Here is a 136464-nt window from a genome sequence, read left to right as displayed (position 1 = left end):
TTGATGCACCGCAGTTCCTCCACATGTTCTACAGCTCAGTCATTTAATTATGTTTCCTAAGCATCATTAAGTACCATTATATTCTATCATATTCTAATGAGAGAGGTGGCCAGTCGCAGGACAAGCTAATTGGTGATTAATGTTGTGTATCAGTGAGAGACAACGCAAGATTGGCCATTTAATGACACAACACTGTATTTAAGTGCTGAATATGTAAAAACACAAACGGGGGGGGGATTAGAGAAGCCGTGATTGAAATCAAAACAGATATTGGCTCTTACAGGTCTAATCTCTCACTTCTTGGCCTCACTCTCACCTGACACACACTTCCTGCATTATTCTGAATTGTTCTCCTCTTAGGCACATTACACACACTTACTCAGATAATGTTGGAAACTGTCTCCACAGGCATAACTCACCTGCTCCTCGAGATTAACCACTAACTCAGTATTGATGCACTGCTTCGCAGGTACGTGCGCACATGAGAGCACACACACACACACAACACACAGACACAAACATCCTCATCTGGTATTGACATGCCGTGCGGCTGTAGGTGTTTCCATTTAAGGTCAGTCGATTGCCTTAAGTATGTAATGTTAGGAGGGGGGTCTGTAAACATGTCAAATTAGCAGTAATGAATGACCAGGCACCGGCAGTGGGAACTGTCAGGGTGCACGTCCAGGACAATACATTACCCTGAGTTATCCTAGTCTGCCCTCCTTGTAACACACACACACACACACACACACACACACACACACACACAAACTAGTCGGACCCATTCAGCGGTCACACTCTCTGCTTTAATGGGCTGTGTGGCTGATTGGTGTCCAAGAGATGTAAAAAAAAACAGACTTGAAACAAGAATTAGACACATTGTTAGAGTACAGAAAGTTCAGGGGGGAAAATATACTAAAAACAAAGTTGAAAGATTGACGGACACAAACCAGGATGGTAGAAACATTTTTTAGAAAGAAATGTATGAAAATAGATAGAGAGATAGATAGAGGACTAAGCTAGAAGGAGAGAAAACAAACTGTGGTATTTATTTTTTCTTCTCAGTGTTGAAACAGGAAAAGGACCTCTGGTTTAATAAACCATGAATCCTTTCACAGAGGGTTTGTATGTTATTCTTCGGAGAAACAGATACGTGGGGAGGGAATGGGAGACAGACAGAGAGAGAGAGAGATAGAGAGAGAGAGGCCAAGAGCAGTGGTGGGAGAAAAAAAAAGAGATGCTCTGCAACCATATGAATTTTGTTCTCCCTCTCACCAACACACACACACACACACACACACACACACACACATACATACACACACCTCAGCCTACTTCCAGGCTGTATGTTAGTTTTGGGTTAGAAGTGTGTGGGATGAGGGGGGGCTACACATCCTCCTCAGTCCAGCCTGAGCATAAATGAGAAGTAAAAGATATACTTCCCATCTGTAAATGATTAAATCCTTCTCCTCTTCCTCTCAGCATTTGACAGTTTGTGAAAATAACTCTGGAACATATTCGCTTCACACAGAGAATCTTCAGCTCACCACAACAATGCATGTGCATCAGTATGTGGTGCATACATAAGCAGAATGGACTGTCCGCTTGAATTCTTAACCTTGTTTTTACTGTATGCACTGTGGATGCAGTGATAAATAAACATGCACACAAACATGAACCTACTGTCTCTGTATGTTGTCTCCCCCTCCTCCCCCTCTCCTCTCTCTCCCTCTCCTTCCTGTAACAAAGGTTACATTGATCATGTTTCTAAAAGAGACTCTGTATTTCCACATGGCCCTGCCTCTGATATGTTTTTCTTGGCAGGTCGGACTTCTACTTTTGTCATTCACTCAGCATATTTTAACAAATTAGAAACATTAGAAACCAGGATCGCGGCAATGTTTTGGTTTGGTTTCGAAACTCTTACCGTCCCCACAATTATATTTCAAAACACAGGCAAATTGTTTGACAGCCAAGCGGAATGAAACCCTAAAACAACTTTTTCATTAGAAACACATGCCCTCGCAATTAGAACCTAACATTATGTTAATGTGTGTTTGCGCTGGTCCATTTGTTGTCGTGTGAACGGTGACACCGTGTGAGTGTGTAAGTCTGTGAGTGTGTCTGCGTGCACATGTATGTGCTTTTATACGTGTGAGGGTGTGTGAGTGACTGTGTGGTTGCCTGTGTGTGTGTCTGTGTGTGTAAGGGACAAAGGGACACAGTGCTCCACATAACAGCATTACAGATGGCTGTTGTGAGTGGTTGTGACAGTGAAAGCGAGTGAGTTCCCACTCCATACAGATGTACTCTGAGTGACCTTACAAACACAGTGGAACTAAAACAGGCCCCCTACCTCTCGCTCTCACTCTGGCACACACTGTCAATTCTCACTCAGCCCTTGCGGGGCACTAAAAGTTGTTTCCTGAGCCAGGAATACATCAAGGGCCAAGAATATATAAGCAGGGAGCAGGAGAGATGCATAGCTAGGGTCCAGGAAAGCATAACTTGGACTAAGTAAATATTGGACTGAAGGATTAGTAGCTTTTGCCACCTATAAAAGCAAGACAGGTATGCCAGCCTGAGTTAACGACCACATGCTCTGACTTTACCCGGGATTGTTTTACCAAGGAGCTCCTGTGGACAAAGAGGACATTTCAACAAGTTCACTTTATAGAGGAAAAGTGGGAAAAACTAGAAATGACTTTACTTAGCTGAACAATCGCTCCCTTCCTTTCACTGACTTAGGGACTGTACAAAAATTATTGGAGTTGGGGGGAGGGGGACTTTGTGTTTCACTTTATAAAAAGAAAAGCCCAGACCAAGTGAGAAAAATTGCAGCTAACCACCCCCAGTGTCTCAAAATAATATAACATTATTACATTTGTACAATTCATTTTACCATTGATAACTAAAATAATTCAAGATGGTGTAACCCAATTTAAACTTTATGTTAAAGTGAAACACCAATTTTACACATTAAAGTCTGTTTACAGGTCTTGGGGAGTTCTACTGCATAAGTGAAAAAAGTTGTATATTTTGTGTATTTTGTGGCTCCAGAGGGAGCTACGCAAGGTCTAATAAATTGCCTTGATATCACTTCCTCTGTAACTCACCCCTCATCTCTGCTTGAGGCTAATGGCTCCCAAGACCATCTGTCGATGGTTGAGTTGCATTGTGAGTAAAGTAGGCGTCAGGTTTTGACATCTCTGGTTCTGCTGCATCGATTTTGATCATTTGTTGATCATATTTTGATGGAACGATAATTTTCATATAGACACCAATTTCCAGAATTATGACAGGATTGTCAATTGTTGTCCTCTGCATATGGCCAAACACACCTTTCTGAATTGTGGTTCACACAAAAGCCTTGTAAGTTTTTTTTAATTTGCATTAAATCTAACAAGGGGCGATTGAAATAAAATATAAATCTGGAGTCTCCCCTACTCTTCCAAAAAAAAAGTTATAGGTAAAATAAATAAAGACTACCCTCCCTTCAGCAAACATGCATAACCCTCCACACTCCTGACACCCCTAATAATTTTTGTACATTCCCTTCTCTTTTTCAAATACAAATAAATTTTTAAAGAGTCTGTCTTGGAGCATTCCTCTGCTTTCTGTGATGTTGAAGCTGATTTTGATTTTTGTCTTTGCTTGCTCATTCTTTTATTCCTCCTCTGAGCCAGCTCTTTTCTGGTGGTGGATTGTGAAACAACAAGAATGTTTTTTATTCTCGTGCGGTCTCACCCACAACATTTGTTTCCCATTTGACAGATTTTGGAACAGAAATTCTTGGGAGAGAAAATGATGGCTGCATGATGGTTCAAAAATAAGCTCTTTACAAAAATCCTCCACCTATCCCTCAAATCTCTGCCCTCTCCCCTGTTGTTCTGGCTCTCCCTCCTTTACTTCCTTCACCTCCTCTCCTCTTTCCTCTGTTGGTTTAAGTCCAAACAAAGTCACCTCATCGTGTATTGTGGGAGAGATTGTAAAGTTTTCATTGAGCCCATGTGGAAGTGATTTAGCTGTAATCTCCAGTAATTGTGACTGTAACACAGAAACAGGCTGGAACAGATTGGCCTCATATTTTTCTTCAGGGTCACTATGGGCTTATCTCAATATTTAGCATCTTGCCTGATTGAGTTATCATATCACATTTGCTGTTAAGCGCTGAGTGATGTCAACAAATGTAACCAGAGAGCACGAAATGTTGCTTTAAATCACAAAGAGGAAGGTTCCTGTTTGAAGAAAGCACACACGTCAATGTCAGCGCGACCCGCCGAGACCTGACTTTTTAAAATGCATGACATTTAAGAGCGCTGTAGAGATGTGAAACAAAAATGCTGTTAAAAAACCCACCATTACAGTGTGACCTATCCTAGATCTGAACCCAGTTTCCCCCGACCCATGTCACACACTCTCTCTCTCACACACATACACACACACAGAGAAGTCAAGAGCACTCTGCTCAGTTGCTGCTGAGGTGCAAATGGTTTGTCTCTACGCATCACTGACCCAACGCTGCTCCTTCACCTCCTCTCTCCTCTGTCTGCTCCTTCTTGACTCTGTCCATCAATGCTCCACCTCAGTCACCTCTCTCTCTCCTTTGCACTTTTGTCTCTGCACCCTCTTCCTACTACACCCCCCACCCCATAATTTGTCTCTTTGTCCTCTGTTCATCGTAGTTTCCATTTTTCTGACTCACTGATTTGTTTTCTCTCTGCTCCCTGAGCCCTGTGGCCCTCACTCACACACCCTGATGAATGAGTAATCTTGTAGCATTGTACTTAGCCATCCTTGTCCATGTTTCGATAATGGCTCATTTGATTCTTTCCTACTAGTGTTCAGCGGATGGCAGACTGAGAGCTGGAAGCCATGCAGTTATCATAAAGAGCATGTCAACTGCAAAGCCACAAAGCCTACAAGTGATTAAAACCCTTCAACTCAGGGTTACTTCATCACAATCATTAGTCTTTTCTTGTCCTACCTTCTGGCTGTAAAACCCACAGAGCCTTACCCTCCCTGTCCGTTAATAATATTCACTCTGCCTCTGATACATTAGCTAGTGAATGATAGGGCAAAGCCCTGGCCTAATTGCTTTCTTCTTGTAAAGTCTCAATTCATTTTTGCTGAGGAGACACAGAGATGTGTGCCTATAGAGCACATATATGAGCCGACACACACAGACACGCACACTTTCACACACTGGCACTTACACTCACACACAGCCCCACCTTCCCACTGCCGTTTTATGATGGATGGGGCTGAGGATGCATGGGGGAGGAGGGGAGCGAGACTATAAGACTGCGTATGTGTGTGTGCAAGAGCAAGTGTGTGTGTTGGTTGGAAAAGAAAGAAAAGGGGAGAGAAAAGGAGAGAGAGAGAGAAGCTGAGCTGAGAAGCTCTGATTAACGACACAGAGAAGGGGTCCCAGAGGAGCTGGGGGAAGAGCAAAACTATCTAGGGCCAGCTGAGAGAGAGCGGGAGAGAGAGAGTGTGTGTGAGAGAGGGAGAGAGAGAGGGGGCACAAAAACAGAGGTAGAAAATGGGGGCGAGTGGGGGGGAGTGTTTTCTTTTCATATGTTTCATTAAAACAGATTCACAGACACATGAAACTCTGCATATCCATCATCATCATCTGCAAATAGGAGTATGAGCTTTATCCCTGTTAGCCTTGCTGCTACACAATGTATTCCTTCTCTCCTTCCAGATACGACACACACCCTTCAGATTAAATCTCCTCACCTTACCTCCCTTACGATCCTAGAGCCTGGTGCCTCAGGCCTCTGTCCACAGTGCTGTCAGAAGGGGAACCAGGGTGTGTGTTGCCAGAGTGCAGGCCATCACCTCTCCTTGATTGCACATGAGAGTAGAGGTAATGGGAGTGTAATAGCACCTTAAGTACCCTCCTCTCACTGACACTGGCTGTATAGCATTACCCCTTGGTCTGACTGTGTGGCAAAGTGTGTGTGTGTGTGTGTGTGTGTGTGTGTGTGTGTGTGTGTGTGTGTGTGTGATGAGAGGGGTGTATGCATTGGCATATGTGCAAAGTTTCTTGTGTTTCTTGTGTATATCTGTCAATCCGTTTGTCTGCTGTGGATAAGTGTGTGGACGTGTGTGTGTATCTGCCAAAAGAGGTCTCACTGAGGTTTGAGTGTGTTGTGTTTTCCCTGAGGGTCGTCTGAGCCACAGCGATCAAAGCGAGAGATGGAGGTTAACTGACCAGACCTCAGAACCTCCACAGGAGGACCTGAGGGACTCCTCTCTGTTAGCCCAGGTACCAATCATCTGACACACACACACAAACACACACAATCAGTGGAGCGGTGAGTGTAGAAGGGGGCAGTTTGAGAGATCCAGAGGGATTTAAAGATCTGTAAGGCCGAAACTAACTTTGTCACTTCACTCACGCAGCCATAGCCTTTCACACAGTATCCATTACCTCAGATACGTTCGCTACAAAACATCAAATAGCTTTATCCCAACTTCTGCCTCAGTGCTTTCACAAAGAGATGCCTTCCACTGATATGGAAGTCCTGTAAAGTGAGTATAAGTTATATAGCAGGGGTCCCTGGAGAGAGACTCAATGACTAGTCTTGTACTAGAAAGTTAGACTGTATTCCTGAGTAGCTCAAAGTAACGACTCCTGCTGAAGGACTGAGAGTGGCGCACTTCTGCTGCAAGTTAAGCTGGAAGTTGTGTTGTCAAAAAGGGGGGGGGGAACAAGCCTTCAAGTGTGTGAACGTGTGCAAGTGTGCAAATGTGGAAGCGCGTGAGTTGCAGGAATGGGTGTGCAAATGTGCATGGGTCTGAGCGTGTGTGTGTGTGTGTGTGTTTGAAAATGAATGAGAGATAACCATCACAGGCAGCTGCCGTGGTGAAGAGAGACGACCAGCACCAGCTAGATGATGCAGGGAAGTTGTCTTGAAAACAACATTGAATTCTTGTTGATTCCACGGGTGCTTACATCTATTACATATTATTGCAGAAATCAAAACATTTGCAAGAGCTTTAATTCCAAATAGCTTGCCATATAGAAATTCCCATCACAGTGCAGTGGAAGTATTCACATCATTTACATTCTACATCCTTGCAGCAAAATGTCCTTAAGTATTAAAAAGAAAAGTACTCACAATGATGAATGGCCCCTTTCAGAGTGTTATATTATTATACATATTATAACACTGACTTACTATTACTGATGCATTAACACGTTAAGCAGCATTTTAAATGAAAGGTTGGCAGTATTCTATATTTTTCTTATTGTCAATGAATTCCATGAAATCAACAATGAATTTATCTTTTTCTTGTGGAATTTATTGACAATAAAAAAAATCTAGAACAATTACTATTCCAGATGTTTTAACTCTTACTTTGTGCTTTGCTGACTTTGCTGCTACTAAACACACTACTATGCCACTTCACTTGAGACAGTAGTGCACTACTGGTTTAAGTGCAACACTGGTTGTGGGTACTGTATGCATATTGCTTGTAATTTTGACTTGAATCGCTCTTGTATAGTTTATATTTTTATTTTTATTCTTATTTTTATTTCATAAACTTCTAATTATTTATTTCTTACCTTTTTTCTGTCCTTGTGCTGCTGCAAAACATGAATTTCCCCTCCGGGTATCAATAAAGGCTTATCTCATCGTAATACTAGCTTTAAGGATTCGGTATACTTAAAAAAATAGGTTGTAAGACATGTCATCTGGCCAAGTCTAAAGGCAAAAGTGTTTATAACAGTTCTGAATGGCCACACTTAAAGGCAGCATGAAAAGTCTTCCATCATAACCTCCTCCTGCCTGGATCCAACTGCCTCCCCGATCTTTCTCCAAAAACTCTGGTTTTTCTGTCATTGTAGTCTCGACATAATAAATTGTACAAAAGGGTAAGGATGACAGTCTCACAGTCTCCCAGTCTCTCCTTGAAAAGTGATGGGAGTAGTTGTATGAGACAGAAGTTAAAACCCTGCCTTTACTCACACACTTCTGCACACCTGGCCAATTGCTGCGGAAAGTGTTCGACGGTTTTTCTGTTTTGGAAAGTATCGAGGAGGTTTCAGGCGCTGTTGGATAATCCAACAAGCAGACTGAGGCCCTTGTCCTTTAATGCTGCTCAAGATTGGCTAATTTGAACTTTGTTGGGTAGTTGAATCTATTATAATGCAAAGCTAATCATATGTTTTATACGTACAATCTTAATCAGCCAAGTAACTATAGCTGTCAGATAAATGTAGTGGGGTATAAAGTACAATATTACCCTTTTAAATTTTGTGGAATAAAAGTATAAAGTAGCATAAAATGGAAATAGTCAAGTAAAATGCATGTAACAAAAAACGTACTTAAGCACAGTACATGAGTAAATGTACTTGGTTACTTTCCAGCACTACTGCAGTGTAATGTGACTATTGTTGTCTTGTACATTTCCTGTATGTGAGGAATGGTCAACTGTCCTTTCCGTAGAATAAACAAAGTATATCCTCTTCACTCAAGTTAAACATGACCCAAACGATGACACTGAGAGCCAGGGTGAGTGTGTGTGTGTGTGTGTGTGTGTGTGTGTGTGTGAGAGTGAGTGAGTGAGTGAGTGAGTGAGTGAGTGTGTGTGTGTGTGTGTGTGTGTGTGTGTGTGTGTGTGTGTGTGTGTGTGTGTGTGTGTGTGTGTGTGTGTGTGTGTGTGTGTGTGTGTGTGTGTGAGGGGGTGTGGGTGGGGCACAGGATCCTGCTGCTGGGTAACATCTCTGTCAGGACGGCTTTGCTCCATCACCACCCCGCTTCCACGCACACACACGCATACAGTCTATCAGCACCCGCTCAGGGCTCATCAGTCGCAGCGGAGCACATGTGGCCGGACTATTCTAAACAAAGCTTTATAAAGCGCTCAACTAAGACGGCCCGATGTGACAGTCAGGGTACTAATGACGCCTGGAGACCGCTAAGTACGCCACTGACAGACCAACAGCCTGCATGCCATGCACACACACATAACACAAGTTTTCATTTTGGCATGCACCGACAAACTCTCGCAATCACTATGGCGGGGTGGAACACATGCTCACCGTGGCAAACACACAGATGCACACAAACTGACACACACACCTTGTGCCCAAGGGCATCTGTCCGCAGCCTAAGAGCTCCCAACTGTTGAGGAAAAACAGCTCAATTAGCTCAGCAGAGGAACTAACGAAATACATCTATACATGCACGCACACATACACACCACCCACACACAGACACACACTCAGAATCGCATTGATCCTTTCCCAGCCTGTGGCTCTAATTGGTGTGTTGATGATACTGTGAGAGTGTGGGATCCTTCAGGCAGCCATAGAATGACTCCCAGCTCTTTATTTCTCATTTAAAGTTGAAATACACCCACAAACCTTTCCCAGTCGTATGCTGCAAACTATATTCTACCTGATATTTCTTTTGAGATTCTTTTCTTATGTCTGGGTTTAATCTAATTTTTTTTTCGTTGTATGTGATAATGCCATACCTGAGATCACTCCAGAATCACAAAAAGCAAAAAATCTGAGCATTCCAGTGCCATAAATATCTAATAGCTTGATGATTTTGTTGCTCCCAGTAGATTGAACAGTTGTAAAAACCATCTATCCATTATGTGAATGTCCATTAAAACTACGCACGCAAATGCTCAATGAGCACCTTCAATTCACATATACACAAACCCCCGCATAAACCCCAGCACACACATACACACACACACACACACACACCAAATGTTACAGCAAGTTATTGAGAGCAAATGAGGTAGAGTTATTTCCATAAAGGGTCTCAGTGGGTCTCAAGGATCTCTACTCCCGCCGACTGGGAGCGATTTAGCGAAACACACTCTGGTATATTAGTAACTGAAGACGTCTGGGGACAAAGCTGCTCTCTCTAAAACCCTATCCGTCCACTGTGACCTCTAGAGCATTCACAACTGGGACTGGGAGGCACTCTCCATCTTTTGCCTTCTCTCTTTCGCTGACTATCTCAATTTGTTCTCCTTTTCTCTTTGACTTTTGGTTCTCTTTTTTTTACTATCTTCTCTCTTTCTTGAGAGGAGGGTTATTTTTTAATCCATATATATATAATATTTTTTTCCTTTCTCTCTTTCCATTCCACCCATATTCTACCCTATTTTTCCACATTTCTCTCACTCTCCCTTACATCCATCCTCTGTCCCCCCCCCCCTCCTTGGCCCCAGGGACGGACTGCTGATAGACTGTGTACACCAGCTGCCCAGGGGCTATTTTTAAGGAGCATTTGTCCTTCTCCTTCCCTCTGGAGACTGACTCAACCCAACAACATCTCGTCCACGCACACTCACATGTGCGCACAAACACACACGGGCATTAACACATGCACTCATTAGCCCATGAGCATGCATGCCCCACACTTTCTTTCTCACACACATCCTCTGTCCAAGGGCATTCTGTAAATGTAGGGGCAGCTTGTAGTGCTGTAGCCCGCTGCTTAACTGCACAGGAGCCCAGGCGCTCCCCAGCCAGCCTCAGAGGGCTCATAAAGCTACCCTCCTCCCAGGGCCTGGCTAATACTCTCCCTTGTTCTAACCCTGCCTTACAATAGTTTGTAAAACAATACTGTAAAACACTGTTGCCGAGTATTGCGTCAGGCTGCTTTCATCACTAAACCCACAGCAGCCAATAGGGGCCCTTGAATAATGCATACAGGAAGTTGGAAGATTTGAGTTCCGTGACAACCTGCAACCTGCAGCTTAATACCGCTGTAGTCTCTCTTATTTGACCCTGCTTTCTCAACATGTTGTACAAATATAAAATGGACAGAAATAGACACCAAAGCCTAAAAATACTGCAAAAAGAGTAGTTGAATTCACAGAAACAGAGAAGGAAAATGTTATGAATAAGTCATTAGTCGGCTCACTGCTAAAACAATCCTGAAAAATTCAGAAATTATTTCAATTTTCATTTGTAACCTTGGTAATAATTGTAAAGGAATTTGTTAACAAGCTACTAAATTATGTTCAAAGCGTAAAATCTAGGCTGTGAACCTTACTTTTGTGTTGTGTTCAACCACTGCTGCTCAAAGCAAATGTAAAATATAAAATGAATCCTCAAACAACTGCTCCAGCAACCTCGTTAAGACATTATTTACTTTCATCGTTAGCCAAGGAAGAGGACACTAAAAATCTGTCAGCAGCCTGAAACGTCTGCTCGAGTGTCTGAGCACTGTTTAATTGTGCCATTTATCAGCCAAAAAAGCCTACACACTCATAAATAAACACAATGCCCGTGCAAAGGAATTATAAAAATGTCACGGCGAACCCACAAGTGAGGCCAGTGTTGATGCATATTAAGCGATTTAGTCAGTGAAGGAGTGGAGCAAAAATATGATGGTTAATTTAAGAGTCATTAAAATTGTATGAATGTGCATTGCGCTTGCTTAGAGTGGGATTTTCTCTGATCGGTAACGAAGAGAGAGAAAGAGCAATACAAGCTGCCACACATTGTGGTCTATAAACTCACTGAGTGAAGGAGGCCCAATCAATGTTTCTGAGACTGGCGAGATAGTGTGGGGAGGGGGCATGTGTGGGTGCAAGTATGTTTGTATTTGTGTGCACTATTTTGTCTGTATGTGTTTACAACCTTGCGAGTTTCATGCATATTGAAGTGCATGCTTGTGTGTGTGTGTGTGTGTGTGTGTCCGTGTGGATGTGTGTTTGTGAATATATGCGTGTGTGTGTGTGTGTGTGTGTGTGATTGTGTGTGTGTATGTGTGTGATTGTGTGCTTTCCTCATTTGAGGAAAGACAATGTTCTACATTCCACAGGGGAACAGAGTCATTACCGAAGCAGGAACTCAAGCCTGGAGGCCACGGCTCTGCATGTAGTGTGAACAGATCGAGCTAGTCTCTGGCTGAGACGTGCTGTAGAACACACACTCCGCCATTACCAGTGCCCCGCAGTTCAAACCTCACTCCCACCTTATTTCAGCTGGGAAAAATAGGTAAAGTTGACAAAAACAAACAAGTATCTCACCGCATCAGCTCTGAGGTGAAGCCATCATTGGTTTAGGCACAAACACTGCAAGTAATTTTAAATCAAATATAAAGTGAGTGTTGAGTGGACATTTGTGAGGTGACATGTAAATCTAGACAGCGTCAATTTTCTGTGAGTCTGAGCTTTTTGACCCGCCTCTGAGGGACATGTCAGCTCTGAAGCCCTCTGCTGCCCTCTGTTGGTGGCTGAACCTCACCCACCGTTCCCACACAGTGCAGGTATGGAGATATGGCAGCTGTCTATCACTATATAACAGGTGTGTGATGTGATTCTTCCTTCTCCCGCTCTGCTCCTCTCCCTTTGTTTCCCTCCCGGCATAAAGCAGACAAAGTATGGCTTGGGTTAATTTCCCCTGTTGCTGACAAACACAGGTCGTTAGCATGGCCCACAGCAAACTATTGTTCCATCATAATAGATGGCAATCAGAGGTGAGGTCTGATAAAGCCTGCTGTCACCTGATGCTCCATCTGTTTGCCTCTCTCTCATTCTCTTCCTCTATCACTATAGCTCTCTTTCCTTCTCAGTTTTCCCATGTGTTAACGTACAAGTGCAGTTGCTGTGCGATGTACTCATACTTGCAGATATATTTTACATTTCACAGTCATTTGTAGTTTTTTTCTCCCCCTTTTCTCTTGTACTCTTAGCCACTAAATTAAGCATGACATATCTGGGTTGCGATAGCCCTATAACACAATATTTAATGCCTCTATACAGCACTGAACCTTTTGATAACACAAATGCACACATATGGTGCACACACACACACACACACACACACACACACCAGCCACCAGTCCTAACACACACAGCTACTTCCTTTTATAACCTCCATCTGTGCCTCTTTTAAAGAATTTTCTCTTTCTTTCTACATCCATCCATGAACTTACTTCATTCCATTCAGCCACATTTGAGAACTTTTTTATCTTGGTCCAGATTTCTTTCTGCAGTTTCTGGCATCCTTCTAGTACCAACAATGGATTTCCAGGACCTGCAGTTATAAACATTATTATAGACTTCCCGCATGCTCACAGTATGGCACAATAGTGTTGATTTTGATTGACACCACTGGTGATGTGTAAAAAAAAAAAAAATAATAAAATAATAATGAATATTTACAGTATTAGTATTAGTCATGGTAAAAATTCCAGTCACATCACATACGTATGCTTAAACCACCCTTGATCTATAAACAGACTGAGAATGAAGGGCCTTGATTGGCTGAGAAAATGACTGACAGCTGAACGAGTGGAACCTTTGAATGTGAGACTCAAAGGAAAGATGGGAAGCGTGTTTGTGCAGGTCCCAAGGGGGGAAAAGCCTGGGTTTCACACACACACATACATACACGCACGCATGCATGCACGCACACACAGACACACACACACACACATTGTGATCTTGCTCTACTTTGGGCTGTGCTCCACATGAAAGCATTGATGCTTCCTGCTGTTTGAGACGAGCTGTGTGTTGCGCTGCAATAGAACATACAGGTCTGTATATACATGTAGACGGACAGGTCTTTGTGGAGACCAGAGCAGGTGAGATTGTATCCATCTACAGTACCTTGACCTTTGTGGAATATCTTTCTTTCTCCCCCTCTGCCTCATTTCCTTTTTCTCTCATCTTCTGTGTCTCTGTGTCTGTCTTTTCTGCCTTTTTATACTTCTTTTCCCTTCTCTTTTGCTCTCTTCCTCTTTCCTTTTCGTCTTCTTCTTGTCCCCAGAGAGAAAAATGAATGAGTTTCATTCACATCTTCAGATACACTCAGGTAACGCAAAACAGCAAAATAACATTTTTCTATTCACTTTTTAGCATCTGTTTTGTTAATTTCTACCTGTATCATTCAAACATGAAGAAAAATATCCAGATGTTTTATCTACAGATTTAAATTACATACAAAACGTGTAAAATTACAAGTATAATTACAATCACGTTCCTTTCTGTCAGCCTGTTACTGACTCATCATTTCCTCAAAATAATATTTAATATAGAAAGTGAACGTTATCACCGTGTTCTACAAATGGCACTCCACAAATGTGGAGGCATTGTGCCCTTGACTATCCCCCTGCTGAAAGTAAGTCTTAGCCAATTAACAACGTCTTCCACTAGGTCTACATGCACACACGCAAACACACATGTGCGTGCACTCACACACACCCAAACCTCTCAGCTCATGGGACTAAACCTCATTAACTGCTCTGAGACAGACACTCTCTCTTTAATCAATCCTTTTCTAAGACTGCACGCACATGGAGGAACGGTGACAATACAACACAAGCACACACACAAACACATACACACACATATATATGGGGGAGAGCGAGAGAGGCGTAGATACATTCACACACAGATCTCCCAGAGAGAAAAACATGGTCATTTGCCAGGGTGATTCAACTCTAAAACACCCTAATTACATCGACAAAGCCACTTTGTTTTGGTGCTGGATAAAATGTGAATGATTTAGCATATTATTATTATGCCTCTGAAATATTAACCAACCCCAAGGGACTTTATCTGCTCTTTTAAATATATGCAAATTATTTTATTTTGGTTTGGTTTGTTTCCAGTGACTTTTGTGAATTGTGTTTGGATAATTAAATGAGTGCGTGCAGATGTAGAATCGCAGGCAGTGCCTACACGATATGATGATCTGCCAGATTAGCATACAAAGTAGAAATGTTGCACCTCGACTGCTAATCGACTAACTTTTGTTTTCACTTCAACCTTGACCTATTTGAAACATCCACCCAGTGTCTGGCCTTGGAGTGGGAATGTAAACACCATTCCATGACTTTTTAATTGATAAGACTCATTTGATATTGTCCTTCATTCTGAACACTTCTCATTTCACTTATGTTAGGCTCTTTCAATTATGACCACCCACCTATCTCTCTCTGTGCTTTTACATACAGCTCCACCAGACTGATGTTGTACTGGAGATGTACTACAACAGACACTGTGGCTCTACACTGACTTAGGACTCTTAGCATTTCCAGATTAGTGGGTGAAACAGTCTACTCCTGTGTGAACCAGGTACAATTATCTCCTATCCGGGGTTCTTTCAAATGACGTAGTGGACCTGGAACAGTTGATGTGCAGAGCGCCAACATTTAGGCTCTGTCTTACTTCACTGATTGCCTTGTGAATCCCTGATGGGTTCCGCTTGGTACATAATCATTTCCCTAACATGGGATAATTTGATTCTATTACTCTAACAACGGCGCAAACAAATTGCCTACGTAATTTATTGTGCCAATAATAGCAAAAACAGATGTGGTAATGGTACTGCGGCTTTCCAACCTCACATTTATATGGACTTAAACCAAACTGGATATAATCGTTAAAATACATTTATGAACACCCGGCCTCACGTTTACTTGAAGCATTTTCTGTGTCCAAACATGCATAATTATGGTTTGGCAAAGTGGTGATCTTCAGCCTCTGTTTCTTAATTCTTGTACCCACACAGCTCCGGGTCTTTTTCCAAAAACCCCCCTAGGTCTCAGCTTTTCCACAGCTTTCTCTCTGCTTATCGGGATGATTTCCTGTGAGGAGGTTCAAGACACAAACAACATCCGTGTATATCCTCACTTGTATTTTCTTTGCTAATACTGCATTTCACTCCCCTACAGCATCTCACTGGCCCTCTCCTGTGCTCTCCCCTGCATGCTCTACCTCTCCATTCACTGGTGTTCCATATGCCCTCTAAAGCCCTCTGCTCTGTCCCATTTCTCCCATTGCCTCGGGTTCTTTTTGACACCCCTGGCATGTTAATGGGCCAATCAGAGACACTGTCCTTGAGAATCTCACTTCAGCTCATTTTCATACCCCCCCCCCTTTCAGATTTATAACCTCTACTGCTTACAGCTCCAGATGTTTTGTTCTGGTTTTTACTCTCTGTAATTGCTAATTCAATCTGGTTGTAAAGGAGCAGATGCTCTCAGGACTTGAGCATACCTGTGTGGGTTTCTCTCTGTGTATGTGTAATGCCTTCTCGCCCATATACAAAGCAACAGGATTTACACCATGACTCATAAACATAAGCCTTCACAATTACACCAAGCTCATTTCCTCATGTAGGGGAATAAGACAACAGCAGTTTTAAATTGCAAAGTATTGCACACTGGCATCAACTTTCATTATACACTGAATTACTGTCACCCTTAAATCACTTAGGTTTGCTGGTTTAGCAGGACTGACAGTTGGCTTTGGAGGTCTAAACTGTGGTGGGAGCCTCTCTCATCAGCCTCCTCATATTTTTTTTTATCATCTTCCATCCTTTTTCTCACCAGGGAAAGTGGCAATCCAGTCCGGTTTAGAGAGAAAAATAAACAGACCGGTTATCCACAGGAATGTAAATGCTACTTTAGTCCCATTAGGAACATCTATGTGTGTGGTTTGAGATCACAGTGGGTTGTCTGTGCGACTTTGAACATTTGACAAGTGGCCTCATTGTTTTAGCATATTCAATACCTACAGTGTAGATGTGCCAGGTATGCTTGCATACATATCTATGCTGTACACACACACACACACACACACACACACATTTACTACACATTTACATGAAAGCATACACACACACATAAATGCACACACATCAGTCCTTGCTCACATGCCCACACACACACAACACAGTGGACCTGTCATGTGTCATGGAGACAGGGGTCAGATACTGTGTGATGTGTGTGGGGGTTATATCGCTTGGGAAAAGGACTAAAGATCTTACCGAGGCTGCAAGAGGGCCAACAATAACAGCCTGAAATATAACAGCAGCAAAAGAACCTTTGCTCTGACAGGAGGAAAGCTGGGCCCCAGTGAGTGACTCCATGTATCAGAACCTCTTCTGCAGGCACAAAGATGGGCGGGATCATTAATTCGTAGCTAATGTGCAAAACAAAGAACATTGTTTTCTAATGACATTGTAAAACTGCAAAGGAAAAAAAAAGCACAGAGTGTTTCAAGAGATTGGAAGCACATGTTTGTAGAGAAAGAATAATAGCGGAGTTGTAGAAGGGACGTCTTTTTTTGTGCACATTCCCAAGTCAGGATGATGTTCTGACCACATTTGTCATGGGAACTTCAGCCGTGTAAACACACAGCCTCGACCCCCAGTGGTCGCACTGACTGACACACACATATACACACATGCACAGACATTGAACACAGTCACCCCTATGCAATACTCAGCAGTCTCCAGTACCAGAAAAGTCAGAGTGCCCCCTAGTGCTGCTTGCAATTACATCATGTTTATCTGGCTTACTTTTTCATCTCCTTCAACACAAAAGTTGTTAGTGACAACTTGGTCTCAGCAGACCAAATTGATGATCAACCGAAGAGCAAGATGATGAATGGAACGTGGTTATAACATATGAAATATCAAGGAAAGGCTGACGTTATTTTCCATATCCAAAGAGAGAATATGGGTCTACAAGATTTCTTACAAAGATGATTTTGCCAATCTCTTTCTGAAAATTAAAATTCTCCAAAAAAAAAACAACAACTCCAAAGTTTACTTTGACAGCACAATTTAACTGCATAAATATTGTTTGAGATCAGATTTCTGCCATTAAGCCTTCTGCCAGCTCAGTTTTTCCCCTAGACTGCATAGCACCATACTGTATTTAAAACAAAGACTCACCCCTGCATACACTCACATGCATCCTATACATCAGTGTGCAGAACTCTGATCTTTAAGGACACAAGGGTTTTTCAATCAAAGCTTTGATTGAATACTTTGCCATCCTCAGCACTCACAAATACACACACATTGTTGACAGAGAGTGTCTTGAGCAACATCATTTACCACTTAGGCCCCTCCCCAAGGACCGTGCCATTCTTAATGCGTGGCAGATAGGTTGATAGCTCTGGTTTCTGTCGAGAAGTGCACGTCAATCAACAGCTCGCGTCAACGTCACTGAGGCAAAGTGTTTCTGAAAGATCTTTTTACTGAGTGCCTTTCTATCCATCCTCCTCCAGCCCACACACAAACACACACACACACACATGCACAAACACACACAAACACACACACAGCCATTTCCATCTGAGCAATCACTTCCCCTGGAGTTCTCCTCTTCGGACGCGTAACAGTAATTGAGGTTGCTCCCTTGGGTGCAGTGCATTCTGGGCCGTTAAGTGCTGTTTCTTGTTGTTTTTTTCTCAAATGGGTTGTATTTTGGCTATTGTGTTGTTTCCTCCTGTTCTCCTATAGAAGTGTAAGCTGTGGGCCATATTTACACGTATCATTAGAGAACAGAGACCCTGTCAGATGTAGGGCAACTGAGGCCTCATCCTGCCCACTGTAATATCAATCAATACAAAGAGTCTTAATACATTTTGTATACGCCCAGTCACAGGAGAATGAAAAAAATATTTCAAGGAGGAAGAAATGACGACTGCCAGACATTTAATCTTCCTTTACAAAAATTTACAATGGAATGCCAATTTTATTTAAGATGACACTCTGTCAGCCAAGGGTGTTCACTTGCTACACTGACCTCCCTGCTCACCACATCAGGCCTGGCTTGGGTACACCCTGTGACCTTTCTGTGCCTTGATGACGTTGTCCGTCCAGAAGAGGGAGTGATTGATCTGGATTGACACAAACAGCCAGTGCCCTGCCTGGCCTGTCACACAGCATCACTGGGTCATTGTAGCATGCCTGAATGCCAGATGAGGAGGGATGGAAAACATACAGGGTGGTGACCTGCTGATAATGATGACGATGTTGACTACACTTCTGGAACACATTTGGACAAAAATGAGGTTTTTAAAGGTTTTACAATAGAGCACAATTAGCAGTGTGCAGTGAAAGCTAAAGAATGTCATTTCATAATGGAAACAAATAATACATTGAGAATAAAACAGTACAAAATTGTCTGTTCTGTATAATATAGTCAAGCCAATACTACATTTTAAGGCAGATACAGATATTGATATTTGAGAGTTTAAAAATACCTCATAACAATATATGAACTGAAATTCATTTTCTATATAAACACATAACACACATTTTTGAAGGGTCAATTAAATTGTTTTGTTTTTGTTTTGAGTTTTTTCTTAAAAGAAAACAGGACACTGAAATATAAACTTGTCAGTGCTCTCTGATGGACAGACTATGTAATGCCATTACCATTTTAACTACCTGAAACATATACTTGGCATTTCTGTGCCGTAATCACTTCTATTACTTATTGACCGATATTTACTTATATTTTAAATTGAATAACTGCATTAAGACAATATTGAATATCACTATCCGCAGTTCCTGTCTGGTCAAGATCTATGCAAAGCCACATTTTGACTGCCTCTTGGCCTGGAGACTGTAATTCTGTTGGACTACTTTTTCGAACCAGGGCCCATGGCAGTGATTTTATAATAGGATGTTCTATTTCTATATTGTTTTCATCTCCCCACAATGAGTTAAAATTGTGTACCAAGTTGACAGCTGTTTCTTTATCCATTTAAAAAGGTTAATGTACTTACAGTATCAATGGTGGCGCCTGAACACTTTCTAGAAACTACAACTCCCAATGCTGCTTTTTGATGACGTTACATGGGCATTTCCCGTAGTAACCTTTCCTGTCTGCCTGGTGGTGCGTTTGCGCCTCCTGTCTTGAAAGAGAGGTGAAGAAGAGTTTACTTTCCAGAGTTCAAGGTTTGGTTTCGGCGTTCGTCTGGAGTTAAGGGATTTGCCGAGGCATAAAGCCCCTTTTCACGGAGCCAAGATGATGAACATGTGGAAGGTTAGGGAGTTGGTTGACAAAGCGTAAGTATCTCCCAACTATATTACGTCGTGTTATTTGTGCTTGTAGTTTACCTGTTTGAAAGAGACACGTACCCAAAACTTTGACGTCACGTCACTCTAAGAAGTTAGCTAGCCTGTATGCTAGTAGCGAGTTAGTTAGCCGACTTTGACAACTACTATTTGTCTTAAGTATGAGTACCTCTTTGTCAGAGTTATTTTGCCTGGTCTTTCGGTTAGTGTGAGATAAAACTGCACTGTTATGAGATCACGAAGCTTGTTGTTTGTGCGATTCCTCCGACAGTCCACGCTAACGCACTTAGCTAACAAGCTATCCGCTTGCTAGCTAGCTGGCTAGGCTAGCCAGCTTAGCTAGTTTGACAGCTCCTGGGCTGATTAATCAGCGGGGAATGTTTACATGTTATACGTTAACGAACATATCGTTCTACCGTTGCTTGTCTGGAAACGTTTTTAAAACTGCAGTGAGTGTAGAAATGCGTTACTCTCCGGTATGACTATTATGACACTTGTAGCTAAGTTACACTTATCGTCACAGTACCTATAACAGTTACTGTACATTAAGTTACACCACATGGCTGGATTACTTCACAGCCAAATTGTTATGTATGTCTAACACCTTAGATTGCTTGTCAGGTGGAACAAGTTAGTCAGACAACTTAAACTAAGACCTCAAGATGTCAAAATGTCTAATACAGGAAGATATAAAAGCCTTTTTTGCAGCGATTTCTTTGAACGACTGCTGCAGCAACCATAAACACGTTAATCAAATCTACAGTATTTAGCAAGCTTATCAAATATGTTTGTTAAATCACATGATAAAGCTGCCATTTTATTATGATGTATAACACCAAAGAACAACGAGATAAACAACAGTGCCACAACAGAGCACTTATTAATCAGTGACCTGTAATCCTGCAGTGTTTTGCAACTTGTTGGTGGATGTCCAGCTTTTAGCTTAAGTGCAAGAATTTGATTATTTAAGTTAAACTAGACACGTGAGTTGCTGCTTACCTTTCCACCAGGTTTTAATTGGATTTAAGATGGAGATAGTCAGGTAATTGTCAGGCAGAATGTAAAAGAAAGTGACAAAAAGTGCATGTCCATGTAACTGTGAGTCCTTGTTGCTTGTGCACTCATAATGTGTCTTTGCATAGTTTGATGGTAGTGTCAATCCAAGCCTGCATGGCCAGCAGCAGTAATTTAGTACCTGAAATGATCTACCAGCCAGTGCTGAACTTGGGTAACACCTTGGGGATTGTGTGTCTTTTGTTCTGCTTTGGACTTTGGTTTACTTTAGCTGCTGACTAAATGGGAGCATGCTGCCCTGTACTGTAGGGCTGTGGGAGGCTATTGCACAGATTTTCCTCCCTTTTAAAGGTTCAATGGCTAATTTTGTAGACCCAGACAATAGCGTGTTCTTAAGTCCATCCAAGAATGCATTCCTGCTGAATGCATTTGTCTCCTGGGAGTGTGACCTCCTGGAACATGAGTTACTTTCATGGGGGGGGGGCAAGGGGTGAGTTTCGCAGATGGGATTTGCCATGTTCGTTTTCCTCATGGTTTCTTTGAAATCAAGGGTGATGAAAGAGCTTGTGTTTTGTGATAATCATAAATGGTCACTGTTTGTATTGACACAAATTAAAAATGATTTTCATAAAGTGTCACCAAGCTGTGAGTCATTCATGCTGACGGTGTGGCATAATGCAACATTTCCTGTTGTATGATTTAAGGTGAGGTTTTTGCTGATATGGACATTTAAGCAAAATGTTTTATCCTGTCTTGCAGTAAATCAAAGCAACATGTATTATATAAAGAATAAAATACAATTCATGAGTAACTGCAAGGGATTTTTTTTTGACAGATACAGCACTACAACAGTCTAACGGAAATCAGTGTGATAGTGTGTCACAACTTCCGTTTTATCTGGCTGATAACTAGGACAGGGCCACTGCTGTGAGGAGATAAGATGTTGCATCACTACAGCATATCCTCTTGTGTTTTGCATCTCATTCATGCAAATGTGAAGCTTTGTGCAGTGTCAGTAACATAGCAAGAGCGATTCAGGATACATGCAGTTAGTAACATAGCATGCAAAGTAATCAGAAAGACTACTCAAAACTAAATGAAACCAAAAGAAAAACATGATAACCACTTTCCCAAACACAGATTAAAGGGACAGTTCAATCAAAAATACATATTTTTCCTCTTACCTCTAGTACTATTTATCCATCTAGTTTTGGAGATATCAGCTGTAGAGATGTCTGCCTTTTTTTAATATAATGAAAGTATATGGCACTCGGCTTGTGGTACTCAAAGCACCAAAAAATACATTTGAAAAACTCAACAGCATTGTCTCTTTCCAGAAATCATGATCAAGATAATCCACAGACCTTGTTGTGAGCAGTTTTATGTGGGAACTATGTTCTTTCTACCGATAGTTCCTACATGAAACTGCTCACAACAAGGTCTGTCTTTTGGGGTGAGCTGTCCCTTTAAGTCTCGTCTAGGACTGAACCAAGTGTAATATGGAGAATATTACCATCATAATTCAGTTTGATACAGGATAAGGCTTGATGTCTCTCTAGGATCTCCCAGCACATATAGTTGCTGTAACCCATGGTCCAACTGAAAAAGCACCTGGCATGGTCATTTTCAAATAATGTTGATGGCATAGACAACATTTTACAAAAGAGAGTATGTTGTCAAAGTGGTAACCATACCCTGCAGCTTGCAGTAGCAATACAGTCAGAACCACAAAGAGGGTATATCTCCACCTTTCAAATCAATGCTGCTCTTTCAGGCTTTGTACATTTTATTGCTGATGTGGCAGTAGTGAGGGAGGGATGAGGAGGTGCAGGGTTCAAATGTTTTGCCTTACCATACTTTTGGCTAAAGCTGTGACAGGGCTTACTTAATTATCTGGAATAAGATGCCTGTTTGTTATAGATTATACTTTATGTTGTTCTGTAAGAAACAGTTCTTATTCAAGCTAATAGATAAAAAATGAAAATGCCACTGGCCACGGACAGCTTGGCTATATGCTATACATATCTTAAGGCATTGCATTGGAAGTCGATACACTGCTTGCCATCCAGCAAGCACTGCAGGAATGGCCAGATAACCAGTTTATCCAGTTATTGCTGGATAGATATCAGATAACATATTTATTAAATCTCTTTTCACAAATCAGGAATAGTCCAATTGAGATTCAAAATATCTTCTACAACGGAGTCCAAGCCTAGCAAAATAAAATAGTTGATGTAAACAGACAATAATGCACCAGAAATGGTTAGAACGTCAACAACCAAGAGCTCACCTCACAGTGAGCACAGCCCTGTTTCACTCAGTGCCATTTTAGGATTATGTGTTTATATTGAATGCAGATTTGCATTTGCTTGTTTAGGCCCTTGTTGTTTTGACGAGTGGTTACATTCAGAGCACTCCCTATTGTCCCATTGTCCTTTTAGCCTCTAAAAAGGACAAGTGTATGGGCGTGGCTGTAATGAGTGTACCTTTTATCTGTTACAATCCATGTTGCCACATATTTTGAACTGAAATGCTACATGCCATGTAGAATACTTCACATAGGCATAGATTAATGAAATGTTTTTTATTTTTTATCCTACTGTGTAGAACTAACGTGGTGATGAACTACTCAGAGGTGGAGTCTAAAGTCAGAGAGGCCACCAATGATGACCCCTGGGGACCATCAGGACAGCTGATGAGTGAAATCTCAAGGTAAGATCAACACACAGGGTTGTACAACATGTCCTGCTGAAAGGCACCAAGGTTATTTGTAAATAAAATCAAACCGCAGAAAGCTTATCTTAAAGCCCTTTTCAACTGCAGGAACATTTTTCAGAGCTCAGGAAATTCACCTACATTGCAACCATAGGAAACTATTTTAAATTTTGGTTCTCGAGCCTGCCCACAAAAGTTCCTGTTTCCAAGGTAGTGTTTTTCTGCCAGCCAGAAACTGCTGTAGTACTGTTGGTAGTACTGAACACAAGCCTCACAACTGCTACAGCATGTGTACAGCATTCATTCAAACTGCTGCAACCACTGGTTGTAGTAGCAGTATTAGGGCAGAGATGGGAATTTTAAATTGTTCTGTTGTTGTTGACATTTAAATGCTAATTATGTAGCCGACTAGAGACAGAGTGAAAGAAATTAAACTGAGGCTGAAACTTAACTGTAATTGTTTAATTGTGGTTACATACTAAAGCAAAAAAGGAACCAGACAAAACACTGAGAATATCTTTGCTACTTGCTAATATACCTGACCTTTTAGGTGTTTTTTCAGCCTTTCCACCTCTGCACGTTTTTTCCACCTACATTCATTTCTTCATTAATTCAGACATTACAGTAGCACGGCAGTAAATTACAAACAACAAGACGATGAGCTGAACCTCCTCTAAATTTACAGCGCTGTCTTTTTGCATGTAAAGTGACATATTAATTGATATCACTTTTTGACCTTTTATTGCTCTGATTTGCCTAATAACAAATGTGCTAAAGGAACCTGTAGTTCCTGAAATACTTGCTGAGTTTAGTTCCTGGGGCTCTTTAGTACAAGGGAGTCTTTGGTTGTAAAAGGTCTAACCAGTCCAATTGTTGGCTGTCATGCACTGCAAATTAAAGATTTTGTCAGTAAAGACAATGTCTTCCTCTTTCTTCTGCGAATGTTTCTGTAATCAGAGCCACCTTCATGTATGAGCAGTTCCCAGAGGTGATGAACATGCTGTGGGCCCGCATGCTGAGGGATAACAAGAAGAACTGGAGGAGAGTCTACAAGGTCTGCCACAATACTGTTGCATCATCCCACAAACACACATGCACAAACACAATTTTGGACCAGACACAACTCAAACCAACATGGCTTCAATTTTAACCCGACTCAAGCTGGAGTTAGAAGTTATTGTCTGTTAACATGAACTTCTAATTTTCTGCTCATTACTTACAGGCAGGAATCAGGTATCAACAACAAACTTTAATAAAAAAAGAACATTAGGTGAAGAGGGGTGTTTTAATTATAATTACTTTTTTTTAAATATATAATTCACAAAGCAAAAACAGTTGGCCTTGAATAGAAACAGTTAGATGCCTCACACTGTTAACATGCTTCGAACTGTGGGGGAAAAGTTCTGAATACCCATGATTGAAAAGTTAAGAATCAAACCGTAAGCATTTTTTTGTCTAACTACTGTGTTTGTTCCTCAGTCCCTGCTACTGCTGGCCCATCTAATCAGGAATGGATCAGAGAGGGTTGTTACCAGTGCTAGAGAACATCTGTATGACCTGAGATCATTAGAAAGCTACCACTTTGTGGGTAAGGTATCATCTTCCCTCTGTATTTCTTCTCTCCTTTATACCATCTTTTTCTTTGCATGTTGGAGGAGTACCTAAACAAACATGCTAAACAAAAAAGTTTTGCCTTGATTAGGTGAGGTGCTCTCTACACCTCAGCATTGTATTGTTTAGTGTTTATTAACAATAGTTTCAGTGTGAGCTGTAATGAATGGATGGAGGCCCTAAGCACTGCTTAGTCCACAAACCCTTAAACCACACACACACACACACACACACACACTACCCTAAAGCTGGTTTCACTGTACTTATGGTGCAGTTTACAAACAAGACCATTCAACTTTCCCTGTATGGAGATGTTCTTCTTTATTGCCTTTGTGTGTGATTTCAATACATTGTAAAGTTAACACAAAAAGTTGCAAATTCATTAATGATGTTAATCTCTGTGTTTCTTTGTCTCTGTCTTTAGATGAGAATGGGAAGGACCAAGGTGTGAATGTGCGTCAGAAGGTGAAGGAGATGGTGGAGTTTGTCCAGGATGATGACAGGCTTAGGGAAGAACGGAAAAAAGCAAAGAAGAACAAAGACAAATATATTGGGGTATCGTCAGACAGTATGGGATACCGAAGTTACTGTAAGTCCTCAGTTGATGGAGTGATATAAACAGACTGATGGTTAACAAAAACCTTTGGGTCTTAATTCAATTCATGTCCTCTTTTTCTTGCTTCCATCTGCTTTTCCACCTACTTCCCTCCAGCGGGGGACAGGTACGACTCCAGCGATAGCCGGGGAAAGTGGGACGACGACTGGGAGAAGAATAAAGGGCAATTCCCTTTCAGCGAGAAGTTGGGGGAGATCAGCGACAAAATCGGCAGCACTATCGACGATACCATAAGCAGATTTAGGAAGAAGGATAGAGACGACTCACCAGATCGATTTAGGTTGGAGACAGACAAGCCTCTTATTATATATGGCGCCATATTGAAAGGCAAAAACCATGTTCCAAATATGAACGAAAGGGAAGACCCGACCACCAAAAGTCAAAATAGAAAACTGAAACTTGGTATCACTCTCAAACAGTTGTAATTTTCAATACAGAATGAGCAACAACTAGACCAACGTTAAGTTTTCTGTTAAAGGTTCTTACATCAGCACAGCAGTAAATGGGCCTTTATTTTTTTAAATTATGATCACATTAGAAAAACACAAAATGCTTTTTTTAAATCTACATGTCAAACCTTTCAGTTATATTGAATATACCTGTAAATTAAATGGTCCAAAATGACTGATCATGTCATTAATAGCCACAAAGAGAGTGAAAAAGTACAAAAGAACAGATTTCTTTGGGTGCATACAGTAGATAACAACAAAGTTTCTTCCAGAACAGGGTTTGGATCTTTTTGTTCCTTGATGGATATAGTATGTGCAAGAAAATCTTATCTGTGTCCTCACATAACTCTTTGTCTTACCTGAGCCATTATTGTCTTCATAGTGACATTGAGGAGGACCGGGGTCGCTCGTCTCACAATGGCCAGTCAGGAAAAGACTTTAAAGATGAAGAAGAGACTGTCACCACCAAGAGTGTACACATAGTCCAAGCAACAGAGACGACAGCAACACGGAAGAGAGGAGGGGTCCCGTCTCGGAAAGTAGACTTGGGGGCCGCAGCCAACTTCACAGGAGACAAGAGCCCAGACACCACCACCAAACAGGTATCAAGAGCACATGTCAGCATATAAGATAAAACTTTAGTGATATGCGTATAGTTATGTATGCAGTGTGCCCTGATCTTTTTGTAAATGTTCTTTATTCCAGCCCCAGCCTGCAGCCCCTCAGCCCTCCAGTACCGGACTAGCTGACCTACTAATGGTGGACACAACACAGAGCCAGCCTGCTGCCACAGGTATAATGTCACTAACTTCAAGTAATACCCGGACATTTTGTGAAATGCGCTTGTTTGCTGTCTTACCTGGAGTTAGCTGAGAATATTTATCGGTTGCATTTCTGTGGTTTCAGCATAGAAATTGATTCTAGACATGTTCAGAATAGCTTAGCACCTTGTGGAAACAGCTAGTCCCTGCCCAAAAGGAAACATATGCCTTCCAATAGCCCCAAATATGTTTTATTTGCATGTTGTATATTCTTAGAAAAACAAGCTAGACACCAGTAAATCCAGGAGTAACCTTTTTGTCCAGCGTTGCAACATTGTACACAACAGGAAACTCCACAGTGACTGCAGGACTAGACTCTGTAGTGACATCGCCCAGCTGCTGATGCTAGCTTCAGATTTTGGGGGCATCAGGGGGAGGGAGTTGATGTATAGGAACTAAGTGCACCAGATGTTTTTGGAGCAGTCCCTGGTGAATGGAGAGGGCGGGAGTGCTGAACAGATGTTTGGTCTTCTCCACCTATCCACTGACACCACCCCTCCCCTCCCTCCTACACTTCTGACACTGAAGGAATGCTAACTATGGGAGAATGACACCTGGAGCTCGCTTGTTTGAAATGTATGTGTTTATGTCTATTTCTCATTGCAGACCTGATCGGTGGATTTGCTGACTTCTCCTCGCCTGCTGCCTCCATCAGCCTCTCCTCTGGTTGGTTTCAAGCCTTTTTTGTTAGTGTGTGCATATGTGTGCAGTGCCGTTGCAGCCATACTGCTAGAATATTCAGAGAGATGTTGGGAGGAAGCCCTGGCCATATGGAGCCTGCTACCTGCTCTGCATAACAAGAACAGACACACATCAACTCCTGTTATGGATGACAAGGAGACAGGGACAGAGGAAGAAGTTGGTGGGGGTGGAGGAAGCCGAGAGAGATTGAGAGGAAGGATAGAAACAACAAGCAGGGCCAGTTCAATGAAAATTTAAAATGTGGCACCAGTGGTCACTGAGAATGCCCCGGATAAAGCTAGACTGGCCACACTGTTAACCTGACTCAACTGTTTATTCGTAATTGCTATGACAGGTTCAAATCTGCTTGTGTGGCTTTTGTTTGCAACATCTTGCAATTATTTACACAGCTCACAATACAAACATCGATGTTTGGATGGCAAATATAACATTCTTTTTTTTCTTTCCTCTTTTCTTGTTGCAGCAGCACCAGTCTCTAGCAGCAATGGAGACTTTGGAGAGTGGAATGCCTTCCCTGGAGGTCAGATGCCAGCATCTGCTCAGACTGTTGACAACAGTGGAAATGACCTTTTTGGAGCCATGGCAGCAGGTCCTGCCGCCGCCCCCGCCCCAGTCTTAGCTTCAGGCTCTGGTCCTGCCTCAGCAGACCTGTTTGACTTGATGGGGCCAACACAGTCCCTCACCTCCTCCCAGAGCCTCAACTTTAGCATGAGCAGCACACATAGCATGAGCACCACAGTCCTGCCCCAGTCTAGGTCACAGGTATGCATGATTGCACTCATACACACACGCATCACACACAACCTTTTTAAATAATTTATTGATATACATATCATTACAAGGCTCGAGAAGGGGGCTAAAATGTTACAGGTGGAAGCAAAATATCCTCAGGGAAATAATGATACACTTTTTATGATTTCAGAGTTCAGGGATACAGAGCTAGACTGATGCATTTTAGGATTATATTCTTTTAATCAGAAATGTGTGTTGGTATATATGTAAGACAGTATTTGGAAAATGCAGCATATAATTTGAATAAAAAACACTTACAAACAAAAAATATGTAACAGATAAAATGAGTTATTCAATAAAAAAGCATTATGGTTACAAGCTTTAAATACATGAATATCGCCCTGTATGCACTGTATTTTGCTTTGAATATATTTGCAGCCAAACATCAGTATTGGCCCAAGAACATAACTCAGGTTCTAGATACAAATTGTATTGTCATCAATGTCAGATATTGTTAAAGCCAACTGTAACTGGCACAGTTTAAGATGTAGCTAGTTGTTGGGTGCAGTTTCTTTTTTTTTATTATAAAATTGGTGTTTGTGATCTTCAAACTACAGGCTTGTTGATTTGGCCTAGGCCATCAAATATAAGTGCTATCAGTAATATTCTGGTATGTAAACACAAAGAACCTTTTAACCATTCCATGTATGACGCTGGAAGTAAATGTCAAACAATGAGAGAAATTAGATACTAAAGTAGTGTTCCAGTACAAAAATATTTTAACAATTTACACTTTTACTCAGTTACTCTCGGTTTACACTGCTTGTCGATCACATCAGTCAGTATACCTGTGTGATAAAGACATACCTCGTGTGATTCAAAGATGGAGGACAAGCATGATGGTAGAGGGTTAACATGCAGCCTCACCAGATGCTCATCTCCCCCAGAGACCGCCCACTAACCACCCACTCCTCCTGTTACTGACACAGAATGAGAAGAATCAGTTCTGAGTTACAAAAACATAAAAAAAATCCAACAAAAGCCTGTGGATGTCGACTGTATTTCCATGTTAAAAGGTTGTTGACCTACTTAAAAAAAAAAAAAAAAAAAAATCCTCAATTCTTTCACTGAGAAGACACCCACTACTCACTTTTACTCTAGTTACTTCAGATAGTATGTTTTAATGATTTCAGAAAGAGACTAGCAGATTCCTCAGTACAGTATCGAGGTTAAGTGGATCAGGCAAAAGGTTTAAGAATGAATTATGAGAAGGAACTGTATCTTTTCATCATGTATTTCAGTGTTGGAGCTTTTCTGCATCATATCACTGTATATTTCTGTGATTTTTAGCATGGATTAGCTCTTTCTCTAACATTGTACCTGTGTTTCTTTTCCAGCCCCTCCAGAACATGGGGGGTCCTCTACAACCGCAGTCTGTCATGCCCTTCCAGCCTGTGCAGCAGGGAGTGTCCTCTCAAGGTGCCGGAGCCAAAGCGTCCCTCCCTTCCACCTGGTCAGACCACTCGGTTAACATCAATCTGGACTTCCTAGGCCCAGGCGTCCAGCCACCCAAGCCTAGTCAGCCCAGCCTCAACACCCTCCAACATGGTGAGAGGAATGGTAGATCTGGCATGAATGGTGACACTGTAGCCAGGCTCTCCTTCAAAGCACCCTGCCAATCAAATGTGATTTAAAATTTGGCACTTTTTATTCATTGAGTTTATTCTGTCTTTTCCAGGCAACCAGGTACCTGCCAACATGCTCTCCCAGGGATTTTCCAGTATGAGCCTTGGACCTACACCAGTCAGACCACCTGTAAATCCTATGATGCACCCTGGTGCTGGCATGGGAATGGGCATGGGGATGGGGATGGCCCCCAACCAGGGCATGATGGGGATGGGCATGAACATGGGGATGCCACAGGGAGGTATGAACCTGGGGATGCCACAGGGAGGTATGACCATGGGGATGCCCAGTGCGATGGGGATGGGAATGGGGATGGGGATGAACCCTGCAATGGTCCAACAGGCCAAACACGATGCCTTTGCTGACTTCGGCAACTTTGGAAAGTGATGGAGCTGGAGAGCAAAGATTATCTGGTGGAGTGGTGTCGGTTGGTCGGTCGGTCTCTCTCTCTCTCTCTCCCTCCCTCCCTCCCTCCCTCTCTCTCTCTCCGTCCGTCCATTGGTGAAGGATTGTTATGAGCTGCAAACAAAGAGTACTTGAATAATGTCAACTATCACAATATCAACACCCTGCAATCTCCTTATTTTTTTAAAAAGTAATGCTGTAGTGATATGGATCTAAATGAATGTCTGATTGTGTTGATTGTACCAATGATGTGGCTGGTCTGGGGTGATGGTCAGGCACACAATGATGACAGTGTGCCTTGTTGGTTACTTATGAGACCGTGAGAAGAGGGAAGAGTGTGCCACCAAGACAATGTCAGGGGGATTTGCTTTATAACCTCAATCAAATGAAATCACCAGAATAGCAAAAAATATCTGTAGCTGCATAATTTTTTTGAGATGCCTTCTTAGTAACTTTGCTGAGTTTGAATAACATGATCAGCCATTTTAACTTTCTAATGTACATTTAAGAATGTCAGGTTACTTCTTTTTATTTTCTTCTTGTTCTTCCTTTGGCCTGTAAATAGAAATCTGGAGCCCTTAAAAATAAGTTATAAAGTTCCTATAGGAGAGGAAGTGACAGTGTGAAGAGTTGTATCATACAGACCAAATCTGATATGAATTAAGACCTATAACAAAGCACATTGACACCTTCTCTTTGTACATAAGTGTCCACACACTCCAAATGTGGCCTATCAGTGCTACAACGTAATGAATGAGTGTTTGGAGTGAAGGCTATTGATTCATTTGAGGAGTTTCTCCCATCATTTGTGGCCTTTCCTATAACTATATATATCTATATATTTTACTTATGAAGAATATTATAATCAGTTTGCATCCAAATGAGATAATCAGTAGGTAGAAAAGGCCTCATACAGGGGTTGTGGGTTCTTTATTACAGCACAGAGTGCCTGAAAGACCTTTGCCTTTTCTCTTCAGTTAACCTCTTTGAAGGAGACAATGTGACTGTGCAGGGTTGAGGACAGCTACCAGAACCAGAGCTTCTGTACTATGTACAAACGTGTCTGTCTGTATTTATGCCTCAAGCCAAGTGTACTGTCTGTACAGATATCAGATGCAATCGTATAATTATTTCACTCACTCTGTTTTGTTTGTCCCATGCACATTTATATTATTTCCATTCTATTCAGGTCAGTGATAACTTCAGAGCTCAAAAAACAACCACGATGAAAATAATATTGAGAAATATCGAGCTCAACTTAATAACATTCTGTATCAACACTTGAGGTGTTGAATTAAGATTGCATCGCATATCTGTCTGTTAAATGTTCACCAGCGCATCTTGGTGAATGCTGCCTTCTCAACTTCCATTTTTTATTAATGTTACACATTAAAAACAGTAATCTTAAACGCTGTCATAGCCGTCATCAGTCCAAGTCTGCGTGTTTTGCAACTCATCAGGAAGATTGTGAGAGGAAGCACTTTTACCAGTTGGGATGCAGTTTGTACACACCCAGTACGTTATGGTGGTTGAATGAAGATGTGCTGAGGGATAGTGCATAATGAACAAGCCCATTCAGCTGTACACCAGCTAACTGACCTGTTAGATGTACAAAACATTGCTCTTCAGTGGTTCAAGTGCCTACCGATGGTTGCCTCCTGACACTCGTAATGAGTGATTGATAAGTATATCTTGGCTGCCTGACATTTTTTGGTTTTTCAACCATTAGATAAATAATTCACTGACCAGAGGAGAGGGCAGTGGATGCTGCAGCCCCAAGAGAATTGAAGTTGTGCTTTCCTAGTCTCCAAGGGCTCAAGAGGCTGAGCACACTAACACGTAATAGCCTTGCATCGGAGTTTGAAGCGTTTAAATGACCAAAATCTGTTTGTTTTTCTAAAATATATCCGTAGAGGTTGTCTGATTCATTTTGTTTTCTACTTCAAATTGTTTTGATCTTCTCTAAAATGGGATTGTTACTGAAACACTAGCTTATGCAAATGTAAAAAAAACAACAAAGAAAATCCTTTGAGAAAATGAAATTTTGCATTATTGCCATTTTGATTTGATTTACACATCAAGATTCTTTATCTACAACATTAAACAGTTGATTGAAATTTGTTAATGGTGTGTGTTATTTGGTGTGCTGTGTCATTAGCCTCATTCAAAAGAGCTTCAAGCAGCAAAAGTGAATCCACTGCGCTTGACTTTGAAATTACATTTAGTTGATGTGAGTTTGTTAACTTCACTGTTTGAGGTAATAAAGAAAGGCCTTGCACATTTACAAATTATATTAATAAGGAAGAAAGCCAAGAGACCAAATGCAGGGAATGTAAACTCTTAATACATGCACATCAGCTGATAAATGAGTCTGACCACCAAATCCATAGGTTGCCACTGCCAAGTGCATCACAGTCAACATAACATACTGTACACGACCAGAAACTAGATCACATGAAGATATTATGAGTACAGAGTGTATCAGCAAACATTTTCACTGAAATAAGACTGATTCTTACTGTGACCGATGTTTAGAAATCTCAACCCTTTGTTGATTTAAGCTAGTAGTGTTGTATTTAAAGAACTGTTGATACTTTGTGTCCTTAATGCTTCAATAATTATTCAACTGATGAAATGTAGAGGTTTGTCCTAATGAGATGGATGGCCTGATTACTCTGGTTTAATACACTTAGGAGAAACATTGTGTAGTGTCTAATTGTGGCCCATCTCTTCACCACCAGTGCTGTGCCCTTCTCATATTGTATCAAGGTTTGTTGGAACACACTGGTGTGACGAACACGACTAAAACACAGTTTGCATTAAAAAGTTGACCCCATTTTCACTCTCTGGAGAGGTAGGCTATACTAATAATACTATAATATATAATATAATAATAATAATACTGATACATTATATGAAAAGTAACAGTAATACGGATGAACAACAGCTCTGCTACTGGGTCGATTAAACGGCAGCCAAATTAAGAAAAACTAAAATAAGACTCTGACTCAGACCCAGAAACATTATAGCAACATACAATCGTTCTGTGACACTCATCATCCAAAAGTAACCTCTGCCATTTAAAACTGAAAAAAGCAACATCTTTACAACTTCCATGAGATGTAGTAAATTGTGCTTTTATGGGTAATGTGCCCATTAAAGAGTAAAAGCAATCTGAGACGTCAAGACAAATGACAGCTTTTGAGTGCCATCTGCAATCTCTAGCTTCACAAACTCAATTATTCATAATGCATTTATGAAGTCCGCTGAGACTGCGCTGTCATTCCTGTTCAAACTAACGGGAAAAGCAACATAAAGGGACAAGCTCTTTGAGATGACAATGGCCTCACAGATGGCACTAATGTGTTTATGCTGCCACCTGCTGGGTAATAACCATAACACAAACAGTTATTAATGCGGTGTCAAAATACATTTCCTTTAGTGGCTGTCAAACAAAAGAAAACAAGACAAGAAATTACTATAATTACAAGTGAGAAGCTGTTATTCCTCAAAATCAAGATAATTTCTCTGGTGGGCAGAGAAAGACTTCAATATCAATATGATATAACAATAGTCCTTCTTTGATTCTTCCGAATCTAATTAAATCATATCTATCTGGCAGCATTTCACACCTATCATTACAGACGTTAAGCATCAAGTAATACTTAAATGTAACTGATCGTGGTTGTAGCACGCCTTCCTTTTATCCAGGGAAAATATCAAACAGAAAACAAAACTCAGAGTGGCTGTGGGTTCACCAGGATAACGTTCTCACCCCGGATGAAAAGTTGGTTGATGTGGCGTGTATGGACCTTGCCATACGCCTGGGAGTCTTTCTTCTGACAGACCTCTGGACCCTGGGCCTTCAGTGAGACTTTGTGTTTTTCCTGTTTGGTTTTAACAATGTCTGACAGCTTGGACTCTGTCCTGCCGTGCCCTCTCTTGCTAGTACAATGAGCAGACAGGTCTTTTGGGTTTGCAGGCTGCTGCTTGCTGGCTGTTCCCCGGGCTTCGTGCTTCTTTGCTGACTCATCATCTGCTGAGCTCTCGTGGAGCTTTAGCTTCTCGAAGAGCTGCACAGAGATCTCAGTTATGTTAATATTTGTGGATTAAACTTTGAGCTTCAAGTTCTTATTTATCATCGGCATTCAACAAATTTACATTCTGTAATTACCTATCTATATAGTTATCATTGTTACGGTTGTTAGTGGCGGGGTCCACCATTCCGACACAGGATCAAAATGACCTACCTATCCAGGAGGGATTCAGAGGAAATGATGCACGCATGTACTCCAGCGTTACTGTCTGTAATTTTATCTCATTGATAACAGTCTCACTGTTTACTATTCCCTCTCCTAACGCACTATCAGAGCTTTATTAAGTTACTGCTGATGCAAACACAACATTTCCTACTGCAGCTAATTCATATTATAAGTATTTGACTGACAAAACACAGGGCAGCTTGTATTGTAAAGAAGTTACAGGAAACAATGTATGTTAGATTGGCGCTGACAGCAATCGTTAACCGGAAATGCATCTACAAAACAAGACAACAGTCGTTTTAAATATTTCAGGGACTAATGAAATGAGAAGGAGCGCCCACAGTAAGATGAAGAGCTGTGGGCGACAGGATGCACGCCTCCAACTCCTCAGCAAGGTAGCAAACTTTACTGTGTCTTGCTGTCTGTGTGGAATACCACTCGCGCTGTGTGCAGCATGAAACCAGATCAGATTGTAATTATTTTTGACTGACTTTAACTATTACTGATTAGGAAATATATTTCAGTGAATGAAAAGTAGTACCTACCCGTAAAATGGTGAGAGCTTTCTCATGGTAGAATGCCTCTCCAAGCAGAGGCTCTCTGTATGTCTCATCTACATCTACCATTGCCTGACAAAGAGAAATAAAAACAAATGGTGAAAGGCCAACATAAAGACATCAAATTCATGGTTCCAAGTACGCTGTGGATTATTTCAGGTTCAGCATATGGCAGATGTCAAGTGAGAATTCAATGGGAAAACATAAGTGGGAGAGCTCACCATGTTCCAGAACTTGTCGAAGGCCACGACAAAGCCAGAGCACACTCCCCTCAGTCCCTTGAAGGTCCTGATGTGAACTTTGACCCTTATCCTCTCCTCAACGCATCGGTACAGCTCCCCCAATGGACTTCCTTTACATACTCAAGACACATGACGAACAGGTTTCACAACTGTCTCTACAACCAATGAATTATATAAGGAATTCACCTGAAGCACAAAAGACATGCAAAGGTTACTACTAGATTTTAGATGTTTAAAGTCAGAAAGTTTACTTTAAAATACGATGACGTACAAACGGGTGATGTATCAAAGTGTGTAGGAAGGCACATGCTTCCATACAGGGCACGAGGGGTCGCTGAATGGGTTGATGAAAATGATGTGAATTGTTCACTATGGCCTTTTCAATCACCACATCTCAACCCAGTTGAACACGCATGGGAAATTTTGGACAGACATGTTAAGACAATGCTTTCAACCACCATCTTTAAAAACACCAAATGAGGGAATATCTTTTCACAGGACGGTGTTCATTCTTCCAGTAGAGCTCCAGAGACATTTTTTTTTTTAGTTCTAGAGGCTCCTGGTGGCAACACCTTACTAGTCGCTAATATTTCAGGGACACCGGTCACTAGTTTTTTTCTCCAGTGGCATAGCAAGTGGGGCGAATGGGGGTCTTCAACCAACAAATGAGGCAGGAATTGAATTATTCTAGAATTTGTTATTCTTTCTCTAACCAATTATGTGAGGAGTTGTGTGTTTTATGGTGGGTATGGCATTATGAGCTAAGAGGGAACGGGCAAAATTAATCGTTAATTAATTTATTAGAATGTCAAACATTCTCCAGTTCCAGCTTCTGAAATATGAGTATTTACAGTTTTTTTTTAATCCATTTCATAGCATTGTAACTTAAATATCTTTGAGTTTGGAGTCTGTTGACTGGGCTCTGGGACATGGTAATGGGGATTTTACACTATTTTTCTATTTATCTATAAACATTTACTCGTAAAAATGTATTGACAAGTTTACCAATGTAAAAATCAAACATCTAAAATAAAAGTTAATTGCAGCCCTAGTCACAAACGACACAAATCTGGGTATTCTGTTATGCTGCCTCAGCTTCATGGTAATCATTTTAGGTATTGTAATAATTCTTTAGTCAGTTGAAAACTACAGGTACCATGTGAGAAAAGGGTTTCCATTTGAAGAGGAGGACAATGCCCTGCAATAAAATGACTTTAAAGGTAAGAAAGGACGTCATGTGTTTTTGACATGAAAAATCCTTATTAAGGAGTCATAACTTATTATTTGAGAGGCACTGTACAACTTCTGTGCATTAGTTGCAGGTTCCAAGTGAGAGTATGTTACCAAATTGATCACAAATATTCAAAACGATACCATTAAATGGTCCCTCTAATTAACTCCCAACAAAACTTAGATCCCGTAGCCTACTGATGTAGTAGTAGTGGTAGTGGTGGTGGTGGTTACTGAACCTACAAGGCATCCTTGACAAGACATTTTTGTGTGGCTTCTGCCTCCTTCTCTGCGAAGTGCCGCTGCTCTCCCCCTCCATCTTCTCTGAAACCGGGTTGTTCACCATGAGCTTCTTCAGTCTTTCAATGCGCTCCGGGTCCGCCACCCCTTTCATTGCCTTTAGCCGCCTTTTCTCCACATTGTCCGGTTTGGCTCTGCCCCGGCCGCCCTTTAGAAAGCTCTCGTATTCTGACACATTGTTGAAGCATTTGACATTTGGAAAAGGAAGCGATACAGTCGGCGAGTACAAGGCCAAGAGAGGGTCAAACTGATCAGAGCAGACATCTATTTTATCTGCGTCATCGTCCACAGCTTTGCTGTCTGTCTCCGGTCCGTGCTCCGGTACTGATGCCGCACTCGAACAGGTTGCAGCTGCCGTTTCTTTACGGTCTGATTTTACACTTTTTCTTTCCCTCTCCTCCATGTTTGAAACAACCGCAGATGAGCTGAGCACACAGTGACGCGAGGAATGCTGGGAAAGTTTTTGACGCTGAGCTTTCACTCTGCGCCTATTTTAAGAGACTCTAAACATCATAGACTAGAGCATGCCAGTCAAGTGGTGCATTTCAATTCCGGAAGCGTGGTTTTAGTGTTGTTTCTTTTCGTGTTATTTCCTATACTAATTTGACAGTAACAGCCCACCTATGTATACACCCTAAAGAAGTTCAATTAAACCCGCCAGGAAATAGCCTAGCCTGCAAGTGGACTACAAGTTCCGTAAGAAGTGTTTCCGTAACCGCATACTTATATACGATCTTTGGTTGCACTCTCCCTCTCTTTACCACAAGATGGCGCGAAAACACAGATTATGTTGCTATCTTCTATGTAAATCTGCTTGCCTTAATAGATTATTCCATGAAGCAGCACAAGAATAAATTGGTATTTGATGGTGACTTTTTACAGCAACTGAGAACAATGAGCTATTTTTGTTTTTAATTAATTAATTTCAGGCTTGTGCTGCGGAACCTTTGTCCGTAGTGTCAGCGGTATCACTACGACATAATTCGTTGACGGACTGTACACAATCCAACGTGTGTGAGCTGACCACTGTCTTAGAATAAATGTAGATATCAATTGATAACATACCTTGTATACCTTACTAACCCTACTAAAAATATTGATGTTTATGTAGGTAACGAAATTGCTAGATATTAGCGCATGATGTAAACGGGCTTCTGAGAACTAGCTAACCTGCTGGTTACTGTAGGTGCAGAGGACAAACACCTCACATGGTATCTAAGTGTAAGTAATAATTCATGTTATAGCAGGGCGGACGCCATAATAACACCATAATGAGCCCCATCACGAGTTGGATGTCTTTTTAAATTGTTGTGCTCCTGTTTTGCATTAAAGTATCAACGCTACCACTCCATTCGTCCTGGGAATGTGTTAGTTTAAACTGTGTATTTGCTTATTGAATTTTCTTTTCAGGAACACCCTCATGCTGATTGGAAAGGCCTGCAGAGTTGGTGGACGTGTCAGGTCTTGTGTAGTCAAAGCCTTAGCCCGTCTTTTTACCAGTTCCAGCAGCATGGCAAAGAGCAAGTTTGAGTATGTCCGCAACTTTGAAACAGATGACACTTGTCTACGAAACTGCTACATTGTTGTGAGACTGGATGGGCGCAACTTCCACAAGTGAGTTTCCTTTCCAAGCTACACAGGCCTGTATCAATAACATGTATGTTGATACATCATTAGAAACCATACTGATGTTTTTGTTTCAGGTTTGCAGAGCAGCACAAGTTTACAAAGCCCAATGATAACAGGGCGTTGGGCCTGATGACCCAGAGTGCACGCTCTGTCATGGGAGAACTAGAGGATATTGTCATTGCTTATGGTCAAAGTGATGAGTTCAGCTTTGTTTTCAAGAGGACTTCCACCTTGTTTAAGAGGAGAGCCAGGTACTTAGGTTTTGCCATACTGTAGACCAATGTCATTCTCATGCATGTTTTTTGTCTGACTTTATTTCTCCCTCTTTCTCGTCTGGCAGTAAGCTCATGACCCATGTGGCCTCCCAGTTCTCCTCCTCATATGTGTTTTACTGGAAGGAGTTTTTTGGGGAACAGCCCCTCTTGTACCCCCCAGGATTTGATGGACGCGTGGTCCTGTATCCTAGCAACCGCAACCTCAGAGACTACCTCAGCTGGAGGCAAGCAGATTGTAAGAACATACTGTGCTCTAACTGTGTTTAACAAATCACACACAAGACTTCTAAATTAGTTAAAGGGTTAAAGATGTCAGACTGTGTTTTTGTGCCTTTCAGGTCACATTAATAATTTGTACAACACAGTGTTTTGGACATTAGTACAGAAGGGAGGACTCACCACCGCCCAGGCAGAGGATCGCTTAAAGGTAGGAGTGAAACACAATCTTAAGTTAATTAAAATGTGTTTGTGTGTACATGCATAGATGCATGTGTTTATACAATTATACTGTATGTTATAATAATATACCACTACTTTTTTAAAATTGTTATTCCTTTTGAATTTCTATAAATAACGGAATAAGAACAAGAGAAGAACAAAAAGATCTTCAAAATACAATAAACAATTAATAAGGAGGAAACACCTGCATAGTTAGAGGTTATAAAACATGAATAGATTCATTAAGACATAACACTGTCTACTCATGATCACCTGACATTCAGTCCAGTGAGCACTGTCCAAAACACAGGATACATCTGATTCCAGTTACCGATACTGTGTAAGAAATAAATCCAATAAATATTTACTCAGTTGTTGAATTGTAAATTATTATGACCGGTTTGTGCAATCAGCCTGATCTACAGAGCAATTCTCCACGTAAAGGATAGAAGATTGCCCTATCTTATTTAATGTTTCAAGATTGCTACAGCTAAGATAAAACTTCTCTAAAGGTGCACAACTATTCTCTGTGTTTTTTTTCTTGTAAATCACGTCAAAGACAAATATTCATTGCCTTGTGATGGACACTAACAGTTTTCTGATACTGATTCCTGGTGATATATATATATATATATATATATATATATATATATATATATATATATAGCTCTGGAAAAAATTAAGAGACCACTGCAAAATTATCAGTTTCTCTGGTTTTACTATTTATAGGTATGTGTTTGGGTAAAATTAACATTTTTGTTTTATTCTATAAACTACTGACAACATTTTTCCCAAATTCCAAATAAAAATATTGTAATTTAGAGCATTTATTTGCCGAAAGCAACAACTGGTCAAAATAACAAAAAAGATGCAGTGTTGTCAGACCTCGAATAATGGAAAGAAAATAAGTTCATTGCTCTCCACCAGTCTTTCACATTGATGTTGGGTGACTTTATGCCACTCCTGGTGCAAAAATTCACGCAGCTCAGATTTGTTTGATGGCTTGTGACCATCCATCTTCCTCTTGATCACATTCCAGAGGTTTTCAATGGAGTTCAGGTCTGGAGATTGGGCTGGCCATGACAGGGTCTTGATCTGGTGGTCCTCCATCCAGACCTTTATTGACCTGGCTGTGTGGCATGGAGCATTGTCCTGCTGGAAAAACCAGTCTTCAGAGTTGGGGAACATACAACAAGAAGGAAGCAAGTTTTCTTCCAGGAGAACCTTGTACGTGGTTTGATTCATGCGTCCTTCACAAAGACAAATCTGCCCAATTCCAGCCTTGCTGAAGCACCCCCAGATCATCACCGATCCTCCACCAAATTTCACACTGGGTGCGAGACACTGTGGCTTGTAGGCCTCTCCAGGCCTCCGTCTAACCATTAGACGACCGGGTGTTGGACAAAGCTGAAAATTGGACTCATCAGAGAAGATGACCTTACTCCAGTCCTCTACAGTCCAATCCTTATGGTCTCTTGCAAACCTCAGTCTGGCTCTTCTTTGCTTCTCATTGATGAAGGGCTTTTTTCTAGCATTGCACGACTTCAGCCCTGCCCCTAGGAGCCTGTTTCGAACTGTCCTCGCCGTGCACTTCACCCCAGCTGCCTTTTGCCATTTTTTTGTAGGTCACTTGATGTCATCCTACGGTTGTTGAGGGACATTTGAATGAGTTGGCGGTCATTCCGGTCAGTGGAGAGTCGTTTTCGCCCTCTGCCGGTCTGTAGCTTCGTTGTCCCCAATGTCTGCTGCTTGACCTTGTTCTTATGAACCGCCGTCTTTGAAATTTTAAGGATGGAAGCAACCCGACGCTCACTGTATCCCTCTGCCAGTAAAGCCAGAATTGAACCCTTCTTTTCCTCACTCAAAACTTTCCTTTTCAACTTTTTTGGCATGGTCAATAGTTATTTTTTGATTCCAATTACTTTTGAGGTACTACTAGCACTGTTTTTGCCATCCAGCTGGCCCCACTGCAAGAGGATAGTGATGACCACAGAAGTGTTTTTTTATACTTTTCCTTATTAAATAAGATTTGGTTCAGGTGATCACCTAATCAGCACCTCATTCAGTAGAATGAGGTGTGCCTGTGTTGGAATTCAACAGACATTGGAATGGAATGGCTTCCATACTTGTAGAGATGCTGATTTAAGAAAAAATTACAGTGGTTCTCCATAACTACAAAGATGCACAGGGAAATAGTAACGTCTAATTCAACAGAAGGGGTAACATATTTCTATAGAACATCAAGTCTGTCTCTATTTGTGGCCGCTGCCACTGACTGACCCAGCTGTTCTCTTTATGTCACTTCATACTCCGTTGGGCTGTGAGGGAAACTCTGATGATGTGATGACAGCTGACGAGTTGTGGAAATGTTCATTGTGGCTTGATGTTTGGGCAACATGAGTTATTCACAGCCCATCAAACCTTTGTGCTTCCTAGTTCCTTTATCACTATAAAACATTTCTTTGGCGGGGAAAAACTGCCCAAAGATAATAACATTGGTGGATTTCCTAATTCAAACAACAAAACAATAGTAGAACCAGTGGGTAGTGTGGACGTTTTAATGATTTTGTTGGCGGTGAGGATGATGAGATGACTTTTAGGAAGTAGCACTCTGTACACCCAATGAGGCATCTCCTATGAGCTGCTTTTTGTATGCACATATTTTTGTAATGTTTACATGCATATGTCAAACTGTGTTATGTCTCCCTCCAGGGAACATTAGCTGCAGACAAAAATGAGATCCTGTTCTCTGAGTTTGATATCAACTACAACAATGAATCTGCCCTCCATAGGAAAGGCAGCACCCTCATCTGGGAAAAGGTGAGCTGCTGAATAGGGTTTGCCACTCTGCAGCTACATTTTAAATTTCAGATCTGTTCTAAATGCATCAAGAGGTAAACAGGTCCGCACTCGTACTGCGTTACCAAATGCCAATAACGTAGCTTGACAAAAAATAAAGGTGGTAAAATGTTCTTTATGTAGGAACACATATCTCAAGCAACTTCCAAGTGTTTATAAGTAGATCATCATACCATAGTGAAATGAAAGGACAGTAAATTAGAAAAATATGGAACTACGAAAAGTGATCAGCATTATTGTGAATTATACAGGACTCTATTGCAACAGTGCTGCATATACATTATGACATTGCATTGTGGGTTAGTTATTCACAAGAAAAAGAAGAATACATTAACAAATCAAAATCGGAAATGCCAGACCAGTAGCTATTTTTTTAATAGTGCTTAAGTGTTTAAGATGGATTTTTCTTTTAAAGATTAGCTTGACATTTTTGGAAAAATGCTTATTTGCTGGGTTTTTTCTTCTTCTTTTTTTTTGAGAGTTAGATAAGAAGATTGATACCACTCTCATATCTGCCCATTAAATATGAAGCTACATCTAGGAGACCGTTAGCTTAGCATAAAGACTTAAAGCAAGGGGAAACAGCTGGCCTGGCTCTGTCCAAAGGTTAAAAAAAGAGACTCACCTACCAACCTCTCTAAAGTTCAGTTATTAACATGTTATGTGTTGTTTGTTGTACAAAAAACAAAATCTAAAAAAAGTAGTGGTTTTACAGATAGTTATGTGCTAGAATATTTCTCGGCTGAATGCAGTGACTTCCTGGAGTCTGGAGGTTGCCAGGCTAACAGCAGTTGCCAGTAGTAGTCTCCAGATAGATATGAGACAGACAGACTGACAGACTAGTATTTCCCAAAATGTTGAACTATTCCTTTAAGTTACCTTAAACTATACTCATAATATTCCTAATTCTTTGTGTCCAGCGAGACGAAACTGTCACTAAACGCATGAAGCTGCCAAATGAAGAGGAGAAGGACGTGCCTGTGACTCGCAGCAGGAGGAGGGTGCAGGCCTACCACTGTGACATTATAGGAGACCAGTTCTGGGAGGAACACCCAGACATCCTGGAGGACGACAACTGCTAACAGCTCCTGTGCTGCTGTAGGAGGACAACACTGAACTGAGTCAAGCCAGGACCAGGCTGAAGTGGACAAGCAGTGGTCAGATGATAGAACAGCTTGATATTGACTGATGTAGATGAATAACTGTGTCTCAAACAACATGCTGCCCGTGAAGCTTAGTACCCTTGAATCCCTTGAAAGAGCGTTTTCTGAGACTGAAGCCTTAGATGATTGGCTCAGTACGATGACTCCCTCACAGCCGGAACACATTCTTACTTTCATGTATTAAACTTCTATCATAACATTTCCTTAAAAAGTAGTAAGTTTTGTGCTTAAATTGCGTGATGATGTCAGTCATGTTTAAAGGGAAGCAGATGATTTCATAATCTTTTAGCAGTTGGTATTGAGGACATGCATAGCAGTTTGATAGTTAATAGTATCACACTGACTCAGGCATCTGCCCACTTCTCTTCTTAGTCTGCTTCGCCATAAATATATTCTCATTTGATATCATGAATGGCATTTAGAATACTACTGTTTAACATGAGTCCTCTTGGCCCACTGCTTTTTTTGCTGAAGGGTTTTTATGTGTGTGTGGGCGATTTTTAATCTCAACTATCCTTTTTTTTTTTTTTTTTCAGGGAGCAGAGTTCCTACAGTTTGAATTTTAATGATTCAGGAAGCCTGTCTGCAAAGAGTTCAATATCACGTACAGTTTGTCGTAATAAAGAGCGTATCTGAGGTAGGAATAAGCAGAGTAAAGCAGAAACCAATACCTTGGCAGTAACGAGTGGCCTTGTCTTGCAGCCAGGACACCATTTAGAGATGTGAATGGATTCAGCGGCCTGCACTGTCATCAGTGCTAAGAATACCTCACACACCCTGTGTACACTCTATCCTCCTGACATGTGCTCTGTGGCATATTTATCATCACACTTATAAATGACCGGCTCAGTATGAATGGCTGCTGGAAGCTTGACGTGGTAGAAGCCTACTGTATTTTGTTACTGTAGTAGGCTCGGTTACTGTCGAGTATTACAGGTGTATTTTTGGTTTTGTGACCTTGTTGAAAGTATGTAGCTTCTGTACTGTATGCAACCAGGATTCGACTCTTCTATTCGACATTTGGGATCAGATTCTTGTTGCCTGTTTGTTTTAATAAGACTTCTACAATGAGTCAATGAACAATTACACACTACACTTCAGTTAAGTAAGGTGTACAAAAACACATTATGATTGCAGAAGTTGCTCTTTTCTTGATGACATAAATGAACTGTGTGCTTTGATCAGTTCAGTTGGACCATTGCCAAACTCAACACATACAGTGACTTGACATATGGCCTTCTAGTATAAAAAAAAAACAGAGCGTGTTGAGGCAAGGGGTGCCCTTATTTAAAGACAGCATGTGTTTACATGCAGGGCCTACACTTAAGCCTGTTGGGCTACTGGTTAGAAAAAAAAAGGAAATAGTCTCAATCTCAGTAACACTACTTTAACAGCTCTTTTAAAATATTTCCTGTTCTCAGTTCTGATTGGTTACGTAGCCAGTTGCGACATACACTGGGTTCACATCATATTGTTCAGACTGCAGTAACTAAGTGGGAAAGATGTTCACGTCCACCTCTGAGATAGCATGAACTGACAGCGACCCCACTAGTTGAAAAGAACCACAGACGTGTCACCAAACTGGTGCCAACATGGCTGCAAAGCCACCGTCGTTGGCAGCTAAATAAAGTCTATTGTACACTGATACAATCAATTCAGCTAATTTAAAAGGAGATACACTGTTTGTATCTGTTTTCACTTGTTAAGAATCCGCTCTGCATGAACAATGTTTTTCTCATTCTGCCAAATCTGTTTAATAGTCGAGGAGTAACTTACTACTCAGGCAGTGAAAACAGTTGAATAATATCTTCAATGGCTCTGACGGAGCTATAAGTCTGAGAAGATAACTGTGATGATGTCACAGTGATGTCATCAGCTATCTGGGCTTGGAGACTACAAATTTGCGACAAAAAGTTTGCGTTACAAACTGGAGATGTGGAGTTCCTAAGATGTAGGCATTAACCAACCAGGGAGGGTCCAAAGCAAAAATGTTATTTGTTGCATGATGGGAAATGTAGGATCCAGCATTTTTGGAGCTTGAATTATAGAGTAGTATGAGTATGAGTAAATAAGGATATCTCGGTCTCTACTGCTTCAATTGTGACAATTCTTTTTCTAAATCTGTCTCTTGTGAGTCCACCAACTTTATGGAAGTACAATACTAAATTGCTGGAGTAGCCTACCCCTTTAAGAAATTATGCAGATAGTCCATAAACAACCCCTTCAGCTATGTGAATGCTTCATTTTGGAATGACGATTGTTTAACTATTCTGGTAATTAATATTCATATCATTATTATATATTATGAATAAAAATTATAGTCTGCAAGGATAATTGTTTGCCTAGTTTTCCTTTTACAATGTCTAAGATTAAGCTAATGCTTCATAAAAGTGGCCCACGTAGCTTCTTTGCATTTCTAATTGCTGATTGTAGTGTGTTGTTGCTCACTCACATCTTTTCATCACATGCTGGCTCGTTGCCTCACCTCAGCTCAGTGTCTCCCTCCGTGTGTGTGTGTGTGTGTGTGTGTGGGTGTGTGGGTGGGTGGGGAGGGGTTGAGAAGGAAAGCGAGATGTGCGCCCCGCAGTCTGCAAGCATCTCATTCAGACGAGCAGCACCAGCAGCGGCGGCGGCTTATCGCGATGTCACACCGGCGGCGTTTTCTCCATCTGATGTGAAACACCCGGGCTAGTTTACTGCACATTTATGTTTCAGTTTAGCAAATTCATTTGGAGCCGATTGTTGTTAGAATGCGTCCAGGAGCGCGTCCCCCTCCTCTCGACGCTGTGCAGTCCTCCATGTGTCTGTGTCTCATAGTTTTCCTGCACTGTGTTGAGGCTGCTGTATCTGAAGGCGCTGTTTACAATGGTGAGTCTGATTGTTTCTCAGAGCGATCACTGAAATTAGATTTTTAAATGTCACGTAAAAACTAAATCTGTTTGTTAGGTATGCATAATGTCAATATTAGAATTTATTATTTTTTTATTTGTTAAAACCAATCATCCAATGCACAAATAGGTCTCTCACTTTAGTGACATATATATATATATATATATATATATATATATATATAGTCACTAAGGTGCATGTCATCCACTCTCCACACACATTTTTTCTTTTCTTTTACTTTGTTTATTGAGACCGCTATGCACCAAAATACCAAGGCAAATTCCTTGTATGTGAAACCTACTTGACAGCAAACCTGTTTCTGATTCTTTTTTTCTGTTTTTCATTAGGGGAAAATAATCAGAGTTCACCGAGGAGCATCCTTGAGCACGTACAGAGTTATGAGATTACTTATCCCCTATGGCTGCATCCTCACAGACACAGGAGGTCTGCCAAGAAAGAGGTGAGTCAGTCTGTCTCTCTCTCTCTCTGTCCATTTAGCTAATAAACTGATTAAAAAACACACTGACACACATTTACATCTTGATATAAGTCAGCTCTTGTTTGGTGAACTCCTGCTTCCTGATGAACAATATGTTTTTGGGTTTTTTTTTTTATTCCCTTCCAGAATCCTGCAGAGGCACAAGTTCTGATCACAGCTGAGGGCCAGGAGCTCAGACTACACCTGGAGAAAAACGAGTAAGTGATTTAAGTGCACTACACTGCAGTGTTTCATACATCGGATTAGAGAAGCTAAATGTCTGGCAACTTTTGGTTAGTTTAGAGTAGCAATGCTTCATAGGAACAGGTAAAAAAGAGACAGATATCAAATAGTTAGGCTACCTGTATCAAATTATTCCAATCTGATTAAATCAAGTCAGAGCGTATCAACAACACCCTGTGTATCCTTAGACAAGACGCCCCGGCTAGCCCCATTTATTTGACCAGATGTGAGCTGTCCCACAGACACATTTATAAGGTCAGTGCCCCTGTGGGGGGGGGTTTGGACGACAGAGGGTTGACACCCGATCTGTGTGCCTTGGGCAAACAGGAAATAAGACTGTGCCTCTGCACCTAACATCCTGTAATCTGATGGAGCGGTTCCTGTCCAGTAACAATGGGATGGTGATAGGAAGGGAGCAGAGTATCTCACTCGTGCAATGGACAGCGCGATGGCTGGGTGGGATAGCAGGGAGGACTGGAGCAGTGGAGATGTCGGTGGTGACGACAGAGCTGTGGTTAATCACTTTTGGATTTGAGCCAGCACACAAGTGGAATGGGAAGCTTTTATGAACATTAGAAATGAAGTCAATTTTTACCATCATGTGCTCTCTCTGTCGTTCAGGCACACACATTAACAAACCATGACTCCACTGTGTCTGACTGACTGTCCCCTGAGGGATTTGCCCCCCCTCCACTCTCCCTCCCCAGCAGGTGGTCACACTGTTACATTTTCTCCTGGGCAAGGACTTTTCATCAATCACACAATGTATGTGTCTGCATGTGTGGGTAACAGAGGGAAAGAGAGAAGGGATGATAGAGATTTGATAAAACTTTTAGTTCCTCAACATGAGATAGAGATGGTGTTAACTGACATATATACTTGCAGATTGTTCTAAAAAAGAGGAAATACAATGCAGTAGAAAAATTCAAATTCCTATTACTCATAAGCAAAAAAAATATTTGTTTGTGCAATTTCTCAACTGTTTCCTGTAACAGGAAAGGTGTGAACATTTTGTCACTGGTTTCAATCACTTCTGCTAAAGTTGCAGTAGAATAGGAGTGAGGTGATGTGACAAACGGATGGGTATTGAAATGATTTTAGTGATAATTTTAATGATAAAGCATACAAAAGGAATTGAGAAAATTTAAAGTAAAAACAGAAACAGACATTTCATATTATAGAAACACATCCTACATCTTTAGTATTGATCCTTTAATGTAATGTGTCAGAGCTTTATTGATCGGAAAAAATCGGTTAAATACTCTTTTCTGTCTTTAATACTCGTACGCTTGTATGCCACAATTCACTTAGGGACTTGAGGTGTCGCCTGTGTGGGGTTCATTCAGTCACTGACAGTGGTAATAACTGGTAATAATGTTAATAGTCACTATTCTATGTTCACTATAATTTTTAATGTGCAATTTGGTGGATATTATGAAAATGACTGTTCCATTAACATACATACATATATACTGTAACTTTTTAACAGTACAACATTTTACATTTTTTATGCACCTTAAGTTTTTATGATTAAATGACGTTGTCCCAATTCAACACTGTTATATCATTTTGAGATATTAAGGGAGATGGCGAAGTCGAGGGAAGGATCCATAAAAATTTTTTAGTAATGCTTTGGAAAGTCTTGCTTTTTTTAAACATTGAACGATGAGGTTCAGCCCTCCGCCCCACCCCAGTAATTCTCATACAGTCCCTTACAAAAATAGTTTTACAGCTTTCAAAGAAAGAGCTTGCTAACTCTCTTTATATACCCGTTATTTAGTCTGAGGTTTACCACTTCACATCGCCCTCACTCGTCATTGTTTCCCTTCTCTCCAAGCCCAAACAGCAAATCCCATTCTGAGTTACTGTGTTTTGATTTGTCCTCTTTTGGCCTAATGTGGAGACAGATCTGTGTGAGACTATAGGGGGGGCTGAAGAAGACAGCAGTTTGTGTCAGTGAAGATCAATGTCTGATTTTGGAGAGAAGCCAGAGGAAATGCTGCCAGTGTCCATCTCTGTATCCTGGCTACTCCCTCTTGTCCTCATTGCCCTTGCAACTGTTACTCTGACAGTCAGCAGATAAGGGAGAACCCAAAGTAGCTGTGAGATGGTCTTGATCTTGTCTTTGTGTTTATCCTCCTGCAGCATGTTACAGCTCTTTTTTCCCCCCTGTTCTATCCCTTTTAATTCCTGTCCACCTCATCTGCTCTTCGCTTAATGTATCACTTCAGCAAATCCCGGAGAAACACATAGCTGTGAATTTATGTGGGCATCAGTACTCCCAGTGGCTGGAGTCCAGACTCAATCCATTTGCGTCCTCCCCAGTCATGCTTGTCAATGTACACGTATGTGTGCGCATGGGTCTTTTTTTAGGTTTGTACGTGTAATCGGTGTGTGTCTGCCTGAGCTTTTATCTTAATGAGAGGCAGTGGTGCGCCCATAGAGGGTTGATTTGGTTAAGAGCCAGGCAGGGGCTAGTGTGCTGACTCAGAGTGCAGGAAAAGGGATGTAAAAACAGAGTGAACGATGGACCGGAGGAGAAGGGTTGAGGTGAGGAGAGTCATGGAAAGAGGAAAGTAGAGACAGTTGGGGTCAATTTGGGTGTGAGTTATGTGCATCAGGTTCAGATATGAATCGTGTGGATATTCTTGCTTCCTCCTCTGCATGACTTTCTCTGTTCTTCTGTTTAATGCTCTTCCTGCACACCCTTAAGTGCATGAACCTGAATTAAGCACACCTTTGGGAAATGCCCACAGCATTGTTCCTCCTCTCCTTCTCCTCACCTCATATGTCTTCAACTGTCCACTCTAAAAACAAGCACCCCATTTTTTCTCATTTCTTTCCTCCCCTCACCTCGTCTGATATTCCCCAGGGCTCTAATACAAATATACGTCTCCCACGCGTTTCTCTGCGGTCAGGGTTTGGGAGACTGTGGCCACACGCAGACAGGCGACACACACAGACACCCTTGTGCACACACACACACACACACACACACACACACAGTAGCCCAAAAGAACACAAACAAGACTAAAAGCACAGACCTGATGGATCACAGGTCTTGGAAGCAGAGAGCAGGCATGAATTCGCTTGCCCTTGTATCTATGTTTAGCCTCACAGTGGCACGGCCCTGTCTGCTTGGATGTCTTAATCTAGTCCTCTGTTTTAGCCTGTGTGTTGGGGAAACACGCACAGGGCGTCACAAAACAGAACATTGGCCTCCCTGTGCAATAAAAGCCTCTTCATCATCCATTGCTGAGTGGTACTTTGGCTTTGTGTCAGCCTCTCCACCCGTGTGCGGTGATGTCATCTGATACTATGAGAGAATGCGACCCGCTGACCCTAATGCATTACCCCACGTCCCCTTCTCCTTTCTCCCTTCTTCACTATCTATAAGTACATTAGCATTACTCCCCCACCCCTTCTCTCCCCTCATGAGGCTGAACCAAGCCTTTGTCTCAGCCTCACTGCCAGACAGTCCTGATTCAGGCAAGTATTGCGCTCCTAAATCACAGCATCTGTCTGGACACTGGATGACATCCAAACTTTGTGCAGTGCTCCCGCCATCACACAGAGGGTTTTGCAGTCTTGATTTGAAAGCTCTCACAGCATTTGCCAAAATGCAATTAGACTTAAGAGTTTGGGATATTCCAAGGGTGTTTGTGGTTTAGACTGGTTTATTTAAAGGAATAGTTTGACATTTTGGAAAATGAACTTATTCGCTTTCTTGTCGAGAGTTAGTTGAGAAAATTGATTCCACTTTTACATCTGTACAGTAAATATGAAGCTACAACCAGCAGTGGGTTAGCTTAGCTTAGCATAAAAACTGGAAACAGGGAAATAGCTAGCTCTGTCCAAAAGTAACATAATCCTCCCACCATCACCTCTAAAGCTGATTAACACCATACATCTTGTTTGTTTAATCCATATAAATACCAAAGTGTAAAAACAACAATTTGTGGTTTTATAGGGGGTTATGTGCCAGACTATTTCTTGGCAAGGCGCACTGACTTTCTGGAGTCTCAGCTGATTGCCTGGCAGCCTTACGGTGACAACTAGATCCTAGGAAGTCACTGCACCCGGCCAAGAAATAGCCCCGCATGTAACCCCTATAAAACCACAAATTGTCATTCGCACACTTTTTTTATTACTTTTATTACAAACAAGATAGAAAGTTGTTAATTAGTGATCTTTGGAGGTGCGGGTAGACAGTTTGTTACCATTGGACTTTGCCAGAATAGCTGTTTCCCTCTGTTTAAAGTCTTTATGCTAAGCTAAGATAACTGGCTCCTTGCTTTAGCTTCATATTTAGCCGACAAGCATGAGAGTGGTATCATTTGTCTTATCCAACTCTCTGTAAGAAAGCGAAGATGTTTAACAACAAGATTTTATTGTAGTCACACATGGATATTCATACCCAAATTAAGCTGCTTTGTTCATTCAATCCAATATTGGGCACGATCATTCTGCATTCAGAAGCATACATAAGTGTGTAACGTAGAAAAGGTTTCAGTCATAGTCATCTGGACACTGTTTTCAGAATCAAGGCGTTTCATTCTCAATTGTGAAAATAAGTGTGTAACAGTGCAATTGCTGTTTTGTCCTGACATTTTTCCAAACCCAATAATGTATTTGGCCCAATCCTAAGATGTATTCATTTTCTGCTGGTGGCTGGCTTTACCTTTCAGAAGCATATTGTTTATTGGTTATCCTATTGTTTAAAAAAAAAATCACAAAAACAGTTTGCAGAGGTTAACCAATTATATCACGTTTAACTGCATGTGCATTGCAGTTGTCCTCATATATTTATCACACTGGTAATGATTACCAGAACTATTTTCTTCTATTTTTTTTCTTTCTTTGTAACTGTTTGACCACAATGGCAGTTTATTTTGGGTGATTCTTGTGGTTGTTTTGTCATGCCGGATGACAGATGCATCGCTTCACCTTTCATTCAGTTCTTTACGGTTTCAATAAACCACCAGCAGGTACAACTACACTGGCTATGGCATTTCAATGCCTGAACAGATGAGGCTTTAACTGTATTTAACCCTCAATAGAGCAGACAGTAGCCATGTCTGAATGTGACAAATACATTGCTAGGTTTGGACTTTTCATCAGCATTTTAAGTGATGTGGAAAGCCAAAACTAAAACACTAAAACTAAGCTGGTATTATGCTTTCAGTAGTGGCAATGGCTTTCTTAATGGCATGTTGTGTCTATGTCACATGGCAGCAGGTTATATAGCCATCAGTCTACTAGTGTATACAATTGACTGGCATGTGAGAATAAGGGAGAATGGAGGAGAGAGAGTCATTATGTGTGTGTCTCCTCCTGGGAGAAGTGATTGTCCTTCCTGTATAACGACTGTGGAACAGCAGCCGGGTAAAGCTCAGTCAATCTTCAGCCATTCCGTCATTAATTCTGCCTGTTAGAGCGGGTTACACAGATGAGAGGCATGATGGGAATTTTCGGAAAACTTAAATTTGTAAAACTAGAGGAAGGCCATATATAAATGCGGTTAGAAGGTCAAATCACAACACAGTGGGGTGACATCAGCCGGATACATTACCCCTTAAGTCTTAGTCTTAAGTCGCCCCCGAGTGGTAATCTGTTGAAGCAGCCGTTTTCTGTCTTTGACTTGCTTTGTGGCTGATTGCATCAACAGGCCGTCATTGTTTCAAGAGGCTTGTCTCCTTCAGGGCATCTGACGGGAGAGAAAAGAAAAATCCCCATTTTCTCTTCATTTGTCTTCATCATCCTTTAAAGGAATAGTTTGACATTTTGGGAAACACGCTTATTCGCTTTCTTGTCAAGAGTTAGATGAGAAGATTGATACCACGCTCATGTCTGTGCACTTAATATGAAGCTACAGCCAGCAGCTGGTTAGCTTAGTTTAGCATAAAGATTGAAAACAAGGGGAAAGAGTTAGCCTGACTATGTCCAACAGTAACAAAATCCGCCTACCAACTTTATTTATTTAATTTCAACCCACTGATTTACACTCATTTTATCCAGAAAAGATGAAAGAGGAATAACATTGCTATTACCCTGAGGTAAAGCCACAAGGATGGAAAATACATGTAAATAATAAATAATAAATAATAAAATCTTAGTGGGACATCTTAGGTCTATCTCGTGTTTATTTGAGACTTTGAGACTAGATACAACCAGCATCAGTAGACACATGTAGGTTTCTCCACAGCTTGATTTCACTGCAGTTAAAGCCTATTTTTGATGGATCTGAGTTAGACTGTGGGAGGAGAGATAAGTGGTGATTTAGAGAGGCAGAACAGAAGAAAACCAGCTGTGAGGCAGAAAGAGTTTATGAATGAAAACAGGAAGAATGGATTGAGACAGAGTTGGAAGGAGAAAGACAGGAAAACAAGCATCTGTACGAGATGTAAATATTGGGCCAGTGGGTTGACAGAAGTTTGACAGAAACTGCCTGAGTCTGTAGACACTCACTCAATCACACACACACACACACACACACACACACACAGATGGAGAGTAAGAGGAATGTAGTGTTTTACCACAATGAAATTAATGTTTCTCTCGATATGTGCATGTTTCCCTGATTTATCTGCCTCCCCTGTGCAGTCTGTATTGTTTACTAATGGAGAAATTCCAGTAATAGAGAAAAAGACATTATCTACATTGGTAGATAATAGCCCTGTCAAACAAATGTAGTCTGGACATACCAACAGACTCTCAGTGTAGGCAAGTTACCATCTCCTACTTCAGCTATACTCTCTGCAAAGTAAAAAGGGTCATTTGGGAAAGGTACATATGGATTTTATTACAGTCACAACACTTTTCCACATTATTCTTTGTATTTCCTCTTATCTCAGAGAGGATCTTTGTCTAAATCTTTAAAGCAGTCTGGTTTCGTAGAGTGTCTCTATCAGAGTGAATGTTTTATGAGCTGTGAGCTGCTGGAGAGAATCTTCCATCCCCACTGTTTCCTGCAGCTTTTACTTAAAAGTAAATAAAAATATACAGAATATTGTTCACCATTATTCCACCATATTGCTGTTGTTTCAGAAGATCGAATGTCCGACACTACATACTGTGTATATTCTCTTGCAAATTGTCTCTGAGTTTGTGCTGTCTTTCACCAGGCAGCTGTTGGCCCCTGGATATCAGGAAATATGGTACACTCCTGATGGAGCCCGCAAGTCCTCCTCTCCTGCCAGCACTGTAAGCCTACGAGACAGTTTGATGTTCTTAAACTGCAATGGGGAGTTGTAAATGATAATGGAAGAGAACGAAATAACAATGCAGCTGATCAAATCCTATGGCAGGAGGATAACAGGCAGTAAATGACAGTATGGACATAAAATACTTTTTTTTTTTGCTAACATAACAAGGTCCTCTGGTTGAATCCCTGTCCCACTGAGCTGTGTGTTGAGCTTTAATTGTTTTTGTCTTCCAGGGACACTGTTTCTACCATGGGGAGGTACTGGGCATGGAGGGCTCAAGTGTTGCTGTTAGCACATGCTCAGGACTCAGGTATGTAAAACTCTATCACAGGCTGTTTTCATAAAGTTTTCTAATATTTAGAGTTGGTCCCAATGGTGAAAGACATTTCTAAGAATTCTAAGAAGTCTTCCACAAGACTAAATCCCTCTAAAAATAAAAAGCTATTCATGAAGACTGCTCCTACAGTTAAGAGCTGGGAAGAGGACTTTTCTGTAGCCTCAGAGTTTCTTCAACAAAGGGTTAAATAACTGCAAGAAGTGGAGCCAAGAGAAAAGTATTCCCAACACTTAAAAGCAGGGAGTTAGTGCTGCAGATTATATCATATAGGAATGATTTGTGTGATTGATCTAGAATACCTGTCTACATAACATATTACGTAAGTTACAGTCAACATTTCCTATTTTGGTCTACTTGCCAAAATAAACGAAGAAATTCGTTCTGAACATCACTACTACTGATGCATTTTAAAAGCTGATTAGAAACTTGGTTACACTTACACCTTACCAAGAAACCACCTTTCCTCAGGAGAAATCTAGTTGACAATCCCCTTCCCCAGTTACAGAAACCAGGTTTCTCCTATACACAACGTTTTAGAAATCAGGTTATTGCAGAAACCTGAATGTAATCCAGTTATTTAAGTGCAAATACACTGGTTGCCATTAAATGTATTTTGTGTGCTAATGTGTGGATTTTGAATCTTAAAAATGGCATGCAGAGATTTTCTTGATGGACTGGTGACATTGTTAAAATAGACCATCAATCCAGCAACAGTCTCAACCACACCTCCTATGAATTTTAAGGTTTTTAAGGAAGTTAAGAGCTCTCGGAAAGAATCCTCAGATTGTTTGTGAATGTGATTTTGTAGATGAAAAGAAGTTGCAACCAAAGCCTGCACAACTGTTCAGCCTGTGATCAAACCATGGCTGAATAGATAATGTAACAGGAAACAGTTGTGTGTAGTGTATTGTGCAGTCCAGTAGGTTAATAGGTCATTGGCTCCAGAGTTGGTTCACTGAGTACAGCTCAGTGTGGAGATCCTGTGTTTTCTCCTGGTGTGGCTCCAGGGCAGCAGAGGAGGAACTGGCGAGCGCTGACAGAAATCATAGCCATATGTGTGGTTTTGTGGGTTCAATGCAATCTGGAGGACGGGTGAATAAATATGTCTTCCTACTAATGTAGATTCTTTGGAGAAATGCAAACACAGCGTAGAGGGACACTGACATGTGGGCGTCTGACCTCTGCAGATGTTTTCTACAGCTGCTTGACGTGCTGCTGTGTGCATGCTCGTGTGTTTGTGTATCGACGTCTGCGCTCATGAGTGGTTTTGTGAAGAAGCCCGAGGATTGTGTATCACTCTGTCTGTCCCAGCTGATCTTCATTTATAAACAGCTGTAAATCACCTGAGACACGTCTCTCTGCTCCACCCATCTGTAAAACCACCACGGCCAAATAAAAAAAAAAAATCCAAATCTGACCTGCAACCATATGGTTTTACCCACACTTTAGATTGAATCTGATATGATTTAAGGTTAAAAAGGTTGGTTTTTATTTACAGTATTTGAAATAGAAACAATGATTTCCACAGTATACCACAGTGTGCAGATGGACAGACAGCAACATCATTGATTCCCCTTTCATTTCCTCAAGGTATGATTAGATGGAACCATGAATAGTGTCTTGTTTCCCCAGGGGACTGATTTCTCTGAACACAAGCGTCAGCTACCTGATAGAGCCTCTTTCCACGGATGCACAGCAGCAGCACGCTGTGTTCAGAGCCGAGCGTCTCCATCTACCCAGAGGTAGCTGCCTGCATCACCATGGCGACAAGCAGCGTGAGGAGGGGTTTAAAGACTTCATCCATGGAATGACGTCACCACGGAGCGGGAGGGTGAGTTCGGACAGGACGAACGATGATCACCTGCCTGACATCCTTTGCATGTTTTACACAAAGTATGAAAATAATGTCACCACATATTCTGTGTTTAATTATTCTGTCTCCATTTTCAGGAAAGAAGGGACCTGAGCCAGAATATGAAGTATGTAGAGCTGCTGATAGCGGCAGACAAGGCTGAGGTGAGGACACAGTTGTGGATGTGGACATATTTGGTCATTTTTTAATCAGACAGGAACTAATAAATGTGGGAGTACAGGATGTGGCTTTGTACGTGAAATCAGATCTATAGGCAGAATTAAGTATCATGAGATCATGGGATCACAGCATCATCTTAATAGTCTGTTATGAACTAATCCAAAGACAAGCAGGTTAGGTTAACTGGCGACTCTAAATTGCCCGTAGCTGTGAATGTGAGCGTGAATGGTTGTCTGTCTCTATGTGTCAGCCCTGTGATTGACTGCCGACCTGTCCAGAACCCGCCTTTCTTCCAATGTCAGCTGGGATTGGCTCCAAGCCCCCCACCCCCACGATGGCTGATGGATAAATGTTATGAACTACTGTATATTTATATGCAGTATAAATAGTATATTTCTAGCTTACACAGTATTGTAATAAACCTAAATAAAGAAAACAACTTCAGCAGATTGCACCCTTCACTCTATTCAGAGCTAGTTTAAGTAAATATTAAGCTCTTATTCACTTCCTGCTTGTCTTTTGAAATCTGAAGTCCCCTTTTGAGGTCTGAAATTTTTTGTGTGGGTGTATCTGTTTCTTTGTACAATGCGGTTTATGTTGTTTGCAGTTTGAGAAGCATGGGAGTAGTCTCGAGAAGACCAAACTCAAATTACTGGAAGCTGCCAATTTGGTTGACAAGGTAACATCTGATGTGAAGCATGAAAACCACAAACAGTCTCAGTTTTATCACACCTATATTTAGTAGTGACAAGTAAAATTCTGTGTCTGTGACTTTTCCTATCCACACCCGCAGTACTACAAGGCTTTGAGCATCCGTGTGGCGTTAATTGGTCTGGAGGTGTGGACCAGCCAGGACATGATCAGCGTTTCAGACAGCCCTCACAGCACTCTGGCAGCATTCCTGTCCTGGAGACGCAAGCAGCTCCGATCACTCCCCAACGACAACGCTCAGCTCATCACGTCAGTCACTCTCTCCCTCATCTCCCACTAGTCTTCCCATTTGTCATCCTTCACCCTCTCCAACACTAGTGTCCCCCTATCTCCTCTTAAGCCCTCCTGTCCCGTGGGGTAGATCTCTCAATTGATTTTATCTTCATTGTGTGAGTCAATAATCATCACCAGGTGTATCCCAGTGGCCCGTTGTCCTGCTGGAACTAATCACCAGTGGGGTTTTGTGTCTCCAGGGGGAGGGCGTTCCAGGGCACCACCATCGGGCTGGCACCTCTCAAAGCCATGTGCTCCGACTACCAGTCTGGTGGAGTGAACACGGTGAGAGACAAGAGTCTAAACAAACATGAATCCTCTGCATGCACTCGAGTGGCAATGAAAACCTATGTCTTAGTTCGATCCCCAGCTCCTCCTGTCCACATGTTGAAGTGTCCTTTAGCAAGACACTGAACCCAAAATTGCTCTCTGTGTACGTGTGGGGAAAAAATGTAAGATGCTTTGGACAAAAAGTGTATGCCAAATTAATATAATGTAATCCTCAGTAAGTTTTCAACTCTTAAATTCAAGTTTTAATTATTTTAGGTTGGTATAGTAGAATGCTAGCATGTATCGAGCGATGACAGTGTCTCCAAAATGCAATGAGAAATATATGTGACCTTTCCCAATCTTTAAGTAATGTTTGACTCATCTTTTAAATAGGACCACTCAGAGTTAGCTGTGGGTGTAGCTGCCACCATGGCACACGAGATGGGCCACAACTTTGGTATGAGCCACGACAGTACTGGCTGCTGCCAGGCGAAGGCCAAGGACGGTGGTTGTATCATGGCTGCTGCTACTGGGTACGAAACCTATGCAACAATTAAATTACAGCTATTAACCTAATAGGGAGGAGAAAAATAGGATTTGAAAGATGACATTTGACTTCATGAAAAATTCTGTGAGTCACACTGTGTATGTGCTTCTTCCTCACCACGGCCCAGGGATCCATTTCCACGTGTGTTTAATGATTGTAACCTGAAGGAGCTGAAGAGCTACCTGAGCTCTGGAGGAGGGAAGTGTCTCTTCAACCTGCCAAACACCAGATCCATGTATCAAGGGCAGCGCTGCGGTAATGGTTACCTGGAGGATGGAGAAGAATGTGACTGTGGAGAAGAAGAGGTCTGTGTGTGGTGTTTCTTGGATGTTGCAGTATATATTTTCCCTGTATGTGTTTACCAGAACTCATGACTCTACACTGTTTGTGTAGGAGTGTACCAGTCCCTGCTGTAATGCCAACAACTGCACTCTGAAAGCTGGAGCTGAGTGTGCCCATGGTGTCTGCTGTCATAACTGCAAGGTACTAACATTAGAATCTGACCGTCATCTAAACAAAGGGAAATTCTATCTCCCATGAATGATGTGTCCCCTGGGCTAATTGTAGCAATTGAATTATAGCTCTACAATTAATTATTTCTTCCTATCTCTTGTCACTCAGTTTGTCCTGGTTTTTTCCTAAACTTCTCTTCCTCCTTTTCATCCCTCTCCGTCTCAGTTGAAGAGCCCAGGTGTGCTGTGTCGTGCTCCCTCGGGTCCGTGTGACCTAGCAGAGTACTGCGATGGGAAGGCAGAGTCTTGTCCTGCTAATTTCTATTTAGTGGATGGTACGTCGTGTGCAGGCGGGCAGGCCTACTGTTACACCGGCATGTGTCTGACCCTGGAGCAGCAGTGTCAGTCTCTCTGGGGACAAGGTGGGTAAACTAGATGCTTATAATCTATAAATCATTTGTTCCAAAAGGGGGTATATCCTCCATTTTGATCACATGTAGCATATACAGTATTGTAAATGTAGCATATTTTAGCAATACTCAAGAATGTCTGGATTCCATATACAGACTTAGTTTTTTATTTAATGCCCAATTGGAAAAATGCATGCCACCTACAGTCATGACAGCATGTGACACTGACACAGAGTTTTTATTTGTATTTACTCTAGATGGTAAAAGATTAAGTTAGATTTTTAGTATGTAATACTGACGTCAGACTGACAAGTATTTTGAGTTAAGTTGAACTGTGAATCTTGCGCAACTCTTAAATATCACTAATATATGCAAATAGTCTCACATTGTATCTTTAAAGCAGTTAAACATCCAGTGCATGCTGAAGCAGAGAGGCTGGATAGAGTTAAAGATGAGTCCTCAGCGGGTCACAGGATTAGAGATTGTTATTGGACAGTGTCCATATTCACATTGTAACAGAGCCTCCCTGGAGAGCCTTTGTAGTACCACAGGAGCCACACAGAACAGTAAGGGATGCCATCTGGTCTCCATCAGGTGGTCAAATAACTGTGTGTGTGTGTGCGCACACAGCCATATTAATGTGTGTCCATGCATTTTCTCTCTCTCCTTCGACCACAGATGGCCGTCCGGGCCCTGACCTGTGTTTTAAGAAGGTAAACGAAGCTGGGGACATGTTCGGGAACTGTGGCAAAGATCTGCATGGAAAGTACAGGAGCTGTAAGGACAGGTGAAGATCAGAACTATTTTCGTTCATTTTATTTCTTTCACTACTTTCATTTACTCACTCAGTATCTACATTTCCTGAGAATGACAAGTTAAAGTTTGTGGCCCTTTTCCAGTCATTGATCTCAACAAATCAATTTTTATTATTTCTTCCAGGGATGCTCAATGTGGGAAAATCCAGTGTTTAACTTCAGCCACCAAGCCCATTGAGAACAATGCTGTTTGCATACAAACCACTGTCAGTGTGGGCAACAAGAAGATCAAGTGTATGGGAACACACGTATACAAGGCTGGGCAGACTGATGATGAGGAACAGGGTGACACTCTGGACCCGGGCCTGGTCATGACGGGCACCAAGTGTGGCGATAACTCGGTGAGACCCATACATGCGTGGAGAAATACTAAATGGAATTTATTGTTGTAGCAGAAAGCTACATTTAATTGTTGTAATTTACAAAACTTGTGGCTCCAATCTCCAAGTAGGAAGCACTCGATTCTCTAACCCCTTCTCTGACTCTCGTCTTCACACCCCTCCTTCTCTTAACAGATTTGCTTTAATGGAGAATGCCGCAATGCATCTTTCCTCAGAGCTGATGAGTGCAATGCCAAGTGCCATGGACACGGGGTACGTTTCTGCGTGTGTGAGGAAGGATGCTGGGGAGTGTTGGGGAAGATTTGGCTGCTAGCCCACTATTATGGAAGGCTGGCAAACTCGGCAGTGGTGCAAGAAGTGTTTAGGTCTTTTACTTAATTAAAAGTAGCAATACAGCAATGTAAAAATACTCCAGTAGATATGAAAGCCGTGCATTCAAAATCTAACTCAAGTAAAAGTACAGAAGTATTATCAGCAAAATGTACATAAAGTATCAAAAGTAAGAATACTCATTATGCAGCAGCATGGTCTCTGTCACGGTTAAATCTTTATCTGCAAAGTAACTATAGCTGTCAGATAAATGTAGTGGAGTAAAAAGTACATTATTTTATAATCTCAAATGCAGTGAAGTAGAAGTATAAAGTAGCAGAAAATGGAAATATTCAACTAAAGTACAAGTACCTCAAAGTTGTATTTAATGTACTTAGTAACTTTCCACCACTGAATCTCTAACTCTTTTCTACTTTGAATAATTTTAAGTACCTATGTAGTCCTGAAATGTCATTTACTCCCATACCTGCATGTCACCGTAATAAATCTAAACATTTATGTTGTAATTTTGATGAGTAATATGTTCTTTCACCAGCTGTGCAACAACAATCATAACTGCCACTGTGATGCGGGCTGGGCTCCCCCTCTGTGTGACCAGAAGGGGTCTGGGGGTAGTGTAGACAGTGGACCTGTCATCAGCCACAGTGAGACATTTAACTGTGTTTTTCATATGTTGACAGTTTTAAAATATTTCTTTGAAATTATGCAATATTCTGACTCTCGTCTATTTTATATTCCAACAGGCAATCTCCTTCCAGTCCTGCTGGTCCTCCCCTTGCTTCTCTTTGTGGTTTTGGCTGCTATTGGACTGTGGTGCTGTAACAGACATAAACTCCACCCACTGAAAACCTCTGCTCCGCCTCCAGTGCCAACGTGTGTAATTCTGAAGTGTTAAATACTAATACTCTAGATTTTGGTGAACATCAGTTTGCCGGTAAAGTACTTTTGCTTTAGTTTCCATGTTGTGCGGATATATAAATGATGAGTCTGTACTTTTCTTTTTGTGTTTTAACCCTCAGTTTAGTCCCGGTCGAGGGCAAGTCTCTGTATGCCGACGGTCATGTGAACGGTCACGCTAACCCGGCATTCTTGCTAAAAATACAGGACTCAGACCACCTGGTAAAGAAGCCCATGATGACCTAGACAGTGCTGTCATTCTCTATTGTTTTTGAATATTAGAATAAACCACTGAACTTTGTTATGGTTGCATCCTTCCACAGGGGAAATCCTCTCCTCGTCCGAACCCGTCTTGTTCAACTCGGTCCAGACATCCCATTGTGCGTCCAGCAGTGAAGCCTCCTCCCATACCTGTGAATGCTGCAGTGACGAAAGAGCAGACGCCTCGGCCCCCGATCCTGCCTGCAGCTTCTCCTCAGAGACAATACTCTCCCCAGGCTTACACTCCACCTCCCATTAAAACTACACAGCTGACCGAGCAGAGACGAAACCAAGCTCCTCCACCACCTTCAGGACCTCCGCCTTTACCTTCCCTGGACACGAAATCCCCCTCACAGCATTCATCAGTACCCAAACCCCGACCAGACCCCCCAAACAGACCTCCACCGCCTTGTCCTGGCAACAAGCCATCAGTGGTGATTGTTTTTTGTATGTTTTTAAGTAAATAAGCAAATTTTGCTTCAGTGAACTGACTGTGAAATGTCTGACTTGTCATTTTTATGTAGGGACAGCAACAAATGAAAGGCCTGCAGGTTACCACTAATGCCCTGCAAAGAGGAAAATCTGCTTTGGCTCCATCTGCTGGACATAAAAAGCAAAACAGGTAATTCATCTGGTGGCGTTTTCTAATGTAGATCTATGCAAGCCCCTTGTTAACTTCTCTTCTTTGTTGCTTCTTTTAGAATCTAAGAGCTCAGGGAGACATTGGGGACTACCACTTACAATAATGGACTGCCTCAAACTGCCTTTTTGAATATTAGTGGCTGACAAAGAAAATATGGGATGTGATAAATACTTGACACTCTGGGTCTGTTACACTGTTATTTACACTGATGTGTATTGAGGGAAAATGGTAGAATTACAGAAGGTCATAGTACATATCACAGTGTTTTAAGTGTTTTGTAAATTAGCCCTATGTGTCTGCTTTAACAACTTGAAACAGCCAGAGCTGTGAATTTAAGAACTTTTTTTTGTTATTATTATCTCAGAAGTTAATGGAAATTGTAAAATTCCATGTGTGCAGCAGTGCTGAAACACTGTTCCAGGAGTATTTATTCACAAAGAAAAATGAATGTTTACAGTGTAGCCTATGTACTAAATATGGTGTCTCTTAAAGAGCATCAGCTGTAAAGGGATATCTTATATTAAGAAAAGATGCCAATATTGAAGTGCTTACGCTTCTTATGTGTAAATAAGAATGGGGTTCTAGCTGGACTTATGGAGGCCAGTGAAAGCCCTTCATGCATGCTAGTAAATGCTTATGATGAGAGATATGTGTCTGATATGAAGCAGGAAATGTTAGGGATTTTTTATTTCTTTTATTAGTTTTGTTTGAATGATTTTATATTGTTGTGGTGTTGCACTGTTTAGTACCAAATACTCACTCATCCCTCCACAAAGTACCAACTAGTAATAGTCACCTTTCAAGCAGAAAGGAGGTGATTATTTGATACCAAAAAGATTTTGGGTGAAGTATCACTTTAAGATGACCATCTTCTTAGTTAATCTTAGTTCTGTCACTGACAATCAGTGATGAAGTTGTCTTTGTCCAGGGCAATATTTCAAATCATTTCAAATGAACAAAATGATTATTTGCATGTATCAGTTAAACATCTCAAAATTTCACCATAAATTGGAATAATTTTGCATGTTTGTCCAAAGATGTTACTAAAACTGTTCATTGTGAGTTCCCTGATGACCAAAATGCTATAAAGCTACTCTTCCATCTGAGAAGACTATGTTATATGACTGCAGGCTATGTAACAGTGATAACTTTGGCATCACTGAAGGTACTGTTAAAAATTGAGGTGCATTTGACTGCCTGGGGGATGATCTGGTTTTATCTGTAATATGGAAATACAGTCTGTCAGCTGCCGTGTTTTACCTCCTTATCAGACATGAAAACCCTGGAACTGTGCAACACTGTCTTCAACCGGAATTCAAATAAACATGTGGAAAAATAAAAATAAAATGTTATACATTTTAACTGGTTGTGTTTTGTCAATATATGTGTAATATATCTATGCACTATATCTTTGTTTTATAACTGAGTGCCAACTGACTGCACAGCGTAGCACTGTGGAATTTGTAATCTTTGTAATATCTCCACACTGATAGGTACTCATTCATGAACAGTCCTTACATAGGAATCCTAAAGATGCTTTTTTTTTTTTACACTTGGTGAATATTGGATCAACTATGTGGAAAAGGTTAAATGTGTTTGAAAAAACTTTTTAATTTTAGTTTGATTTAATTCATATTTTGGCCACTTGGGGGCAAACGCTGTGTACAGCTGAGGGGAACTGCAGAGTTGGGTGAGAATTCCCTGTGGGTTCATCACTACAAGCAACACCTTTCACCCATTGTTATTATAAAACTGTTGATTTATAGAGCAGCTTTAAATTAACTTAACTGCATCTGCTGGAGATATCGTGACCAAAACTAAGTGGAACATTAAGGACTTGTACTCCACTGAACAATTTGTCACAAAAAGTTGTGTTGATGATCAGGTGATTTTCAGAAAGAAAGGCTATTTACTCTATTTAAATAAATAAATTTATGCCAAATTAAAATGGTACATTCACATCACTTCCTTGATTCCCTTACAGGTGGAAACTTGTTTTTTTGGTTGTGTTGTTACTAGATGAGGCCTTTGATTGTAACGTGAATCCCTCTGCTTTTTAAACAGTTATAAATCGATAGTGTATGTATAGGTTGAAATGACACCCCCCCTTAGCACCGCTGGAAATGCTGAAAGGTGCCTGCCCTTTAGATCTCCACATCCTTCACTAAGATGAAAGCTATCTGATTTATTCTAATCAAAAGACTGCTAAATACCAAGGCCAGACCCCCTGAACCAACCTTCCTCCAATACAAAAACAACCACACACACACACACACACTCCCTGGTCGACTCTGCGGACTGAAGAGCCAGGTGATCTTCCACAGGACCAAAGGGAGGCAAAGATAGCTGTGACTCAGAGGGAGACGTGGAATTGGCAGGCAAAGGTTTTAGCATGTGGCTTAATTGCAGCCAGCCTCTCCTGCTGAGCATAATTAGTGTTAGCTAGCATGTCACTTCCTGTGGAGTTTCATTTATTAGAGATGATGATTGGCTGAGGGATAAAACGCAGGCGTCACACCCCCGCCTCACCTCACAGTGGGAGGTGGGCGCAGCCAGGAGAGCAGTAAAGAGATGATCTCACCTGCTGAAAGCTCCCCTGCCTTGTATAAGGACCCAATTAAGCCTGAGTTATTTTTCCACTTGTAATGTTGATTGTATCACTCCTTTTTTTTCACCAATTTTCTCTCAATCTGTCCCTCCTTTCTGCTCAGATTTTTTTATCCTGAACTCCATCATCAGTCTCTTCATTATTACTTAACATATATACATGTAGTATGTATTAGCTATGTGGTTTTATAGTAAAAGATTCTAAAAGAAAAACACTCTTAAATTCATTCACCAATTCCAACTAAGAGCAAATAACTAGCTGATACATCAGTATCTATGCACTCTAGCACCACTATTACTTCCTCCAGGGGGTTTAAGAATGTAAAATCTACATACTGATACAATGTGGATAAATGTAAAACATTTTCTGGAATGAGTAAACTGTAGTTATCCATTGTGCATTTTTAGTAAGTGGTTAATTTGTTTTAAGCTGAAATGAGGCACTGCAACCTGGTTGTGTCTGAAATCAGTCCCGATATGCAGCACTATGTTTACTTTCCACAAATGCACCAATTGTTTTTGAGTGTCTGAGTTCTAAGTGTAATATGCATGCATTGTATAGTGCAAAAGATCATGTAGCCTAATGTAGTGAAATGTAGTGTCCATAGCATTGCCTTTGGTAGATGTGTAAATTGCAATTAATTGACACAACATCTGTCAGTAGTGGTGCAAAATGCTGGTGATTGTCTTAAAAATCTTAATTTGTTGCTCACTGTTTTACCATATTGACTGCTGATAATGCACAAGCAATATTGCATTAACTTATTATATCGGAGGAAATAGTTAATGAGTGATCGATGGATTTCACACACACAGCCAGTGTGACAAATGTGTATGTTGTCCTGCCCAAGCAGGTGCAACGAAACTGACAGGAGCGTGAGGGAGATGTCAGTCAGGCAGTAAAGGTCTAATCAGGCACAATAAGTGAAAACACCTGACATGGTGTACCATGGGTGTGTAGAGGCTTTCAAAAGCTTAGGTCACCACAAAAAAATTCCAAGCTGATTTTATCACACTGGAAAAGTGACACAGTTAAGTATATTCTTTATTTTTTGAGTGTACTGATGATGCACACTCTTGTCCCACGTTGCAAAGTATAGAGGGAATGGATGACTTCCTCACAGCTGCACAAAAATAAACTGATTGTGGTGGCAAGACAACTACAGAAAGATCTTGAAAAACACATTATATAAAAAGTATTTAATCTTTGGAAAACATTTTGCTTTGTCCTTGTGATGTTTAATTGACAGTGTGATTCCAAAATTGCAGTTTGATTGATATCCATTGGCACACATATTGCATCAAGTTGTAAACTTTGATTTTCTTGTACACATATTGCAAAAACAGTATACTATGACAATGAGTATGTAGTACATACGGTATACAGTAGTATATGGCATAGAATTGGGACACAATGCTGCCTGGTGGTGCAAAATGAGCGAGGGAGATGTCAGTCAAGTGCTTGCCCACACATTCCTGGTCTAATGAGGCAAAACAAGTGAAAACACCTGGGCTGGTGTACCATGGGCATGTAGGAGCTTTAAAAGGCATCCAATATGCCTTAAATATAGGATGGTCTGGATTGCACCAGTGGCCTGCCAGTGATAAGCAGCTTCAGGCTCTTCTACTGAAATGGGATAAAATCCCACAACTGCAGATTTACTGGCTCATTTACCAGAGAAAAAAAACAGTAAATGCCAGAGCCAGAGGTGTCAAACAGTAACAGCTGTAAATAGTGTTCACATAGTGTATTTGAAGGTAGTACGACAACAACTATCATCAATGTTCACACTTACTTTTTTGTGTTATTTCTGTACAACAACCTTTAATAATTTCTCTCTTTATACAGGTGAAGGTTAAAATTTCAGTCCAACAATGAATGCATAGCTTTTTGCCTTCAGTGTTTATGGCCGGCTCAGCACCCCAGGGACTGATGGTGGTTTATAAAGTAAAGTGTTGCTCTGATTGAGGTACTTGCCTCTGGCAATAAAAGGTCAACATAAATGATTAATGAGAGGAAAATGTCATAAAGGAGGGGAGGGAGCAAAAAGAGGTGCAAGGGTAACTATGGGATGATTCCTACATCCTAAATTTTCTTCTGCTCTCTTTTATTATGCCAACCTTATACATTTAACCCCATGCAAAAGTTGGAATGTAGGTGTTTCATTAGAGTGAAAAGTAGTATTATTTATATGTGGCTTCAATGTTCAGCACAGCCAGGTTCCTATTATATCAGACAGATAAATTGATCACAGATCAGCTCAGGCACAGTTTCCCTGATGTTGCTTATCCCTTTAACTGTGAGGTTTTGACCTATCGTGTATTCAGATCAATGAAGAGAGAATTCCTTATGAGACTCCCACAGAGGTGAGTCCACTGAAACAACTCCATCTGAGTTCAGACGAAAGCTCTTTACCTCTAATTAGAACCCTTGGCAATTCTAATGAATGCCCTTATGAAAATATACTTAATGACCTGATGTCAGCAGGAGGCCTTCCGCTGATGTCTGATCCATCTCATTAAGACTCTACTGCACATGTGTGTCTGTGTTATGTGTGTCATTGATTTAACCACTTACAAGAACATTCCTGACTAAACAACTATTCTGCTGTTGTGCTTCTATATTTCACTTCTAATCTATCTATCATTTATGACACCACGAGACAGTTTTATCACACACAGGCAACATTTTTAGAATTGTCTTTATTGTAAACACTGGTCATTCTGATGCACAATACTCTCACAGAAAGAGGGCCGAAAAACACAGACTCTTTCACTGTCAGATTAAAAAAATCTGTCTACTTCAACATCACTAATATCCAAAGGGGTATATACAAACAATGATTGCACATGAGTGCAAAATACATTTGCGGTGTTAACATCTATACCTCCAATTAAGATGTCAAATTAAGATTCTCTTGTTTTTTCCAGAGGATTTCTTGCAGCACACCAGTTGTTAAAACACTTTAAATGGCAATATTATGTCAATACTTCAAGAAAACTGTAACTTACAATATTCATTCACCGCACCATATACTGAAAATATATATATATATTTACTGTGTATTAAATTTTCATCGTCATCCTTGCCAGAAGCTTTCATTTGCAGCCACCAAAAGTCATTTTACAGTAATTATAATCTAGTTCTTCCTCATTAAACAATAAATATGCTATGTTTATCATATATACAGACGATACTGCTCTATTTGTATTCCACACTCGTATTCCACACTGATTGCACTTCTTACCTTTGAATAATATCACCATAAGCAAAGTTGACAGAATACAAATGATTTACGGTGCAACACTCAGCAGTCCATTCAAGTGAGGACTGTCGATGAAGCTTCTGCTGCCTGAGGACTGAACTGAAGATGATATATAAGATCAGCTGGAAGGTGGTTGTTATTTTTTCCCCTCTTCGCTCTGGTGCTCCCACGGCACAGGATCATTTTCGTCTGTGTGCGTTCCAGTCTCCCTCTCGTGCCAGAATTGCTCCAAATCAGGCAAGACAATCCCATCTTTGAGGCTCACCCTGTCTACTTCCCTCCCTCCCCCTCCTTGCTCCGGCTGGGGCTGAGCCTCTCTGCTGGGATCCTGGCTGGAGCTCGATGGAAGGCTCCTCTCCCCCCGCAGCTGGCCGGAAGTCTCTGGTCTAGGGCAAGGGGACTGGTGAGCTGTAGGGTTGTGAGGTCCGGGTTTTGGTTTTGGAGGAGGTTGTTTGCGCAGGGTGAGGCGCCTCCACAGCCCCCTGTAGCCCTCTCTGAACTCCTCGGAGAGGGAGAGGACGATGAGCGGATTCACCAGGGACAGAGAGAAGGTGAGCAGCTGAGCAGAGAGGGTTAGAGGAAGGGGAAGAGAGGAGATGAGCTGAGCTCCTTCAATTTCCTTCTCGCCCATATGACGCTCCCAAACCCACACCACCCACTGTGGAAGCCAGAGAATAGCCATGGCCACAGTCAGGCTAAACAGCATCAAGGTGAGCTTCCTGGATCTGATCTGTGTGCGCAGGTTCTGAGTCTTACTGGAGCGGCGCTGGCACTGGCCGTAAGCCTTCCAGAAATACACCAGGGCGAAGCTGAGAGGTGCACAGTACACCCCTAGGGGGTATGCTTTGACGTACACAGACATGAAATCCCGGGCTTCAGGAGGAACTGTCAGCACACACACCAGCCCGCGGATGTTTCTCTGCAGCGTAGCAAACAGCCAGTGAGGGATGGTGACAGAGCAGGCGCACAGCCAGATGAAGAAGAACACCACCAGGATGGAGCCCAGGTGGATGCTCACCTGCTTGTTGGGGTTGGACACGTAGCGGTAGCACGCTTTGGCCATGACAGCCACCGTGAAGCTCTTTGCTACCATGCAGGACTGGAGGAACCAGTCAGCCGTCTTGCAGACCACCCATCCCAGATTCCAGCTATCTTTGGAGAAGGAGGCAGCCCTGAAAGGCACCGTAAACGCCAGCACCAGTCCATCAGCAAACATCAGGTTGAAGATGAGGGAGTTGATGAGAGATAGTTTGCCCCTATGAGCGTTGGAGAACAGGATGACCATCGCAGTGAGATTACAAACCACGCCCAAGACGCAGATGACTCCCAGAATAGCCGGCACCAGGACCTTCAGCTCCCCTGGGTCCAGGTGTTGGTAAGAGCCGCGTTCATTGAATGACCACTTGTCTATGGAGCTGTTCACCACTGTCGCATTGTTCCCACTCAACTTATCCATCTTTTCCAAAAATATGCTGAGCTGATATGAGAAAAAAAAAAGATATGAAAAGTCAAAGGCAGCCAGGAGAAGAAAAAAGGGGTAGAAGATGACCAAAAATGGAAGTTCTCAAAAGACAGAGTTAATAGCCTATAGCTATCAATACTACCTCACAAAATCTAAACCTGTTAGAATAATCGCATCAGAGAAGGTATCGATTGACGATCAATGATCACAGTGGAGCTCCTGTCTGTCCCCGGAATTTCTCCTGAGACACAATGATGCAGCTTCTGCAGCTGGTTATAAAGATGATTTTTGATTGACAGCTGCTGTCCCCAGCTGACAAAAATGTGCGTAGACTTACAGCCTCACGGGGCCAATTAGAAAAACTCTGCATAATGTGCACAGTACGACAGATGAATATATTGTATTTCTAATTTGTGTATATGTTTGTGAATCAGTGGTCATTACAGTGAAGTTTTCTAAGCAGAGGTTTTTCTTAGAGATACTAATGCGTAACGGTTTTCACTGCACAAAATCAGTGTTATTACAGCAAAGGCATTTCGGAATTTGTTACAATCAGAACATGAAACATAACATCTGAAGTACAATGGGGAATTAGTATAATATGAATAAACATGAATAATTAGAAAGAAATTAAGCAAATTGTGACAGTGGCTGGCAATTTGAAATCAACCCCCAACTGTGTCCAGTTGATGAAAATCATGTTTCCTCCGTTTTTTGCAACAGCCAAACTGCCTTTACGTGTCTTACTTTTCGTCAACAAGAGGGCGTCCTTGCACCACAAGCAGCAATGAAGCTACTCAGGAAATGACATTTGATTTACATTCAGTTTGAGTCAACAGCACTAACAGAGGAGATCCAACAACACAGGCTTTGAACTTGCACATCTTTATTCTTTTTTATTCAAAGAAAGTCCAGTAAGCATAAAGACTGCATGGTAATTAATTGCATTTCAATACATTCTGAGCTATAAAAGTTTTTTTTTTTGTTTCAATTAGTGTCACAAAGGAAGTTGTTTAGAAGACAATACTGTTTAAAGGAATCACACTTAATAATTCCCTGATTTCACAGAGTTCATTTAGACCTTTGACTGCTTTCTTTTTATGGGAGTTGGCTCTTAAAACAAATCTGAGACAAGCAAGGATCTCCAAACTGATCAGAGCCGAGTGCTGAAATACAACCTGCTACTGTTCCACGTTACCCATCTTCAGCAAGAGGAGGAACATGGACAGGCACCGCAGCAATCTCGAATCAAACATTTTTAAACTGGCTACTTCTGGAGGAAGCCAAGTATTTTACTTGCATAGTGCCTCAGATGATCTGTAGATGTTCAAATATCTATATGCAGGCTGTCTGTTTCATCAGAGTCAGATCCAACGCATGCAAAAAGAGCTATGCTAGCATTATGTTACGCCAAGAAATCTCAAGTTTAAGTTCAATAATTCAACATGAAAAGTATACAGTTCTACCATCTACAGATCATTTTCAGTGCTATCCAAATAAGGTAAAAATGTGGTGAGGAGTTCAGATTTTTTTTCAACAGGAATTTTGCAAAAACAAAAATCTTAATGTGACTTTGTCGTGTCTCTTGCAAACTGATGACATCAGACTGGCAGCAATGTGATAAGAGCAACATTTACTTTGTACATATCACAGCGTCCTCCCCTGAACTCACAAGCATGTAGCCGGTGCTATAATGTAAATTTGACTACATTGCTTCAAGCACTTTTTCCACTTGGGACCTCAGTGGGAGCTTTTTTTGTTTTAGTTTATAGAGAAAGAAAAAAGAAACGAAACATTTCTAAGTTAACATTTCATTTGAAACATTCACACTCCTTCCTTGTACTCAGTCCCCTCCCCCCTCCCGCTCCCACTACATCAAACCCCCACATACCAAAAGAAGGCACCACAGCTTCTAAACAGACTCGTTGACCGAGAGAAGGACTCAATAAAACAACAGCATTAAATAAAACCATTGACACAGCCTGGAAGCTGCGTCATTCACATTACAGACTACAGCAGTCTCACCAGGGAGACACAGAATTGGTACTAGAAAGACTGACCACGTTGTGTCACAGGCAGAGAAAACTCTCAGTTTCTGGGGCCAGAGATTAACAGTCTCTTCCTCTTTTGTAGGAATTCTGCAGCAGGTTGCACTGTCCAGAACAGGGTTGAACACATGCACTGTAGCATGAGCAGATTTGAAAGAGAGGGGGCACTGTTGCTACATGACAACGAGCCACCATCATGTGAGCTATGTTTCTGTCTGTGTGCTCTACTTTATGTTCAGTGTACCCACATCCAGCCCCTTTCTTCAGGGTCCAGAAGGCTGCTACATCATGTCATTCATGCAGCAATCCTCTTGTTGCATAAATGCACAGAATTCACTTCTTCAGGTGTCCGCATGGCTAAATAAATTAAATTAGAAGTCAAATTGAAGAATGATCGTCCATTCTTGAATGCAAGGAACCTTTTCCTCAGTTTGTATCCAGGTTGTATCAATTTCCCACTTCCCAAAATTCACACTGTCATTCGGCCACTGGATACTCATCTCTACATTTCCTCAGCAGAGCGGCGAAATTCAAGACCAGCAGCAACGAGACATGGAGATGAGGAGACGGATGTAGATATGGGCTCCATCTCTCTCTTTCTCCCACCCTACCTCTCCCTGCAGCCCCTCATGTGTGGGGGTCAGGGGTCAGCAGGGTCAGATTGCCCTTTAGTTGACCTTGTCTTGGAAGATGTAGAGGTTGTTGGTGGCCGCTACAGCGATGATGTTCTCATGTGGGTGCCACGTAGTGTGAAGGATCTTCTTGCTGAAGTCTAGGCTGTCTACACTGATCTCGTCCTTACGACGCTTCCCACCTACACACACCTGGAGGACAAGAGTTGGAGTAAAGAGGCGTTAACATGTGTGAGTGGGTAAAATTTTTAAAGAATACATTAAAAATGATGATGAAAAGTGATGTTAATTTATTTTTTGCCCACTTGGGGGCACCAGAAAAAGCTGTCAAACACAACACTGACATATTATCACCTCATAAAGTAGATATGGAAAATGTGTTCGCAAACAGTTGACTATTTACAACATTAGGGTTCATTTGGAATCACGTTTCTGGTCTTAAGTCTGATATTCACTCTCCTTTTAGCTCTGTTTTCTAACTTCAGAGGGAAATATGTGAGGTGATAATTCTCTGTGGGTTCACCACTTTGAGTGACCCCTTTCACATTAGTCATTTGACCTGTTGTTCATATAAAAATATTGATGGGTGCAGCTTTAACCTTCAGAAAGCAAGTCATTTGGCTTTGGTTTACGGTGCACATGTTTACCAGCTCAACTGGTCTGTTTGTTGTGAAAAGAAACAATGTAAAAAGAACAAAAGAGGTGAAATATCTAATGTTGATGAATTCAACTTTCTCTGAATAGAGCAATTGCTTTCTTCTACTTAGAAAGAAGTTTTACATTTCATTTATACATTTTTATTTGTCACATTCCTGCTAGTAATCACAACTAGCACAGTACATGAATTTCACACAGTTCTGGCTTGTTGCAATCCCACTTTGTGACTTGCAGGTGTATTTTGATATGCAATTTCTGATATCATAATTAATTATATGGTCGCTTATCTATGAAGATTCATAGTCATGAGTACTAGAGATATCCTGGCAATATAAAACAGCAAGTCTAGCTGCCTTGAACATAGGACTTTCCAATATGAAGTCAGTGGTATTGATAAACAGTGCTATACCTTGCGAGGCTTGAGAATGGCTCTGGGTTTGCTGTTCTCTCTGGACGCTTCCAGTGTGACGTCACGTTTAGTGTTCCGGTCAAACATTCGGAAGAAATTGTTATAGGAGCCGGTCATTATGACGCTGAGGAGGGGTAGAGGAGAGCGGAGGGTTATTAAGATATATAGATGCATGGATGGATGAATGGATGAATGGATAAAAAGTAAATCTTACCTGTCTGATCCATTCCAGACACACTCAAACTTGTCAAAGATGCAGTCATTCTCATACAGAGAGCAAAGTTTGCCTCGTAAATAGTCGTGAACCTGAAAAACAAATGAAAGCGTGTGTGAATGTCTGAACTTGTTGCTGGATTATGACACTTTTCCAGCATCTGAAATTCGTCACATTGCCATACAACCATAAGCTGCACTGCCAGATGCTCTGCTTTCAGTAATCCCTCCAGACCTGGTGACCTAAGCTAAGATGCTAGGTAGCAGGTGGAGGCGGAGCTGGAATTGGACAGAAAATCCCTTGAGCCCAGCTGATGGCCTTATCAATCATGACCTGCCCTAAGATGGCTTCCCCTGATCAGACAGTGTGGATCTGACCCCGGTGACCACACAGTAGTAGTTTCGCCCTTCAGGTTACATCAGCACCGCCACTATCTGTCTTTTTACGGACAGTCGAGCCCTCCTGGGGTAATTGCTAAAGATGACACAGTTACAGATTGGCAGGGTGACAGTGAAATGGGATTATATTGAGTGATTAGTCTGAAATCAATACGTTTTGATGTGATCTCAGCCTAACCGTTATTTGCTAACTTCACCAGCTGAAAATTGTCTTTGGAGCCTTCAAACTGTCCAAAAGCACATAAAAGCATGACAAAAGCTCACCTGGTACGTCTCTAGTGGTTTGTTCTCCATTTGAAGGTCCCACACCTTGACAGTGAGGTAGTCCCTTGTCATCAGGTAGCGCCCGTTGTGGCTGAACTTCACGTCAGAGATGGATGAGATAATTTCAGAGAAAAAGGAGCGAGTAGAGGGATCCTCGGGCTCCTCAAAATCTATGAGAGAGAAAAACAAAGCAGTTATCTAACAGAGCAAACACATTTTACACTGTAGGTGGTTGCTGCTTAAAAGAGATGTTTTTCCTCCCGCGAGTCTTTTAATCATTCACAGCGAGAAAACACAAAGCAGATTTTGTTTGGGGTGGTGGGGGCCGTCATCAGCGACCGATAACAACCACAACAATGCCTGGATGCGGGGGTTTTGCTGCAGCAGCTGCATCTCTTCACAGTATTATTTCTCTGTGTGTTTAGGGAGACAGTCGTGGGTCAGCATGCTGGGTAAATATTGGTTATGATTCATATTGATTCTGGCAGCTGCTGATCTGTGTGCAGGCCAGCACGCTGGGGATAAGAGCCAGGCATTCCATCGTTAGCTGTCAAGTTATTGTTCCTCCTCCTCTTTTCCTCCCACCCTTCCTCTCCTCTCTCCAAATATGCCCCCAACCAATTCGCCCCCTCCCCTCCCCTCCCTCCTCCTCAGCTGAGGCCTGGAGAATAGCTCTGTGATGTGTCAATGGGGAGTCTAACAAGGGATGCGGCGTGAGAGATGAAAAAATAGGGGGATGAGGAAGGGATAAGAAAAACAAATCAATGTCAAAGTGCTGGGCCCATTTGAGCCCCACTGGATTTGTGTGTGTGTCAGTGAATGAGTGTTTATGTAAAAGTGGGTGTGTGCAATGTGTGCATGTATATATGCATGTGTGTGTGTGTGTGTCCCTGCCCTCCCTCCCTCCCTCCCGGTGTATAATAGGGTCCCTGGGGAGTCAGCATGGGGGCTGTTTGGTCCCCCTCTCTCTGTCCTGGGGCTCAGCGCTTTGGCAATCCTCCCCTATCCCTCCCTCCATCCATCCATCCATCCATCTATCCATCTATCCCTCCATCCATCCTCATTCTAACACTGATTGATACCAGCAGCCTCCCAGACTTACAGGTATGGCAGGGGATACAGTATGATTGTGTGTTTGTGTTGCTTGTGTAGAAGGTTGAGGAAGTTTTGTGTGTGTGTGTATGTGTGCATGTCAAGGGATGGAGGAGCTGTGTGTGTATGTGTGGGAGGGAGGGAATTATACATCACTCTGAGCCATACATGTTCATGCAGTGAGTAGGTTGGTATTAACAGACCTGTCCTGAGGCTAACCAGAGCATCTGCCTGCTCTGTGAGTGTGTGTGTGTGTGTGTGTGTGTGTGTGAGCACTGCAAGCACCTGTCAAGTAACGGCACGTACATTTCAATATCGAACAATCAGAGGGCGGCTGTGAATTCCACAACTTAAAATTTACTCCAAAATCCAAATATTTCTTCTTATTAAGCCCTCAAATAAATGCTTGTGTGAAATTCAACAGGCCGCGTTAGCACATGCTCCAGTGAACGCATCAATACGTCTAAGGAAAGGACTGACATTATTGAACAACAAGGTGTGTCCATGAGGGACTAATGCGATTGCTCTTAAGCCATTGATTTCCCAGCCAAAATGTCAATGTATTCATTATTCATTCGACCAAAGTGTATGCATGTGATGTTAAGCTTTAGAGAAGGCCATTCCTTGTTTGAAACACACAGGGAGAATTATTGATGGGTTATCAATCCTGGCATATCGAGCAGGGGGAAGGCGGTGTGTCACAGCCACACAAAGGTGGAGCTGAAGCAGAAACATTGAGTGTGGATTTGCAACCATGATGCTACCAAGTTTTATGTATATATGTCTTTCTGTTTGCCCATTTCCATCATTCTGATGTATTTACACATTTAGATGAACCTGCAGCACTCTCTTCTGTTTCCACCCTCCCATTTTGTTTAAAGCTAATCATACTAATAATACTCAACTTCACTGAAGACACTGAGGTCATGTTCTTTGTGTTATTTCAGGGAATTTAGGTGGTTTGATGGCCAGGAAAAGAAGTTTACATTCTACAATTACACACAAAATATACACAGTGGGTTTCTTAAGACCAGCTCTAATGTTTTTTTAGACTCAATATCTAAATTTGACTGTTTTAAGAAAAAAATAATTCATTAAAATAAAATAAAGGGATTCAGTATTTCAATTAAAATCAATACAATGCATCTATTTATCCCTGCAATGGCAATTTTATGCAGAAACTTACTAAACAGAAGGCTTTGAAGCAACATTTAGATGATAGAGTAAGGACATCAAATTTACAGAATATATAACAGTTAAATGATCATTTTTCATCATGATGCACTCTTCTAATTTTTTCCCATGATGCACTCTGCTGGTACTCACATTTGCAGTGTTTGTCACAGAGTGCGGCCTGTCTCATGTCACACAGGCGTATTGAACCTTTGCTACTGCTGTAGGCAAAGGTGTGACACTGCTGGGGATGAAACTCTGCTGAGGTGATCACCTCCGTCAGCTCCTCCATGTTGGCTGGCTTGATGTCCACAATGTCTGAGAGACAGGCACTAAGGAACAACTACAACTACTGTGGACATTTAGTGGACAGCTAATACTGTGAAGGACTCTGACAAATCACTACTTTCTTGAATTTAGCTCTGAAAAAAGTGACACATTATCTGTATCAGCAGATTTGAATAATAACTTTCGACGCATTTTTTTCACATTTTTATGCAGACGATGACGGCTCCTAAACATAGAAAAGACCACAGTAAAAGGATACTGAAGCTGCGATCAGTGATCTCCAGGTTCCACAGGTTCACCCTGAGGTCGTCGGTGGAGATGTACGTCTGAAGGTCGGAGTTGACAGAGATGGAGTTGATGTGGTAGGTGTGGGCATTGCTGAACACACGCCTGGCTGTAGCCTCAACCATCAAGTCCATAGGCTGCAGCACCGGCACCTATTGGTGGAGACAGGCCAGTTAGGGAGCGGAAAAGGAGAAACACAGAAAAATATGCGAGAAAAAAGATTCATCTTGAAGACTTTGATGTGTTTTGTAACACTGATTCAATATTTTGTGCACTTTGATGCTGGTTTCCTAGAGGCCTTCTTAGATATGTATATGTGTATGTGTAAATGTGCATGCACACGGTTGCTTGTGTGCATTAATTTTGTGTGTGTGTGAATATGCTGCCTGTGTGTGTGTAAACCACAACTAGATGACTCTAGGAATTCATATGACATTTACTCCACAAATCTTAATGAAACAGACAGCGACTAAAGGGGCTCCAGGGCTGTTTGATGAGCTGGTTCAATCAGACTGTGAATATCTGTTTGCTACACGGCTACTCAGTGATCATGCCTCTCTCTCTCTCTCTCTCTCTCTCTCTCTCTCTCTCTCTCTCTCTCTCTCTCTCTCTCTCGTCTCTCTCTCTCTCTCTCTCTCTCTCTCTCTCCTGTAAGTGCTGAAGAAGTCGCTTATGTTCTCTTGTTTGTGTGTGTGTGAGAGAAAGCGAGAAAAGAGAAAGCGTATGAGGTGGAAAGAGAGATGGCCCGGGGCATCACTAGACCCTGCTGAGAAATGATAACTGAACTCTGCAGAATTAAGAGGAGCTCACACACACACACACAAAAACACACCGTTGCACAGTACTGCTTAGGCTTCAAAGAAGCCCAGCACCAGTCTGCGTGCAGCCCCCCGTTGGCCAGATAAAACCCAGACAAAGAGAGAAGGGAGGGGAGCGAGAGAGGAGAACAAATCGACTGCTTCTTCCCTTTTTCTCTTGTCCATTGCTGGCACTGACAGAGAGACATGGCAGCCCAGCAGGCTGCTGTATCTCCATGGGTGTCACTTCATTTCCATGTCTTTCACTGGCTGTCCAGAGAGACACGGACCGTATTAACCCATAACCCCCAACACTGACAGTTACACTGTTCAGCTTGCTCGAAATGACCTATTAGATTCTCTTCTTTATAGTATGTAAAACATCAATTTTTAAATTGAGATTTTTCTGCCTTAAAAAGTAAGAAATACTCTCTGAAATCTATTTATAACACAGAATTTTAAAACAGTTTCCTCTTTTTAAGCAGCTCATCGCAATCAGATAACACGCAAAAAGTACAAAATTTGTGTTTTAAGGAGACTCTGAATGATAGACTTTACATGCCACAATAAAGAGTATATATTGTTTCATTTTTTGGCTACATTTTGGAATGAATCCCTCTCCTCCTCTGCTTCCTCCCCCTGCGCAGATTTCACAGCTTCTAAACAGGATTGCCACAGTCCCGGCCTGTCCTCCAGGTTGCTATGATCCCCTGGCCAGCCAGACAAAGAGGGACAGACACGCTGAACACAGCACTAATCTACTATGGCAGACACACACACATGCACGCACACAAATATACACACACATACATACACACACACACACACACACACACACTGTCCTATGTGCCTGCCTGCTTTGTGTGAAAATGAAAGAGGTAGTGGAGTGATAAGAAGGGGGGGGGGGCAGAGAGGATGATCCCTTCATGGTCTTCACCTCAGTGCACATATCGATCACTCATTCTCACTTTCTTCTGCCAGTGTAAGTTAAAAATTGTGTAATATCCAAATATTGTCATAGTGTAATTTATCAATATTGAAAGTGAGCATATATTTAGAAAGTGTTTTAAAAGGGAAAACTGTATCCTCTTATACAGTGCGGACATACAATATGTGTTGCTAAGGATTAAAGGCTATCATAGCATAATGACTGAACGATACATTTTGATTTAATCAGCTTATCTGAGCTGTACTTATTCAGACTTCAGACTACTTGATGTGCAAGCTGAGCATAGCCCTTTGTCACAGAAAACATTTCGACATGTCACAGTAGGAAAAGCACAGCGGTTAATTATAAAATTAATTATGGCTGAATTCCATTTAGCTGCTTCAGTTTCAGGGTTCTGGTATTGTGCATGCTGGTTCATTGTCACACTGTCATAGCTTACTGGGACACTTGAATAGAGCGGAGCCATTATTAATGTTATGAGTAACACCTGTGCTTTTCCTACTATGACAAGTCAAAATGTCTGCTGTGAAAAAATCTATTACCTGCCTTTCTAGAAACACAGGTCCATTCAGAACTTTGGGCCTTTGGCCTTCCAATTCATATGATTTTCTCATTGTCCTTTTCCTGAACTGCTGAATTGCCTTTAAAGGAAGAGTTCGACATTTTGGGAAATATGCTTATTTGCTTTCTTACCAAGAGTTAGATTGATACCATTCTCATATTTGTCTATATAAAGCTACCTCCAGTAGTTAGCTAGCTTAGCTTAGCATAAAGCCAAAGGGAAACAGCTAGCCTGGCCCTCTCCAAAGGTAACAAAACCCACCAGCACCTCTAAAGGATTTTGTTACCTTTGGTGGGGTGAGGCTAGCTGTTTCCCCATTTTCAGTCTTAATGCCAAGCTAAGCTAACCGGCAATTGGCTCTAGCTTCATATTTACCGTTCTCACTGTACAAATATGAGAGTGGTATTAATCTCTCTGCAAGAAATCAAGCAAGCGTATTTCGCAAATGTCAAACCATTCCCTTAAACACCATCCGTTTGGTTAGGAAGATAGTACGATTTCACTGAAAATGTTCTGAATAATAAGACAAAAGACATAAAGGAAATCACTGGAAGACTGTTTTCTACAGCATGTCATGGATATACAATCAAGAAAAATAAAAATTTTAAATTGAATATCAGCATTGGGACCATAATGATTTTTAGTTCATGGTGCACTTTGGGGATTTAAATTTATCCACTTTTATTAAATAGTTATGGAAATAGTTAGAATACATTGTCATATTTCACATTTATAGGAAATGAAAACATTATAATTGCAGTCTTATAAGCTTCCATTTTATACCTCTATCTCTAAAAGAGGCCTGAAAAGACCCTGAGGCTGTAGCTTGAAATGTTTTGTTTTTGTTTCCATTCAAAATTGATCTGGAATTTTCTGTCTTCAGATTATAACCTGCTATTTGACTCCAAGCCAAACAGAAAAATGTTAACATGCCAGCAAGACAAGAGCCGTTTACCTGACTCCATGTGACATTTTGGGTGGTGTTAGACCTGTTTTGTGTGACCTCTTACCCGTAGCGAGGTGATAGTCGACGGGTTTCTGATCCGTCCATCCTCATCCTTCAGGTTGTAGCCCTCTGGACGCTTGTCTCTCTCACTGATTTTCCACAGCTTCACCGTCTTGTCTGGCATGGATACATTGCACAAACACACACGCACAGACACACACAAACACAAAATACAGTTAGATCATGGCTCACTACAGTGAGTATCTCAGATACAAGATGGATGTGGGGGGTTGGGCGGCCAATCTGGCACGTAGCTGGGCAGGAGCCAGCGAGAATGATGAATGCCAGCTCCTGTGTACATTCTGATGTCACTGATATCAATCTACAAGTTGACTACATTTCCCAGCTGCAGTATACGCTCCCCCTGAAAAAGCCATCTGGGTGCTCTTCAATTCTGCATCACATAAACACCAGTTACATCTCATCTTCTCGGTCTAGTGAAAGGGATGGCGGCAGCAGTCAGGTTGTTGCCTTTTTTTTTTTCCTTCTTTTAATTTCCGCTGTGAATATTGGTGTCAGAGCAGCGAGGCCATCGCCACAGGACCCTCCACCATCTGCTCCAGCCACCGCTAGCACTTCTGTAGCAGCCATGCATGAAGCCCACAATCTGCAAGACGTCTCTCTGCTGATGTGTGTGTGTCTGTTTGAGCTAGCGTGCATGTATGGTATGTGTGTGTGTTTGTGTGTGTGTTCCCGCTGTGGCAGCCATGCATGAAGTTCTCAATCTGAAACAGGTCTGCTGGTGGTACTTGCTCAGCCAAGTGAAACACCAATACATTCACACAAATAGTGAAACAGACATTTCAATGTGATATTAATAAAATCTTAGATTATTGGTTTCTTATGCCACTTGTGTCGCTCATACAGTACCAGGGTCGCCTTAGCGAACTGACTGACCGTTGGTGGAGAGCAGGAAGTAGGCGGCGTTCTGCTGAGGAAGCCATTTGATCTTGTTGATCTTCTCCTCAATCTCCAAACTCTTCAGGTAGTCAAACTCCGGCTCGTGGCTCTGGAATGTGCTGTAAACATTGTACTCCCCTCGACGCTGGGGCTGGCTCTTACTCTGCAAGAAGGAGAGAAAGAGATTCATAGTGAGATATTGACCTGTTTGCTGTTAACTCTGGAAGATTAAATATTTGTTCCCACAAATGTGTTATAAAGAGTTTAATTCTTTAACAAGATGTCAAACATTTGAGAAAAAAAAATCATTGCTGGTGTAAATGTGCATACTATTACCCTTAAAGTTCCCCTTAAGTAGTTTCAAAGTTGATAAAACATTTTTTAGCCATGCTAGCGGAGGGACATTACTTATGCCAATGACGGCCTGTCGATTTTCATCTTGTACCATCATCAGGTCAAATTTATACCACATTTAGGTTTATCACACATACCTGCAAAACGAATAACTTTCCAGTTAGCCCCAGTTTTACTTTGTGTTTAGTGCTCTTTAGCATGCTAACACACTAAACTAAGATGTTAGCATTTAGGTCAAAGCAGCTCTGTGCCTAAGTACAGCCTCACAGAGCCGCTAGCATGGCTGTAGACTCTTAGTCTTGTTTCCACACTGTTCGATGACATAAAAAAAAATTATTTGCTTGTTCTAGCATTCCATTGCAGCTATATAGCACATTTAGACTGAATCAGCATTCAATTCCAAGATGCTATATATTTATGGCTGCTCCGTTACATGAAATCTAAAATTCTAGATGTACAGTGCACCATTTGGTCTCATTGGAAACCTTGGCATCTTAAGGGGAATTCAGAATAAATTTATGTGGTTTTAAACAATGCTTCTCCATGTAACAAGAGTTTATAATCATGGTCCAACCAAAGCTAGCAACCCTTTTCAAATATACCCCTCTACTTAATTATCTGAAAGCAGACAATCTAACTTCAATGTTTCAAGGCTGTCAAATCCTTTCAGCAGAAGGGCAGCATAATTAGTGTTGCATTGTTGGCATTTCCTACCTCCTGCTCCCTCTGGAAGACAACCACTCTGCCTCCTTTATCCCCGGTGGCCAACAGCTCCCCCGATGAGTTAAACTCCACCGTTGAGATAATGTCAGCTGCAAACACAGAAAGCAGAGGGGGTTGGTGTAATGTCAGTGTGGACGTGCACAAAGCTGTCAAGGTATCATTCAGACAAGAAGAAAGAACCTTTCAGTGAGATCGGGTAGAGTGACTTCTAGAAAACATGTCAAGGGAAGGGAAGGGGAATCTCGCGACAAACCCACAGAGGACTCCTCAGCACAGATACCCTAGTTTGGTGATATGTGGGTTAGGAGAAGCCACTGGATGAGTCACTGCATGATATCAACTAATTCAGCCCCTCGTCTGATTGAAGTGAGCCAATCTGTGTCATTTAATTGCACTTCTGCTTTTTAAAGGACGCCACAGCCGCACTAATAATGCCATTCACCTCTCTCCTCCTGGCTGCAAGACCCCATGCTGCTCAGTGACTCTCCTGCTCCTTCATTAAAAAACACAGTCATAAACCTTTAAACCGTACACTTTTTGCAGCTGATATATGTCTATACATGTGTGGCATACTTTTTAACTTTCAATCTATGCAGTGCATCAACAGGATAATAAAAATATACCAGCAATAAGATATAACTGCTCTGTTTATACTCCATGGCCAACATTGCTCAGTGTCTCTTCATAGCTACAGTTTCACCAAAAGTAAATAACACCTACCCTTAACGTAGCTTTTCCTTCCAAAGACATACATCTGCCTGGATTTAGGAGAGGCTAATGGTGACTGTAATTATTATACAGCCCTGGGCTAAAAAGGCATAGCATAATGTCTGTCACACACACACACACACACACACACACACACACACACCACAGCAGTGGCTAGCCCTCTGTTTAACAGTGACAATAATATTAGACAGAGAGAGAGAGAAAGAGAGAGAGCTTGTTGTTTTGTACCCCCCACGCCCTCTGTGGACCTGCTACTGGCGGAGTGCTGAACAGGAGAGGGGAATGTTGCTATGGAGACCGATTCCATCTCTAGCGGCAGTCGGAGGGGTGTATATGTGTGTGCCAATAGCTCTCAGACTTAGTTGCTGATGCTAGCTGTAATTCAGCAGACAGAGAGAGTGCTGCAATAGAGTGAAAACTGCAATCGGCTGGAGTGTGTGCTGGAGTGTGTGCAGTTCAATGCAGCACACAACTTCAGACAATAGAGTCTCTGTGGACGGGCTCATCTTTTAACATAAGGCTGCTGTGCGTGAAAATTACTTCGAATGTGTGTGTGTGTGGGTGGGTGGGTTCTCCGTGGGTTCTCCCTTGTTTCATTTAATTGTTGAAGAGAAAGCCAGAATCAGCGATGAGACCAGAGGGATTCTTACGACCATGTGTTGATAATGACATGAGGATTGGGGGGGGGATCCTAATCATATTTGAATCAAGAAACTAACTCACAGACACACTCTGACCTAATTAGAGCATGCAAAAAACAGACGCCGAAGTTATCCCTCTTTCTGTATCTGCATGTATCGACCTCATGCATGCACAGAGATGTGCAGTGCAACGCCCCCAGCACACACACACACACACACACACACAATAGTGTCTTCGCCAACACCATTAGGCCAAAGTCACTGGTGTGAATCGAATGGAATCGGCTTAGCGGCCAGCATTCTTGAAATCAAAGCTTTTCTCTCTCTCTTTTTGTTTCAACTTCATACTCCCCTTTTTTTCTGTTTCCCCCTCTCGCTCTCTCCTTCCCTCATCATCAACACATTAAGTCCCTGAGGAGAAACAGTAATTGATGGATGCCATTTAACGAGTTTACACACGGATACATCCTTCAATCATCTCACTAAATGAAGAATCGGGGAGAGCCAGTGAAGCTGAAACTCTGAGAAACATGATGGAATGCTTCCCTAAATGAGTTTTTCCTCATGCAAATGTATTCAAACCAGACAAGGCAATCTATTCAACCTCAGCCACTCATGGACTTGTGTTTGAATGGCAACATACAGTTGTTTTCACATAAAATTTCAGTACAGGGAACAAATTGATTAGCAGTCGCAGGTGATGATTTCTGCTTGCGTCAGATCAGATTTTTATTATGTGAGCATCAGCAGGTTCAAGGTGGACTGGAATTAGCAGCAGGCTGGTGATTCGGATGATCAAATGTGTACTTACACACACTCTCTCTCTCTCTCTCTCACACACACACACACACACAGCTTCATCAGCAGACCATAACCAGATGAAGCCCATAAATCCTGTGGCCAGCGAGGTCTGACACAGACAGGTCAGCGCTTCTTGATGTATCAGAGGGATGCTGGAGATAACACACATCCATCACAAGTAATAACACAGACAAGCCTGTTGGCCTGCTGCTGCGATGCGTGTGTGTGTGTATAACTCTGTACGTACGACCAAAATCAAACAGGCTTACCAAGCTGAACCTCAATAACCCCCTTCAGCATGCAATATAGAATCGGGACTCAAACCAACTGGATGGAAACATAGATATGCATTGATTCTGGAATGAAAACCGTGCATGAGGAGCCAGAAACACAGGGAGGGGAGGATATTGAATGTATTTATAGACGTCCGAGTATGCAACATCTATCACGCATAACAGACAAGGCCACTAAAAGAAATGAGGGGGGGAAGTCTAGGGATGGATTTTTGTTGCTCTAAGTAGGTCAATAAAAGATTGTACAGTGAGTCTCATCGGCACAGACACAAGCAAAGACCAAAATAGGAGCACCCTAGCTAACCTCTAGACAACATATAATCCCGTCAGGGGTGAAAAAACTATAACACAAACAAACTGAGGGTTGATCCTGTGGCATTGGAGGGTTGTGTAAGACAGACAGAGCCAAAATGGTGTGACTGCATGGAAAGCTAGTTGCGTAAGTGGAGTGCAGTAATTCCAGGTAGAGGGAGGGACGTGAGCAACATGGTGTCGTGTAAATGCTTTGTTAGCGCTGGACGTGGAGAGGAGAGGATTACAACACTTGTGTTGAGCTGCCTGCGTCAAAGGATCAGGCTGGAGGATAATTCAGGTTCGTTCTCGCACTCTCTTTCACTCACCGCTCTCATTCTTTCTACAGTAATTAACAAAATGTATCAATCTGCACTTTTTTTCCCCAGAAGCATGAACACACACGTGCATGTATCACAAATTCTCTACGTAAAGACCCATGTGCCTTTGCGATTCACCATTTCTGTGCTGAATAAGCAGCTGATAACAGCTTCATTTCACACCAGCAACAATGGAGATCAATCAAATTTTTTGAATAAAACCTGCTACCTACTGGTCTGGTACCCTGCCATATGATTAAGGGTTTATTAGGCTTTATTAGCTGCACAAAAAGCAACAGAGCACAATGCAGCTCTCTTCATCTGAAGAGCATGACTCTTTGTAAGATCTGGAGTGAACAAGCTAATTAACCTGGTTTCTGCAGGATCAGCCCCTTGAGAATGAGACAGAACGTGTGTGTGTGTGCGTGTGTTTTGTCTAAATGTGTATGTGTGTGTGCTCTTTCTCTTTTGTGCGTGCATGTATGTATGTGTGCGTGCTTGCTTTTCTGTAGCCCCACACTCCAGGGAGTTGAGGGTGAAATGGGCGAGACGTGTTACTGCTTCACTTCTCACACTTCATTAACACATCGGCGTGGCACACATCTGACTACAGACACAACACAGGACGGCGCGAAACAAGACGAACTGGTGAAAAGCAGTGAAAAAGCAGTGAAATCAGCGATCGATTCCTGGATGCACTGACATGAATACCAAGAGGGATCATTTCAAATGCTTGTTATTTGGTATTCTCTTAGAAATTGAAGATGTAGGAGGGGGATGGTGGGGAAGCGGGGGTGCATAGAATTATAATCCACCACCAAAACAAAAGCTATCTCTCCCTCTCTATCTGTCTGTCTGTGTTGCTTTGGCGCAATCCCTTTCATCTTCCTGTTTTCAAGGCCGGTAGTGAATCAAAGATTCGATGGCTGCTGTACAGACCGAAATCCTGTATCTACAGTGACCTTATCACCAAAAACATGAAAGATTCCGAGTGACGCCACTTCCGCGACAGGACACAAGAATTAGTTATCAAAACTTACAAATGTATCCCATTATAAAGTCCAGAAAGGTCAAACACTGCTTAGCCTTCAGGCTAGCAATGCACCGAATGACTCACATACAGTACATCTATCACAGCAGCACCTCAAATCTACTAACCAGGAAGCCAGTTGAGAAATAGGATATTTCTGTAATCATCCTACAGTAGCAACACCACGGGTATTCTTTAATAAATTCTCATTAAATTTTCATGGAGCTGCAGACTTAATAAGAAGCTAATCAGGGGATGAAAGCAGCTGCTGAATAAGGAGTGTGACTCGCCCCAACTTCACAGCTTGCCATTAAGCACCCGCCACCCCCACACCACCCCCATACACACACATAGACATTATCTTTCTTGCGCTATGTGGTGAGGCGGGGTCCGGCGTTTTTGAGTGTTTCGTAGTGAATAATGGATGGGACCTGGGGGTATGGTAAGCTAAGTCTTTTATGACGGGGTCCTAAAGTGTGGCCCCAGGCCGTTTGCCTTGGCACAGGCAACTAGGCGCTGCTCCGCTCTCATCAGCAGCTGCAATAAAGGCTCTGAGCTCTCTGTTACGGGACTGCATCAGTATTCAGCGGGGCTAGAGGGGTCACATCACACACAAGCTTGTACTTGCATCAGACAGACATATAAGCAGCAAAGCAGAAACAGAGGGAGAAAGAAGGGGTAGGGTAGAGAAGGAGGAAGGGATTACATGTCCTACCAATAGATCTTTAGGTCATTGTTCCGGTGGCTAAATTGTAAAGGACCAGAAATCAATACCAAAGCAGACATTAGGTTACGTCCTGCCTCACAGCGAGGAAGCTATTTGCGTTTTTACACCCACAGTGGTGTTCTGCTATTTGACAATTTAATCCATTATAGAAACATCCAAGGTGCAGATTATGAAAATTAACTGAGGCCCATGTTATAGGAGCGCAACAGTCCACTGACTCAACACTCACTGATACACACAGCTGCAGTGAGACATAAACCATTCATCCTATCACCATTAGCAATGTGTCATCTGCAGGCAGCTGGTGAATGCAAATCAGACTGTAACGTAATTTTCTTTCATCTAGACAACAATGACGCCTCTGGAAACTTTGCTTTCAGGTTGAGAAGACTTTGAAATTTCATACTGTGGATGACCCATTACAGCTTTCCTCGCAGTGTGCGCACATAATGTACACGCACACACCGATTCAATGTAACCGCCCACAGGCCCGCTGAGGCATGGGATTGGTGTGAGCCAAAGGTCAGTGTGGGTGACATCATTAAAATGTGACATCATTAAAGTGTCCCGCTGCTGTGGGCAAGCATGGCCTGAGGGAAATCCCTACCAGAGACCTGTGTGTGTGTGTGTGTGTGTGTGTGTGTGTGTGTGTGTGTGTGTGTGTGTGTGAATGCGTGACTGTGTGTGTGTGTGTGTGTGGTCTGAATGGACTGGGCCTGATGGAACATGTGCACTTTGGTGAATTTATGAGGACGGGCGATAGACCCAGACACCGGCCCGTATGATCTTTGGCTGCAGACTGGCTTCATACCACTTAGGAGACAAGGAGCGAGAAAGTGAATGGGCACACACACACACACTCATTCATGATATATGAGGTGTGACGATCAGTCATAAATTACAGCAATAAAAAATAACAAAAGTCGACATTCCTTGTTTGAAAAGCACAGATGGGCTGCAGACCAGACAGTCCTTTGCTTCCAGGAGACACATTTTACACCCTGTGTAACTCTCATCCACTTTCTCCTGATCAAATAAATGACACATGGGAAGAGTGAGACGAAGAGACAGTGAGAAGCTGGAAGAGGAAGATCCCCTACTGTTTTTCATCTCAGCGCACACATCAAACAAAGATATCCATCACACCCACTCCCACCCCCACTTCACTTCCTCTCGCTCTGAACCAGTGACTGTGTGCTTAACAGTGACAGGGAATCATCTGTGAGTGTAGGAGCGGAGCAAATGATGATGCTCCCCCATATTTAAATGAAAAAATATATATAAACATTGAGAAAAGACTGCAGGAGAAACTGTGAGAATGAGACTCTCTGCCTTCTGAGCCTTGACTTTGTCTCTCCTCCAACCTGCAGTGGCATCAGTAACCTGAGCTGATGGCAAATGGAAGAAGCTAGGGTGGCTCTGACCCACCCTGCAGCCACACATACCCTCCAACAACCTCTATGTGCCCTCCATATTTCTATTCTATTAAATTCTATAGATCATTTGTGGAGACATGCTAATTGAATGGTCAAGTATTGGATGCTCCGTTGTATTTCACGTTCAAATATGTTTCTTTTTTGTCAGATTGTCTATTTTCAAACCTCATGGGTGGTGAAATGTGCCTGGGTGTGAAAGAACTAAAGGCTGCCCCAGTGCTGCAGAGGCTATTATTAAAACTGACTACACTGCAAATAAAACAGTGCTTCAAACTGAACAATAAAGACCACTAACTGTACTTATTCCAAATGTCTAAAGAAGAAAATAGACATCCACATATGCACATAGAAGTTGATTGAAATCTTGTAATAATAAGTAGCAATGTGTAATTTGATATATTTAGAGCATTACAGACATTATGTTTAGTCAGTATTAACAAACATGTTTTGTATAATCAGTTCCAACTGCTGCAATGAAAAGCCCTCAGTGGTTGTATTATCTTACTGATCTCAGTACAGCAGTTAATGTCCATAACCGATCTGCATAATCAGTAAATGGGGGCCGAGGTGGTAATGAGATTAATGGTATCTTTTTATCTGCAAATCAATATTTTATGCTGATCAATGATCTAAACAGCTTGGGATGACAGGGGGAGTTGATTGGTGGAACATAAGGGAACTATTAAGCATCAAACAGTTAACAGGCTGATAATCAAGAGGCTGATGTGTGGTCAATGAGGAGGAAACACACACACATGCAGAAGCAGCATTTATAGCTGTGGGGCTGCAGAAAACAACTATTGTTCAAAGCTCCAGTTATGAGCATGTACAGTAAAAATGCACTCTCTTTCTGTGTGTGTGTGTGTGTGTGTGTGTGTTTGTGTGAGAGAGAGCGAGAGCGATCCATATTTCAACGTACTGCCTCTTAAAATTAGGGCACCTTCTCTGTCTCTGTTTAATTCTTTCAACAAGTAAACACAGAATGAGGAAAATAAAAAACAATTTCATCATGAATTCATCATTTAGAACTGCATCACATGTTCACTACAGACTCCAGACATGTACAGGAGGCTTTATTCCACTGCCGCCCGTAGTCCGAACAGATTAAAGCCCTGATTCCCTTCGGTCAAGATCGTCATCCTAAAATAGCAGACTGTGATGGGAAGCCACCTCTCTGCTATTGACGCCAAACTCCATGTTTATGACAAATGAGCAGAATATTCCTTTAACAGCCTAATAGCAGCTTATAGTGTGTCTAAGATGATTCATTTCGTTTTAAATTACCTTTATGGTGGCCAAAAAGCATCACTGCATAGCCTAATATTTATCACCCAGGCCATTTATAGGCTACGACCTGTGATATTTGCTTATTTTTCTGCTTCCTTTAATATTCTTATATTTGCTGTGATATTAGCATCCCTCTGCAGCCTCAGTTTATTAAAGCTTAAAAGGAGTCCCCCACCCCCAACATCATTGGTTTAAATACCTTCGGTTGCATAGTTGTGGTCGCGAAGGAAGCTGTTGTTGATTTTCCGGGTGTCACTCTCTTCCTCCATTGATAAATCGGCTGATTCGGGATCCTGAAAGCTGCAGACCTGCTCCCATCCTGCCCGGTACCGTCAGCAGGCGGGCTGTGGGACCAGCGGGGGGCCTGTCATGGCTCCAGATCTCCGGTGTAATCAACACAGTCACGATCAAATACCTGTGATGATGATAATGATGATGATGGTGATGTAGGTCCTGTCCACACCTCAGGACGCATCCAACTGCCCACCGTCCGCGACGCAGTGACAGTGCCGATTCCAACAGTGGATTTAATATCCTAATTCTGATAGCGCATTAGGTCCTCTGCTTCAGATAACTCATCAAGGAAAAAATATCTCCCAAAAATAGCCTATTAAAATATACTCATTATCACCACAGAGCTTCTTGAACTGGTTAAAAATGAACGAAATGTTACGTCTTCTTGAAGGTGGATGAACACGCAGCAGCAGCAGCGCACTCTGTAAATCTCTTTTGGAGGATTTGAGTTTAGGCTGGCTAGATTTGCCCCCTCCCAGTGCCAGCGGGGCGGGCGGGATTATGCGTCAACAAGCTTGCTCCGATCACTTCAGCATTTCCGTGTCAGACTCTCGGCTCCGCGCATCTCCAAGTGTAGCACCTTCGCCTTTCTGTATCCAGATCCTGCAAGGTCTAGTCTACTTTCTCTCTCACATTCATTCACCGGCGCCTGTGATCCCGGGAGCTCAGCTGACTCACTGTGCCGGATAGCGCAGAGAGAGATGTACTGTACCCACTGTGCTGCTGCCTGCTGCTGCGCTTCAGCAAAGGAGGGCCCCTCCCATGCTGCCTGGCGGCTGGCTCTTTAAAAACCACAAGCAGCAAATGTGACGCTCACTCGAACCACCACCACGGAGAAGGAGTTTAAATTCTGTCCGCTCACAGCATGATGACCACCAACAAGGTTCGTGCGTGTAAAGCCGACAGCTGCCTTATGGTCTGGTAGCAGGATGCCTCTTTAAGCCTGGTAGATCCTGCACCACCATCCCTCCATCCTGCTGCAGAGGCATCTATACATTGTCACAGCAGATTCAGCAGTGAGCATATACTTCCTATGCTTTCCTCTCTGCATCAAGACCAGGTTCCCTAACAGCAGCTATTCATGCCAGGAAAGAGCCAACAGAGGCTTTAAAAGATGTGTTACAGGAAGCGCATGACATGGCACATTTCTGTCCAAACACTTGAGAGAGGGTGTGAAGTTCAGATTTAGAGAAAGCAGGACATAGAGGGACACAACAGATAGAGATAGAGAGGGAAGGATTAGTTGAGTAAGGGAGAAAGACTGGAGAGGAGAGAGCAACATACAGGACCAGAAAAGAGGACAGAAGAAAATGAAAAATCCCAGACGCTGATTAATTAGATTAGTAGGGCCGCCGTCTGCGCCTCTTTCTGGAAAGATCTCATTTCCATGCTGAGTTTAATAACACCACACACAACAAGCCTTCTTCTGGTCAAACCGTAATCTTTGATGAGTGTGTGTGTGTGTGTGTGTGTGTGTGAGTGTGTGCGTGTGTGTGTGTGTGTGTGTTGCTTCAGTGTGGCTGTATTCGCAGTGCATCCCTGCCCTTATCTACTCACTTTACCCTAAATCTCACAGGCTCCACAAAGGGACTGGGTATCTCCCCTGCACGAGCCTCAACACACACACAGCAGCAGCAGCAATAAAGAGATTGTGGAGCCCCCTCTCCTAAATGCATTAGCTCTCTAATCCACAGGACCATTTGCACATCCAATCCTCTGCTCCTCTACTAATGGGGATCTGGCTGTGAGTGTGGCAGGCTGCTTATAGCAGAAAATACAGGGCCTTCCTACACATGCTATTTTACACCCCATCACCCTCCAACCTCTCCATTGGAATACATTACAGGGTGTTAGCCATGCAGGGGGATAATGAAGGCTGCTGGAGCATCGGCGAGGGCCTGTTTCCATATTTACAGTCCTCTGCTCCCCTAGTGAAATCTGCACAGAAACTCCGCCATCCTTGACCCTCTCAGATCTGACTGAGTAGTCAGCGGTGCTTCCCATCTCTATCAATATTTAAACAGGGTCTACGATGACAAAAGAAACACACAGCGTTCCTCTTCCACAAAGACTTTGGCTAAGTTACAGCTGAGCAGCAAGACAGAATGAAATTGAAATGGAATCAGTGAAACAATAGATTTGGTTGAATGAAGCTGCATGGATGAGAGGTTCAGGTTTGTCAGATTTTGTTGGGAGGTGAGGGGGGAATTATGAGGCAGAGAGATGAAGGGCAGGAGTGGCAGTTTAAGCCACAGAGATGTTTGACTGTATAATGAAGGAATAAGTGGAGAATGCTGCTCGGAGCCAGAGCCTGGGATCAATGCTTCCTCTCTAATAACACCCACCGTCTCCCTCCCTGCCTCTGTCCCATTCCCTGTGCATATATGCCAATCTCCTCCAATCTCTCCCCCGCTAAGTCAAAATGTGGCCACACTGGCTCCTAGGCCAGCGGGAAGCATCTCAGAGCAACAACCCTGACTGGAAACCAATTTGGCTCTTAAACTGATGCAGTCACGTGACCTAACAAGTGATCCCAGGTTGATACACACTTATTCTCAGAGCTTTTACTCAAAAAGCCTCAACTTTCAGCACCCCGTTGCACCCTCCCTTCCCCTACCTCCAGCTACGTGTTCTCCTCTGCTACCTCGCTTCTCTCCCTCATTACACCCCATCTCCCACTCCGCTGGGTAAGAGACCAGTGACAGCGCGTCTACAGCCCAGCTGCTGCGTGTCAGACTTGCAGGAAATGCTCGGGGGGCCACCAGAATTGGAGAGCGTGTCCTCAATTCTCCTCGATTGTATGGACAAAGTGGGTTAAATTAGGCTCTAGCAGCCCAAACATAGGGACACAATCACATGGCAATGATATTTTAGTCATGCCCAATTGCTTTCCTTGATGTGTGGTAATTGTTTGACCTGGAGAGGCCGGTGTAGGGATACAGGCAGCAAAGACGCTGTCTGCATACCAAGCACCATACATGCACACACGAGTATAGATATTTGGCTACACAGCAGCTGCACAGTACAATTATACTCCAACTTCACTGCAATTCCCTCATATCTCAAGATTGCAGTCAATGGCATATTGACCGCTGGATAATGTCTGGTTTAAATAGGCTAAAATATTGATTACTTTCATTCAGTTAATATGAGATTAAGATAAATCAATACAAAATCTACTTAAGACCCATATTGTTAATCATATTTTGAGATGGATTAAGTATAAATAATGGAACGACTAAAAGTGGAAAACTTATCATTGTGCAATAAATTGAAGTAACTGGTACAGTGATTCAATTGTAAGCTGGTTTCCTTTAAAACAGTTACATCTGTAATACCTTGAAGATAAATTAAATAAAAGATTTGGGCAAATCAGGTGAGAAATTGTATCAAATATCTTTGAACACAAGATATGCCACTGCAATTGCCTAAACACATAAATAATACACCGTTTTAAGTATGTCAGTGCAGCCATGATCAGGAGTTGTTTCTAGATAGAATGAAGAAATAAAACCTATCAATGCTTTTGTGTAAAAGTTTGATTTTCAGTTGTTCTCCAGACCAAAATGGACCAGAAACACATACAGTACGTCATCTGCAGCAAGTTTCAGTGTCTACAGGTAGGAGTAGGGGTGGGCGATATAAGGAAAATCCTCTAATACAGTATATGTAATCTTATATTGTGATATTGTGATAAAGTAACGTTTCTGTACTACTACTCTGCTATTTCTGGGTAATCCAGTGAATGAACTGGCTGACAAATAAAGGTGCATCATATAACGAGACTCAACCCGACGCTGTCTTTCGGGTACTTATAAATGCCATAATTTGGCATGTGAGTGGTACGATACAGTGCTGTGATACATGCTCTATAATACTTTTTATGAAAAAGGTGATTCAACGCAATTTGAGTCCAGAGCACTGAAGGTAGTGATGGGACTTTTAAAAAGTCACTTTCTTCATCTTTGCTGGACAAGGATGAAATCACTATGTGAAATATATACAGTAAAGCCTATTTAGTGGCTGAGCTGGTTTGATATGACATCCCTCAGTGGGACAAGCTGTATCAGAGTGCACTAGCTGAGCTACAAAGTCGTCATGCTCTACCTTTCACTGCCTGTTCACAGCATTTGGTTTTAGATCTCCGTGTTATTAAACAAATCGGGATGATCATCATTCAGTAGCATGAGATTCTCCCTCCAAACATTCATTGTCTTCCATTAGCCATGCAACCCACCCTGGCATTAAGAGCAGCTAAACACATGGGGGTAATAGGATTGCCCTGCTAGCCCATCTGTCAGGGGACTGAGCAGCATCAAACCCCGGGGACACAGCACCCTGGCCTGGATACACCTGCTTAGTCTGCCCTTTCTTTGGAATCTTCTCTGGAGATATTTATTCAGGATTAAAACATAACCTCTGTGAGAGTAAAACACATCCATTCAAGTGTGGAAATGCCATAAGGAGTAAGTAAAATGCTGAAAAATACACGCTCTGTTGGAAGTTTATAACCTTCTGGCTTTAAATACTATAAAATGCAGCTACTGTTCTGTTAATAAAGTACTGAGGGAGATACATGGCTGTGACTGGTGAATGAATGGAGCGCGAGGCAGGGTGGGGGAGGAATACAGAGGAAAACGGAGGGCCTGGGAGAGGGAAGGAGAGAAAGATAAAAAGATGGATGTATAGTTTTGGTAGAGGGCATTAAATCAAGCCTAGAGGCTGTCCCTAAATCAGCCGGCTTTACTCTTGGTGTCATTCCAATTACATCAGGATGAGACTAATGCTCCATTGCTCTGAGACTTCAGAACAGCAGGATTGGATTTTCTGTTTCCCCCCTGACTCTCCGTTCCCCTCCCCCACCCCCACCCCCCCCCCACCTCCCTTGATAATGAATTAATTGAAAAGAATGCATGTACAATGATTAGCTCAGGACAGTGCATTTTGGATGAAAACTAATCAGCTGAAATGATTTTGTTTGCAGCATCGCAGCTATTTCATAGGCTCTACCACACCTCAAGGGTATACAGATGCACACATGACCCATATGGATGTTTACAAAAGCAGGTACCCTATCATAAACACACACTTGCAGTTGTTTCTGTTGCATTACAATTTTTTAAGCAGCAAAGCGACATAAACCTAAAAGTGAAGAAGTATGCACACATTGCAGATTTAGATTTGTTTTGTGAATATACAGTCTAGTCTCGCTCAGAGGAAATCATGCCACTTAACAGAAAATCATTGCATTGTACCTCTCCGGTTGCTAGGAAACTGCAATTGAACTGGCAATGCAATGCAGCACAACAGCTGTCTACATAATTGGACAATTAAGATCTTAAAATGTCATTATTTTGGTCATATTCATCTCAATAATGGTTCAAGCGCGTCCCAACACGTTTTCGACCAGTTGGGTTAATGGGCCGAACATGAGGAGTTCATGTTCGGAGTGAAGCTGGATTTCATTAGTGAAATGATCAGTGATGCATTAAGGGTAAGGATACAAGAAATGCAACAAAGCATTGCTCGGAAAGCTTGGACGGACACTGTGTGTTGTTAAGTATGCTATATTTATCCTACAGCGCTTTCCTCTCTGTGGACAGATGAAAGCCCGGCAAGTAGAAAGTAGGTTAAGCAGGTTAGTGACTGACTACAAAGCCACCTCCCCATACATGACATGGGATCATTGCACAGCTTATGTTCAGGACCGTGGACAGCTCTTCACAGAGCAGACGCTGAGGCAAACAGAAAATGTCTCTGAGATGGGTTAAAGGGAAAATCCACCTTCAAATTCATGTCTGGTATTTTATAACATTGCACAGCTCAGTTTTAATATGAGCAAGTCAGAGAGAAAATTTGTTATGATGGTGTCATCTATTGACCAATTCTGGAGCTGCTTTAAAGACTAATGAGCGATGTAATGAAATAATGGACTCCTATGATAACAGCACCCATGATGATATAGGAGATTTTGCAATTTATAGCTATAACCCTACATTCAAATTAAACACATGTAATTGTGATATCTCAAACAAAAACTCATTAAATGTCACTATTAGTGTAAACGGACCAACTCCAAAAGTCACATTATAAATTTAAATGCGATGCTTGGCGTGACTTGACATTGACTTTGATTGTAGCTGCCAGTATTTACTGTCCAAAATCATTGTAATAGCACAGTAAAAAGTTTAAGGATGTTATCCATTTCCCTTTAGTATTCAATTGCTACATGTCATAGGGCCTATGACTGTAGACTGAAAAAAAAAGTACTGTACTTAGGAATTGCGGTGCTTTGAGCTAAATGCTAACCTTAGCATGCTAACAATTACAATGCTAACATGCTGATTTTTAACAGATATCACCACCTTAGTTTAGTGTGTTAGCATGCTAACATTTGCTAATTAGCACCAAACACAAATTACAGCTGAGGCTGATGGGAATGTCATTAGTTTTGCAGGTATTTGGTCATAAACAAAAATAAAGGATCACAGTGCTAGATGAAAAATTAAGGAATCACCTAAGTGATCATAATTCATCCTGAGCGGGACACGAGTGTACCAAATTTCATGGCAATCCGTCCAACAGTTGTTGAGACATTTCACTCAAAACCACAAATGTGAACCTCCTGGTGACGCTAGAAGAAAAGTCAGGCGGTCAACTAAATCATTTGCCGAATGTCTGTTTCAAATGAGATAGTATTTAACATTTTATAGACTAAACAACAAATCAGTTAATAGGGAATATAATCAGTGCATTCATATTTGTTAGTTGCAGAAACACAGCAATACCATATGGCTTTCCAATACAATTCAGTATAAAACTTAAACAATGAACAGATGACATAGAGTAAAATCACCATGTCCTTTACCATCGATAGGCTCTAGCTATATTCATAAGATAGATATGGTTTATTCAGCCAGGGGTAGTGCTGCTAATAAGAACAGCAGCAGTGTGGAAAAAGCCTGACCCCACATCGGAACACGTTCCCTCCCTTTTTCTCGCTACAGCTTGCCAGAGAGAGTTCAGTCATGTTCCAACCAGCCCCATGTGACAACAGAACATGTTCTCTGTGCACCTCGGCTCAAGACCCCCCCACACACACTTAAACATACACAAAAAACACACACATCTTTATTACAATAGTCACTCACACGCACTCCGTCAACAACAAAGACAAACACATGCAAGCGTGTCACACTTAGAGGCTGTAATCTCCAGGAAAATCCCATTTGGCAGAGCAGCTGCCGGCGTGGATCGCAGATAGACTGTAGTCGTGGTGCCCACAGGGTAGCAAGCTGTCCATCCACACTATTCTATCAACTAGATGCACACACACACACACACACTCACTCACACACACACATTTGAAGACGAGCTTAAGGTGGGATCAGGCCCTACCACTGTGATGATAAATTCATGCCACTTGTTTTAATAGAAACATGTCAATTGGCTCACACAGCCAGTTTCTCATTTGAACAGGACTTAATTTTTATTGTTCAATTTATTGATCTAGCATGAGGGATTTCTGTTGCAAAGTAGCCTCAGGGACTCGCCATTTCTAACATAGCGGAGTGTGAGGAGACAAAAGTGGTCTGTCCATCTGTCTGTTTATCCTGCTGGCTGGCAGTCAAAAATGTTTTCTTCTGCTAATGTGAAATGATACACAGGTAATATAAAACAATGGAATAATATGCATTATAAAGTCTTAATATCTAATGGGATCTAATTTCTTCTCATACTCATACATTATGAAGCATACAAATGTGTAGAATAAAGTAAATCTATCTATGCTTTATATGGTATTGTACAGTATACATGCATATACAGTAGAAGAAATGAAATTGAGCTTATTGACATGAGCATCCTCCCTTCAGCATTAATAGAGCTGATCTTAGAGCACCACCATCTGGCAAAAGAAAATATTGCATGGTTAAACCTGGGTGATACCATCAGCAAGACTCAAGACTCAGGAAACACATGCATTAACCTGTTTAATCATCCCAGTCATGATTTGAAAATAAAGGCATAAAATGCCCCCAAAACAAATAAATAATTCATACACAAATATACAAAAAAATAAAAGAAAGTTTAAATTAAGCAAAAGGAGGGTCAAATATGAATAAAAAATGCAGGCTATAAATGCTGCAATTCCTTTTCACATATCTGCCAGACATATATGACAATACTGATTTGTCTGTGATAAACAAATATCAGCTGTAATACAATATCGGCTCTCTGGTATTGGTTGGTCTGTAATGGAATGTCCCCAAAAATAAACTGTTCTCGCGCGCGCTCGTGTGTGTGTGTGTGTGTGTGTGTGTGTAAGGCTCAGTTCACATTTCAATCAATGCAGAAAGTGCTTCTTTCTTCAGACAATCTTCACCTATTATATCATACATGAAGGATTACAAGAGGTTGCTGCAAAAGAGGATTTCATTTATGTACAGAAACAAGCTCATGTTTGCGCATGTGTCCTGAGTGAGCATTGTGCATGTGATCTCCCTGCATGCGATGTGACAGCACCAATATGGGATCTGTATTTTGTCCACCACTGGCCTAAGACGCCAAGCAGAACTAATTACTCTGGCAACACAGAGGCCACAACCTGCCAGCTGAGGGACTGCAGGAGAGCTCTGAGCTGAACAATCGGGGAGAGGTGGAGAATTCACCACAGATGTGTGAAGCCATACACGTGGGCACACAAGTGAGCGGATAAACACCCACATACATTTCTGGGGGGAGTGGTGCTAAGGGGACGCCCATCTCCTCAGACAGACGAGCCAGCGAAGCAGCCAGAGGAACGAGGAGGGAGACGGGGAGTCGGGCTGGGAGTTGTGCTCTACAGACACGTTTCAGTAATCATACAGTGAGCAAGCAGGCAGAGGGGATGTTTCTTCGAGAAAAAGCCATTTTCGCCTTGCCAAGCCTCTCCCCATGGTGCTAATCCAGCTCCAGGAACCACACCACACTGCCTCACACTAGCTTTTTCATCAGACAATCATAAATTAACCACTTTTTCCCCCCTATCTGTTGCTTATTCATTCATTGTTATCCCTATCTGAATGTAAAATAGAAACAATTAGACAGACCAAATTGTGATGTCACACACACACACACACACACACACATACACACACACACACACACATGCACAGACACACATACAATCTCACAGTTAATGGTTTAAATTTGGGGTAAACAGTAAACAGCCCCTGTGCCAGGACAGCTTGGCCTAGCTGCACACCGTCAATACTAATGACATCAGGACACAAAGTATCACTATGGAAACTGGAGGCCCTGGCCTCATCCCACACCCCTCTGTACTACCGGAAGGCTGGAGAAAAGGCCCGACAGGGGTGGAGAAAGAGAGAGTGAAGGTAAGAAAAATCGAAAAGAGGGAGCCAAAGGAAGGAGGTAGTGAATGAGAGTCAGAAAGATGAAGAGGGGGAAGAGAGGGGTGAGCCAAAATGTCAGAGAGAGAAAGATGAAGAGAGTGAGAGGGTGGGTCGTGGGGTTCAGAGGCAATGGCTGGTTGATGCTGGTTAGGAGCCAGAGCCGAGTGCTTGGTATGAAAACAGGCACAGCAGTGTGCCGCAGCCAAGCCTGAGATTCAACTCTGCCGGAAAAGAGCTCCTTTCCCCCCTAAATCTGCACTCTCATCTTCTCCCCTCCCCCTGCATCCATCACCCCATCCATCTCCCTCTCTGTTCTATCGCCTGACCGCCTCTCTTAGACTCAGCAACACTTTCAAACAGGCCAGATGGGCTCAATGAAATACACCCCACTGCCTGTAGCCGTCTAAATCACTGCAATGCTACTGCTCTCCTGAGCTACTTTATTTCCAGGCACAGTTTTGCCAAAAATGTCTACTACAAAACCTGCTTAGCACAATGTCACTTTGAGCAGGCCTGGTATGAGGCAACATGTAGGTCAGCACAAACAAAAGAAGAAAACTCAATGCCTCACAGGGTAGATTAGTCTGGATGTGTCGGGTCGTGGCCCTCAAAAACATTTACTGTAAGTCATTTCCAAGCATTAAATTGGCTGCTGGTGGGAAACCCAATTTAGGTTTTTATACTCTGTCACACACCGGGTTTCCAAACACAATTTATGCTAGGTGGGTCACAGAGCCATTTGGTCAGATCAATGACAGCTTATCACTTAGAGCCAAGGTTGAGAACAAACTGAACAAAGCTAATTTTTTATAACAGAATGGGAACAAACCTCTACTTATCAACTAATTTTTAGGTTAAAGTGAGACTATTACTGCTAGATAGGCCTGAAAGATCATTTATTGAAAGGTTAATGCCAGGTTGAAAATTAAATCAAACGGTTATTGTGCTGAGTAACCATATTTTATAAGCCTTCAGTGTCCAATCACTCTAAATTCACAACTATTTCCTCTTAAATCTTTGTGTTAATGTTAATGGAGGTTGTGGATGTTTAAGGTGATGGAAAATCGATAATGACACTAAATGTCATATATTTCAGATAAACTGGTTTTCTATATGTAGAGGGTGCTGTGAATGACCTGCAGCTGTTTAGAATCAGAATCAGAAATACTTTATTGATCCCCGAGGGGAAACTCTTTGTTACAGCTGCTCACTGTCACGTCACACAGGAGAAGAAGTACTAATAGAATAGAAATAGACATAATAATAAATAAGTCTGCAAGCAAATCGAAATATGATACACTATAATACACCTAATCAAAATAAGTACAAGTGGGTATGAAGTGTAAAGCTAGGTAAGTGTACAGTACAATGTAATAATAAAAGTAATGGTAGTGCAATCATGTGTACTGTCAAGTTGAGAGTAGCAGATTTAACCAGCTTATTAGGCGGTGGATATTGCACAGCAGTAATATAGTTTAATTAATATAGCTTATGTATGTTAACAAAAAAAAGATCTTCACACATGGTGACCTTAAGTTATTATTAGTTATTATTATAAGAGGTAGTTATTAGACTTATTAGATTTCATCTGTGATGAAAAGTGACAAAAAATCTTTTGGAGTCCTTGGCCTTTGACTGAAATCAGTCCGGGTGTCTCTGTCTTTCGAGCCTGCCTGTGAATATGTCGAGCAAATGAGATAACCAGTGCTGATCCCACAGAGTCTTGTTCAGTCACGTCTGTGTAATCCCACTGGAGGAGAGGGAGAGGTGAATCCAGAGTACGGTGGGACTTAAAATCGGGTTATGTTCCAGTGAGACAAAGCTGGTCAACACAGGGCTATTCGCCAAAACAATTTATTTGACAAACCGGACAAATTCTAATTCAGGGAAAATATTCCACACCTATCTCTAAGAGACAGAGCACACATTAAAACAGTGATGATCTATGAACTGACTAGTGAACATTGCATTTCTTTAGTCTTCAGTGGAATAGTCACTATGAGTAGTTGTCCTCTGTTATGTTATAGTTTACAGTTTATAGTTTGATGTTTTTTATCCTCACAGCTTGTAAAACTCCACATGCGTGAACTGTGTACAAATTTGCCAAATTAAACTTGGAAGCGTGGCCCTGGATGCCTAACTATAAAGAGCACACCTTCAATACTATGAAAATATTCACATAAATAGCCTCTTGAAATGTTAAGTATCAATTTCATTTATGAAAAACCTTGTTCCGTAACAAAAGGAGTTAAATGGTTGTAGTATAAAAATGCAGTATATATAGTAGTATAAAAATGGCATCACAAAACGTTGCAGACAAAACATAAAAAAATCAGTCAAACAGATAAAACAATGCTAACAAGACTAAGAGTCTGCAGCCATGCTAGCAGCTCTGTGAGTGGTGCTTTGAGTTAAATGCTAACATCAGCATTTTAACATGCTCAAAATGACAATGCTAACATGCTGTTTCTAGCAGGTATAATGTTTACTATGTTCACCATCTTAGTTTAGTGTGTTAGCATGCTAACATTTGCTAATTAGCACTAAACACAAAGCACAGCTTAATGTGATGGGAATGTCATTAGCTTCATAGGCATTTGTGCATAAACCAAAGTATTGGACAAAATGAAATTCTGATGCATTGATGGATGGCATAGAGGAAGTATTTATTACAATTCTTCCTGAATGGAACATGAATGTCTGTGCCAAGTTTCATGGCAATCCATCCAATAGTTGTTGAGCCATTTCAGTCTGGAACCAAGTGGTGGAGGGACCGACTTCTTTCCCATCTTTGCCTGTAAAGAATCTACACTGTGCCAAGTCACATGATTGTTTGAGTCATTTTGCAAGTTAAGCAGATATTTAATGACTGCCATTTTACTTATTCTCAGCTCACCACAGATACTTGATGGCGTTGGAATGGCTCTAGAACAGAGACTAGAGGATCATTTTAGAAACAAATACCCATAAGATCGAATATGGTGTACGTCGATATGAGACCTATATTTTCAGTTCAAGCAAGAATTACAAGAATATAGTAGATATAGAAAAGTAATTTTCTGGTCAATAAAAACACAGAAGCTTGGATAAAAGAAAGATGTTCTGTAATTTGTGATGATACACCTGTATGACTACTGATATGAAACAGTATTGATTTTTTTTTTGGTTAGGCTCTACTTTCTGAAACTTACAAGTAATTTACAGAGTATTATACTGGCTTAAATGGGCCTAGTTGATGACTAATAGGGGTTCACACAGGGGAACTCAAACAGCCTCCTTTCCTGCATAACAGCTTTAAATAAGGTGTGTCTCACAGTGTGAACCAATATAAATGCGCTGCATGTAGATGCTGTTAATCACAAATTGTGAATATCAGAAGTCTAAAACTAGAGATGTACAAAAATATAAAAAGACCGAGGCAGACAGAAACAGAGAGAGAATTGGTTTGCTGATTTGTGAGTCATCATGTGACATCATGTGCCATCCATCCATTCAGAGAGTTGTGTACTTCGTGTGCGTGTGTGTATGTGTGTGTGCAGGGGTGGGGGCTGTGGGGTGGCAGAGCAAGTGAAAAAGAGACAGAAAGGAGAGACAGACTGGTACTTCATGTACTGCTGCTGTCTGCTGCCTCATACAGTAGCATTAGGCTACATTATTTATCCAGTGCCATGTCTGATGTGTAGAACACCATTCAGACAGAACAGGAAAAGCCTTCAGTACAGTATGGCTTGAGGAGTGATGTAGTATCTCTCGCTCTCGTCTACTATACTATACTACACTCTATACTCCATGGTGTCCATGGTGCTGACACACAACAAACAGCTTTCTATCTATAGCTCCATATCGACCGTATTACTCAGGTTATATTCTGTACAAACAGGATTGGGATGACTCTGTGGATGGCTATTTTCAGAGGGATAATGAAAACTATGCTTGGAAACTATAAAAGGGCACCTAAAGCGAGATCTAATTGGATGGCAGCCATTGCTCCTGTGGGTATGGTTGGGTTTCTTGGGCAGCCGAGATAAAGCCCCAGCAGCGACTCCGGCCCTGTAAATCTGTTTCTCCACTGTCCTGAAAGCACATGACATTGTTATCTCTCATTTCTAGCCGCAACCGTTGAATTCCTGGAGCATTTTGGTTGAGTATATGTGTATGTAATTACTACTATGTGTGTGCCATGCCCTTTGATTAGCCTACAGAGCCATGATGGGCGTGACACCAGTAGAGGAAATCAAATTCAGAACCCCTCCTCTGTTCCTCCCAGAGAACTTTATTAAGGACAGTGTGGGTCCTTGCTCATCTGTCTCAGGGCTCCTGGGAAACCTGGACAATTACCCCCCTCCCCAGGGAACACTAATGTCAGCCAGACCAGGGGAACCAACATCTGGGGCCTCAAGCTCTCTTGCCTTTCTATCTATAATGTTATTTTCTTATTAACCTTTATTTATCCAAGGAAAGTCAACTAAATGTGCATGTTCTTGATCAGGAACATCTTGCATCATATTCATGATGTTTACACAAGTTCTACATCTGGGACCTGCCCAATACAACCACAGTTCTCACTTACGGAGGAAAGTGTTACTCATTCATTTTCACACTCAAAAAGTATCATGGGACTACTTCCTCAATGTCCCCTTCTCTCTTTAGCTTTCACTTTCCATGGAATACGGACAAATGTATTCTCAACCTTTTTTTCCAGATGAGCTCAAGTACCCCTGAACCTTGACCCTGAGACCACCCATCATGTTCCATATGTGTTTATTTGAATTTTAAATTGTTATTTAAACCTGCAATAATTTATATTTTTGGACACTTGGGGGCAGCAGAAACAAGCTGCGAACAAACCATATAACGAACTTGTTTAGCAAACAAATGCTTATTTACATCCAGCAGAAACGGAGCAACACTAGAATTCATTTGGCGTCGTGTCTTCACTGACTCCCGAAGGAAATATTTTGCTCTTTAGCTGCTAACTGCTTCACTACATTCACCAGCTAGTCACTAACTTTGTCTGCCGTTTGCTGTCGGGTAGGTAGCTGCCTTTTTTTTTAGCTTATACACTTGAAACAGCTGTGGCTGTATCATAATCTATTTTTTTCCCAAAACGTAATACGCCACGACCTTTCCACGTACCCCATGGCAACTGCAGAAGTACCCCCTGGGGTACAAGTATGTATGTTCTCCCAGTACACATAATAATTTAACTACAGTTGCAATACACATACATACAGTGCGTCTGCCTAAAGCTAAAAATAAGATTTTCTTTCTGCTGCATTATTTCAAATATGTGAAGTTGCTGTTAACACTTTGTTTTATTATCTCCGACACCATTTCTTCTTCTTATCAACTGTATATCCTCTTAATCGCTGCTGCACAACCTCATTAAAGTTTCATCCAAGCTAGTCTATTCTTCTAAATTCACACAACTTGAAAAGGCTGCGATGCCAACAAGAAAAGCATTTTATCCATGTGTGTCACCTGGGTATGCTGAGCACTTTTTATATCTGAGCCTGGTTTAGTCTCATTTTAATCGTTTGGGTTTTATATGAGAATCAAAAAAAGAAAAGAGATTAATATAGGAACAATTCTGAATTACACAAAGACAGTAATAGAACTATTATTGTCTCTAAACTAACAAGTTGGTTCACCATATCTGAAAATATATTGAAATAATATTCTGTCAGTATCTGTATTTTTCATTGCTGCATTATTTTTAGAAGCGAATAATACAAGATGCACAAACTTTGCCATACTTCAGGATTTAATGAATGGATTTCATTGCTGCAGTGCAAACCTGTCTCACTCTTCCCATCAGGATCCTTTATAAAACCACAGAGACAGATGGGCGGAGAGGGAGAGGGAGAGAAAGAGGAAGCCCATCCTGATGTTCTATATATACCTCAATCCCAATAGCAGTCTCTTTGCTGCAGCCCGCCAGCCGGAGCAAAGGACCAGCAGTCGGCTCAATAAGGAGCCTCTTTGTCTGGCTCTATAGCTCCCAACAGGAGCATAGTCGATGCTGTATAACACAAAGGGTTCGAACACTGAGGCTCACTGTCAAGTTACAGGCCAGAGGTGAAACATTTACGGTGGTTCTGCATATTGTGAAACAGCGATAAAGAAAGGAGAGAACGAAACTTGCGTCACTGTGTTTGCTGTAATGATACGCTACCTCCGGTGAGGTTGTAAGAGTGAAGGGAGTCTCAGTGATAGTGTCTACTACTCTTTCCTTGGTCTCATGTAGACTTACTGTGGAGACCTAGCAGGACGTGTTTATGGTAAAGTGAGACTGCGGATTAGTGCTGTGTGAGAAAGAGACCGGTATGTTATGGTGTTTTCGTCTCACTGTGTAGGAGAACGTCGTGTTCATTTTAGTTCCCACAGGCACCTGAGATCCACCTAGTGAGATTCAAAGGACACGTTTTAGCCCACTAACGACACGTCGCCTATCTTTTATATTGCTGCTCACCATTTTCCAGAGCTTTTATGTTTACTTCCTTCCTTCCAGGCAGCCATTTGCTTCCCTTCATTTAATTTCAAAATGAAAATTAATGTTGTATAGCCCATAGGTACGTTGAATGAAGGGGAGTAACTACTAGGAACATTTCTCCCATGTCCTTAATTTGACCTTAATCATACCAAACCCTTCTTAAATTTTAAGAAGCTATATTAAAAATAGACTATATGTAAACTTAACCACCTCTAACCTAATGTCTAAACATAACTATTTCTAACCCATCTATAATGACTAAACATGACATTTTGTTTGCATTTTTCTCTCTCTTTTGCTACAATTTGGACCGGCCAATTCCAATTGCACTCCATGTTACTGCTAACTCCCCCTGTTAGCCTCAGGAGGGTACACACTGTATTGCAGACCATGTATTGCAAATGTCTGATGCAATAGACATGTAGTTGCCAACCGCTGCTTTTCACACGTCAGTGAGGAGCTGCACCACTGGGACATAATAAGTGCCAAGGTCCCACCACACAGACACCCTGACCAACAGAGGCAGTCACTACTGCAGCGACTAGATTATGTTGTCCACACAGGCTTACCTACTTCATACACTGACATTATTTTTAGGATTATGAAATTTTAATTAGATTGATGTGTAAGGTTTATATAATTGTTTTTTTTTTTCTGTGAGCAGAAAACACTACTTAATGTGGACTGCTCGGATCACATCTGTTTAGTAAGGTCAATGTTGGCACCAATACTAATCCAGTTTATTGGATTAGTGCATCACTTAGTTAAAACATAAAAAGCCACCATATGGTCGTTTAAACCTGCATTTTGACCACTTGGGGGTATCACAACAAGCTGTAAACACAACACTGACACATTTTCATTTATAGAGTTGATTTGGCAAAGCTGTTAGCAAACAGTTGCCTATTTACACAACCAGCGGGCAGGGTGCAGCATTAGCATGAGAAACATATCTGGCTCTTTAGCTCATATAGTGGGTTTATCATCAATAGCGTGTGCTAAAAACAGCTGCTGATGAGAGCAGTGAGAGTGAAACAAAATAGTAGATGCTAAAATGCTCCACAGAGCTCAGGGTGACAGCAGAGTCATGTGATATTTCTTTGTGTGTTCGGCACTACAAGTGACACCTTTCATGTTACACATAGTTATTTGATCCGATGTAAATATATAATATCATCTATTAGTGCAGCTTTTAACTTTACTGCTATATTGATTTGTGCAGCTCTAAGACACTTCAGCAGAGCAGATGTTTGCTGTCACAGGAGCTTGTGCATGTGTATTCCACTCATAGTAAACTTAGTGGAGGATTAAATCCCTATCTCGCACTAAAGTCCACCAACTTTAGGAAGTGCAACACTACAATCGCAAGAGTAGCCTGCCCCCTTTAAGGACATTCTCCTTTGTCAACATGTTACTTTGCTTGTCCGGGTGGTAAAGTATAAAGTAATAGCTGCTCATGAACAGGACTGGGTTGGACTGACAAGTGGTTTTCAAGAACTACCACTCTCTTTCTCTCTGATATCCTTTTTAGCACCCTTTTGTTCTCACATCTTTCTACCCTCTGCAAAGAAAAGCTGACCAAACAGAAACAGAACGAGTGTACGAGTGTGTGTATGCCTTATGTGTGTGTGTGTGTGTGTATGTAGGGTGTTTGTCTCTGGCGGCATCCAAGGACGGGACCACTATGAGGAGTGTCTTCTGAGCTGTGAAGTTGGTGTCGGGACAACAACGCAGCAGGGTGTATGATAACGGCACACACACACACCAGCATACGCTGTGTTCCTCACCAACAAAACTCCAACTCACTGTCATGCTTTGTCAAAATGCCGACAGAAGTCCCCCCTCAGGAACTGTCATGACAAGCTCACTGCTCTGCTTATAAATAAAACAGCCGAGCAAAAATGCCAAATACACAGATACACATATGCAAATACACACACCACAAGACATGACAAATGTCAACTTTAGTCATTAATCACAAAGACTTTCTTGTCACAGATCTAATCTTAAATATTCATTACCCTATTCTGCTTTTTCAAACAAATAATGTATCACAGAGTTGCCCTCAGACACTACAGCAACTAGAAGGAGGAAGAAGAGGAAGCTGAGGCAGGACGGGCCGCGTTGATTGATGGCAGCGTGAGATGTGGTGAGGTGTCAGTTGGGGACGCACATTTTTCCCTGACTCAAACACAAGACAGCAGAAGGGAGACACACATACAAACACACACCCATCAGAAACCTTTAGGACTTAATCCATCACACCAGAACTGACAGACTGATGTGAAATGAGGGGGAAAAGAGAAGACCAAGGGACAAAAGAACAGAAGAAAATTTATAAAAGCCACACAAACTTACACAGGGGCCCAAACACACACACACACACACACACACACACATTTAAAAAGACACATGCAGTCAAAAGCTGGCTGTGCATCCCCCAGAGACTGGGCCCAGGTGAATCCAAGTGATGCTGGCACACTGCTCTCCACAATGGCCCAGATAAACAAAGAGAACACACACACACACAATGGTCCAGTACAGGGCTTATATAATGTATTTTCCACTAACATGGTAACTGCACACTCATCTTGCCTGGGGTGAACTCAGCTGGAGCGGACATGAATGCTGGGAGATGTTGAAGATACGGAGGGAGGTGGGCTTGAGAGGAAAAAGAAGGACTGCAGCGGTGCACCGACCAGCCTCCTCAAAACCAGCCGGTCTAATGGAGAGGCAACAAGGCCACGGCAGGAAGAGCAAACACGGGCGTAAACAAACACTGAGGTGCTAGCTTCCATGCAACGCAAACACACATGCGTGCATTGATTTGTGCACAAACACGTCTACTTTTTCTTACCTTTTACACACAAATGCATACAGTAGATAGCGTGCAGATGAGATGATTTGTGTCATTTTTACACATCATCTTTCCAAGGTCATCAGCTGTGTCGTCACACCCCGCTGGCCTCCAGCACGTGAGATTCAACGTCTCTCACTCGCTTCCTGCGTACAACTGTTTTATAGTTCTCCACACAGAGAGCAATGCAGGATCATGGATCACATTACTGTGGCTGAGCATTGCAGCTCCAATGTTTACTAATCTATCACTTCCTCTATTATACCACTCCCTTATCTCAGGCAGAAGGCTTGAGAGTCAGAGAGAGAGTTAAGAGAGTCTGAGTGAGAGATTGTGTTTGTTGACCTCACCTCTTAAATTTAGGAGCTCACATTTATGACTTTGATCTCTACATTTCCTATGGCAAAGAATCGTTTTGGCTATATATATATATATATATATATATATAAAACAAGCAGTGTATAGTGCATGGATTATTCAGACATCACATTTCAACAAAGCATAAGCAGCTATTAAAATGGAACAATATAAACCAGAGATATGAAGATAATGCTTGAGCATTAAAGTTCTTGGCCTAGGAAACAGTGCTTTGACAAAAAAGTACTCACATATCCACTTTTTCAGGAACTTTGAACCACATCTCACTTTCATCCTCACTGGATGGAGTTTGCTCAGTTGCCATGGAGATAACACTTTAGCTACTTTAAGATAATACTTTGTTTTTGTTATAATGTCATCATGAGTGACATACTATAAGATAAAGACTAGTTTCTTTAATGTTTTGCACTTTTACTTTAAATTACATTATAATGTTTTTTTTTTCCACACAAGCATAATTATTTTGAGTGCATTGTCAATTTTCACACTTTGTTGGCTAAATTTCCTTAGTCAAAATGTGTAAATCCCTGACTTGTTTGCCTTTTCTTTCAGAAATCCAATGTCTCTTGCACTTTTTAGGCCACATACAGAACCCCAACATTTCCTTATGATTGTTTAGACACACAGAATTAACTCATGTACAACCCTTAATGAATTATTTATATATATATATATATATATATATATATATATATATATATATACATACATATATTGATAGTGTCTTTTAGAATGTATTTCTCCTCTGGTGTTTCTTTAACTGTATGTTCTTTTGTTATTCCGCGTTTTGGGTCAAGATCATGTTATTTTCTTGTGTAGGCTACTGTCTTCAATATTGTGTCAGTAAATAAAAGATCATTCTTAAACCTTGCAGCCTGAAGTGAGTGAGTGAGTGAGTGAGTGAGTGAAAATGTATAAATGCCTTTCAGGTCTTTTTCCTGCTTACTGGATATATACAGTATATAGGTCAGTTCTACAGGCTGTGAAGGGCCCTGGCTATGACCACCTCATGCTGTACAGTGTACCACTCTATCTCCCTTCCTTGTGCCAGAGGGCTGAGGGCTGAGGGCAGAGCGCACACAGGAAGGAGGGCAACCATGCAAAGCTAAATAATGCAGTGGCTCAGTCTCCACATTATGACCTAGTAAATGGCTGGTTATACAAACACCAAGACCCTCCTGGGCTGCCCGGTCTGACAGCACAATCAGCAGGATGAATCGACAAGCTCTTATGAACTCATTTAGGCAGTTGCTATCATGGCTGGGGTCAGTTCACTCAATTCAACATTTTAACTCTGCACAACACCAGGACAATAACTCTGTATAGACTGGGTGTATTACATGGTAAAGGTTTTGGCATGTCAAAGAAATTCCACCCTCTGAATTGAGTGACAGGTGAATTATGTCTGATGCTGTCTCAGAAAGGCCTATCGCCATGCATGTTGTCTTATGTTTATCTAAACAAAGTGTGACAGGGTGAAATGAATGAGAGGATCAACATTAAGGGGCAATGGAAGATACTTGTCATGCAACTCCACAAACTGTAGGCCTGTGTGTTGGCAGCTCAAGCTGTAAGGAACGCAAAATTAGTGAAAGAAGGAGTCATTTGCATCAGTGGTCTTTACATCTACACCATATCTAGATCTGAGAATGCCTCCAACAACTTCATGCACTGTGACAAATCTGCAGTGGGTTAGTAGCCCTACAACCGGGCAATCTAACTTCTGCACACATGTTGTAGCCTGTGTGTCAGGGACAGAGCCTGAACATCCATGTCACACGTTCAAAGTAAGCAACTCACAGCCCTTCACAGCCCCCTCGGCGTCCCACCCTACCTTCGGTGTGGCAAGTGGATGACAGGATGGTGCTCGGAGGGCGGAAGAGGTACGGGAGATAACGGGAAAAACATTTCATCTTCTTCTCCGATGCTTGCCGACGGGTGAAGAGCGTTGCGTTGCGGGCTCCACATCCGCACTGCCGCCGCGACAGTCAGCCAGAGAGGAACCAGGGGGGTGCGGGAGGGGAAAGAGGCTCTCTGTCCGCGGCGCAGGGGGCTATGACAGCATCACTTTTCGCAGCCAGACAGCACAGGCAGGCAGCAGACTCCGGTGAAACTGCGCGTCGCCCGGGGAGCAAACAGCGCACGGTGTCAGCGCGCCACCGCTTCCGTGTCGGTAGTTCACTCCGTGTATGTAGTTGTTTGAGTGCGAGCAGGACAGGGGGTCGCCTCTGTCCTCTCAGATGGGAGGTCAATGTGTGTGTGGTCTAACTGCCGGGGTAGCTAAACACCCCTCCACCCCCCGTCGGGATTGTTTGTCAATTTATTGGAGTAAAAAGCACAATTACAGCTGATTATAGAGATGATGGTGTTGTTCCCACCATGTTCCCATGTGAATCTGCTACTAAATATGAAATGTATAATAACCGATACCCAGAATCTGCAATTTTATGGGAGGCTAACACTAGCCTGTGTTTTGCCGTTATATTTGTGTTTTATCCCATTATTGGTGTTAGTTCTTTATCCAAAGTGGTAAGAAAATTATAACAGCACAGTGTGTGATGAACATAGGCCAAAACTTGATGAATCATAGACAAAACTTGTTTCCAACTGGTGACCAGGTTATTGATTAATTGGGTTTGGCGCCATCATGTGGCAACATGTCATATGAACAGCAAACGAGAATTTTAACGTCACAAAAATAAAATCAGTAATAAAACCTGTGAATATATTTTTTTAAATTCATGTTTAGGCTATAACTTGATCAATAATGCAGGACCATAAAAATAAGTCAAAATTAATGAAAAACAAACAAAAATTGCCTCATAAGTCGAATTCAACTGTTAGAACCACACGCAGCCGTGTTAAAAATGATAATACGACTAAATGTAAGTGTTTTATGTTCACTGTGAAAAATGTTTATATGCTTTTAATCCTCTTTCCGTGGACATCTCGCGAGACTTGAGTGTGAACTAATGCCAGCGGAAGTACTATGCGAGTCTCTTTTCCGCCGGCCATAGAGGAGCAAACGGCAGGGTAAGAATTCCTGGTAGATAATTTCACTAAAGTTATCACCATCCATCCTCCCTTTAATGTCACTGATGTATCCTTATAACAGTCGAAACACCTCGTGAACATTGTCACAATTAAAAGACGGCCAATATTGAACCCATGTTGATAGATTACAAATGATATCCTCTTAGTGTTTGGTCCCCCTGTTAACTCCGTCGGTATCCGCATGTCGGCTGCGGAGACTGAATGTGCTCTATTCTTGGTGCTAGCGATTATTATCCGGCTTCTTTGCAGTTAATTGGTTTCCTCTTTAGTCTGTAACTCGCTCGGTGATATTACTGAATTAAAGTTGGCACTAAATACAACCGCTCCAGTCTTTCTGTTATATTATGCTAACCCATTTTGCTAGCTTAGCATATAGCTTTGAAGACCTATCATAAGCTAGCCAGCTAGCTACTATTAATACTGTACACGTAAGTGTTTCAAGTAGTTGCGATGTTAGTCGCTCAACGATACTATTTAGTGTTTCAGGTGAGGTGGTGTACTGAGAAACTGAAATGCAAAGTACTGAAGTTTAAGTTGATGCTGACGTTTAGAGACTAGCATTCATTTGCTAACTTACCTAAAATTTCTTCGAAGCACTTGTTTGTGCCATGATTCACGTTTTCAGCAGTTACGATAGTGATATTTGTTAAGCAACTGCAGCTTTTCTATTCTGAGGAAGTAGTTGATGTCAACTGGTTAATCTATGTCTTGTTTGCTCACAGCATCATGAAGCTGAATCCATTTGTAACATCCTCCCGCCGCAAGAACCGCAAGAGGCACTTCAATGCCCCCTCACACATCAGGAGGAAGATCATGTCTTCCCCCCTGTCCAAGGAGCTCCGCCAGAAGTACAACGTGAGGTCCATGCCCATCCGCAAAGATGACGAAGTCCAGGTATTGCAGTTTGGATTTCTGAAAGTTTGTCACAATTGGTATAAAAAGTGTGAGCGGCATTTGCTTGACTTGCTTGTGTTGTTTACAAACAGGTTGTCCGTGGACACTACAAAGGCCAACAGATTGGCAAAGTTGTTCAGGTCTACAGGAAGAAGTACGTCATCTACATTGAGCGTGTGCAGAGAGAGAAGGCCAACGGAACCACAGTCCATGTCGGCATCCACCCCAGCAAGGTGAGACACAATTGTGTAGATCCTCAAATTGGTGTGCCTGCCTCAATGTAAATAAGAAAATAGTGTAAATGTGATATTGTTGAACACTGTAGGTGACACCTGGGAAGTCAGTGGACGCAAACCTATGTTAACAAGGTGTATGTTCACCTGTCCCAGACTCACACTTGAGAGACGTGTTTTTGTGTGTGTTTTTTTGGCATCTCATTGATGTGACGTGACAATAAGATTCACACATTTACGTGATAAACACCATTTCTCTGAAGAACTATACCTGCTTTCCTTTTGTTGTACTCTTAAGTTGTATGTCTGACCTTGCAAGCACTCTGCAATGGAGGTGGGAGCGACGGAGTAGCACTTAACTGTGGTGTGTCATGTTCAACATTAGATTGTAAATGTTGGACCACACTTGATTTCATTGTTTTAACCCATAACTAGGTGAAAGGCTTGTAATACACTCAAGTGTTGTTCAGTATTTCTAAACACTGAGAGAGGTGTTAGCAATATTTTAGGCTGTAGTAATTGGTTTTGTATTGGACTGTGTTATATTAAGAAGCATTTCTGATGTTTTGCCCACAACATTTACATACATTATGTGTGAGACAGTTTCTTCGTGGCTTTAAAGTTCTCTGAAACCATAAGATGGCACATCTCTTACCGTCAGTTGTCGACAATATTTCTACAGTTTCAGCCTCCATTAGGTTCGTCAAATAATCCAGACTTGAGCCCTCTTGTTCACTACCTTGTATTATAAGTGTGTTTAAGTAGTAATCTTAATTACTACTCCCTGATTTGTAACAATGAATATACACTTAATTTTTTACTGATTTTGAAGGCAAGAAACAGGGAGTGCTACGTAAATCTGACAGCGATGTAACGCAGATTAAGGCAATGTTAAACGTTGTCAGATTGAAAAGATAATACATTAAGAGTGGTTTTACTTAAAAAATAACTGTTTTCTTGTAACTGCAAATGTTGATGTAGTTTTTACTAAAATTAGACCTTGTTTTAACATACAAGTGAAGTCTGAGTACAGGAGCAAGTTATCAACATGATATTTGAACATCTGGATAGGAAGCAATGTACAACAATTCTACCGACATTTAACATCGCTGTAAAGTTTGTCTGAGAAGTTGTAAGAAATATAAACAGTTAATGAATTCATGTTAAAGATGAGCTGTGCATAGTAACCAGAAAGTAGAAACCCCTGTATGTTGTAATTCATATCACTAGAACAGCTTTGTGAGAAATACTGGTAATTTTTAAGCTGTTGTTTAGTGTTGTATGAATTACATAATATTGAGAGGTGTTTCTAAACTTTCATCTATATGTAAATGAGGTAAACACTAGAAATGTGTAATGCAGTCCACCACTACAACATCATTTTAAAATATAGCCTTTAAAACCATAGAACAGAATCATAACTAAAATCTCAACAAAACTGAACAGAATTTAAATTAAGGTAGTATTTACTGCAGGGCTTTTGTAAATGCCTTTTTCATGGAAGACATTTTGACATGTCGCAGCAGGAAAAGCCCAGGTATAATAAATAATAAAATCAATGATGGCTGAATTCCATTTAGCTGCTTCAGTTTCAGGGTCCTGGCATTGTGCATGCTGGCTCACTGCCATGGCTTACTGAGACACTTGAACAGATCAGAGCCTATGTTTATTAGTAACACCTGTGCTTGCCTTCTACGACAAGTCAAAATGTCTGCTGTGAAAAAGGCCTGTTGGATGAACTATTGCCCTTTGACAGTCTTATTGTTAAACCCACAGCAGCAAATCTGCCAGTCCTCCAGTTTGTCCGTCTTTTACACCAAGCTGCTATGGCTTTTTTTTTTCCTTTCTTTTTTTTACCCTGCCTTTACATTTTCTTACATGTAATATTTTCCTAAACAGCTGTCTGGTGCAACTAGCAGATTAATGGCTAAAGTATTGGGCTGTAAAATGTCAGTGGGCTGTGAGTAAGCCATCAAGAGACAGTCACCCAGATATGTGATGAAAACTCTGCTCTCACATGTGAACTGGCCAAAGCAAACTGCACTTCTGATACTTGTAGTGGAGCATTTGGCTTGGCTAGTAGTCCATTTTCAGGCATTTTGACATGTCATAGCAGAAAAGGCACAAGTGAATCTAACACCAATAATGAGGGTTTCCATTTCTATTTCAGTGTTTCAGTAAGCCTTACCATTTAGCCAGCATGCACAACATCTGCGGCCCCACCTAAATGGAATGCTGCCATTATTAATGTTAATAATTACATGTGCACTTTTCTTGTTGTGGCATCTTAACTGCAGAGAAAAAGGTTACTTTATCTGCGTTTTAGAGACAGTGTGACAGCAGTGGGTCATTTTATGTTGACAGCAATATATGTAATGCTGTGACCTTTAAAAAAAAAACAGAGCTATGTAGTACATGCACAACATGAGCGATTAACTGACTCAAGCCCAACAACTATCAAACATGTAAGGCCTTTGTAACTCCTCCCACAGTCTGAAGCCTAGGTTGTACATTTTTATGGATTCTATTTGTAGTGGGTGTACTGATACAAAACTGTACAGACCATCAGTTCTGTAGACATCCACTGTCTGTCTGACCATCAGATTTACATCTTTTGCAGAATGTCCACTGTTGACTAGTCCGGTCATTAGAAATGTGTTGTGGATGTGCCTTTTAATGTTATTGTAGGGCGTTGTTAAAATCACCATATTACAGATTATTTTCAGACATGCTTCGTCTTTCTTCACATGATTGATACCACTGCCACCGAGACATTTCATGACTTGTTTACCAACCCAGTTTTTTTTTTACCTTTGCAGGTGGTCATCACCAGGCTAAAGCTGGACAAGGACCGCAAGAAGATCCTGGAGCGCAAGGCCAAGTCTCGCGCTGATGGAAAGGAGAAGGGCAAATACAAGGAGGAGACCATTGAGAAGATGCAGGAGTGAAAATGATCTTTTGCTATCAATAAACTGTATAAATGGACCATACTTTGTCTGTCATATTTTAGTTGTGGAGGTGGGATGATTTCAGCTTTGTATCTTGTCAAATGTATTTGTAGGTTAAGGAATTTATATTTCAACCATGCATACCTTATTTGAGGTAATCACAACCGCAAAACACAAAGATTGTTGTACATCACCTGTCAAAGACATTTGGGTCGTTAGGTCTGTACAGAGACCACAAACCAACACTGTAGTACACTCATTTTTAATCCAATGCCCAAAGTGAATCTTGCAGCAGCCAGAGGTCTAGGAAACTGATGTTTTGATTTATGAATTTGTGCTGGCAGAGGTTTGCTCTCCAGAGAAACTAATTTTGGATACTGATTAATTGGGCTTTTCTGTTTGAAGTTTGCACACTACAGAGTATAAATGTAGAGGTATATGGGGCCTGACAGTTTTGATTACTGTCTTTTGATCCTTGACGGATATAAAGACGTCAAGAACTGAGCTGTGATATTTGCATAGAAATGACAACATTTCATTGAAATTGGGCTCTTGGTTCAAGTCTGTCAGAACAGCAAACAACCAGACTGCAGATTGCCTGAGTGAAATGCTCCAGGTGGGTTTGTAAATTTGTGTTGGCATCTTGTCTTGCTCTTCATTTTTTTTAGGGTTGGACACTAAAATGAGCTTCACCTGATTAGCCTGAAGCGGATAAGGATTTGTTGAATTGAAATGCTACAAATGCATTGAAAGGAGGAAAGACCAAATAAAAGGCGACAGAAAAAAGATTAAAGTCGTGTTTTGCAGCTTGTCTCATTACAACAGGGGCCTGGTGTTGCTTGTATGGTGCCAATAATTTGGTAATTTTCCTAAATGAGCAATAGGTGTCAGGTTTTTGCCTAAAAAATACTACATAACAAAAATGTCCAAATGAAGTGTGTCTAAGGCTAAGCAACATGCTAAATATCGTGTCAAAGCATTTCCTTAAACAGTTTATGTTATTTATCCAAGAACAGTGGTCATAATCTCGATCTTTTGCAAGCTAATTTACCGGTTTCTCTCAGCTGTTATAATATCTGAGCGCTGACCTGCAGAAAACGCGCCACATTGGTCCCTGTTGCATCTTTTCAGGAAGATCAGACTTTACAAATGAATGCTTAGTGCAACACAAGGACTCGTTTAGTCCCTCCCTCTCTGGTTAATGGTCATGTGATACGTGCTGCCTTTTCTCTGTCGCACCGTGGATCCTGTCTGGACAGAAGGGAAGTTTCTCAAGTCAAAAGTTTGTACTAGTTTGTGAGATATTCTTGGTTTTAAGCAAAACACCGCCATGGCGGAACTGGGTTTTGTGATCGCCATGTCTGTGATGACCCTGTTTTGGGGTATTGTTGGAGGAGTAGTGCCCTGGTTCGTCCCCAAAGGACCAAACAGAGGGTGAGTTTGTTAGCTTCCCTTTAGCTTTCAACTGGTTAGAAAGACCTAGCTAAGTTAAGTTTTTATTGTATGTTGTCCCGTGACTCTCACTTGATACAAGTAGATGTACAGTGTATAAAGCAACGAAGCGTTTTCTCAGCGTTAACTGAACAATGTAAGAAAGTTAAACCTCGAGGGCGAACTTTACTCGCTAGCAAGTAAAAGTCAGGTTTAGCTAACTGAAGCTAATTTGACAGCCCTTCCTCCTGTGTGAGTCCAAGGAAGCTTCATCCTTTTTTTACCTTTTTAATGCTGGGGTTGTTGACAACTCTCTACAGTGAATATATATTGCCAATTTCCTTATATTTAGATCCCAAACTCAAGAGTAAATTTACTCCATCTCTGGAAAATGTGCCCACTGCAACTTCCCTTATTTGCCTGTTTGTCAGTCGCATCACGAGATCAAGCTGTTTATAAATGGCCTGTGTTGTATTTTAAAACCATGTATGCAGTCATTAAATGTTAAGTATACCACTTTTAAATGTTTTCTCCTATTCCCACAGAGTGATAGTCACAATGCTGGTGTTAACTGCAGTTTGCTGCTACCTGTTGTAAGTATTATCATCCTGGAAATGCACCAGGATTTCTTTACCATTATGTTGTGGTAGTTTTTAGAACATGTCATACCTATGTGAACATATAGCACACATTTAATCAAAATAATGGAGGGTCAGTAAGGATCAGGGCTATAATACAAATTGCTGAAATTATTAGTTGATCAGTACGTTGACAGAAAATTGTGTGGCATCTGTTTTTGATAATTGATGAAATTAAGTAATAGCAAAAATAACAAACATTCCCTTGTTCCAACATCTCAGATGTGATGATCTGCTGCTTGTCTTTGTCTTATGTGATAGTAAACAGAATGTCTTAGTATTTTGAACTGTTGCTCAAACATAACACAACAATTAAAGATGTCGCCTTGGGAAATATAACAGGCATTTTTTACTATTTTTCATAATTGTTTTGACCAAATGATTAAGCAAGAAAATAAGTGGCAAATTCGTCAATAATGAAAATAATCTTAAATTGCAGTTCTAATAATACACATTGTAAATAATAAAACAAATAGAGTACCTCTTTTCCACAAGTCGACATTCATTTGTGTAGCTGAGGCTGTGGAGATTGATCGATCTAATTGGTGTTCAGTTGTTTACTCCATATTAATTTGTGTGCATTACGGTCACAGTACTGTCACAGGAGTTAATACTGTTTCGCATGTAGTTTTTTTCCCTATAAATTATTTATATTCACAGTTAGGTGCATATGGGGTCATGTTACATGTCAGAAAAGAGCACAGGAGACACAGAGTAGTGTTGCAGCCGAGGGAAGTTGCTTCCCAAAAGCCCTCCGTTTGATGCTGTGTAGAATAACCTAATAATAATCATCCTAACCACTGGATGTTTTGTCATGACAAATGTGGGCCTTAATTCAGAATTACATTTTATTTTAAAAGACGAAATGACCCACAGCACTGAGCTTTGAAGGATGTGTTTTGAAGTGCACAGTTTCGTTGCTGAGTAATTTGGTATTGACGCACATGAGCTTAATATCGTTTCTGTCCATCAGCTGGTTGATAGCAATTCTGGCCCAGCTGAACCCACTTTTTGGGCCGTCTCTGTCCACTGACACCATCTGGTACCTGAGATATCACTGGCCTTAATTTACCCTTCCAGGACTCCTGACAATGCAGGTAAACGTCTTCCTGAAAGAGGAAAGTATTGAACCTACATTTTGATGTAGTACCTATTATGCTGCTTATAGATACTGGACTTATACTGTATGTAGCCTATATATGATGTGTTTTAGTGCTTGGCTTGATTTTTCTCTAAAGCTGTGTTTATTGTAATTCCTCTCAGCAGGGGTGGACCGGACACTGTTGCATACCAATACTCACTCAATGCAAAAATCATTCCTTCTGAATCGCCTTAAACTCAGACCCCTGTGTGATTTTTGAGTGATGCCCACACTGGTGCCTTGTACAAAAATGAATCCCAAAGGACTCCTGAGCGATCTCACTGAATGTGCTTAACTTAAATGAAAGCAACCTTCACTTTGTGTTTGGTTGATATATTATGTATATTGTGTTTATTGCTGTTGTTGATATGAATGACCTTGCCTTTAAATCGTTGATGTGTGGTGTGTTTGATGTGATCACTTTTTGTCTGGTAATATTAGCGATGGATGCAATCCATTTGATAGTTGTTAATTAATAAACTAATAACTCCATTGGTCCATAACTTTTGTGTTTTGTTTTGCCTAATTTATGAGCTCATGACCTTTGCCAAAAGTGTTGACTGTAATTTTCCAAGTAAATTATGTCATTGATATAGATTTAATAATAATTGATCCTCATTATGTTGACATGTAACAAATATATTCAGACAATTTCATAATAAGTTGAATGGGCTGGTATTAAATGTTCTTTGCGCGTCATTTCAGTTTTATTTTCTCTGGGGGGTTTTCATAGACTATATCTTTCTGTATATTAAATGCATTTAATTATTTTATATACAGTCTATGGTTGTTAATTATTCATCATTTTATATACAGTCTATGTTTCTTTAATACCTTTTAAAATGTGTCAGTTTGGTTGTAAGGCCGAAGTGCAAAACAGGCTTCCTGTTTGCCGTAGTTTGAGTCGTCTACGTTGGCAACATGGCGTCCTCAGATGTCCACGTCCGAATATGTGAACAAGAAATACTCAAATATGACTTGGAAATCAAAGCTCTTATCCAGGTGCGAATATTTATTTGGTAAGATTAGTTAGCGCTACGTTACGACACGCTGGTTTTTGAGCTTGTCGTGTAAGGGAATCGTGTTGTTGTCAGATAGCTTTTATGCTACATTTCGTGTTTCCAGCTGCAGTCAGCCGGTGTACCGACAGTTGGAGCCGCTGTCAAGCTGAGCTGCAGCTACCAGTGCGGTCAAAGTGCGTTAACGTATCTCTTTAAGTCAAAATGGACTGCCAAATGTGCTTACCGACAAGTTAAGGTATTAAATCAAGTGGGAAATCAAAGCTGTCAGTAAAAGGACAGGATAACTGGACTACCAGTAACGTAATCATAAATTGGCCATAAAGAAAGGGAATTCAAATTGAAATTGATTTCCGGTAACGTTAGGATAAACGTGCATGCTTTAAGTAAGACTACTCTTTATCAAGTTTAGTTACCTTTTTCCCACTAATTACTACTTTTATTTTCTTTCCACACCTTGTTTTTAAGCGTATTTGTAATATTGTATTTCCCGTTGATATCTTCTTAACTGAATTACCTAGTGCAGAAATGTATCGACTAGTCGATTACAGAAAATTAATAAACAATTTTGATAATAAGAAAATAAAAATAAAAAATTCTCTTTTCTGTGTTCCACATCATCTAGTATTCAGTACCTTTCGTTTTTGAACTGTTCATCAGATAAAAACAAGGACTTTGAAGGCCAGACCTCTTTTGGACTGTGGGAAATTGTGATTGGCGTTTTTCACCATTTTCTGACATTTTGTAGATGATAATTGATTATCATAAAGAATAATTGACAGATCAGTTGATAATGAAAGGAGTCATTGCAGGCCTAGACTTGCTTTATAGGCTATTTCAGCCCATTTGGTAGCCCCATGTTGACACATTATTCCTGACACAACGATGCACCTCTTACTTCCAGTGAGCTCCACTGGTGGTTCATCCTGGGAGAACAGCTCAGAACGCGTACCGTCCAGCAGTGTTTCTTTGCAGTCACAAAGGAGAACAACATGTTGATACCAGTAACTTCACCTACCAATGATATAGAAGGCATGTGCCTATCTCGTCCTTGTTTTTGATGTCTCACCAGGATATTAATGAGTGCACAGGCCCTCAAAGCAAGCTGACAGAACTGAACGCAGATGTGAAAAAGAGTTTCCACAATCTCAGATTGCGGATTCAGGTAAGAAACGCTATTTGTGAATATCTCTGCAAACATGACAGAACCCCGTTATAGGCTGTGCATCAACCACTTGCACTTGGTTTTATGACAATAGAAGACAATTGTGCTATTTTGTTTCTTTGACAGGATTTAGAGCAGATGGCTATGGAGCAGGACAAAGAGTCAGATAAGCAAGCTTTGGTCAGTCAGGTAGAAGGACACAGAAAACAAATGCTGAGGTAATGTCTTTAGATTTAGATATTCTACCATTCGCTGGCTTTTTAAAATGTGAACTGTTGTGTATTTTGGCACATTTCTGTGTTGATCATGCTGCCAAACTGGCGGGGGAGGAGCATGGGAAAATTGCCTCATTGCCTGAAATTGTTTTTTTTTTTTTTTTAATTTATGACTGTTTTTGCAGTAACCAGACAGTTTGGAGGAAAGCCAACCTGGCCAGCAAACTGTCCATAGACAATATGGAGAAGCAGGCACTTCTTAATGTAGCAGACAGTGCTGTGAGGCAGAGGTGAGTTGACAATGTGCTTTACTTGTTAGAAGCTCAGTCTCATAAATGAGAGGCATTCAGAGACAGGTATCGGCTTTATGACTTGGCAAAGTATTTTTCAAACAACATACTTAATCCTATATGTTGTAACTAGAAAAAATATATAGTTTTTTCATCTTTCTTTTCCTTTTATAGCGTACATTTAATTCGCAGTAGGACATTTATATCAATAGTATCTCTTGTTTTGTATCTCTTTCTCAGGAAGATGACCAAAGAGGGTCTGGCTCAGACAACCAGTGACATTACAGAGAATCTTATGAGCATCAGCCGGATGATGGCGCAGCAGGTTAAGCAGAGCGAGGACACCATGACGTCACTGGGTTAGTGAAGGAAACACCTGATGTAAAGAGTGTGTCAACAGTGTGATTTTGCTAAATTCCTAATTATGTTTTTATACCATGGGCATATATCAGATACATAAAATATGATCGTCCACTTAGTTTTGTTGATTCAGATTTAAAAGGCATGAAAGCGGAGCTGCTTCTGTGCTTGTTTACTGAGCCTCCTATTTTATCGCTGTGTCGCCATGGTTACATACTGTAGGTTGATTAAAAACTTTGAGGCCACCGATTTTAGAAGACTAATTAACTTTAACCAATTTACGGTACAAAGTTAAACTGTTTTAATGCACACTCTCTAAAATGACTATCTATTTATATTAATTATGTGTGTGTAACCCCTGCTGTCCTTTCAAGAAAAGCTTTTGTGTTGAAAACAGTTTTCTCTTTTGTTTGAAGCAACCTCCTCAAGGACAATCCAAGAGACCAACGACGAATTTAAGACCATGACGGGGACCATCCAGCTCGGGAGGAAACTCATCACCAAGTACAACCGCAGAGAGCTCACAGATAAACTGCTCATCTTCCTGGCTCTCGCCCTCTTCCTCGCCACAGTTCTCTACATCCTTAAGAAGAGACTGTTCCCCTTCCTGTAGACCAGGTACCTTTTTTGAGGAGCTCTTGAATTACCACATACAGAACTTTCCATGGTCAGCGCAAATGATTTAAACAACTCTGAATGCTGCGTGTCATATTACACACACACACACACACACATTACACATGAGTGTCTGCTCCGTGGAATGTGGACTGTTCACTCTGCTGAACTGTGACGCTGCTGAGGGTGAAATATTGTCTACAAAGACGAAGATTAACCTACACACCTATAGTTCCATGCAGTGTTATTGAATCTTTAGTTAGTGTGACAGTAATGCTGTGTAATGCTTTTAATGAAATCAGTTGTGAGACGAGATGGACGACCCATATTAATCTTTTGTACATTCCTATGGAAGATATCCAGTATGGTTTTTGTTTATATATATATATATATTATGCACACGCAGATTCTTAAAGTACAGAAAGTAATTCTCAGACACCTAAAATATTAGCTGTCGGGTTGCTTCAGCTGTGAGTGCAGATCATATGCTGACTTCAGTAAAACTCCTGTTTATGTATGACACACAATGGCTTCTTGAGATTAAAAAAAATGTCTAAGGAAAATAATGTAAACAGAATTTCAGTATAATCTGATGAAACAAGTGCCACTTTTCATATCAGTTCAACAAGCTTTTATTGGCATGCATGTCATTAAAACAATATTATAGTAGTATACAATACTATTAATTACTATTATTCAGTAGTAGTATTAAATAACGCATATTTTGGGAACAACACTAGGACTTAACAAACAAACATGTCTGTGTAACAGAAAGGGGACTTCTTCATATATTCCTCACTAACTGCAGTTTTAACCGTTTTCAGCACTTGATATCACAAAGTTGCTATGGAAATGACGTACAAGCATTTTGTGTAATTGTTATTTAAAACGATGTACTGTATAATTACTGTAGGGTATAATTTATTACAGCATTGTAATGACTTGATGCTATTTTTTGGGAGTAGAATATTGAAATGGCTTTTAACTTGGATACGACTGAAACCCAACTGCAGTCTCTCAGTTTGTGTTTCACTAGCTGGGTAATCAGAGCAGTGCTTGTACTTGTATATGTGCACTTCAGATTGTCCCTATGTTCAGTTAGCATGTAAACCAGGGGAAAAAAAAAAAACTTTTTTCAAAGAAAAAATGTGCACACTTCCCTCCATCTCTGCCCGTGTTAGCTTGGCTCAGGTCTGCAGCGGAGCAGAAAAGCTCTGTGGCAGAGATCGCACTGGCAGAGATAGAGCAGCATGCATCCCTGCCTTTCTTCAGATAAGACCCGGAAAAGCAGATTATTCCGACCCGTTTCCCTCTCCCTTTCCAGTGTGGGTGGAGGGTGAGAGGGGATATTTTTAGGTTTGTGTGGTGCCGTTATCTGACGTTGCCTTTTCAACACCTCGGAGGAGAGGGTGGCCAGAGGAGCTACATGACCTTGCTACCCTTTCTGCAATTGCCTGGCGTTGTCATTTTGTTTAATATATGTAAATGTTGTCGGTACTGATTATCAATAAATACAAAGTCTTCTGGCTTGATGTTTGACATGTTTCTGTGTTTGTGTGGGTGTATTGTTTAAATTGAGATAGAAGACAACAGAGCGTGTGTGTGGAGAGACCTGAGAGATGCCTAAGCATCTCTTACTTGTGTAAAGTGGTGGCAGTTGGGCAGAGCCCGTTCCTAGCCTGTTCATATAACTGCACACTTAGACAAGGCCTCTGGCTCTCTGTCAAGCAAATTGGACTATTCTTGCATTTAGCACCGTGATAGTGTCAATCAAGTGTTTGGGTTTGTATCTGGACAAGTGGACTGGGGTCTCAGGGGAGCGTACACGGCACCAAAACTGATGGTGTAAACAAAGGAACCAGACAGAGTCATGTAGTAATTTCTACAGCTGAAAGGAGCTTTGTTCAGTTATGTATCTCTGTATTCTCAAATAAAACACAGTAATGACTTAGCCAAACAGAGAGAGTTTCAAAAAAAGAAGAGTCTTTAATAATCAAGTATACTGTCCAAAAATAGATAAATATATTGGATCAGGTAAACATCTTGAATTTGTCATATTTACAGAGAAAAGGTGGTTGGCTTTCAGGATGGGTTTTGACAGATTGTATAGAAAATGCTTGTACAATTAATGAAAATCAAAACGTTTGTAGTTCCATAGATTTAAAAAAAACAAAACAACAACAACAAAAAAACAGCATGTCTTGATCAGCAGAATCTGATTTAAAAACATTGAATTAATACAGGTCAAGGTCATGGCTCACAGCCATCTCTGTCCAGGCGACTTTAAACTTGTGTGTAGATTGTACATGTGGCTGACAGCGGGTTGTAAAATGTGTAAACTTTTAACAACCTTTTAACCTTGTTTAAGCATATTGAGGGAAGCTTCCTAATAGCCACTTGAACATTTTAACCAGACACAAACCATATGAGGGTTGTAGATGTTGGGCTCCTTTATGAGGATCTACTGTAAAAGCGATTCAACCATTATGTGACCCAGAGGCATGGGTTATATATCGTTGTAATTATAGTTCACTATTACATATTATATACTGTAGACTTTATCTAAATGTATTTTTCAATGATTTAGGGATTGATGGTCAGAACCAAACCAGAGCCAGTTATTACATTAAACAACTTTGAGCCATTTGAATTAAATAGTTGCATGTCAGCAATATCAACAAATAATAACAATAATAGCCTATAAATAATTAATCATTTCCATAGCTTAATTGTTGCAATTAGGTCGTATTTTTCGTGGTCACCCACTGAAATAACTGTCTGATTTTTATAGGTAAAAATATTTAACAATCCACTTCGCGGCATGGTGTCAAAAAAAAAAAAGAAATTAAATAAAATTAAAATAGAAAATGTTCAGGCAAATTTAAAATAACATTTAGTCTAAATGACTGTGGTTGCGAAATGTGTTTTTTTTTTGTTTTGTTTTTTTTTTTACCCCCGCTCAAATTACATGTCTGTGCGCTAATGTCACGAAAATAAATACAAATGTAGGCTATTCAGACAAAAACTGGTGCTGAAAACTAAAACGAAAAACTACCAAAGGTAAATTATTAAATATAAGAAAAGTTACACAAACTCGGTCTTGACACATTTTAAAATGCATGCAGTCAGAAAAAAAAACCCTGTTAAATTGAATAACACGAGTATTTGATATTTTGTCTACCATGTCCTAATGCCATGTAACGAAGACACCCCATTACTGGAGGAAAATGTGTTCTGGACATTATTCAGGTCCCCTACCCCAAAGTTCATGTAATTCCCGTTGTTGGAGGACCCTTGCATAGTTTGCATTGTGGCTGCGGGATAATTACAGGCATAGTTTGTGTTGCAGCCGGGGCTGGTGTAGTTACTGAAAGCTGGATAGTTGTTGTAAGTGAAATGGTTGATGTGACCCATACTGTAGGAGGGGTTGTAGGTGGTTGTGTCTGCCGCCAGGCAAGGCTTCCCGTCCCGCACCAGCACCGGCACCGATACCCTTCTGGGCGGCGGCAGAGAAACCATCTCCAGGCTCTGGTCCTGCCTCTGCCGCTTGCACTTGTACCTCCTGTTCTGGAACCAGATCTTCACCTGGGTCGGGGTGAGTTTGAGCACGCCGGCCAGGTGGTCTCTCTCCGGGGCGGACAGGTACCTCTGCTGCTTGAAGCGGCGCTCCAGCTCGTACACCTGCGCCTGGGAGAAGAGGACCCGCGGCTTCCTGCGTCTTCGAGGCTTGGGTCGGTCCGGATCCTCGGGTTTTATGTCCAACACAGGCTCGGTCGGAGGACTGAACTCCTCTGATTACACCAGACAGAGAGAAAAGGATGAAAATGAATATCTGCAAATGTCACTTCTTACAGAGGGCTAGATGGATATTTATTTTAAGAGTTCGTTATTTTTACAACTGCTGACAACACCAATAATACTACTAATAATAGCATGATATCATATAACTGTTATGTTGTATCACATTACATAGTATTGTTAATTTGCTTGTGCCAATTCTGCCAAGGCTGTTGGTTCAATTCCCTTAGCCAGTCATGATGCATTGATTGTAAGCTTTGGAAAAAAAAGACACACGTAATGTACACAATTTACACACGTAACTGAATAACTTAATGTAATCGATCTTATGTTTGCCAATGTAACTTTTGTAGTCTTGATATTGATTTTTTTTCTACATTTCATAAATCTTAAATAGCTCTAGCAGGCCTACAAGATAATGCTGACCATCAACTCAACTTACATTTAAAAAAAAATCCAGTTTCAAAGCCTGTATCCAGTGTAAAGGCGGTTCTTATATTAATGCTTATTGCTGTTTTGGAGTTGCTTTTGGAGCATCTGTTGCGTTTTGCGCAAATCAGAGAACATGAGCCTGTGGGCCTCACTCTGCAGGCCTGCAGAATAAAATTTTGTCCTCTCATCAACTCACCTTTTCTACGTTTTCCCTCAAACGCATCTGATTTCCCATCCTTAACTATATCCATCTCCATTAGGGATTTCCCATAAAAGGTAGTAGCAAAGTTGAGTGCATTGCCTCTGCTGGCTCTGGACTCGTGGAGGTCTTCTCCAAACAGCGATGCGGCGGCGGCGGACGACATGTCCCGGAGAGGCTCCTGCTTCAGGCGGGCCAGCATGCAGGAGGTGGAGGGGGAGGTCGACACGGTGCAGCAGTCCATACGAGAAGATACGTCCAGAGAAGACACCATAACGTCATGACTCTGCTCCAGGTTTAATATATCCTTTACAGAGAAGGGAGTGGACGTGCTGGGGCTGGGAAACATTGCCAAGAACTCAAAAAGTAACCTATTAACCTGTCATATAGAGGTAACAAAAAAGACGTTAACAAACTTGCTCTCCTTCCTGGTAATATTTACTGGATTTAAGTATTAGTTTGGTATAGCAGACGGATCTTGAGTGAAGTGTGCATTTTGAATGTCAACTCTGTCTCCAAACTTTTTTTCTTGGCCTCCCTCTCCTCCCGGTGACGCAGGGAGGGAGGGGGGAGCCAGTGGGACCCTCTGTATGGAGCCACTGGTACTCCCATTTCATGACGTAAAGTAATGTCTGGTATATGCTAGGGCTGATGCTGCTTATAGGCCTGTATGTGTTCAATCACTGCAAATATACCCAACATACACCAGCCCAGACCTTCTCTTTCCAAAGCGGATTAAGTTGTTAGAAATATTTGCTTAAATCATTTTCTTTATCCTGGTGGAAAGATATATCTTATTCTGCCTCGGTTTAGTTTTGATTTATAAAGTTAATCAAGTGAAACTAAATAAATGACTTGTTAGATGGATATTTTTCAGTGTTGCAGTAAACTTTTACGTACAATGCAAATGCATTTCCAGTTAATTATACAATCCCAGCATTTGGGCGGATGTTTACACACATCTTCAAGTACCAAGAGAAATTATTTATCTAACTTTGCAATTATGTAATAACGACTAAGGAGACCAAGCTTGCATTATTGAGGCTCCTGAGGGGAATTAACAGGGGTTAATGTGTCTGATAAGCCTGATCGTGCGCGTGCTTGCATTTGGGGTGTCGGCCCGTCCCCTCATCCGACGGGAAACGGAGCAGACAAGCTTCAAGAAAGAAGGGAGCAGACAACATGTTGGGACCCTGAACACGGAACCTGAAACCAGGAGCGACACACTCTGCTGTCTGCCTCCAAGAGATTCTGGAGCCACTGTCTGCGTTATCAGGACGTGATAACAGATGACAACAAACCTGCACACACACACACACTCTCCCACCCACGCTGCAGGCCAGGTTATCCTAAAGATGTGTCATATATGACACCAAAGATTTAACCAATAAAACAAACAGTCCCATTTTATTGCTTTTACGCTTTTAATTTTGCCATTTCGATGGCTTTTTGTTCAACTCAGACAAGCAGTCCGCTTTAAGTCCCAATGAACAAGACACTCCTGTCACCTCCAGCTGTGCATTCTTTAGCACAGATAAACGAGATGGTGTCAATTAAACACACAATCAGTAATTTATAGATTAACAATAACAACGTACAAATCATTTCGCCGGGCAGCAGTAAAATGGAGACAACTGTGCGTAATGACGCATAACCTACACGTGTTTCCCCCCGCGCGGCTGGCACTAAACCTGCTATTAATGCCTGTGGAGACGGTCACAGGAGACAGACAGTATTATCGTTTGTTTTATCTTCAGCGTTTAGCACAGCCACGGGGTAAATGGGTCCCCCTGTCTCCGACATAGCGATGGTGTTTATAGTTTTAAAGACTATTTGTGCGCCTCGCGAGCTGATGAATGGCCGTAAAATCTTTCTTAGGCGCAGTGAGAGTCAACACTGGCCCGGCTCTTGCTGTAATAATTGGCGAAATAAAGTAAACGCCCGGAGGTGGGGGGGCGACACGAGACCTGGGAAAATGTTTTCATCATGATTGATTTCCATGGGCCTTGCGCTGTTTGACTGTAATGTTTCCCTGTTTTCTGTCATTAATTGCAAAAAGAAATTCAGAAATTCAAACGATTTCTCCCGTGAGATGATAAGTCATCCACCAACTTAAATAAGTCTTCAGTTCTACCGGATGGTAAACTATTGAGTCAACTGTAAATTGAACATGACAGGTCTGGCATGTGTTTCATATCCCTAATGCTTCGTCCGGCAGCAGCCCTGCGGTCCCCTTTGACCTGTCTTTCTGCAGCACATCTCCAACTCAGATAAAGCTTCAGATAAGGTTGCTTAAAAACTTCCGCTGCACGAACGTGTGGGTATTTTGAGGGTTGCGTGTCGGAGTGAGGAGCCTCTCAGTGTGTGTGTGTGTGTGTGTGCGTGTGTGTGACTCAAATTAAAATTGTTGTCTCTTGCCTCTGCTTTAAAATGGGCTGGTATTCTCTGTCCTGGAGGCCTTTTGGTGGTTTAGACCCATTAACTGTTTAGTGATTAGACTAATTAATACGCAACGGGCTCATTAGGATATAATCCGGTTACGAATGACATAGCAAACATTTTACACTTTCTCCACAAGAGCTGGCTAGCCTCATTACCTGTTGAACGTGTCAGTGGTGGACAAAGTAGACCTAAAACTATATCTAGATCTATCTAAAACTTTCTTGCATTCAAAACTTTGTGTATGCAAAAGTATACAAGTTGTAAAATGTTACTCATTCACAAGAGTGGCCTTATGTTGAATTATGGATGCATTATTAATGACTACAAGCTGTATGTTTTAGGTCCAGCTGGCTTTAGCTGGAACTACATCAAATACTACTGGCTTGTTTAAAGTGTTTTACCTCATGTATATATATATATATATATATATATATATATATATATATATATATATATATATATATATATTATATATGTTATTGTGTAATCTTAAATTGGAAAGTAACTAAAGAAGTGAGTAAAAAAATCCAACATTTCAAGTGCCTCAAAATGTTGAAGTACAATACATGAGTACATGTAGTTAATTTCAACCCCTGATACATTGTTGAGAAGCTTAAAGAGGAAAAAAACAACACATACAAATGGCAACACATGGCTGCAATCCAACAATAAAATATAAACCAGAAGATTAAAAGCATTAGAAAACATACACATACATATACATGAGCACATTAATACATATACTTTATATATACACAACAGATACACAAATATATGTGTGCAAGCCGATATATAAACACATACACATAAACACATGTTTTTTAGTATTTAACATATACATATATATACACTTATACATATAAACACCAATGTACATGAATGTACACACAGACATACAAATATAATAATATGTTCATGCATATGGCAATAAAATAATGTATAAAACATTAGAATAACTTGAAATGAAATAAAACATTTTTACTTCATAAGAAAGAGAATGGGAATTTTAAGAATTGAGATTAAATGAGGACGCACAGTCAGCTGGCCTGACTAGGCAGGCTCCTCCAAAGGCTCCAGGCTCGAAAGGAAAAAGCTCATTCCCGATGCCTTTAATCTGGAACCTGGGACGGCCAGCAGGGCCTGTTTGAGGGGCTTATAACACATATAAGACAAATCTGTAAAAACTCTAAACTTTATTGGCAATTTCTGAAAGCAGTGATGTGCTCTGTTCTTATGGATATATCAAGAGTCTGGCTGCTCCGTTCTCATGAGACAATAATGTCGATAAGAGAAAGTCCCACTGTCTCATCTGTAGAAGTGATAAAGGCTACGTTTTTAAAGTCAATTTTTCTCTCTGGTGGACAATACGATTGTACTGTATTCTTTTCTGAAAAAAAATGTCATCAGACCAATTTGTCAGATTTTCTAGACATTACATTTTTCAGTCAAATGGAAACTTTTTTATAGTTTAAGGAGACAAGAAGAGGAAGAATCCTAACACAACACTGTTACATTTTTACACAAAATCAAACATAAAATCATACAGTGCTGCAAACATACAACACCAACAAAAGGAGAATATTATAAGGAGAATCCAACAGTTCAACAAAAAAATCCATCAATGTTAATATACAGTTTAATGCAAACTTGTGGACCAATACAATGCTTCAGCTATTTTCTGTCCAAGAGTCCAAATGGGAACTATATTGAAATGCAGCAATCATAAAAAAGAAAATATGAACAGCCTATCCTAAAATTCAATTCAGCAATTCAATTTTGAAGTTAAATTAATTCAATAATGGGATTTATCTCTTTTTGAATGAATTGTCTGACGTGACACAGATACATTTCTATGAAGAATCTGGTAAACAACTGAAAAACCTACATAATTCTGAGGATATCAGTCAGTTTTTTTCCTGCACAGTAAGTTATCATTTATTTTAAAAAAAAGAAGCAATTAAAATAAGAGTTTCCTATTTTCAGCAAAAATGCAGATTACCTGCCACTGTCATTGAAGCAGCTTCAGCCCGACCTGCATTTTAACAGCAATACAACTTACAAGTTAACTTAACTTACTATAAATACTGACTGGACCTGAATTAAATTACCTTCAAATTAAACATAGACCTTTAACTAATTCCCACTATGGTCACATCATAACATCAGACACCACAGCTCTTGTGTGACCCAGCATACCTGTAGCCCGATACATTGTAAGTTCATATCACCACCTGTTTTTCCATCTCTCTTTTCACTCGTTCACTATTTATTGTATTTCCCAGTATACTTCTTTATTCCCCCACGTATCAGTTAATGGTCGATACTGTCCAATTTGCTTTCAGTCCAAGGTCAGGCCTTGGCAACTATTCTCACGCTGTGTCTCCATCTCTGCTGCACCCTGGATGTTTCATATAATATTAGTAACTGGGGTGCGGCTATCATGAACTGACTGATGTGGTTTACTGGCCGATGAGTAAAATCTCTGGCCCCTTGGCCCTCTCTACCACTCCCTTTTGAGTTACACCACCACCATGTGGCCATTGCAAGATCACACCCAAACTTTGGCTTAATCCATTGTACATTTGCTTTCTTGATTATGATGACAATGTGGATATTTATTATAATTTATTTAATTTCATGTATCTGTTTCATTGTCTATTTAGTTCTATTGACTAATATTGTTAATCACATTAATTTTGTTAATTTCATTCCTTTCATTCATTGTCTATCATAATCGGAATTGTGATTTGGCAACACATGTCAAATGTGATGCCAATAAAGCCTATTGAATTGAATTGAATTGAATTGAAAATTGAATGGTGGTGGAGATCATGTTCTGGCAAAGATCATTCAGTGGTCAGCACACTGTATCATTTATTGCGTGACATAAGCATCTGCTGATCCCAGAGTCAGGTTGTTGTAATTTGAAACTAACTGAATATGGCAGTGATGTCGAGTGCCATCTGTCTGTGCATCATTTGTCTTGTCTGTGATGGAGGGAGCAGCATTCCCTTCATCTACCCTCCATCCCCTGCCTCCTCCCGCCCACCTCCCCACCCCTCACACGCATTCCCCAGGTCATGTTCACAGGCTTGGCAAGGCTTCACACGGTCTTCTGCTGGGTTCAAGGTGATGTTAGGGCCCCCGGGGGACATAAGAGGATGCTTCTTACTCTGTGCCTGCTTTAGTTTTGTCTACAGCTGATGTTTGAGGTCAGTGGTAGGATACTGCTGTATTGTAGCACATGAGCTGATGAATGGATTTTAAGGGACAGGTTGTACCCTGTTGACATATGCAAACTGGATATGAAACAAGGATTTTAAAGGGGTACTCCAGTGATTTAGTATTGTACTTTCATAAAGCTGGAAATTGAAGCAGCAGAGGCCGAGATCTTCTGAATTTTAGTCCTCAGTATGAGTCAAGCTTCAGAACCACTGTTTGCTACGTTTCCTGTAACTCAACTTTTATTAGACCTTCCCTGTCTGTACCTGGCTCTAACTAGATGGTGAATCAGAAACAAATTAAATCTGAAGATTTGGAGTAATAGGACACCTGAGTTGTATCTCTCCTGGCATAGAAGTACAGTGTCGTGATGATGAAGTGTAAAAGCACCCCAATCAGTTGTGACAAATTTTTTACTAAAAGGGTGTCTATCCTCGCTCCTCTGAACAGAAATAAGCAAACTGAGACATCCTTGACAATGGCCGATCAGATCAATTTCTCTGCTCACCTGAGAAGCAAGGAGACATAAAATAAGGCAAAGCACCAACTGAAGTTTCAAGCACAACCCGAGATTACCCTGATGACATCACCTGGGTTACTTTCTCAGACTTTAGAAAGTTCCCTCAAGCTCCCTAATCCATTGTATAGGCCAACCATGCCAAGTGAACTGACCTCTATGTCTAAAAGTTAATTTCATAAGTTCCTCTCAGTAGGTTGCCGTTTCGCTGCATGTGTACAATGTTGTACACGTTTGACTGTTGCACTGTAGGAATGTAGCTAGAAATGATTGCTCCTCTGAAAAAATATGTCTTTAGTTCTTCTGGTATTTTAGTTGGATTATTGTTTGCGTCCACCTGTGCAGGGACTACAGATGGAAATTAGTTAGTAGCTAAATCTGGCACAATACATCTCTTCTTCTTGTATGAGATCGATGTTTTTTGTACATGGCCCCTGACAAATAAATGTAATAAACTGATCTAAACTTAACTCAACAACATATCTCAGTGTGTACACATCAAGTGCAGTGTAAGTTACTGCATCAGTCTGCATATTGCTTTTGTTTAGTCAGTACACAAATTGGCCAGAGGAGGGCAGCATCACACAGTAGTTTACTAACTCTCCTACAGTAATTCCTCAAACTCATTATGTCTTTTTGGATAAAAGAAACATACAGAGATACACAGAGACATTTTTCCCATCTGCAACTCTCTGATGGAGATGGGAAATGCCACTCTTGCGTTCACAACAGGTGAGACCAACCTACTCATTGTTTCTTGAAAGGTTGTTGATCTGATCTGTTCATTTGAACTTTTTCAACTCTAAATTATACTTGACTGGTGTATTAGGAGCTATGTAATTTCCCTAACTCTCAGCCTATTTGTAAATTACAGTATAACTCCGTGTCCTCCTTTGTCCTCTCTTTAAATATTAGTTTTCATGATCGTTTTCATTGACTGACTATGTCCCCTGAGGTTTTACAGCGTCTCTCCGCGAGCCTGCTTGTGCTGTATCAGCTGCCGTCGCTTTATGGCCCTTAATTCACCCAGCCTTCCCTGATCCCATTTAACATGCTGACTGCTCTGTTTTCCATGCAATTGGAGTTGACCAAGAAATGAGGTAAGAGCATTGCTAATAGGCTAAATGACCAACATTGTAATATGGCTTGCTGGAGCAGCTTGATTACCACACTTGGCCCGATGGATAATTCATGTGGAGACAAAGGCAGTGTGGAAAGAGCACTGGTCTCTATGCACGTCTCTGGTCAAAGGATGATCCCTCTGACACCCATCAGGTCTTGGCACACACACACACACACGCTGTAAGCTGTGATGTACATATACTGCCAAGGAGGCCACCAAATCCTTGGCATTATCATGACTGCTTCCTGTGTAAAAACTCTAGTGGTACACACACACACACACATATAAACACATTATTCAATTACTCTGAATCCATTTTCATCACTTCTAATTGTGTGACAAGTTCTGCAGCATTTAGAGCAGCCATCATTGTGTTGTCATCTTGGCAAAGAGACTGTGGCTGGACAGATCGGACACTGCTTCATCCAACTCCGGCCCATTATTTTCAGTATTTGACAGTGGACTTCAGGGACACCAACATGATGGCTTGACCCATGTCTTGGGTGCTCACTAAGAAGTCTGTTAAGCAGGTTAAAACACAGCTAACGAATAAAGAAAAAAAGGCTAATTATAACGCACTGTGCTGTAAGTGCTTCTCTGCGCACTGAGCTGAGCCACCAAGTCACCTTAGCGAGCACGGGGATGCGTAAGGTTACTGTCCGGCCACTGTGTGTGTGTGTGTGTGTGTGTGTGTGTGTGTGTGTGTGTGAGAGAGAGAGACAGTGTGTTAATGTGCGTCCTCTTCCTGTCTTTCCACACTGCCTGTCTCTCCTTCTTTAATGGGGACAGTATGAGAAGAGAGCTTGTGCTCCGTCTGGACCTTTCTAATTGCCCCTGCCACAGAGGCCTGATACAGCAAGACCCTGTGTTCCCAGCAGGTCAGGCGTGTGTGTGCGTGTGTGTGTGTGTGTGTGTAGAGAGAGAGAGAGAGAGAGACTTGGGCAGACAGAATCATCACTCAGGTGGTGCTCCCTTGGCTCCACCACACACATTCAGGCCCCACAT

At 41.4% G+C, this 136464-nt stretch overlaps 10 protein-coding genes and 1 long non-coding RNA gene across 21 annotated transcripts; 6 read left to right on the top strand and 5 right to left on the bottom strand.

The window, feature by feature from the left end:
* Positions 1-18449: 18449 nt before the first annotated feature.
* Positions 18450-22055, bottom strand: LOC122880855. The gene is made up of 3 exons (XR_006379043.1): positions 19889-22055; positions 19534-19662; positions 18450-18787 (listed from the first exon to the last, which is right to left on the bottom strand). It is a non-coding gene; the product is annotated as an uncharacterized LOC122880855 (long non-coding RNA).
* On the top strand, positions 19637-32693 carry clint1a (clathrin interactor 1a). 2 transcript variants are annotated; one of them, XM_044206367.1, is made up of 12 exons: positions 19637-19816; positions 23447-23551; positions 24512-24608; positions 25034-25142; positions 25590-25754; positions 25878-26061; positions 26613-26832; positions 26936-27023; positions 27658-27717; positions 28220-28515; positions 29883-30093; positions 30224-32693. In XM_044206367.1, the coding sequence occupies exons 1-12, from the start codon at positions 19776-19778 to the stop codon at positions 30556-30558; spliced, it is 1911 nt and encodes a 636-aa protein (XP_044062302.1). In that variant the 5' UTR covers positions 19637-19775; the 3' UTR covers positions 30559-32693. The 2 variants fall into 2 exon arrangements, with proteins under 2 accessions (XP_044062302.1, XP_044062301.1); XM_044206366.1 differs by having other exon boundaries at positions 19638-19816; positions 28217-28515.
* A 205-nt stretch (positions 32694-32898) lies between these two features.
* Positions 32899-37845, bottom strand: lsm11 (LSM11, U7 small nuclear RNA associated). The gene is made up of 4 exons (XM_044206372.1): positions 37111-37845; positions 35617-35756; positions 35384-35467; positions 32899-34649 (listed from the first exon to the last, which is right to left on the bottom strand). Exons 1-4 carry the CDS (start codon positions 37568-37570, stop codon positions 34314-34316), a joined length of 1020 nt encoding a protein of 339 aa, XP_044062307.1. The 5' UTR covers positions 37571-37845; the 3' UTR covers positions 32899-34313.
* Positions 37846-37995: 150 nt separating this feature from the next.
* thg1l (tRNA-histidine guanylyltransferase 1-like) lies at positions 37996-45865 on the top strand. Of its 5 annotated transcripts, XM_044206374.1 has the most exons (8): positions 38129-38177; positions 38279-38388; positions 38578-38781; positions 38871-39047; positions 39137-39306; positions 39410-39498; positions 42222-42329; positions 43289-45865. In XM_044206374.1, the coding sequence occupies exons 3-8, from the start codon at positions 38588-38590 to the stop codon at positions 43448-43450; spliced, it is 900 nt and encodes a 299-aa protein (XP_044062309.1). In that variant the 5' UTR covers positions 38129-38177; positions 38279-38388; positions 38578-38587; the 3' UTR covers positions 43451-45865. The 5 variants fall into 5 exon arrangements, with proteins under 5 accessions (XP_044062312.1, XP_044062313.1, XP_044062310.1 ...); XM_044206375.1 differs by lacking the exon at positions 38279-38388 and having other exon boundaries at positions 38097-38177; XM_044206377.1 differs by lacking the exons at positions 42222-42329; positions 43289-45865 and adding an exon at positions 40549-42215 and having other exon boundaries at positions 37996-38388.
* Positions 45866-46096: 231 nt separating this feature from the next.
* adam19b (ADAM metallopeptidase domain 19b) lies at positions 46097-64027 on the top strand. Of its 2 annotated transcripts, XM_044206364.1 has the most exons (23): positions 46097-46399; positions 46768-46880; positions 47046-47116; positions 54266-54344; positions 54580-54656; positions 56316-56514; positions 56634-56699; positions 57323-57394; positions 57509-57675; positions 57900-57984; positions 58363-58502; positions 58644-58821; positions 58910-58999; positions 59195-59390; positions 60057-60165; positions 60318-60534; positions 60709-60786; positions 61400-61508; positions 61608-61737; positions 61884-61983; positions 62085-62456; positions 62547-62644; positions 62724-64027. In XM_044206364.1, exons 1-23 carry the CDS (start codon positions 46282-46284, stop codon positions 62728-62730), a joined length of 2871 nt encoding a protein of 956 aa, XP_044062299.1. In that variant the 5' UTR covers positions 46097-46281; the 3' UTR covers positions 62731-64027. The 2 variants fall into 2 exon arrangements, with proteins under 2 accessions (XP_044062299.1, XP_044062300.1); XM_044206365.1 differs by lacking the exons at positions 46097-46399; positions 46768-46880; positions 47046-47116; positions 54266-54344 and adding an exon at positions 54346-54472.
* A 3929-nt stretch (positions 64028-67956) lies between these two features.
* Positions 67957-70820, bottom strand: gpr151 (G protein-coupled receptor 151). The gene has a single exon (XM_044206371.1). The coding sequence runs from the start codon at positions 69992-69994 to the stop codon at positions 68675-68677; it is 1320 nt and encodes a 439-aa protein (XP_044062306.1). The 5' UTR covers positions 69995-70820; the 3' UTR covers positions 67957-68674.
* A 49-nt stretch (positions 70821-70869) lies between these two features.
* ppp2r2ba (protein phosphatase 2, regulatory subunit B, beta a) lies at positions 70870-111979 on the bottom strand. 3 transcript variants are annotated; one of them, XM_044206368.1, is made up of 10 exons: positions 111558-111979; positions 82743-82840; positions 81672-81837; positions 80779-80891; positions 77435-77612; positions 77041-77205; positions 74623-74792; positions 73961-74052; positions 73747-73870; positions 70870-72872 (listed from the first exon to the last, which is right to left on the bottom strand). In XM_044206368.1, exons 1-10 carry the CDS (start codon positions 111634-111636, stop codon positions 72717-72719), a joined length of 1341 nt encoding a protein of 446 aa, XP_044062303.1. In that variant the 5' UTR covers positions 111637-111979; the 3' UTR covers positions 70870-72716. The 3 variants fall into 3 exon arrangements, with proteins under 3 accessions (XP_044062303.1, XP_044062304.1, XP_044062305.1); XM_044206369.1 differs by lacking the exon at positions 111558-111979 and adding an exon at positions 90506-91481; XM_044206370.1 differs by lacking the exon at positions 111558-111979 and adding an exon at positions 83472-83608.
* A 635-nt stretch (positions 111980-112614) lies between these two features.
* Positions 112615-116889, top strand: rpl26 (ribosomal protein L26). Its single transcript, XM_044206382.1, has 4 exons — positions 112615-112756; positions 113500-113671; positions 113764-113904; positions 116724-116889. The coding sequence occupies exons 1-4, from the start codon at positions 112713-112715 to the stop codon at positions 116850-116852; spliced, it is 486 nt and encodes a 161-aa protein (XP_044062317.1). The 5' UTR covers positions 112615-112712; the 3' UTR covers positions 116853-116889.
* Positions 116890-118016: 1127 nt separating this feature from the next.
* atp6v0e1 (ATPase H+ transporting V0 subunit e1) lies at positions 118017-120565 on the top strand. 2 transcript variants are annotated; one of them, XM_044206384.1, is made up of 4 exons: positions 118017-118286; positions 118829-118876; positions 119895-120018; positions 120185-120565. In XM_044206384.1, the coding sequence occupies exons 1-3, from the start codon at positions 118183-118185 to the stop codon at positions 119986-119988; spliced, it is 246 nt and encodes an 81-aa protein (XP_044062319.1). In that variant the 5' UTR covers positions 118017-118182; the 3' UTR covers positions 119989-120018; positions 120185-120565. The 2 variants fall into 2 exon arrangements, with proteins under 2 accessions (XP_044062319.1, XP_044062318.1); XM_044206383.1 differs by having other exon boundaries at positions 118026-118286; positions 120188-120565.
* Positions 120566-120827: 262 nt separating this feature from the next.
* Positions 120828-125269, top strand: bnip1a (BCL2 interacting protein 1a). 2 transcript variants are annotated; one of them, XM_044206380.1, is made up of 6 exons: positions 120828-121064; positions 122154-122246; positions 122373-122464; positions 122647-122751; positions 122992-123110; positions 123528-125269. In XM_044206380.1, exons 1-6 carry the CDS (start codon positions 120984-120986, stop codon positions 123722-123724), a joined length of 687 nt encoding a protein of 228 aa, XP_044062315.1. In that variant the 5' UTR covers positions 120828-120983; the 3' UTR covers positions 123725-125269. The 2 variants fall into 2 exon arrangements, with proteins under 2 accessions (XP_044062315.1, XP_044062316.1); XM_044206381.1 differs by having other exon boundaries at positions 121986-122246.
* nkx2.5 (NK2 homeobox 5) lies at positions 124937-128719 on the bottom strand. Its single transcript, XM_044206373.1, has 2 exons — positions 128153-128719; positions 124937-127517 (listed from the first exon to the last, which is right to left on the bottom strand). The coding sequence occupies exons 1-2, from the start codon at positions 128502-128504 to the stop codon at positions 126904-126906; spliced, it is 966 nt and encodes a 321-aa protein (XP_044062308.1). The 5' UTR covers positions 128505-128719; the 3' UTR covers positions 124937-126903.
* Positions 128720-136464: the final 7745 nt, after the last annotated feature.

This window comes from Siniperca chuatsi, linkage group LG8, assembly GCF_020085105.1.
Source record: "Siniperca chuatsi isolate FFG_IHB_CAS linkage group LG8, ASM2008510v1, whole genome shotgun sequence".
Taxonomy (NCBI): Eukaryota; Metazoa; Chordata; class Actinopteri; order Centrarchiformes; family Sinipercidae; genus Siniperca; species Siniperca chuatsi.
The sequence above is the reverse complement of the archived record's forward strand: the minus strand, read 5'-3'. Positions and strand labels throughout refer to the sequence as shown.

Bases quoted from the DNA above. Each gene is read 5' to 3' on its own strand.
- thg1l (XM_044206375.1), top strand. From the start codon at position 38,588: ATGCTGATTGGAAAGGCCTGCAGAGTTGGTGGACGTGTCAGGTCTTGT. The intron at 39,499-42,221 runs GTAGGAGTGAAA...GTCTCCCTCCAG, and splicing joins AGGCAGAGGATCGCTTAAAG to GGAACATTAGCTGCAGACAA. The intron at 42,330-43,288 runs GTGAGCTGCTGA...CTTTGTGTCCAG, and splicing joins GCACCCTCATCTGGGAAAAG to CGAGACGAAACTGTCACTAA.
- gpr151 (XM_044206371.1), bottom strand. From the start codon at position 69,994: ATGGATAAGTTGAGTGGGAACAATGCGACAGTGGTGAACAGCTCCATA.
- ppp2r2ba (XM_044206368.1), bottom strand. From the start codon at position 111,636: ATGAAATGTTTTTCCCGTTATCTCCCGTACCTCTTCCGCCCTCCGAGC. The intron at 82,841-111,557 runs GTAGGGTGGGAC...CTGTGTTTGCAG, and splicing joins ATCCACTTGCCACACCGAAG to CTGACATTATCTCAACGGTG. The intron at 80,892-81,671 runs GTCAGTCAGTTC...TATCCATGCCAG, and splicing joins CTTCCTGCTCTCCACCAACG to ACAAGACGGTGAAGCTGTGG.
- bnip1a (XM_044206380.1), top strand. From the start codon at position 120,984: ATGGCGTCCTCAGATGTCCACGTCCGAATATGTGAACAAGAAATACTC. The intron at 121,065-122,153 runs GTGCGAATATTT...ATGTCTCACCAG, and splicing joins AAATCAAAGCTCTTATCCAG to GATATTAATGAGTGCACAGG. The intron at 122,752-122,991 runs GTGAGTTGACAA...TCTCTTTCTCAG, and splicing joins GACAGTGCTGTGAGGCAGAG to GAAGATGACCAAAGAGGGTC.
- adam19b (XM_044206364.1), top strand. From the start codon at position 46,282: ATGCGTCCAGGAGCGCGTCCCCCTCCTCTCGACGCTGTGCAGTCCTCC. The intron at 56,700-57,322 runs GTGAGGACACAG...TGTTGTTTGCAG, and splicing joins TAGCGGCAGACAAGGCTGAG to TTTGAGAAGCATGGGAGTAG. The intron at 61,738-61,883 runs GTGTGTAATTCT...TTTAACCCTCAG, and splicing joins GCTCCGCCTCCAGTGCCAAC to TTTAGTCCCGGTCGAGGGCA.
- clint1a (XM_044206366.1), top strand. From the start codon at position 19,776: ATGATGAACATGTGGAAGGTTAGGGAGTTGGTTGACAAAGC. The intron at 23,552-24,511 runs GTAAGATCAACA...TTCTGTAATCAG, and splicing joins CTGATGAGTGAAATCTCAAG to AGCCACCTTCATGTATGAGC. The intron at 27,024-27,657 runs GTATAATGTCAC...TTCTCATTGCAG, and splicing joins GAGCCAGCCTGCTGCCACAG to ACCTGATCGGTGGATTTGCT.
- nkx2.5 (XM_044206373.1), bottom strand. From the start codon at position 128,504: ATGTTTCCCAGCCCCAGCACGTCCACTCCCTTCTCTGTAAAGGATATA. The intron at 127,518-128,152 runs GTGAGTTGATGA...TGGTGTAATCAG, and splicing joins TGAGGGAAAACGTAGAAAAG to AGGAGTTCAGTCCTCCGACC.
- lsm11 (XM_044206372.1), bottom strand. From the start codon at position 37,570: ATGGAGGAGAGGGAAAGAAAAAGTGTAAAATCAGACCGTAAAGAAACG. The intron at 35,757-37,110 runs GTAGGTTCAGTA...ATGTGTCTTGAG, and splicing joins TGTCTTGTCAAGGATGCCTT to TATGTAAAGGAAGTCCATTG. The intron at 34,650-35,383 runs GTAGGTACTACT...ATCTCTGTGCAG, and splicing joins AAGCTCTCACCATTTTACGG to CTCTTCGAGAAGCTAAAGCT.
- atp6v0e1 (XM_044206384.1), top strand. From the start codon at position 118,183: ATGGCGGAACTGGGTTTTGTGATCGCCATGTCTGTGATGACCCTGTTT. The intron at 118,287-118,828 runs GTGAGTTTGTTA...CTATTCCCACAG, and splicing joins CCCAAAGGACCAAACAGAGG to AGTGATAGTCACAATGCTGG. The intron at 118,877-119,894 runs GTAAGTATTATC...TCTGTCCATCAG, and splicing joins GCAGTTTGCTGCTACCTGTT to CTGGTTGATAGCAATTCTGG.
- rpl26 (XM_044206382.1), top strand. From the start codon at position 112,713: ATGCGAGTCTCTTTTCCGCCGGCCATAGAGGAGCAAACGGCAGG. The intron at 113,672-113,763 runs GTATTGCAGTTT...GTTTACAAACAG, and splicing joins GCAAAGATGACGAAGTCCAG to GTTGTCCGTGGACACTACAA. The intron at 113,905-116,723 runs GTGAGACACAAT...TTACCTTTGCAG, and splicing joins TCGGCATCCACCCCAGCAAG to GTGGTCATCACCAGGCTAAA.